The 144179-nt window shown below is 37.0% G+C and overlaps 1 long non-coding RNA gene across 1 annotated transcript; it reads right to left on the bottom strand.

Annotated features, from left to right (window-relative positions):
- Positions 1-30790: 30790 nt before the first annotated feature.
- Positions 30791-131199, bottom strand: LOC147916049 (uncharacterized). Its single transcript, XR_015553372.1, has 4 exons — positions 130059-131199; positions 121091-121158; positions 55508-55693; positions 30791-31161 (listed from the first exon to the last, which is right to left on the bottom strand). It is a non-coding gene; the product is annotated as an uncharacterized LOC147916049 (long non-coding RNA).
- Between the last annotated feature and the right edge of the window lie 12980 nt (positions 131200-144179).

Here is a 144179-nt window from a genome sequence, read left to right as displayed (position 1 = left end):
TTCATTTATTTTTCTCAATACTAGGCATACGCATTTGATCTGAAGGCTCATGTTTTTCTTCCACTGTAGAAAAGTCCCCACTTTTTCCAAATATTGCATCCCTTTTATTCTCTTTCTCCTCTTTATTTTGGGTAAATGTTGGAGTCTCTCTATCTATCCTCCATATCACTGAACTGCTGTTTTATATACAGTTTGTGTGTGCGTGTGTGTGTGTGCACACACATGTGCACATAATTCCTTAGTATAAGCCTTAGCATATTCTCTATGCTACATTCTGGGTGAATTCTTTTCTGACTGTATCCAGTCTAGAAACCATCTATTAAGTATTTTTTATAACCATGATACAGCTTTCATTTCTAATATGTCTACTTTATTCTTCTTGTAGCCACAAATTTATTTTTGCATTTGTTTATTTCATAATCTTTTTTGTTCTTTTTATGGATGCTGTGGTAGACAAATCAATACTCTCTCCCTGCCTCCATTTTCCACAGATGCGCAACGCCCTAGTCCCCGGAACCTGTAGATATGTTACCTTGTATGGCAAAAGAGACTTTGCAGGTGTGATAAAGTTAAGAATCTCAAGATGGGAAGGTTATCCTGGATTTTTTAGGTGGGTCTAATGTAATTTCAAGAATTTTTATAAGATGAAGGCAGGAATGTGAGAGACAAAGTGTAGATGTGATGACAGAGGAGAGGTTGGAGTGTTGCTCTTTGAAGATGGAGGGAGGAACTATGAGCCAAGGAATTTCGGTGGCATATAGAAGATGGGAAAAAAAATAAAAGAAAGAAGTTCTCCCCTAGAGCCTCCAGAAGGAAAGCAACCCTTGTGACACCATGATTTTAGCCCAGAGAGACCCATGTTGGACTTCTAATTTACTGTTAGAAGACAATGAATTTGTATTGTGTTAAGCCACTAAGTTTATGATAATTTGCTAAAACAGCAGCAAGAAACTAATACTGATGCTATGTCTTTATTTTTTTTTGAGGATTCTTTACATATTTAGAATCTTTTTATATTGTTCTATTATATTTATTTTATCTGGATATTAATTAATTAATTTATCCTTATATTAATCTTCTTTCTCCTTTCCTCGCAATCTTACTCTTTCTCATTAGAGATGTGAGTCTTACTGTTTTATTTTTTGCCTCCACCCTGCCTGCCCTGAGGTCTCTAGTCTGGAACTGTGTCTTACAGTAAAGCCAACCTTTTCACTGTGATATTGGGATAGCTCAGGTCCTACAGGACATCCAACAGGCAACTTGGCCTCATCCTGTCTACACAACTGGGTCAGCTGCCTCCTCTTCCCTACATAAACCTCACTACCTAAGACTTAGGCCCAGGCAATGGTCAGTAGCAGCATCTCTTTTTCAGCATCATTTTTCAAGTTGGGTAGCCCAAACCCACTTTATTATTTTAAGCAGTGAAATTGTTCCTGGTTACTCACCGAGTATGTGGACTTATGCTCCTCGTACCCAGAGGAGACAAGCATGCCACTGCTACGCCTCTTCCAGACCCCAGGCCTGGCATGCCTGTGGCTTTAGCTCTATTTATCATTGCCCTTTCTTCCTCATTCCTGGCTCATTGACGTGTTCGTTCTGCTTCAGATTATTTAAATTTTCTCTTTATATTCTATATCTTATCGTTGTTGGTCTTTTCTGTCTCAAAACATAAACTTAAAAAATATCACCACGAATAAACACCTTTCTACTCCTTGGCTGACAACAGTTTCATTTTAAAAACAACCCTTGGTAAGAGACAAAAAGAGATAAGCTCTATATGGCAGCCAGGCAACATAGTTTTCTCTTTCCATCCAATGCAGATTAACATGTAATGGTCCCTGGAGCGCCATGCCTAGAACGGCCCTGAGCTTGCAGCTGCTCTTGTTGGAAGAGGGAGCCATCCTCGGTTAATGATTCCTGCTGAGAATCCTGCTGAGGGGCCACGTGCCCCTCACTCACATAATGTATTTGCCGTGATGCAGACAAAACCCTAGTGCAGCAGTTAGGGTTATGTAGCTTCGCCCAACATAATCAACCCAGAAAAAATTAATTTTTAGAAGAGAACTTTTTATGAAGATTCTAGAAACTCATAGGCCCAACAGAACTAGGGAAACATTCTTTGGATGAGTCAGGGTAGATCTCCTCCCCTTCAGTAATCCCTTCAGTAGTTTAGTGAAGAATCACGTTGACACTGTGTCAGCAAAACTTTATAGAAATGGTATTGGTATAAGAGTTATTATATTGCCTCGTACAAGGCAGCCAAAGTCAAGTACAGTCATAGAGTCAATGAGAATACACCATTACAAATTTAAAGTCTCTGAAACCTATGCAGAAGTCCAAGATCAATATTTTCATGCCTTTTACAGAGTTCCAAATGGATCCTAAAGAGGATGCTCTAAATACTTTAAATTTCCTTTTAGTCTTGTTAAACAAATAGCAGCAACAAGATGTGGAAATTTGGCAGACCCAGAAACATAAGTAGATCTATAAATACAGGATATCTTTTGTGGTCTGGCAGTTTTAACACACTTTACATATATGGGATACATTTCTATAGGTCTTTGCAGATAGATTCATTTTTTTCAATGTGTATGTATCTGTATGTAGATACATCTGTATATCTATATCTACGTATGTAGTTGAAGTTAAAATATATATCCATGAAGACATTAAAAGAACTTAGGTGAAATTAAAATTACTGACTCTTCATTCTTACTTCAGGAATAGAATACGTTTATCTATAAGGAATTATGTGGACACTGATTTCAAAAAAGAAAAAAAATTCATGTTAGCCCCTCACTGAAATAAGCATTGATTTTAAAACTTAGCCTAGGTTGAAAATTTGCTCAACAAAACTTTAATTAGTATATTATTATTCCCACTATAAGCGGTGATTTAAAGATAATTAAAATATACAGCAAAATGCCAATATTCTTTTAATAATTCAAAGCATGGTGACGGGAAAATTATAACTGTAGTTATAAGTAAAGACTTTTAGAAGGCCAGTCAATTCATTTATCGGCAAGCTCTCCTGCTTTGCCAGACCCTTAAATATGAAAAATACTTGCTATACCTTAGACTTGACTAGTATTTAAGTGATGGTACATGACAAGCATGTGAGCAAATGTTTCAATTAGTTAAGAATTATCATTTCTGGGGCTTGTTTCCCCCATAATTGTCTTCTGCTATGTACTGGGTCATATTACATGAGGCTTTGATTTACTATCTCTAATTTGAAATATTATGCTTTCCTTTTAGTTCATTTGATTCCGTATTACAAATCTAATCTCAAGTTTGTCACTTACTCTCAGACAATATAAGTTCTACTCACAAAGAAAGCAACCTTGGCTCTCTCTTCTTTCACACGAACCCATAGAATTTCTTTTTCATTTTTGCTCCTCAAGGCCATAAGCACTGAAAAATCCTAATTAAAATACAAGGTTTGACTCTGTTCTCTTCAAGGATTACTGAAGCTAAGAAAGTGAAAAGAATGTGGATTTAAAAAACTTATCCGGGTCCTGACAAAGACTCCCTCCAAGTTCTACACTGTTAACTTTTCTTTTGTCTGGCATCACGCACAGTGGGAAGAAAAGAGTTACAGTGAAACACTGATGAATGTGGACATGATTCAAGCTGGTTTAATGCATACATTGTTGTACAAGTTTAATGCACACGTGTGAACGTCAACAGAATTTCAAACAAAACATCTAAGCAATGATGCATGCAGAAAAGAGCTTCGTCACCTACTGACTTTATGGAAATAAACATACTATGTTCACCCGTATGTCTGCATGTCCTTACAGGAGAAGTTGGGTTTCTACCCTTGAGAATATCAGCCAAAGAAACAGGCGTATTTTCAAGAGCTAAATGTGAAGAGCTACAGATCAGGGTCAAGCTTGATATAATAATAACTTCCTGATGTTGAATCATCAAATAATCTCTCTTTGATGAAAGATTCTTTTTCTCTCTTTCTCCCCTCCTTCCTCCCTCCCATCTTTCTTTCTTTCTTCTCTTTTTTCTTTCTTTCTACTCTTAGTGAGATGCACGCATATCAAAAGAAAAAGAAATGCAACCCTGTGTAGTAACCCCTTAACGATGGTTCCACTATAAAAAAAAAAAAATCAAAGTGGTGTATTGCTATGTCCTGATCTTGGTGTCTTTTCTTACTCTTCTGGGTCCTTTACGTTAGTGAATGCTCAGCCTCATTCAGTCGTAAAAGGTCCAATACTAATACAGAAAAGAATTACCTTGATGTCATTAGTTGGTAATATCTACATTTCCCTAATTTTCAGTAAACCCTCTCGATTAATACCACTTGCTTCCACTATATTTTAAAGCTCTATTTCCACCAAAGAAATGTGATTAAATTGAGGAAAAAAAGCAAAGAGCAAGAGTCAACCTTTCTAAAGTTATAGTTGTACAGGGACAATCATTGCAAAAAAACTTAAAAAATACATTTACTTATGCACAGAATACAGGAGAATATCAAGAAATAAGCCTGAGTACTTTGCAGAGTTTTCATCACAACGTTCATCTTCCTAGAATCCAGCCTCACACTTGGCATCATCCCTCAGTCACTTACCAGCGCCTTTCTGCTCTTCCTCATCATAAGGATTAAAGAGATGTTTTATATATGTGAACCTTTGATACCTTTGAATTACTCAAGGATATTTTTTGTAAGATTGAGTTCATATTCATACCCAAATTCCACTTCATTATACATAGCCTTAAACACAAAGACTAAGTTTCTATAAAAGAACTGTTTGAAGCTGTGCTCATTCATTTTCAGTCATGAGTGCATAGAAATAATCTCTTCCATCAGAACTGAAAATGCTAAGTTTCACTTTCTGTTAAGTGATAGACAGCTTTAGGAAACAGTAGGTGTTAGAGTTAAGAGGGAAATTAGAACTCAGAAGTTAAATGACCAGCCCAAGAGCACGCAGATAGTAAGGACCACTTTGCAGTCGACCTCAGATCTCCTTACTGCCTCTCTCAAGATACAACTACAAAACTTGCTATTATCAGAGATAACAAGAGCTTCAAAATGTATCATGGAAAACTAATTTTAGGATTTTTTTTGCAGTTAAATATGTTTTGTTAAAACATATGTTTTATTAAAATTGTGCAGAAATGGTCAAAAGCTACATTTAAACAAAACGAACATAACAAAATGGAAAGTAAAACGCTCACATCAGTGACATCATATTGATAAAGCATACGTGCTCGATGGCACCAGAATTTTTTACTGTTCATGCAGCTGCTGTCTGTTGTCAGACATGTTTTCCCTTTTCTTCCATGCTAGTTCAAGTATGTCTTCTTCTACTTGTCCAATGCAATCTCTTTTCTGCTATCTGTCAAACATAGTATAAGTAGCTCATCAAAGCAGGAGCAAGCAAGTGAAGTTTTGGCACTTGATTAGCCAAAATACAAAAGCTTTATATCTATTAATAAATTTTTGTAAAGCAAGAAAGGCGATTTCAAAATGTCATAGTGTGTGGGCTGGCCCGGTGGCTTGGCGGTTAAGTGCACGCGCTCCGCTGCTGGCGGCCCGGGTTCGGATCCCGGGCGTGCACCGACGCACCGCTTCTCCGGCCATGCTGGGGCCGCGTCCCACATACAGCAACTAGAAGGATGTGCAGCTATGACATACAACTATCTGCTGGGGCTTTGGGGGAAAAAATAAATAAATAAAATCTTTAAAAAAAAAAAAAATGTCATAGTGTGAAGAACTCACATCCAAGGCATATGGCAGTGAAGAAAGTTGCAATACTGGAATTTACTGCCTCTTCCACAGAATGCAAGAGTTCACCAATTTTTGGTGAAGTGACCCTGGGCACTTACTCAGGACCATCTTAATACTCATGATGCTGAACGCCTGTGTGGAACATTGGAGAGCAGCCACTCAGATGCAGCTTGGAGAATCACATGGGTGTCTTCAGCCCATCTAGTAGAGGGAAGTAGAGAAGATGCACCAGCCCTAGCTTAAAAATAGGAAAGGCTATAGCAGACTCAGCATGCAAAAATAAATTTTAGACAAGAATGCACTAATGGCCAGTTCCTACTAGCTGAGGGAAAAATAGAATACCAAAGTTTAGGTAATTTCAAAGCTGATAGCTACAACATTGATTTGATATCATATCTATTTGGGGTGTAATGCTTACAAGCTAAGTTCAAATAGAACAGTCACATTTCACAAAGCTCTGATTATGCTTATCTCTGACTGTTTGTATTGTTTGGATAATTCAATCCATAACAAGAGTCCAGTGACCCAGGAACATAAGTGTGTTTCCCCTGCTGAGGCACAGTTGGATATCTGTTGTCATTTCTTTTCTAAGTTCTTGCAGTTCCCAAGTTTTCCAAGAGTGAATATTTCCTCCATAAACACTATAGCCATCATGACATCCCCTGAGGTGCTTCATTTAAGGTAAGATTTTTAATACTCTGATACAAGAATTGCTATAACATTTAATTTTTTTTCCAAATGGAAAGCCACTCTAGTTTTTAATTCAATCCAGATTGGTTGCTCTTCTACAAAAAATATTTAAAATGCCATTTTTCACACACACACACACATGCACACACACTCATCCCAATGCACAACTGCCCCTTAGTACTTGCACTTCATTAGAAGAAGCAAAATTGGCAACAGAATTATAAAGATTTGGTTTTAAAGTTTTATTTGAGCATTTGCCAATGGAAAAAACAAGACTTTCTGAAAATAGTAATATTGATGCTAACACAAGGAAGAGATCAGTGCACACACACTGTATGGAAGAAGAACAGTAATTGACCCACAGAAGAGAACTGATGGAACTTGGACGAATAAGTAGACACTACACCCTGGCTAAGAGATTTCACAAGTAAGTCCAATGAGGAAGAGGAATTGGAAGTTGGTTCCAATTCCTAAAAAACCCATTGTATATTATACACATTGAATACATAAAAGAGTAAATATTTGTAACTCACATGACAATCTGGATTCAATATGTTTAAAGTTATTCTTTAGTGATCTATACAACATTCTTAGCAAAGAAATGCCTTTGGATTGTTACATATGAATACCTGGACTTTGTGGATGTCACTTCACTATGGAAGTCAAGTTTTTGATGCAAAAATTGGATAAAGCATATTAGCAACATCATTTAAAAAGAAATGTCCCAGAACATGCTTTTATCTAAGTTTTGGATGGTCCCACTACACACCTGTTATAGAAGAATTATTAACAACATCTCCTTTTACTCTCAATTTTTTTCTGGTTTGGAAAATAAACTATGTGGAACTACACTCAGAGCCAAATGTTTTCCTGGGGCCTTCATTTTACACTGAGGATAGAGAGTGCTTAAATAGCTATCCCTGGCTTGTAAACTTAAAGTAACCAAAGAGTCACCTAAAGAAATTGTTCAATTATAGATTATTGGTCTACAACCCCAGATACTATGATGTGAAAAGTTTGGAGAGAGAGGATTCAGGGAAGATGTGGAGTAGGAAGTATCAGAAGTCTGTCTCCCCACAGAGACAGCAATCACACTGGCAGAATCTATCTGATATAACTATGTTCAACTCTGGAATCTATTGAAAACTTGCAGCGTCCAGAGGAAGGCTTGGACAGTAAGGAGTTTTTAATTTCAGTCAATATAAGCTCTTAGCACAGTAGCAGCCAGCCAGCCTCCACTCCTCAGCTCCACGGCAGGCAGCGGTGCACATGCGCCTAGAGCAGCTTGCACGCAGCTTGCAGAAGCCAATGTGGGCAAAAAGGACCCTATCTACCAAATATCAGGGATCCGTGATTGGATCCCTGCTTGCTGCTTGTGACCTCAGACGTACAGACAAAGAGGCAGCAGCCATTGTTGCACCTCCCTCCATTGTTGCAAGCTCCTCCCCTCTGGCTGAAGTGACTGCCAGGAAATTTAAAAGGCTGTTACATCTTTCTCTCCTTTATTTTTCTCTTTTTTTTTCCTTTTTGGGAGCCAGACATTGAAAACTAGGACACTCAAAAGCAGCTGTGTATATGGGGAAATTAGAAAGTCACTATGGGCCGGCTCCGTGGCTTAGCGGTTAAGTGCGCGCGCTCTGATGCTGGCGGCACGGGTTCGGATCCCGGGCACGCCCCAAGGCACCACTTCTCCGTCCAACCCGAGGCCGAGTCCCACGTACAGCAACTAGAAGGATGTGAACCTATGACATACAACTATCTACTGGGGCTTTGGGGGGAAAAAATGAATAAATAAAATCTTTAAAAAAAAAAAAGAAAGTCACTATGCATGCCCACAGGAGGCGCAGGCTCAGGAAAGACCTCAGAAGAACCTCAGTTTATACCTCAGGCTGATATTCGGCACAGAGACAGCCTACAGCAATCAGAAAAACAAAAACGTATATACAACCAGCAAACCCTGGGGAAGGGGGGGAATATGATTTCCAGAGTCAACACGTTATTAAATTCAAATGTTCAGTGTTCAACAAAAAAATCGCAGGGCATACAAAGAAACAGGAAAGTATAGCCCATTCAAAGGAAAAAAATTAGCCAACAGAAACCGTCCTGGAAAAAGATCTGATGGTGGATCTAATAGACACACATAAAAAAAATTGTCTGAAAGATGCTAAAAAACGAAAGGAAGATGTGGAGCAAGTCAAGAAAATGATGAATGAACAAAATGGAAATATCAATAAAGAGAAAACCGAAAAAGAAACCCAAAAGATGTTCTGGAGTGGAAAAGTTCAGTACCTGATGTGACACATTCACTACAGGGATTCAAAGGCCGATGTGAGCAGCAGAAGAAAGAACCTGCGAACTTGAGGACAGGACAATGCAAATTACAGAATCTGAGGAACAGAAATAAAAAAGATTAAAGAAGAGGTAAGAGCCTAAAGGGCCATGGGACACAATTAAGCAGACCAACCTAGGCTTGAGTATTCCCCAGTTTGCATACTGAAAACAATCTTAATCTTTAACACTCCCACATTCCATAGCAGTCACATACACTTAAAGAAAGGTATTTGAATATATTTTTAATGTGATCATTTAGATTTTAGGTACTTACATGGTATTAGCTTTAAATGTTCATTTCTAAGCAAGGATTTATTATTTTTTCACTATCACTCTCCTTATTTAGTTCTTATTCTTTATGCCTTCTTGCTCTATAACATCTTATAAACCCTAGCACTAATGTGCTCTCTCTGCGTCTGTCTCTGTAAATGCCTGTCTCTCTCTGTCTGTCTCACACACACACAAACACACACTCACACTATTTGTCTTTCACCTGTCTTTGAGCACAGAAATTATTGTTCTGCCTGTGGTTGACACAGTTATTCACCTCTAAAACCTTCAAGGAGATATATGAGGCTACAAAAATTCTAGTTTCATATTGAGAGAATCTTTATAGCTTGTGATCTTGCACATGGGCCTTGGAAGCGGGTGAATTGGGGAGGAAATAGCTAAACATTCTGGGTTTATTGCTAAGCTGTCATACAAAAACTGGGAGGGAGGAGTTGGAGGAGGGAAAGGAAGAAGTTGAAGAGAGGAATCAAGTGCAATGAAGAGTTGCAATTACAAATTAGGTAATTGGGCATGGAAATATTCGCTTTAATTTGAACACTCTACTATGCGTCCTGAATTCACTACTATCTATTGGTGTCAACGCATCCCTATTTCTTGTTCCTTCATTGCTTTAGAAAATAATCATCTTCAGCTGGAAATAAGATACTGTATCTGATATATTAAACAGAGGAAACCACACCACATATAACCATATAGTGATAATCCATTGTGTTTTGGTTATCAGACATTTTAAAAAGTCTGAAAAATGGAAAAATATATTCTCATCTCCTGACAAAGGAATTGATGACTCTGGAAATGATGGAATGAACCTATTACATTATAGTTGTAAAACTAGAACCATTAAATATACTTAAAGTTGAGTAATCTTTTGATTACAACTGTATTTTTAAATATGATTCCATGAAAAAATTTGGAAAAAAATGTTAGGTATACTAAAATGAGACTGCTGTAGGAAAAATTACTTGAACTAGAATTACTAAAAATAAAGAAATAAATAACTCCTATATTCATAACTATAGTGCAAATATATCTTGGATTTTCAATAGTAGGATAATTCTCAGCTAAATTCTGATACATTGGTAAATAAAAACTGTTTTATGATATCTTAATTAAAGAGTATTAGGGAGGCCAACCACTATCAACAAAATCTTTCTCCTCGAAAGTCCAAAATTACTAAATTTTAAGGACATTTTAGGCAACTGTAATCAGTAGGATAGATTATTTTCCTCTCCCAGGAGAGGCACTACTACACAGATATTTGCTGAGCTAATTGTTCTGAAAAGCCTATGACTAGAACATAACAGGTTATCAAAGAAGCCATCAGCAGAATTGTGGCAGTTCAATGGTTTTCCCTACCCACATATTGAAGCATAACTTGCAAAGAAAAACTTTTAAGTAACAATAACTTCTCTAATATTGCTGGTGTGTGTGTGTGTGTGTGTGTGTGTGTATGTGTGTGTGTGTTGGTAGGTCTGAAGAGGCTTTTTCCTTCTAGATAATGTGATCAATATAAACAATTACAGAAAACAATTAGGCAAAATTTACTAGTCCATTACAACCTGAGCTATCTGATTTTTTTACACTCTGATTAAAGTAAGTAAAATCTGGGACATTGATTTAGAATATGAGAAAACAATTTATCTGGAATGTTTGTTTTTTGGTTTCTGTTCTTTAGTTTACACTAGATTCTGGAAAAATATATAAACAAAACAAGTATAAGAAATAATAAGAGTCAGTAATTGAAATATATATGACTCTAACATCATTCTATGACATGCTGGTAAATTGTAGTATTGTTTGCAAATATTTACTGCTCTGACACCATTAACATCAGGCTTAGCATGTCACTTGTTTTGGCCAAAGAAATGTGAGCAGAAGTAATGTGTGCCTTTCATGGAGAACTTTCGAGTGACAGCACAGATGTGTTCACCATGCTCTTCTTCTCTTTATCAGCAGTCTTCTAAACAGAAGGTGCTCAGTCAGCTTGAGTCCTAGAGGGAAGGTGACGTGGGGGCAGAGCTGAAGCCATCTTTTAACGAACACATAACATAAGTGAGAAATAAACCTTTATTATAAGTTATTAAGATTTGAGATCATCTGTTACCACAGTGTAACTTAGTACATACTGTTAATAAAGATGGCAGCATCAAAGAGGCACATGGTACATGGTAACCAGATTATCAAATGACAAACATGTTAATGCCACTTGTTCACGAACCCATATCTGAAATAATACACTCAAAGAAGCAGAGCCTGTTACCTTCCAGGTACTGGAGAAATTCTAGCGTCTCATTCTAAAATCATGCATGATGCTATTTACTATTTATCTAAACTATATAATCAAATAATTATAAACATTGTAAAATATAATTTCCCCAAAACTTAGAACAGCAAATATGTAAATTACGATGGTTTAAATTTTATGATTATCACAACATTTAATAAGCAAGGATAACTGGAGATAAGGTAGGACATTTATAAATGCCTTCTACAGGGAAAATTTTTTTAACAGATGTTCCCTGAGCCTGAAAACTACATGAAATATATCCAATTCTAGCCACATTTATAATAAAAATTTAAGTAAAGCAAGAGTATCCTATATTATAATTATGAATTTCAATTACCCATATAGCTAGCATGTACCATTCACTGAATACATATTAAACAAAGCAGTGTTAATGATCTGTACCTAAATACATGGTCTCTGACAAAAAATAATTGTTTCTATTCCCAGAGAGCCTTCCAAGCACCAAAATATTCTCCCTATGCATGTCTAATATCGTAACAAAAATATTTTGTTTTTCATATACTTTGTGTAACTCATAGTATCATAACAGAAACCACCAAACATTAGTATTTGCTTTTATCTATATTTATCAATGGGTAGATCTCTTTTAGCTAGATATAGACATAAACACAGATTTAGATATACATATACATATATAGAAAAGCTCCCATGTAAGCTTGATTCAGTGTACATGTGCTCTGATTTGGATATTATCCAACAAGACATAATTTTTAGAACTACTCAAAAACTCTTGTGGCATGCACCCTACAATGGCATATTGGTAAAATCACAATATACAAGCATTTTTAGATTTATTTAACTAAAATACCAAGGACTGATTTGCATCTTCCTAGAAAACTCCATCTTGTTCAAAAGTTAATCTCAGAAAACCCACTTGATTTATACCGCTCTGTAGCCAGGTTGACCTGCCCAAGGGAGAGAGAGGTGAGATCACCAGCAGACATCTCAGGCTCCACAGCTACTTTGCCTTGGTGACCTAAATAACGAAGAGGCTTGGGTCCTAGCATATTTGCACTTCTCAGCTATACCTTTTCCTCTGATGAGCCTCTGCCTGTGACAACACGCTCCAGCCGAATTGGCTGTGGCCGTCATAATTGGTCTTTTCAACCATCTTATTAACCACGAGTTCATTAACAAACCAGATCAATAATACATTTTGGATATTTAGTCATTACAATACCTGAAAATTCTCTATTTGTTTTAGCCTATGCTACCATGTATAGAACGTGTGTGTACACAGGTGTATTTGAGAAAATGGTGTCAAAGAAATCATTTATGAAGTATAAACACTGTGATAACATTCCAGTTCATGAACCTGCATGATTTTGAAATTGCACACTGCTCATGATTATACTTAATATCTGGGATAGTGCCAGGAATAGTGTTGAAACTATCATATTATGATTTATTTTGAAGCTAACCACCCATGAATTAGTTCAAGGAGGACTATATAAGAAAAATATCAGTATAATGAATATTCCCAATGTTAAATGTAGCCATATTTATGAAAGTTTAACAGGAAAAAAGGAGATTGAAGAAAAAGTAAAGTCTACAGCAAAGAGAGTTGACTTTTAAAATTTGTCAAGTAATGTGTTCAAAGTAGGAAGGAAAGGTCATTCATACACAAAGCAAGGCTATAAGCTTCAGTGGCAGGTTAGGAGTTAGAAAGCTTTGGGGCAGGTGGAAGGAACTGGCGGAAGATCACGCTTGGTGTCAGTGAGGGTGAGAGAAAGGAGCAGTGGTGTGATTGAGGGAAGAAAGGTGAATATGATGCAAAATGTATGTCTTTTACAAATTCACTTTTCTGTAAGGAACAGGGCTGCAATTCATAATGTATTAGCTGCATAAAACATGGGAGACAGGAATGGGGAAAAGAAGACAATCTATTTGCAAATTATCCAAGGCCATCAGAATAGAGTCAAAATTTTCAGGATGCCCCCAAATGATCTTTAAATTATTCTAAATCTCAACAATGCTTTCACTTAAAGATAGTTTTGTGTCAGAAATTTAGTAGATTATTTGCTAGCTATCTCAAAATTCAAAATTCTACTTAGTCCCATACAATGAGTAAAAGAGGAAGTGTGTGTATATATCTATACAAAGAAACAAATTCCTGGCACATAGTAGGAGATCAACAAATGCTTATTCAAATATCATTGAATTAAAAAAAGTATACGGGAAATATAAAGTTTAAGATTGAGAACAGAACAGTTTCCTAAAATGTGTGCTATATGAGAAACAATAAATGTTCTCTTTACAGTTGCAGAGTTTTTGAGACTAATTGATATCCATGTCTGATATGTAATGTTTAATTTTTGCCTCTAGGCATGTGTATCTCTAAAATTTCCTCATTTCTCAGTTCTATCAGTTCCTTCGGCGTCACACTGTAAATGAAAGCTAGATTCAGTGTCTTGGAACAATTATTGATATTTGCTTTTGTTTCAATGATTATTTATAAAACAGATCCACTGGAAAGATATGTGATAAATCCAATACATAACTGCCCCAGTTCTCAGAGTTAGCGAGCGGCTAAAATGTGAACCTTTGTATCCCTTTCTCCAAAGCCCTCCTTTCCACTGCCCACATGTTCTCTTCTGGAGTTTCCAATAAAAACAACGTTGAATGCCAAGAGATGGAAGAATATCAGAAACAAAACAGCTTAAAATGTTCAAGTTGATTATTGTCCTACACTCAAGATCCTTAAAGTGGAGTGAGAATAAAAGATTTACTCATGGATTAATCATAGGTACTATCAAGGCTGCTACATGACATTAGGAAAAGAGTAAGATGAGAATGACCGAGTAAGACAGGTGGGAAGGCTTCCTGGGTTCAAATGCTCACCTGAGGATGTTATGCAGAATTCCTTAAGGCTTATCACTGTGGCTTTCACCATGTGAGAAACAGGCTCATTTGCTACTCCGTCGGTATGGTCTTTGGGAAATACCATTTGATATTCTCAGACATATGAGGAGGCCAGAAAGGTTATCTGGGAGTACAAAATGCATGGTGTCATTACCAGAAATAAAGAAGGAAACTAGTTGGAGAAATATGTGTTTTTTTCAGAAAAGAGAATTTCCAAATAATTACTCATGAATTTAAAGGCAGAATTTTTCATAGCAGTGACGGGATGTGTTTCCAGTTGTTATGAAATAAAAGTTTAACAAAAGCAAAAACTAATTTTGAATCATCATTGCTCTGTCTGTCACCAGCACACTTAGGGGCTTTTACAAGGGCACAATCTTGACAGCAACCATGCTAAGCAAGATGAAGATATCCATCCTTCTTTTCTTAGAGTCACAGGCTCTTTCAAGACCAGTGTGAAAAAACAATTGAATGTTAGGAAGGGTCAAAAGCCAGGATGAAGAGACATTCTGATTAAAAGCCTTCCCCGAAGGCAGCCAGCCCTGTCCCTGTTCTCTAATTCAAACATAAAGACATTTAGCTCATGCTAGTTTTCTGGTTAATTTTTCAAGAATATAGGTTGTTAGGGATCAGAATACTGTATGAGCTTCAAAAGATTTGAAAGGCTCTGGCTGGACCCAGTTTGAATTGGGTCTCACGGGGAGCGTAGCTGCTCATTCTTGCCTTTAATTTCTGCTTTTCTTCGTTCTTCACGTTTCTTTCTGACATCCTTCACAGTTTTAAAGACTCATTTTTTTAAGCTATACTATTTAAGACATAGAATTTCTACAAAGCCTTCGAGGGGAACTGAGTTCTTTACTTTCCAAAGAAGCTAGAAATAAAATATTTTTTAAAAATCAGTGGCATTGAAATAAGAACCTAAAAAATTTTAAGGGCTTAATTTTTATCCTAGCTACTTTAGTGCAAAAAACCTCAGAAGATCAAGTTTTCTTTTTATATTCCTATTACTTCCTGGTTTCAGCCAGATCTGAAATATCACAAAACAGCTTGACTTGGAATCTTTTTTTTTTAATATGACACAAAAATTTCCAAGCTTGAACATTGATGGAAACCCAGATTTCTCATTTATGCAATATAGGAAGCAAAGGAGAAAAAGGTAAAAGAACAACATTTATAAGAATGGAGAGACATTCTCTATCTACAGACCCATAAGGCCTTACCCTTAATATTTGCAGGACCCAGGGCTACAATAGAGGTCCACATAACATATGTGCAGATAGTATAAGTGAAAACCAAGGAAACAACAGTTTGGCAGTTCCCAAAATGTTCAACACAAATTACCATATGATCCAGCAATCCCATTCCTAAGTATATACCCACAAGAATTAAAAACAGAGGCTCAAACAGATAGTTGCACACCAATGTTCACAGCAGCATCGTTCACGATAGCCAAAAGGTGGAAATAACCCAAGTGTCCATCAGCGGATGAATGGATAAACAAAATGTGGTAAATATATACAATGGAACATTATTCCTTTGAGATCCAAAAAAGGAATGAAGTTCTGATATACGCTACAACATGGATGAACTTTGAAAACATGGTGCTAAGTGAAAGAAGCTAGACACAAAAGGAAAAATATTGTATGATTCCACTAATGTGAGGTACCTAGAATAGGAAAATTCCTAAGGACATAAAGAAGAGAGGTTATCAGGAACTGGGGGTAGGAGGAGGCGGGAGATAGTGTTTCATATTCATAAAAATAAGAATTTTTATTTAGGATGATGATTAAGTTCTGGAAATACATAGTGGTGATAGTTGTGCAACATGGCGACAGTATTTAATGCCACTAAATTATACACTCAAAAATTATTAAGGTGGTTAATTTTTTGTATATTTTATATGTATTTATATTTTATGTATATTTTATCACACAATAAAAGACATTATTAAAAAACAAGGAAACAATCGTTAAATAATTAAGTTATATCCTATTCTCTGATCTTGATAAATAGATTTTTTGGTATAATGTGAATTTAGACTTGGTGGATTTCTCTGTCTCCCATCCAGAATATGGGGTATAGACAGGGCAGCCTCCTACCCTGTACTACCTGCCTCTGCAGGCACACACACACACATATACATACACAAACACACACACTCCCACAGGCAATTCTCTGCTCCTCCCACCCTGGCCTCTCTCACACCTTGTGGGGCCCTGTGATCATGTATATGTAATTGACCCCATGATCAAGTGACATCCTTATGCCCTCAGAGGCACATGCTGGTGACAGTGTGGTCTGACGTCAAGAAGAGGAATCCACACAAGAGGTCTGCTTCCTCTTACAAATGGGCTCCAGACTTCGTGCTCAGGGAAATCCGGGAGCATCACGTAGAAGCCGGCACAGGCTGACCGTGGGCATGTTCCCTTGGCCCACGGGATATCCGGACTCCTTGTTCTGTGGTGGAGGGTGGGATGATTGCCCATGGGAAGGTCAGAGCAGGGCCCTCTGTGATGTGGAGTCCAGTGTATATCCCCCTATCCTGAGGTCCAAGGGCAGGACTGGATTCTGTGATTGGTTCAGAAGCCATTCATTTGGCCTCACCGGGCTCACTGAAGAGAAAGGCCTTTACCAGTCCAAAGAAAAAGATAAATGTCTGATCTAGCGTTTATACAAGAAAAATCTCTGGGTTCACACTTGTGTGGTATCTTTTCTATTTTAGGAAATAGCTGTAGTGTTAATCCATGTAGAGTTAATGCCACCAGCCTCTGTGACACACAAACTTTTGACTTCCAGATTGGTTTGTTTAAACACTTTTTGTTGATGCTGCTCGGTTGTTTCTCAAATGCTGACAAACTTCTGCACAGAAGCCAGCCCAGAAACTCTATCTTGGGGTCCCAGAGTGGATTACCGACTTTGTCTGTCTGATAGCTGCTACATATTCTTAATTTGCAAACCCCTTTTCTCTACTTAAATTCATCTGCCAAGAAGTAATGAAAACCCTAATCATCTGACTTTTAAAAAATGTGATGGCGATATAGAATGAATAAGGAATCACAGGTTTTCCCTCTCCTTGTGAAAACAAAAGGCAAAATTCATTCATCACGGCATAGCCGTTATGAATAGCCACTCTCACTCTTACCACCCCTTGCCAGTTTGAAAACTGCATGCCTATAGCCATTCTATTGTTTCTTTGGTAGATCTGCTGGACCTGAGAAGAGAATTTAGCTGCATTGTTTTGGTATCTTTGGATTTTGTAAGTATATCTAGTTCTTCCCGTTGTACGTACATTTGGTTGTTTTCACATTGATCAGAAGATCCAGAGAAAAGAAGGAGAAAACAGAGGACACACAAGGAATAAATGCACTCCAGAAACTGGAGCTGGAAAAAGGACATTAATGGTAAAACCGGAAAAGTTTTAATAAGGTCAGTAAATTAGTACTATTATTAACCAAAAATAGCAATAATAATACCATTAATATCCTATATTTTGCTATATATTTTATATTATCATTTATTATTTTATTTTATATTAATACCATATTATTATTAAATAAATAATAGTACCATGAGTTAACAGTAATAGCTATTAGTTACAGTGTTACTAATAGCATTTATTTAATCAGTTCCTAGTAAATGCTAATTTCCTGATTTCAATAAATAGACTATTTTTATAGATGATGTTAACATCAAGTGAAGCTGGGAAAAGGGTATACGGGAAATGTCTATTTACAACTTTTGTTGTAAGGTGCTGTAAGTTACAAATGTCTACTTACAACAAATGTCTCTTACAACTTTTCCCTAAATCTAAATTTATTTCAAAATAAAAAGTTTAAAAAAAGCAAGGCATCTCCAGCACACACTTTTTGTCCTTTGTCCTTCTTCCATCTGCCTGCAGTGCAGGCTCCCTGCTGCAGGTGGCCCAGGGACAAGACAACAAGGACAAGACAAGGATGACAGTGCAGAAACAGTCCCCGACAGCCTGCAGACCCACGGCTGCTGTGTCAGCCTCACACTGCAGGCCTGTCTCAGCTTCTTGTCATGTGGGGAGAACAACGACACATCTTTGAGCAAGCCACTGAAAAAATAAGATGAAAAATTCTGAGTTTTTAACTGCCCTTTTTTCTTTGGAAATTCAAATTTTTCATGATAAAATGGTTGTTCTGCACAGTTACAGAAATCTATGCGTGTTGTATACTTGAACAGTCAGGATTTGCATGTTTGCACGGTACCACCATCTGCCCAACTTGGAGGTCACTAACCCATACATCCTCCACATACGTCAAGTCCATGATAAAACAGCACTGACAGTGCATTGATGCTGTTATCTGATCATGTCTTACATTCGTGCAGCAGCCGATACTTTACAAAATATGCCACGTGCATCGTCTTATTTAATACCCTCGATCATTCTCCGAGGTAAGATTGTTATTTTCATTTGCGAAAGAAACTGATATTCACAGAGGTTAAATTACTCAAGATCCTACAGCTCCTGTGGTGGTTTTAAAATATGCCCATACACTCTTCGTCACTCCTCACTTCAAATGATGGAGCCTAATTCTCCTGCCCTGGAGTGTGAGCTCACCTTAGGGCCATGCTCCCAGTGAACAGACTATGTAGAAATAATGATGTTCGACTTATCAGACTAGGTCACAAAAGGCATTGTGATTTCCCTCCTGCACTCTCTTACTTGGATCGTGCGTTCTGGAGGAAGCCAGCTGCCAGGTGTGAGGATGGTCAATCTGCCAGTGAGAAAAAGATTCCTCCTCCCAACAACCTTGTGAATGAGATCTTCCGGAAGCCGCTGCTCTAACTCAGTCAAAGCTTCAGATGACCACAGCCCTGGCTGACAGCTCCACTGCAACCTCAGGAAAGTCTCCAAACCAGAATCACCCAGCTAAGCCATTCTCAAATTCCTGACCCATTGAACCTATAAGAGGACAAATATTAGTTGTTGTTTTAAGGCACTAAATTTTGTGATAATTTGTTATGCAGCAATAGATAATATAGCTACTAATAAATAGCAAAGGCTAGGTTTAGACCCAGATCCTCTTATTCCAGAGACAGAGTTCTTTTAACTATAACATGGCTGCCTTCTTCTTGACAAACTATAAGCCGGTCCATTATTTTGCTGTGATCGTGAATAATCCAGATATAAAATTCACTTTGTCATCATCGCTCTCAGTAATAGGAGGCATTTGCCATTGTGCAGATGTTCTCGATCACTGCTTCAGAGCACAGGCCCACAGCATGACAGAACATTTCATAGTTAATAGGGAGAAGAGGTAGAGAAATTCTCTTGTGCAATGGAATCCATGAAATATTCATGGAATAAATCATGGCAATGTCTTAGGAAATGCCTTATTTATATAGCATATAAAGGAGAAAAACTTGGTCCCTCATAGGATTTATAACTGCAATAGTCTGATCACTTTATAAGAGGTAACTAAATTAGAGTGGTTCTAGTTAGCTACTCTATTGCTATAGAATTATTAGATTTTATACTATATGTGTTTTCTATATGATTTCTTTGTCAGTGTAAAAATAAAATGAATAGGATTGAATAAAGTAGCTATCAATACAACAGGATGTATCATGCACACATGAAAATTATAAAGGGCATAACAAATTTCACTATAGTTATTAAACCACTAAACTATGTTGCTTTGTTTCAACATAGCCCTCCACATACACACACACACTCATTCTTGCCCCACATGCACGTTTCAACGCTCCTTCTCTCCCAAGTGCTAAAATGGAAATAAAGGCAGCAAAATGCCCAGAACAGCCTTAACGCAATGGTGTGGCTTGAAGTTTTTAAAGATCTGCCTCACGTGTTCTCATCTTCAAGCCGGTCATTCTTACTGTCCCATAGCACATGTCACTTAGAATAGATTCTATGTGGACATATATGTGTTTTAGTAACGCTTCTTGCATGCAAATGGACCATTCTTTTCAATAGAACTTGACATTTCAGGCCAAATGGAAGAGAAATACCAATGGCAGGATGAGTAGCAGCCTGCCACTGTCCCACTCTCTCAATGCTGTTCTTTTATCTTCCTTATGCAAGCTCAACTAAGGTGCTAATCCCTTTATTTTTCTTTTTCAATAGACTATTTTTTTAATTGATGTTTTAATGGTTTTTAACATTGTGAAAGTTTGGGTTGTACATTTTTGTTTGTCCATCACCATATACATGACTCGCTTCACCCCTTGTGCCCATCCCCCACCCCCACTGCCCCTGGTAACCACAGTACAGTTTTCTCTGTCCATGTGTTGGTTTATATTCCACATATGAGTGAGATCATACAGTGTTTGTCTTTCTCTTTCTGGCTTATTTCACTTAATATAATACGCTCCAGGCCCATCCATGTTGTTGCAAATGGGACAATTTTGTCTTTTTTTATGGCTGAGTAGTATTCCATTGTATATATATACCACATTTTCTTAATCCAATTGTCAGTCAAGGGACATTTAGGTTGCTTCCACTTCTTGGCTATAGTGAATAATGCTGCAATGAACATAGGGGTGCATAAGCCTCTTTGGATTGTTGATTTCAGGTTCGTTGGATAGATTCCCAGTAATGGGATGGCTGGGTCATAGGGCATCTCTATTTTTAATGCTTTGAGGAATCTCCATACCGTTTTCCATAGAGGCTGCACCAGTTTGCATTGCCACCAGCTGTGTATGAGGGTTCCTGTTTCTCCACATCCTCTCCAACACTTGTTGCTTTTTGTCTTGGTGGTTATAGCCATTCTAACGGGCGTGAGGTGATATCTTAGTGTTGTTTTGATTTGCATTTTCCTGATGATTAGTGATGTTGAACGTCTTTTCATGTGCCTATTGGCCATCTGTATGTCTTCTTTGGAGAAGTGTCTGTTCATTTCCTTCAATAGACTATTTTTTAGAGAAGTTTTAGGTTCACAGAAAAACTATGTGGAAAATACGGAGTTCACATTACCTCCTCTCAACACACACACAGCCTCTCCACCATCAACATCCTAAACCAGAGTGGAACATTTGTTACAATCACTGAACCAACACTGACACATCATTATCATCCAAAGTCCATAGCTAATGTTAAGGCTCACTCTTTGTGTTGTGCATTATATGGTTTTTGATGAATATATAATGACATATATCTACCAGTATAGTATCACACAGAATAGTTCACTGCCCTAAGTATCCCTTAAGCTCCACCTGTTCATTCCTCCCTCCCTCCAAACTCTTGGTAACCACAGATCTTTTTACTGTCTCTATAGTTTTGTCTTTTCCAGGATGTCATATAGTTGGATTCATATAGTATGTAGCCTTTTCAGATTGGTTTCTTTCACTCAGTGAAATGCATTTAAGGTTCCTCCATGTCTTTTTTCTGACTGGACAGCTTATTTCATTTTAGCACTGAATAACATTCCATTGTGTGAATGCACCAAAGTTTATTTATTGTATGTATAAGTGCGTGCCTGTGTGTCCTCAGCCAAATGTGGACAAACAACTGACTCCTTTTTTTCTCAAATATATCTTCCATTGGTCCCCTGCTATGTTTCTACTATAAAGGCAAGAATAGCTCAGAGGTGGACAGGAAGTGTTTTCCTGGTGTTCAAAGGACTTCATACTGGGCTTCACAGAAAAAAAAAAAAGTAAAAGGGGAATTTCATAATTTTTTAAGTGAAAAGTTGCCTCTAAACTATTGACATCCATTTTTTCTTTGGGTACATTCACAATTGTCTTTAGGACTGTAATAATTATTATTTACATTTGCTAATTACCTTCCTCTGCGGATTTTACATTATATAGAGATAAACAATTCAAACCTCAAGGGTAAACATGAACAAAACATATATGACTAGGAAAACAAAAGAATAGGAAATTTTAACAATCAAGATGTGAGAATTTCTGGTTTGTACTCTGACATATGAGAGCTTGGACTTCCTCATTCCTGTCCTTATAACAAGAAAAAGCTAGACAAACCAAAAAATCAATGGATTTTCTTGGACACTTCAGAGAACTGAGGTTGCAGGATAAAACATCACCCATTTAGACAGACACAGCCGAGATCTGTTTACCTGGAGCAATGAGCGAGTATAGCAAGGTTGCATGATACAAGGTCAATACTAAAAAACAACATTTACTATAGCATACAATAAATGAAATACTTAGATATAAATCTAACAAAATATGTACATGATTTGTATGTGGAAAACTATAAAACATCGATGAAAGAAATCAAAGATCTAAGTAAATGGAGAGATATCCCGTGTTTGTGGATTAGAAGCCTCAGTATTTTTAAAACATCAACCCTTTCCAACTTGATCTATAGATTCAATGTGATCCCAATAAAAATCCTGGCAAGCTATTTTGTAGATATCAACAAAGTGATTCTAAAGTTTATATGAACAGCAAAAGACCTAAAATAAGCAATGCCATACTGAAGAAGAAATAAAGAAGAGAAAGAAGATGAGGAGAAGGAAGAAGAATGTCAAAGAGCTCATGCTATCTGATTCCCAGATTTACTATAAAGCTACCATAATCAAGGCAGCATGGTATTGGCCAAAGAACAAATGATTAGATCAATGGAACAGAATAGAGAACCTATATATCAATGCAGACAAATATAGTCAACTGATCTTTGGCAAGGGGACAAAGACAATTCAGAGAAGAAAAATAGCTTTTTCAACAAATGATACTGGACTGATTGGACACACAGATGCAAAAATAAATAAATAAAAATAACTTAGACCTTATACCTTACACAAAAATTAACTCAAAATGGATCACAAATGTATGTAAAATGCAAACTACATAATTTATAGACAATAACGTAGGAGAAAATCAGTATGATCTTGGCTTCGGTAATGAGGTTTTAAATACAACACCAACAGCAAAATTGATGAAAAAAATAGATGTGTTGGACTTCATTAAAATTAAAATCTTACGCTCTGCAAAAGACATTGTCAGTAGAATAAAAAGACAAGCTACAGACTGGGAGAAAATATTTGCAATACACATATCTAATAAAAGACTTGTATATAAAATATACAAAGAACTTTTACAATTCACCAAAAAAAAAAAAAGAAGAAACAACACAATTAAAATATGGGCATAAGGTCTGACAGACATCTCGCCAAAGAAGATATACAGATTGTAAATAAGCATATAAAAAAATCCAACATCATCTGTCATTGTGAAATGCAATTTAAAATTAAAATTATTATTCAGCAATAAAAAAAGAAATTAAACTATAAACACATACAATGATATGGATGAATCTTAAATTAATATTATTAAATGAAAGAAGTTAGTCTGAAAAGGTTACCTATGATTATTCCACTTTTGTGAAACTATGGAAAGAAGAAAACTATAGGGACAGTAACAGATAAGTGGTTGCCAGGGGTTTAGGGGTGAGGGGAGAGCTGAATAGGTGAAGCACAGAGAATTTGAGTGGGCGGAAGTGAAAATATCTTGTATGATACGGTAAGGGTGGATTTATGACACTGTGCATTTGTCACAACCCTAGCGAAATGGCTCACTCTAGGGTTGGGTTTGATAACATACAAGATGAGCCTGGAGCATGTTGAAGTGTCATAAAGTAAGAAAGGGCACCCCAAAATTCACAACAATGTCAAAAAGACACAGCAGCCATATGAAAGTGCCAAATGGCCAAAGGTGGAACAATCTAAGCAAAAATAAAGTAGGATTGGATTATAACCCAAAGTTTAAAATAAATATCCATGAATCCATATTAATACAAGTAAATGACTAAATAAGTAAATAAATTGGGGAGAAGAGCTAAATCTCTCATTCAGATAAATTCTAAATAATTTATATTGATACTTTATTCTCAAGGACATGGAGCATAATTCCACTCCTTGAGCATGGGTGCTCATCGTGACTTCCTTCCAAAAAATACAGAATGGAATGGGAAAATAGTAATGATAGAAACACATGACAAACAGTACCTCAATCAGGTGATCAATGTTAGTATCGGTAATTGTAACATGAGAATAGTACTTTACCTCTGAGATTGTCCTCCCCAAAACCCCTAGGAGCAGGCTAATAATGAAAAAAAATATAAGAAAATTCTCAAGAAAGAGATTTTTTACAAAATACCTGACCAACACTTCTCAAAACCGTCAAGGTCATCAAAGACAAGAAAAGTCTCGGGAAACTGTCATGGCCGAAAGGAGCCTAAAGGCACAAGATGATGGCAAGTTCTGTGGTATCTTGGGTGGAATCCTGGAACAGAGGAAAAAAGATACGAAGTAAAAATTTAAGGAAATCTGAATAAAATATTGACTTTAGTTAAAAATAATGTATCTATATTGGTTCATTAATTGTAATAAATGTACCATACTAATGTAAGATGTTAATAATAGAGGAAGTTGGCTTGGAGTGTGAGAGCTCTCTGTACTCTTTTCGTGATTTTTCCTTAAGTATAAAACTACTGTAAACTTAAATATTTGTTTGTATAAAGTCAAAACAAAAATAGTAAGTCAGAAAGTGGTATAACTGTGAAAGGGGAAAATTATTAAGAAAAAGGAATAAAAGAATGGCATTATTTTTAGTAATACTTTCTCTTTATTCTACTCTTATGGAGATAGTCATAGATATTCCATTAGAGTTTATACGAAATATTGAGGCATAAAGGAGTATCTACATTGACCAAATGATTCTGGTTTATTTGCAGCAGCATATTGAGTCAGCCTCATAATAAATATGCTGGACTTTGTGGTCCCAGTTATTCGGATGTTTTAGAGTCTGTCTTTCACATTATATTACTACAAGAAAGAAAATGATGGAGTGATGTTTTGAAGAGAGTGTCATGGCTTCAGATGATGGCTTGATGAGGCAGGGGAAGTGAGGGAAGTGGAAGCTTTCAGTCCACGTCACACCATAGTTATCAAATACTATGGCCTACATTTTTCTATGAAAATAGTATATGGTGATCTTCGTATAGCCACATGTCTAACTGATGGAATGAAAGGATCTGCAACTCCAGAATGGTTTAAATCCATGAAACAATTCCCTTGCAAGAATGCTGAAAGAGAAGAGACTCCTAAGTATTCAGTAATAGATTTCAAAAGTTGTCTTTGCAACTAATAAGTTCTATTATCAATAAAACTTAAAAGATAACTAGGGCCTACAAAAAAGGCAATGACTGCAGAAATAACTGAACTTCCCTTCACATTAACAGAGTTTTTCTACTTGCAGTTGGGCTGGAGAATAAGGTCAGAGCATACTTATTTCAACTTATTACCTCTTCTTATTTTAACAAATTAGAATAGCCTTTCTTCTTGGCAGCCTTCAGAAAAGACAATATTTTTCTCACTCTTTTCAAATTGTTGTTTCGGAATTCAAAAAAATAAATGAAGGGTTGCCTATGCAGTTCATAAATGAGAAGTATTTCTTTTTCTTGACAATGCTAACTTCACATAAGTTCTTAATTGACATTTGTCCTCAACTGTGCGTCTCAATCATTCTGAAGGTCTGACCTGGTACCAAAAGCGAATAATGCTCATTTCAGAAAACTTTTCAACACCGTGATTCACAATGGTATGATAGCAACAATTAAGGCAAAGTGAACTTCCCTCTTGTCACAGGGATGAGGAGCTAGTGACAGACTCCACTGAATGGCTGGCACGCCATCACCTCTAGGGTAAAACAAATCACTGTACCCAGGATATGTGTGGGAGACACTCTGAGCTGATGGAGCCAACTTCTCTTCCTTCCCTACTGCCTTGCCTACCTCTATAGAAGGAGCTGTGAAGGCTAAAAACTTGATTTTCCCTTCTCCTCACAAAAGCCAAAGTCTACTGAGACTACTTCCTCTGTCTTGGTTTCCTTGCCCAGAGGTGCTATAGCCACTGCAGGAAGTTACAAGGGGTCTGGTTTCCTGCTGTCATTGATCCCTACTGTCTATCCCTGAACTTCTTGTTGCACAAGATAATAAATACTGTGTTTAAGCCACCGCAGTAACATTTTCTGTTGCCAGCAGGTGAACCTAGGCCTAACTGATATAAGTAAATTGATACTAAAAGTCAGTGATGTCTTCTAAATGGCTAAGCTTCTGTAGGCCCAAATGAATAACATCCAAGACAGTGAAGGAAACTGGAATAATAGGTAATACTGAAGTGCCTGAACAGTACTCAAAGAATTATGTGAATGCATTCATTCAGTGCTTCTCTAAGAACCTCTGCATGAAAGGTGATATTACCACCCCCATGTTCTTAGTGACAAGACTGAGTTTAAAACATATTTCACTAAGCTGTAAATATAGAACTGTGCTCACGCAGCTGGTAAATGATGGACTTTCATTTCTGACTCTATATACTCTGATTCAGAGGCTAAATGGCTGCAACTTCTCTACCTCCGGCCTTTTTGTGATGTGACACATTAAGCCTTACCTTGCTTAATGAATTTTTATTGGAGTCAGATCACATCATAACAGACATACATCAAATTTGGAAGTAATAAATTTTCTAGTACAGTAGAAGATAGAATCTGGCTTGGAAATATATTACATAATAGCAGTTTATTCATTCATTCACTCATTAAATATATATTCACCACCCAAAGTGTGCCAACCTCATATTATGCTCTAGGAATATAATGATAAGTAAAAATAGACACTGCCCTGTCCTCCTGAAATTTATAGTGCAGTGGTAGAGAAAACATTCAAATAATCACAAAAAGTCAAGGTAAGATTACAGTGGTTTATAAGTGCTATGGGAGGAGGGTGGTCTCTGGCTTTACCCTGTAGTCAGAGAAAAGAGCCCTGACAAAGTGAGAAAGGAGATACACTTAGATAATTATACGTATGAAACAAGAAAAGTGGGAGAGTTAGAAAAAAACATTTCAAGGAAAGAAAATTGCACCTCCAAGATTCCATGATGGGAAGACACTGAAGGACTGTAAAGAAATTAGTGTAGTTTGAACCAGAACTTGAGGGTTCATGATGATATTGAAGAGAAGGAGAGTGGGGTAAGCAGCAGCAGAACAAGAGAGCCTTGTAGGCCAGGCATAGGATTTGGGTCTTTATCCTAAAAACAACAGTAAATCATTAAAGGCTTCTGGTAGTGGGATAAATGATCAAATTTGCATTTGGCAAATATCACTCTGGCTGATATACAGGAAATAATTTGCATGGATAAGAGGATGCTTAAGGTAGTGGAAGCACTGGGCAGAAAGAGGCTAATGCCACAGTCTATGTGATATGGTCTAGGTGAAATGGTGATGGTGGCGTAATAGTGTTGGTGAAGGTGGTTAAGATAGGAGGAGACAGAAGTGAGAAATATTTAGAAAGTAAAATCAACAGAGCTTGCTATTACAATGGATATGGTGACAGGTGAAAGTATAGGGAGAGAAAGTATTCAGTACTAGTCTTAGATGTCTGACAAAAATAATTCTACAGAAGGTGGAACCATTGTCAGAGCAGGAAATACTGGAATAGGAATGGAAAAGGTTTGGAACGGAAAATCATGAATTCCCTTTTGGACATAGAATTTGAGAAGCATTTAAGATGGAAGCCTAACAAGCAATTGTTGATAGGTTGGGTCAGTGGAGAGTTGTGAGTTGAAAATATAAATCTTTGAGAACCGATTTTAACATGTTACTGGTTCCCTCATTAACTGATGAGTTAAATAAAATTTTTTGATATGTGTTTATTTTATATTTTTCTGAAAAATCATGATTTTATCTTTTTGACAATTATGTGTTAACAGGTTTAGAGGTAGGTCATCTATCAAAATGCTCAGGTGATCAACTTAACAAAGCTTGTAGAAGTGTGCTGCTGGAGAGTACACCTCATGTGTGGCTTAAACCATGCACACTTTTTCCTGCCTCCCAGGGAGAATCACAAATGGCAACAGAAATTTAACTTTGCTGACTCTGTTTCTTTCCCATTTTTTTTCCTATTACCTTTTTGTTTTGTTCTGTCTCTGGCTAATAATGACTGATAATGTATTCCTCCTTGGAGGAAACAAGTAGGTATTTGGTTTTATGATCTGACAATTTAGGTATCTCTGAGGATCTATTCTTTATTGACTAAAAACTGACAGATAATTTGGTTTATTAGTCTTATTGTCTATTTTTCTATTTGTGAGCTCAAATATACTAAAGATTTCATACCTCTTGGGAAATAGATCAGCTCATGGATATCTGAACCAATTAACTTTTGTATCTTTGTGTATATTTTTGGCCTATGGCTGAAATGGTTGAACTGAAGCTATGAGCTCTCTAACATCTGTGTCCGTGATTAGGAAAGGACTTATCCTTTTCTTGTGAGTATGAAATACATTCCTTTCTCCTTAATTTAAAAAAATTTCTGTTCCAATTATCTTATAGGTATAAATTAGCACTCAATACATCTAATATTCCCAAAATTCAAGGCAAATTAAGGAAATGAACTTCTAATACTTTAAATACATTAGATTTTTAAAAATCTTCCTAAAAAATTTCTAGTTAAGAAACATTTTAAGATTCTATGTTTATATAATTGAATAAATTTTTGGCAAATTAGACTAATTTAATAAATTTTGTTTTTTTTAAAAAACAATCTGTATCCTTTCTCTGATCTATCAATGTTATGTATAATTCAACCCTAAAATTTATTCAATTTTGGTTTGCTTTCTCATGATAATAATAGTTAAACTGAAATTTCTAAATTTATATTAGTCTATTGATAATAAAAACTAACATTAACTTCTACACATTTAATAGATGAAAAATTTTCATTTAATTAAATGGAATCATTATTGTTATAAACTTTTTATATCAACAGTAATCATGTGTTATAGAGTGTCAGATTGAACTTAATTTCCAACTTCTATAGGTTAACTTAAGATCTTGGCTAATATTAAATTGACGTAAATATTGGAAATTCATAGAAATCAAAATAATTTCTAATTAAAATACAACAGGGAAGCCTTAACTACTAAATATAAATTTAAGTTTAAATACTTTTGCTTGTTATTTTTATATGCTATACAGAAGGCTCTATCTTTGGCTCATGTTAATGAGTATATTCATTTTTGCCATTTTAAGCAGGTGTGCAGGGATGTATGGGGTTGTAGAAAGGTATGCTATATGTGTTCATGACCTTTGGTAATATGCTAAACAATAATGTATGACATCAGTTCTCAATTATCCACCCCCAATCCCGGTTTTCTCTGTGAAATGATTATAATCATATGGGTGATTGAGACTATACTAGGAAGAATAGAGTGAGAGATACAAGTGTGTATGTTTTTGTCTTCCGAGAAAAACAAGCAGTTTTCCTTCCAAGTAAGGAGAGCGATTTTTCCAGAATATGAAAGAGCATCGTAAAGGACAAAACTTGGAAAATGAATTTTGTATGTCTTTGTCTATAATACCGGAGTCTGAAGTGAAACTAAAATGTTTCAAATTTTACCAAATATCTCTTAGTTTTGACGTGCTTATTCCCTTGGTTTATTGATTCATGACTTGCCTGCAATGTGAAAAGTCACTCTTTATCTTTTGTGTAATTTACCTAGATAATAGAGATTCTGTGCCTTACTTGAATAATTTTCTGTGTTGACTTTTATATATCTTTGATTATTAAAAAAAATAAGAATGGCTTTTAGCTGATGAAAGAGCTGAGATTATTTATAATTGTATTGCCTTCTATGTTTACATTAAGATGCTTTGTCATTTTGATTAATCACTTAACCAAGTACTATTTCTCAGGTACCCACAACCTTATCTTAAACAAATGCTCTAATCTCCTCTAACAATTCTTTAGATTTTGCCTTTCTAAGGTTATATCCTAAATTAAGAAAAAACAAAATAAAATTTTGTATATCTTTTACACCTAAAACCATTTTTGATATTTCCTGAAGGGCCCCTGGGATATCACAAAGATTTGTTCTTTCACCTTATGCAAGGAAAGATATTAGAAATAGGTTTGTTTGACACGCTCCGTATTTTTTAACTTACCTCAGCACTGTAGTAAGAGCTGTATGGGAAGAGTTGTTAAGTCAGAAGAGATGCTCAGCCTTCGCTAGAGAGTTTGCATAGGAAACTACTATTGTGTTAGTCTGCTTGGGCTGTCATAACGTAACACTACAGACTGGGTGGCTTAAACAGCAGACACTTATTTTCTCACAGTTCTAGAGGCTGGAAGTTCTAGATCAAGGCACTGATGGGCTTGGTTTCTGGTAAGAACTTTCTCCTTGGCTTACAGATGGCTGCCTTCTCTCTGTGTCCTCACAACGCCTTTGTGCGTGTGCATGCACATCCCTGGCGTGTGTCTCTCTTCTTATAAGGACACCAGTCACATTGCATTAGGGCCCCAACCTTATTATCTCATTTAACCTTAATAAGCTCTTTCTAGGCCCTGTCTCCAAATACAGTAACATTGGGGGGTAGGCTTCAACATACGAATTTTAGGGGGACATAATTCAGTCCATAACAATTATTAATATATTTATTATATTATATTATATTATATTAAATTATACAATTTATGGGAAGGCCCTGGAGATTTGCCAATGCTCTGACTATCCATGATATTTTCTTGGCTCAGAGGAAACATTACCAAACCCTTATGAAATAGTTGTATAGTGCACCCAATAGAGAATTCTCCTCTCCTCCATTATGATATTACTGGTTATTATAATACATTACCCACAACAATTCATTTTTTGCCATCTATAGGTAGTTTCTTTTTATACTGATGTTTATCGTAAAACTGATATAAGCCCCACACCAGAGTTTATGTCTTCAGTAAAGAAGGACAATCCCAGAGACTCGTCGAAAGATCTGTCCCAAGGACTTTTAAGTATTGATACTTCCAGAGTGGCCGCTGGTGTACAGGCTTCTGAGATGACATCACCAAACAATTTTCAGACAGTGGCAGTGAACAGAGTCAGGCGGTACAGGACACTCGATGATGCAGAAGCAGACTCCTTCATGAAAGCTGGATCCACAGAACAAGAATTAATTACACAGGCACGAACTGATAAGGGAAATGCAAGTTTTTTTGAATATTAATGTTTATTAATGTTCTAAAAGATACAGTTAATGTTCTAAAAGATACATTTCTCTTTTTTGAAGCAAATCGAACCCTCAATTTCGTAAGCTTTGCTTTTTTTTTCTTTTTTGGTGAGGAAGATTAGCCCTGAGGTAACATCTGTTGCCAATCCTCCTCTTTTTGCTGAGGAAGATTGGCCCTGGGCTAACATCTGTGCCCATCTTATATGTGGGACGCTGCCACAGCATGGCTTGTTGAGCGGTGCATAGGTCCACACCTGGATCCGAACCTGCGAACCCTGGGACCACCAAAGTGGAGCGTGCAAACTTAACCACTACGCCACCGGGCCAGCCCCATAAACTCTGCTTTTGAAGATGAAATGAAACATTTTAAAAAGGTGTCTGATTCTCATTGACTCCCCAGAAGTCAGAGACTTTGCTAAGTTTCCTAATGATTTATGGCAATGCTGTGTAGATAGTTGTATGGGTTCTCTAAGACTTTGTCTTCCATTTTACTAGGATATAACTGGACAAATTGATTGTGCAGGCAAGACTTTACTTAGAGTGCCATATTTGAAAATGATTCTCGTTTAATCAGGCCTGACAAGCCCACTAGTAAGAAATAAGGTTGACTTTATGTGTGGAGATAAAGCCTCAAAGGTTTCTAGGAAAAGCATGCAGGTAACTTGGTTTACTGGGTTTCAGCCTCAGGTGGTAACAAATATCCCTTCTTGGCATATCACATACCTTAGCCAATTTGAGGAATTCACCCAACTGTCTAGGATATGCAAGTGAAGTCTAGTGGAGAGAGTTCCTTAGTCTTGGTTTCCTGGTCTTGGATAGCAAATAATAGAGAATTTTAGAAGCCCCACCCAAGACTCCTTGTGAACACTCCCAGACATAACTTTATTTTCTGGTCTTCATAGCAGCTTAATAATTCATTGATTTAGATCTACCAAGCAAACTCAAGGACACCCATATGGCTAATTTAAATTCTGCTGCTCTTGTGTAAATTAATCAGGTCAAATCTAATGAAACATCTTTTTTGTGATCAAGAATTATCTTGAAGAGATTAATTTCCTCACAGGTGCGGAAACTGTCAGGAAATGGGCAGGAGAAATTACTGGGCGCCCTTTCAGTGAAATGCTGGGAGTTAATCCAGCAGAAACTCTGGGGGATTGTCTGATTCTATAGGAGTTTACATCTTTGGTTGTTTTACAATTCTATCTAGAGACAGAGCTTAAGTTGTAAAAAATTAATAGTAATGCAAATGTGTCCTTCCATAGCTATGCAAGTAATTACTGTTCATAGCAATCCAAATGCATCATGTCCCCTGGAGAATATATATATATATCTGTGTGTCAAATTCTCATTGGAACCAGTTGTAACGTCTTACTTCTTCCCTCATTAACATGTCTCCAAGGAGACAAAGCAGGAATAACCAAAACTATAGAAGAAAAACAAGGAAATTCTGGTATTAACGTCTCCAAAGAGAGGGAGTGCTTTCAAAAAAGATGAAAGGTTAACTGCTCCTAATGCTCTTGAGAGGCTAAGTAGGATGAGGACAGAAAAATACAGAAGAACTGCTTTAGTGGAGTGAGAGGCAGAAGGAGACTATGTCAGTTGAGGAGTGAGTAAAAGAAAATGTTGGAAACAGGTATTGACAGCTGTGGTATAATAAAAAGTGCATTTGGTCTTTGTCCCCAGTTCTTGGCACAGAGCTCCTAAAACCCTTGGAATTTCCTGAGATACAGATGTACCTTCTGTTATTCATAACAAGCCCCTTTCTACCACACCTGAGTTTATGGTAATGAGGTGACTGGGGGGGCTAGGTAGCTTCAGGATTGAGGCTGATCATCAGAAACACCAATCGAGTGATTCAAGGGTAGGAACTTTTAGCCCTAAACCCCAACCTCTGGGGAATGGAGCAGGGCTTGAAATTGGGTTATAAAAACTCTTGAACGAGAGGATTTGGAGAGCTTCTGGGTTGGTGAACACATTGATGTGTCAGGAAGGTGGCACATCCAGAGAGGGCATGGAAGCTCTTAATCAGTCCTTCCTCCACCTGTCCTATGCATCTCTTCCATTTGGCTGTTCCTGACTTGTATCTTTTATAATCAACTGGTAAGCGTTAAGCAGAGTGTTTTCTTGAGTTCTATGAGTCACTCTAGCAAATCATCAAACTTGAAGGGGCATCATGGGAACCTCAAATTTGTAGTCAGCCAGGCAGAAGTGTGGGTATCCTGGGCACTCCTTTCGTACCTGGCATCTAAAGTAGGGGCAGTCTTGTGGGACTGACTCCTTGTTCTGTGGGATCTTCTCTAACTCTGGGTTGTTAGTCTCAGAATTGAATTAAATTGTTGGACACCCAGGTAGTGTCAGAGAACTGGTTAGTATTGGAAGAAACCACATAAGAGTTTTTTCAAGAAGTTTGGTTTTAATGAAGAGACAATGATACTGCAGTAGTGAAATGGAAATAAAAGATCAAAGAATACATGTATAAACCAATGATATCTTGGGTTTTGTATCCTTTCAAAGAACTTTTATAGGTATTCTTTCTTTTTTTTTTTTTTTTTGGTGAGGAAGATTGTCCCTGCACTAGCATCCGTGCCAATCTTCCTCTATTTTGCATGTGGCACACCTTCACAGCATGGCTTGATGAGTGGTGTGTAGGTCTGTGCCCATTATCCAAACCCGCGAACCCCAGGCCACCAAAGCAGAACGCACGTACTTAACCACTATGCCACCATTTTTATAGGTATTCTTGATTTCCATAAGAATCTTATAAGGTAGAGGGAGATGACATTACTATTTCCAGATTACAGAAGAGAAAAGAGAGCTCCCAGGAAGTTAAGTAACTTGTTCAAAGCCACATAACTATTAGATCCTAAAGCTGGAACATTAATCCTAATTTCTAGATGATTTCAAGGTTGTTTTTGGCTTTAAAAAGTATAAGATTTGACAATTCTCAATTCAGCTTCATTGATTCAAAATGAGAAAACTTCACTGATTCAAAATCAAATTCAAAATCAAAATTCAAAACCTAATTTAAAATATGGAATCAGGGAGATCTGGCTCAGCACCTAGGAATACACCTTGAAAGACCAATAATGGAATCTTGTTTTTATGACACCGAGACAATCGCAAAGCTCATATCAGAAAAAGCATTAGCTCCAGTGTGGGCTGAGCAGACCTCAATGGGAAGAATTTGTGAAACAATGAGCAGGGCTTCTGGAAAGGGTTGTGAACAAAAGTCGTAGGAAGCAGAGGAGAGAGTCTCGAAGGGCATGCAGCCTAGACAACCTGTCACGTGGGAAAGAACAAGGAGAAGAAGAAAAATTCAGGGAGCCATAATACTTGCCTTTAAAAATGTAAAGGGCTATTACCTAAGAAAGGAATATATTGAGTTTGTGTTGTTCTAGTAGGCTGAACATGGATCAGCTGATTCAATGAATATAAAAATGACTTTCTAACAACCACAATTGTGCATTAGTGAAATGGACTGCCTAAGAGTTACTGAGGTCTCTGTCCTGGGAGATATTCAAGATGACTTTGGTTGATAAAGTGCAAGAAACATCATAGTGGCGACTTATAAATTTCTTGGAAGTTTATACTAAAATCATTCCTATATTTGTACTCTGACTCCATGAAAATTTATTTGGGACTTTAAGCATCAGAACAAAGATTTGGTTTATTATTCCACTTTGAATTCAATAAATCAAATTAAGAAAAAAATACCTTTTGAAGATATAGCACAGTTTAAACTATTTCCATTTCACAGGGAATGACAACAGTATTTACTGAAATGAGTTTGATGAATTTTATGCTAAAAAACAAAGTAGAACAGATTCTGACCACTTATTTATTCTGCTAAGTAAACATATTTTTGTGGTGGTTCAGTGTTTACGTATCCTGCCTTGATTGTGTATATAAGCTGGAATCTCTGTAGGGAAAGCAGGCAAAACAGAAACAATCCAAGACTATTTGATTTAAATAAATATACTAAAATATAAGGATATAATAATTCTTTCTGGATAATGGCAAAATAAGGCTTTATTCAAACATTCTAAATGCATTACATTTTAGTGCATATGGACTGAACATTTGTGTCACCCTAAAATTCATGTGCTAAAGCCCTAATCTCCACAGAATTGCACAATGTGATGGTATCTGGAGATGGGGCCTTTGGGAGGTAATTAGGGTTATATGGAGTTACGAGGGTGGGGTCCTCATGATGAGATTAGTGTCCTCATAAGAAGAGAAACCAAGAGCTTGCACTCTCTCTCCCCCCTGAGCACACAAAAAATAGAAGTCACATGTACACACAAGAAAAGGTGGCTGTTTACAAGCCAGGAAGAGAATTCTCACCAGGAACTGAATCTGTGGGCACCTTGATGTGGGACTTCTAGCTTCCAGAACTGCGAGAAAGTAAATTTCTGTTGTTTAAGCCACTCAATCAGTGGTATTTTGTTTTGGCAGTTCAAGCAGATTAATATAACATATTTTTAATTTTTTTAATTCAAACTTTAACCTGTTGAAGGTAAAGTAATGATCCTTTAAAAATGCAAATGAAATTAAACTAATAGAAGAAGTCTCAAGCACAGAGAACCAGGAGTGTTGTCCTCCACCAGGAAGTGCAAACTCAATGGCCCTCAGGGCTAGGCAGAGTCCATATCAACAAAGGAGAAGAGCTATAGACTCTTCATTGTCAATATGTTTTGAAGCATTTCACTGTAGCATCATTCATTTTATTAGATTCAAAATCAATGCCATGGGAATTTCTTTTTTAGTCCATAAAATTTTGCATCATTCATCTTTTCCATATATTGTCTCCAGTGGTCTTGGTCTATTTTTCATTTTTTCACTTTTGACAGAGACATGGGTACAAGAAATTTTTTGCTTTTCTCTTAACTATAAGAAAAACAACAGCATAAGTCAACAATAATTGGAAATGCCGTATGGTCAATCTCAGAGTCCAGGAGTCCACAGGGACCAAGAAGGTGGAGACAATATGCCCAGTCTTAGAAAGACAGACTGCATATGGCATCACCAAGGGAGGACATGGACCAGTGTTGGCAAATTTTACAATTTTTAAAGAGAGGCTGGAAATCCAGATTTTTATGTAAAATCACTTGCCTTTTTTTAACTAAAAGCAACTAATTAAAATAGCAATAAATATATCATGTGGACCATGAAGTGCTATCAAAAATCCCAAGCCTTGTCATTTAGACCTGAATCTGATTGGATCAATACTATAGAAATTGTCTGTTAATATTATAAGAACAAATAAAAACCAGAGAGACCAACAATAAGATTGTTGTTAAACCCTTGTCTGACCTGTTGATGGGTCTGTGGAATACCTTAATCAGGCACTCAAACAACAGAATAAATAATGCATGTTTCTGCATCCTTTTCAGTTTGGTTGAATACGGATGCTGGGGATGGCATTACAAGAATTCTTATACCCTTATGTTCCTATAATCTCAGGCATAAATAGAAATATATTTCAGTTTAAAGTGTGCTGTATATCATTTGATTAAAATAAGACAGCCATTCCTCAAGGAAATCTCTAACAATTACCCAAGAAAGCCTAGTCTTTGCATGCTGATACTTGTAAAGTCAAAATTGTTTCACTGAGGCTCTGCTTTCATCTAGCCATGCTCTGCTGCCCAGATTCTCTCTCCCTTAAGAATGCTGTCTTCAGTATTATGAGCCACTAGTCATCCTGTTTTCAGTTTTTAAAGTTTCCTTAATGCCCCTGGTTTATAAAATACAAATGATGGAAAGACCATCTCTTGAGTCATTGAATGCTATATTTTTAAGGCATCATTTTATTTTATACACATATACATGTAATTGGGTCCATTTATTCTTCACAATAAGTTGTTCTTAACTAAAGAACATTTATACACATAAAATGATGATTAAAATAAATCTCAGCTGTAATGCTATTAAATCCTCCTAAAATGTAATATTTAAGAAATATAAAGAAGAACATTACTGAAAAGAAAATGTATTGGTGTTAAAAATATTTTTTTAAAAGGTAATGTTATGAAACTCATACAAATATCAAAAGAGCATACCACATGTTTTATTTAACTCTTTAATTAATGAGAGAATTAGTAAGATGCTACAATCAGTTCAAAATGGAATTCAAAATACCAAACACATACCTATAGGTGAAGGGGAGTAGAATTCTCCCCAAAATATGTCTCTTTGGCATGAGGATTATTTGGGGCTGGTTATTTATTTACTTTTTTGTGTGTGAGGAAGAGTCCCCCTAAACTAACATCTGTTGCCAATCTTCCTCTTGTTTTGCTTGAGGAAGATTAGCCCTGAGCTAACATCTATGCCAATCCTCCTCTATTTTGTATGTAGGTCACTGCCATAGCATGGCCGACGAGTGGTGTAGGTCTGCACCCGGGATCCAAACCCGCAAACCTAGGCCGCCAAAGCAGAGTGCACCTAATTTAATCACTACACCATGAGGCCGGCCCCTACTGGTTATTTTTGAGAGGCTGTAGACACAGGAGAATCTCTGAAAACAGAGTGTTAGTTTCCCTTTTGTAAGAGACATTTACATTTATAAGAGAAATCTCCATCGGTAAGGGTTCTCCCTCTCTGCACCAAGAAGAGAAGGATGATTAAATCTCTAGAAATTCTTATCAATGGAGAAGGCAATGATTTAGATCTGTATAACAACCTTGCCCTGGTTTACTGTGCTTTTCCTGGTCACCTCCTATTAACTGCTCCCCCCACCCTCATCCCCAGCATCTTTCCTTTATCTTTAGTTGAAGATGGTATTTAAAGTGATGGCTTGGGCCATTTCAGAGAGTTACTCACTTTTCCTGGGTATCTCCCATGTATACAGGAAGTATTCATGTTATTAATCTTCTGTTAGTTTTTCTCCTGTTAATCTGTCTTTATTACAGGGTAGAGTCTCAGCCAAGAACTTAGAAGGGTAGAGGGAAAATTACTTTTCTCCCTTATGTAAGTAAATCAGAAAAGCTGAAATGAATTTACAAATAGATGCAAAACTGACTTTCTCCATGGCGATATGTGCGTGGATGAGAGAGGTGTCCAGGAATCAGTTGTCCCTTCCAGAGACAGAATTCATTTCCATTTCTATAGACAGGTGTCACTTTTACGGCTATTACAACTTATGGAGTTCTACCTAGTTTGAAAAACTATTAAAACAGATAACTTGAAAGGTTTTCCTGCAATAGACAGGAAGCTGTTTTTTCTTTTCTTTTTTCCCATTTCAAAATCTTTCACTGACAGCATCTTTCCTGACAGTGATGAACCAGTCAATGCTTATAGCTGATGACCACATTCCATGATTCACCAGCCTTCTAGGTCCCTGTCCATCTCAGACAACCTCTCATGCTTACCTTAACATTAGCTTTATCTCTCTTGAAATTGGACTAATGGTATCCATGTTATATGAATTTATATATGTTCTTTCATTAAGAGCAAATTGTTGTGAAGAATCAATGGATCTTACACTCATACTCACACACACACACACACATACACACACACACTAGCTCTGGAGTAGGGCCCCTTAGTTCTATTCCCAGAGTCTATTCTCTTATCCACTGGGCCATATTATGGTGACAGTTCAGTTGACTAGCATATGTCCATAGTCCATAGTAAAAAAATTCAGCTAAGTTTCAAATGACTCTACATTTGTTTTTTACCCAGATCTTAAAAAAGTATCTGTAAGCTGAACAGAAAAGCTAATTTTTTCTTCCCTCCCTTCTTTCCTTCTTTCTTTCTCTCTTTTGGAATTCTCTAAAGCAAAGGGAGAAAGGAGGAGGAGGGATTTGGCAATGGATCAGTTAATTTCATCAACGTAGACAAAGTTAAATTAGCAGGCTGAATTATCAAGATTGACTGTTTTGATTGATGAAAGTAAATCAAGGAAATTGCCAGTTCTCCACTTCACATGATGATGTTCAAATTCAGCCTCAGGTGTGACTTAAGTTGTGATGGATTGGAAAGTAATCATGGGAAAACAGGTAGGGGAGAAAAAGCACACAGTTCCAAAACACAAAACCAAACAACGTGTGTCTAGGACTTTATAGTTTTCATCATCTTTCATATTCTTAGTTTTGTTTATTTATGCCTTTAAATTTAGACTTTTCCTAAAAATAGAAAAAAATAGCTTGCTTAATGGATAAAGAAGCAAAATAAAATGTGTTTAAAAAAATCGGGAGGGGTCCAGCCCCATGGCCTAGCGATTAAGTTCAGCGCACTCTTCTTCGGTGGCTCAGGTTCACTTCCCAGGCATGGACCTACACCACTCGTCGGTGGCCATGCTGTGGCAGCGACCCACATACAAAATACAGGAAGACTGGCACAGGTGTTAGCTTAGGAGTAATCTTCCTCAGCAAAAAAAAAAAAAAAATCAGGAACAAGAGGCATGTGAAATGAAGTTTAAAAAGTAAGAAGCCAGGAGCAAAGTTAATCCACAAAATTTGCCTGTGAAGTCATTGACCTTCCTAACAAGGAACTTCAAGGTCAACTGTAAACTTTTGGCAGTGGAAGGGAACTGGTAAACACAAGCAGTTACCAAAAGCACAGTCCTTGGGTGAAAAGCTAGCCAGTTGATGTGAAACGAAAGAGGCCTGCTATAAATACTAAAGAAAATAATTTTCAGATTTACTCTCCTAATGAAGACACTGTATGATCTAAAGACTATCTTTGAAAACATCTTCTTATGGGGTTTATTAAAATATCCTTCCAGATAAGGCAATATCATTGAAGAGTCCAACTTAGAAAAACATTTTTTTGGGTAAAGAAAACAGGATGGGACTAAATGATGTCCATATATGAAGGTCTCTGATGACCTGACTTAATCCAGGAATCACTTCCGAATAGCTAGGATAGGATGGATGTTATTTGCACATCTTCTGTATTTTGTGTTTTTATGTCTTTGCTCATTTTTAAACCAAGACTTAATTCTTTGGTGTTCTTGCTTGCTTGAGTGGCTTACAAAAATCTAAGCCTTAAGAGCACAAATTATGTATATTGCACACACATCTGCAAAGTCTCTTGATGATATTACTAGTATTCTATCATAACCACTGGAGATAGAACATAGTGTTTATGAAAAATGTTCTACGATATCAATAAGTTGATTAACTTTAAGTCTTCTTTTTAATAAATTCCAAACTCTTTCTTCCTCCTGTCACCAAATTTGTCAAATAACTAGTCCTCACTTCTTCACCTGCATTCATGCCCTGGTTCACTGTCATCTGGTTTTTGCTGTCTGCACATCACAAAACTTCTCAGGAAGAAGCCTTTCATGACCTTTCCAATATGATGGATGCTTTTCTGTCACTACATTTAAACTCCCTAGTCCCTCTGATTCTATCACCATAAACTCTCCTGGTCTTCCTCATTACTCTTGGCTCTCCCCTTTTCTCTCTTTCCTGAGCGTTTCTTCTTTGACTCATCCTTTGAAGTTCATCATTCTCCTAGATTCCATCTTCAGCCCACAACTTTTCTTATGCTACCTTATCAGCCAGGGGCTTGGCAAGAAACAGACGGCACACTGCCACGTCTTTCTAATTAATGAGGAGAGTTTAATAAAGGTACTATTTACAAAGGGGTAGCCAGCGTTTACGGAAATCAACAGAGAAAACTTGAGGACTGTGGGGCTAGCAACAATAGGGAGAACTCATCATCCCTAGGCCTGAAGGAGCTCAATGAATTAGAGGTTGTAGGACTCCCAGAGGGAGCTGAATGAAGAAGCCCATCTACTGGAGCCGTGCTTAATAGAGTTACACTCAACCTTTGGTGATTCATTGACCCAGTGGGGAGGGAGTTCAGGAAATAAATATGTTTTCATTTTCTTTCTATCTCCTGATTTTCTCTCAACGTCTCCCACTGATGGACTCAGCAAAAGCCAGAGGGCAGGAGAGCCCATGGATACAGTCCACTGAAATCAGTGTTCCAAGGTAGAGGCCAGACCTGAAGGGCAAATGGAAGACATGAGGCTGTAACACGTAATCCCTGGTTGATCTTATCCATTCCTATGACTTCAACTACAACCAGTATGCATGTGAATCTATAGCATTAACTGTAGACCAATAGTTCCCAAAGCTGCCTGCACCGTATAATCACCTGGAGAGGTTTGTTTTGTTTTGTTTTGTTTTAATTAAAATATAAAGAAATAAAACCATGTCCAGGCCACATCCACAAAAATTTTGATTTAATTGCTCTGAAGTTGGGCCTGAGCTTTGGTAATTTTTAAAAGTTCCCTAATGCACAGTCAATGTTGAGAATCAGTTTTAGGCTTAATATCTAAAGGCTTAAAACAAGGTTCAAGCTCACTTATGCAATCGCCTACTAAATATCCCCACCTCAATTTCCCATGTGCATTTCAACCCATACCTGTACAAACTAAACTTTTTATTTTCCCTCAAGTGGATTTCCCCTGTTAATCTTTTTTTTTTCTCATTTGGTAACACTACTATCCAGCCAGGTCCTCAAGATAGAGACCTAGCTTCACCAACGACCTAACAGCTGTTTACAGTACTCTGTGCCCACTCAGTTCTTTCTTACTCCTTTAGCTGCATTGCCTTCTTCTTTACATAAATAAACTCCTACTCTGCCCTTAAAATGTGTCTGTCATTTCTAAATGTTCACAACCACTCTTTTCACAACTACTCTTAAGGTGTCTTCAAATTTTTATTCAATATTTTTATATATAAGCAATATTCTTAAAAGTATAATTAAATACATTATGTCCCCCCCAAATGAGTTATAAACCAAATTTCAGCACATTAAAAATCACTGGCATTAATCTCTATTTATATTGATTGACTTTGAAATAAGTTAATTTTATAAATTTGATTTCTAAAAATGCTAATAAGATGCTATTTTTGCACATTTTAAGTTGTGTGATAATGTGATTATGTGTGCAACTTTTGCTTTAGGTAAAAGAAGCTTCTGCTGCTAAAATTGTTTAACTGCCATTGTTCTCAGTTGTGAGATCAGGAAAGAGCAGTAAAGAGATGCCGTGGGAGCAAAGGAGCTGGGGAGTAGTCCACTGAGTTCTTCCTGCTGGTGTAATCCTCCCCACACCAAAAATGAATCAAGCTTGTGGTGCATCTACCCGGCACTGTGTTTCTGAAAAAGGCACCAAGAGGATAGGTGGGGGAGAATATGGCAGTCCTCCTTAATTCACACTGAAACGTTAGCCAATAATCCAGATTTCTCCCCCAAATCCAACAAAGTGCAAGAACTCTTAGATTTATCTAACGTTTTTGTAAACCAACACCTGAAAACTATAAATATCAGAGTAATGGTGAATATGGATTGATGTGAAGTGAGGAATCTCAACATTCCTCTTAATGACAAAATAAAACAAAAATTTTGATTCCACTTATTAAGATATCTAAAGTAATCACAGCAACAGAAAGCTGAATGGTAGTTGTCAGGGGCTGAGAGGAGGAGGAAATGGGAAGTTATTGCTCAATGGGTACAGTTTCAGTTTTGCAAGATGAAAAAGTTCTGGATATCTGTTGTACAATAAGTGAAGATAGTTAACACTATTGAATTGTACACTTAAAAATTATTAATATGGTAAATTTTATGTTATTTACCAACATAAATGGTAAATTTACCATTACCATACCAAGTTACCATAGATAAATTTTATGTTATTTCCCAACATCTTTACCGACAGTTATCAATCAATCAATCTTGAAGAAAGATTTCAGCACATGGATTTTTTCCTAAACACCCTTAAGCCAGTTAAGTATCTCATTTGGTGCTCAAAAACTTCTGAGATTATCATAATTACTCTTTTATATATTTCGCTATAGTCCATTTTTTATCTGTCTGTACTCCCATTTATAGGACTTCACATATTTTTTAGTGGCGGGAACTAGTTCTTGTTGATCTTGGTAATCCCAACCCTCAGTGCCCTGCATACTACATGGCGGACCCTCACAGATGCTTAGATTTAATGAATGAATGAGTGAATAAATCAGATTTAAAATATCAATCAATATACCTCAGAGACTTTTAGAATCATAGCTACTAACTGCTTGTTAATTTGACACTGTTTCATAGCTATTTCAGGCCATATGAAGGTGTTATTAGTGATAATCACTATCCACAAACCGCAGGTGGGCCTAAAAAGACTGTTAAGTAATCACAGTTCTTCCCTCAGTGCCCCGTTTTTTTGTGAAACCAACTGTTTCTCCAATCACATACTGAGCACACGCTCCAGGCATCATTCCAGGTGACTTGACACTTATTCCACTTGCTGATGTAATCTTCATGTCAGCTCTCACAGGTAAGTATTATTTTCCCCATTCTCTAGATGAGGAAATAGAGGCACAGAGAAGGAAGGTAGCTTGTCCAAGGTCACATAACCATGAAGTCGATGACCTTGAAGTTTTTATGTAAACACACAGAAAGTACACAATCAGCTTGATACATTTTTCAAAGTAAACCCATCAGTGTAGCTAGAACCAGATCAGGAAATAACATATCATCATCATCCTAGAAGTTTCCTCCGGGCCCCTTATCAGTTACACTAACCCCTAAAGGTAAACCACTATCTGACTTCTATCATCATACTATATCATATATAGTATATATGATACTACATATATATCATCATACTAGTTAAGCTTGTGGTTGAGTTTTAAATAAATGTTCTAACACAGAATGCAACCTTTTCTTTCTGGCTTTATCCATTCAAGAAGTTTTGAGTTTCATCCATGTTGTTGGGTGTAGCAATAGTTCACTCATTTTTATTGCCTTATAGAATTCCATTCTAGAGATATACTACAATTCATCCATTCTCTCATTGATGGACATTTGGACTGTTTCCCAATAGGGCTATTCCAAACAACATTACCATGAACATTTTGTACATGTCTTGTGATGCACATATTTATATATTTCTGCTGTATAAATACCATGGAGTGAAATTATTGGGTTGTAGAAGATCTTGAATTTTACCTCAAATATTTTTACTCAATTCCAGGGCATTTTGACAAGTCTGTGCATGTCCTTAGGTTTTACTGTAGCCCTCAGGCATAACTACTTTACCCATTTAATCATTTCCATATACATTCAACTATTTATTCATTATGTATATGTCTGTGTGTATATATATATATATATATGTATACATCTGTGTGTGTGTGTGTATGAGAGAGAGAGAGAACATGACAGAGTTCATTATGCCCTAGATATGATGCAAGTCCTGGGGTAAGATAATAAAACCATCTGTACCTCTTCATGAAGCTTTACAGTCCAATACTTTGATTCACTGTAGTGAACTAAGAGGCAAAAAACAATAACAGATTTAGCATTTCTAAATTTCCTGTCATTCAGAGAGCCAATTAGACCAGCTACAACAAATTGAAATGACAAAATTTTTTGGATCACATCAGACTTTCTTGCATTTATATCAGCTGAACTATTTATTCCATTTACTCCCAGTTGCTGCACCCAAGACTAGTCTTTACGTGTGAGATGCTTCCTGGAGTAAATACTCCTCAAGACCAAGAACCTGGGTCCTACAGAGTGCCAATAGTCAAAGTTTTACTTTATTGTCTTAAAGAGATAGTACAGTATCTAAAACTATCTAAGCAAAACCAGTAGACGGTGGGTCGAAAGAATTACAACTACTTGATTTAGGCGTGGCTGCATCACAACCGTGATGTGTGACCTTTTATTACCGATTGGAATTTTGGGGACTCAGTTTCCATGTGTAAAAGAATCATTGAACCAAATGAACACTAAGGTCTTTTCTAGCTCATGCACTTGGTACATCAGTTTATAGCTTATAGTTCTTGGATTGTTTGAATTATGGTAAAAAATATTCCACTCTTAGGGAAACTATTTATAATAACCTTGACTAATGTAGTCATTTAACAGAAAATCTAATTGAGTTCATTTTAGAAAACACTTCATGATATTTTAAAAATAAAATTAACTTCTAATAGTTTCACTTAGTAGGTAATAATCCATATTTACCTTTGAGGCTGTCTCATTTAATATAGATTGTGAAGGTCTAGTAAACAATTTCCAGGTTTTCTTAGTTATTAATTATTTAATTATCTTATCATCTTTGATAAGAAATGTCTCAACAAAGTGGACAACAAAGATTAACCTGAAATTTTAATGTCAATTATAGCACATACACAAAAATACTATATCCAATTCCATATCTTCAGCTCTCATAAAATAAGATTTTTCCTACATATTTTTTCTGGATGCCATCTTCACTCAATAAAAAACACATTTCTGAAGCATTACTATGTGTTGCTATTTATGCCAGTCAATAATTCACATCATCTGCAAAAAACATGTTTGTATCCTTTCGACAGGCTTTAGAGATGAAAGGAAGGAATTTCTGTGCTAAAATGGCTTCATGTGCCCAAATCATGCAAATTTCCTGAGATTTGCAGATGTGTAAATTGCTTCTGTTCTTTTTTTTTAGAGTAGGTATACAACGGTATGAATCTCAAATCAGCTTTTAGTCCACCTCATAGTTCTGAAATATTGTTCTTCAGATGATGAGAACTGATTTATTATTGAGGCATTGTGAAATTCTGAATGGAGTCTAATCTTCCATTTTAATCTTTTATGAGGCAACTGGGTAAAAAAATTACAAATGCAAAAGATGCGTGTCAGTGTATGTATACACACATGCTTACATAACATATGCATATTTGACACATTAATGGGGATCAGATCTCCTGGAACACCAGAGTGGCTTGAAAAATCCTTGGGATTTGGCACTGAATAGGAAAAAGATTGTGTTTAATAAAATCTGGACAACATCACAGGGTTCTAAAGTGTCTGGTACATAGAAGACACTCAATTAAGGGTTTTCTTATTATCACAAAATCCTGGGGACACTCTATGAGCATATAGAATAAATAAGGAATGTTTTAAATTGTTAGATTTCCTATGCCTATTTTGTTGTATTTATTTATTTTTTATACAATATACATATAACTATTTCACCCATTTGAGGGGAAATCACCTTTCCAAGACATGAGAGAAGCATTTAATTCTATGGAAGAAATGTTCTTTCAGGAGATATCCACATGTCATGGAAACAAACTGTTTGTTAATCTGTTTCCCAGTGAGTTTGTGGTGGCCCTTTAAATCACATTAGAGTTTCCTTAACAAATATGTAATGATAGAATGCTGTAGGTTTAAAAGCCACTTCAATGGAAAAAAAGAAAATAGCCTAGCGCTTGAGTAGAAGCATGATAAACACTGTGCTCGTTGGTGATAAATGCAATGATTTATTATGAGAAGGGATATGGATAAATTCTGACTCCCCAGGAGCCACCCTGGTTGGGGCAAAAGATTGTAACTTCTTTGTCTTTTCCAAAGGAAGAATCAAAGTACAGTGGAACCTCTCTGAAACATTTTCAGATTTTCTCTGTAGGTCCTTTTTCTCTTTTCTCCCAAATAGCCATTCACACTGTTCAGCAACTTTCTGAGCTATAAATAAAATCCACAAAACTGGTAAGAGCACTGCAATGAGCTTTTGTATTTGTAACTGGAAACAAGACTTTGGTGGAACCTAGGACAGGGAAGGTATGTTGAACAGCTTGTGTTGCATGACGGTTTTCTCTCTGGACTGGAGCATACGTATACTCCAGTTTTCTGAAGGAATCCCTAAGTGGCCCCACTGCACCCCTTGGCTGGGGACCAGCAAGCAAAAGCTGTAAATAAGCAAGGAAAAGAACTGAAGTTCATGGCCCTTTCTCCAAACGCCTTCCCACTCTTCCTCTGAGAAAGGATGCATTATCTTATGGATAGAAAGGCTCTGAGGCAACCTCAAGGGAGCTAAGTCCCCAGAACTGGGGGTGGTTGGAGAGGATGATAGAGAAAGGAAAAAAAGGAGAAGGAGAGAGAAAGAGGGAAGGCAGAGAGGCCAAAGAGAGACAAGAAACTCTCCCAGTAAATTTTCGACATTGGTTCTTGGACGGCTCTACAGTTTGAGCTGGAGTCACCTTGATATATGTGGGGAACGTAATTTTCTATCCCTTCTTGAATATACATAAGAAATATCAGTAATTTAACTGAATAATTTAAAAACCACTTTTTCCCCTCATTTTTATTTGTTGATATTTGTACCTATACTTTACCTCATAGGAGGGATTCACTTATTCCTAATTTGAAAACTATGAATTAAATTTAAATTTAAATCTTTCCTAATGGTGCTACCCATGATGATCTCACCAATTCTTTGTTAAATATTCAACAATAAAATCATACATATTACTCCAGTGACATACTTTTTAGCTCTATGAGTACTGTGAACACAAGCTATTGCAGAAAAAAAAAAAAGCCATAATTTGGAGTGTCTCTACAAATTTGGCAGGAATTTGACAAACATTTCATGCCACACTATTTTGGGGCTAAATATTGCTGTTGAATTTTTTTGGTCTTCTAAAGCTAAATCTTTCTTTGCCAAATATGTCAACCAGCTCATTTAATCATTTTTGTGTGTGTGTGAGGAAGATTAGCCCTGAGCTAACCTCTGTTGCCAATCCTCCTCTCTTTTGCTGAGGAAGATAAGCCCTGGGCTAACATGTGTGCCCCATCTTCCTCTACTTTTTGTATGTGGGGTGCCTGCCACAGCATGGCTTGATAAGTGGTGCATAGGTCTGTGCCTGGGATCTGAATCCGTGAACCCAGGGCTGCCGAAGCAGAGCTCTCAAACTTAATCACTATGACACCAGGCTGGCCCCTCATTTAATCATCTTTTTAAAAAAATCCGTCTTTCTTTCTAGCATGTCCTCAAAGACTTCTGGCCTAAACTAGAAATGTAGAGAAATACTTTCTGAGTATTCCTTCTCAGAAGGACAAGCCTTACCTTCTGCTTCCCTTGTAGCCCCTAGCTATCTTGGTTTCTGCTGCCCCAATTTCTTATCTCCTTCGATTGCTCCTAGATGACTAATGCGAACCTGAGCATCAAGCCATGGGCCTTCCCTCAGCCATCATCATCCTTGGACCTCTGTGCAATTCCCACAGCTGGATGATGTCTGCCTCCTATAAATCTCACCTACTTTGGCCTCCATGGATCTCAGATTTCCCAGTTCCTCTTGTCTCACTCCTTGTAACTTTCCCTTAACGACTTCACTAGTCTTTCTATCCCCAAATGTGGGAGGCCCCGCATTTTATTCTACATATGATAATTTACTCAGCAAATCTGACTTTACTTTTATATGTCTGGTGTTCCTGTCCAGCTAACTGTCCAAAGGGAAATCCCCTTGGATAATTGATTATCACCTCGAACTCAATGTGTTCAAACTTGAACTCATCTTTCTCCAAAAACTTGCTTCCCTTTAAAACAATCCATTTCTGTCTATGCTATGAATTCGCTGCTCTTGCAGTACATTCTGGAGTCATCATTCTTTATCCACTTTTTCTTTTTAAATATCATCCCAACTTGTTCATGCTTTTTCTTTAAAAAATGATTTGTGTTGAACCATTTCTCTTCATTCCTATGGCTACACCTTCATAACTGATTACCATAGTTCTATAATTCCACATTTTCATTATGACACAATTCTTGAGCCAAAACCACTTTACCTTCCAAAGCCCACCAGTCTTTTTTTTTTTTTTCCTGTGGAAGATTTGCCCTGAGCTAACATCTGCTGCCAATCTTCCTCTTTTTTTTTTTTTCTTGAGAAAGATTTTCCCTGAGTTAATATCTGTGCCAATCTTCTTCAACTTTGTATGTGGGTTGCTGCCACAGCATGGCTGCCAATGAGTGGTGTAGGTCCGTGCCCGGGAACCAAACCCAGACCACTGAGGCTCACTATGCCAAACTTAACCACTAGGCCACAGAGCCAGCCCCACCGCCAGTCTTCTTCAATACTACCTTGTCAATGTCTCCTAGATCTTACTGCTTCCAACCTAAATCTTCTCTTACCTGAATCAAGCCTTCCCTCAGTTGAGGTTGTTCTGATTCTGTGTGGTTAAAAACTAGTCCACTGGAAATAAATATAGTAGTGTCTTTATTATCCTATATGTCTTTATGCATGTTATTTTTTTTTTAACTTTTTTTTGCTGGGAGATAATTTCATATTCTTCTGTATGAAAATGGTTTATTACTATAGACTTAAGTTTTAACAACTCAAACTTTTTCTCTTTTAGCAGTTTCACAGTTGTTTCCTGTAAAGAGGAAAACCAGCCTCTTCATCTATATCTGTTTATCATTTTTATTTCATTATCTCCATAACTCTTTCCCTGAAACAGACACAAAACCTAGAGCATCCTCCATTATTCCTGACATCAAATTACTAGACACGAATGTAATTCAGGAGACACCAACACATTTTAATCCTTTTAACTTTTTTCTCTTACCACAACATAATTTGAAATTCGTTGTATTTACAAATCAGTCCATTCTTCATCTTCCTAGTCTCATTCCCACACCCAGTGATGCCAGCCCTCCATTTTCCTCAATTTCTCTCATACACCTTTCTCTGAATCCTCTGACCTGCCTACTTAAGCAGTTCCTTTCTCTCCTGTCAGGCTCTCTTTTTAACAAATTGCCTCCTGAGCTGACTTCATTCTGCTCTCATCACGTTAATCACCAGGCATTACCTAACTCTTAACTCCAGATGGACTTACGTGTTCTCACACGTCCATCCTGCTCATTCCTTTACTGGCCGCTTCCATATCTAAAACCCCTTGAATAAAAGTTGTCTTGTAATTAATTGGTAATAAATTAAATTAAAGGAAGTTCACTAGTTATTTCATTTAATATACAATATCAGAGCATACTGTTATTCAATAAACATCATATGATACTGGCAATAACCTCAGGTTAATAACATTCTAGAAGATTAGATATGATGTAATCAAATAAGTATACCCTTAGGTCCAAAAGAATAAGACATTCAAATTTAGTGATTACTGCCCAAAGCTTATTTCATCCAAAGACAGATAAGCAAATTTATTTCACAGAAGGCTGCTCCTCCCCGACTTCCACCCCAGGCTCTCCAATTCATATCCCTGCACCACAGACCCCAAACCAGGCAAGTTTTAAGCAGTACATAAACTAATGAACCAGATTCTCCTAAGGATTATGGTATTTCTTGTTGGAGGTCTAAACATTTTTGTAAACCAAATGCTCTAGACTAGTAGGTTAAATACAACCTCAGTGCAGGTGCGACTATAGAGAAGACCCACTCCAAAAGCATCTAAATCTGTAACAGAATATAGTTTATACTTAGCAAATCTGGCTCAGTATGAAATGACAACCAATTTGAATATTTCTGCCTAGATTTGCCTTGCCTATGTTTCTCCACGTTCCCTCACAACACATTGCATTCCTATATTGGGTAGTTTAACTCTTAGTATTACAATGAGGATTGTGGGTTGAGATTTGTGGGTCTTCCCTACCAGTTTGTATATGTGGGCACCTTGAAGTATTCATGTAAGGTTTTCCAAACACTTAGTAGGTGATTAATACATGGTTTGTGAATGAAAGAGAAAAGATGAGTATTTGTAGCCGACTTTTCTCTATGGAAACTTCCAAATTACTATTTGTTTTATCTCATTAAAAAAAGACATCAGGTAGCTGTGGAAGGATACAATTCTCAAAAGAACATTGATATAATATTCATTGCCATGAGTTCAATCACTAATCATTATCAGATACTATCCAAAAATATCTCTAGGCCACGTATCTAGTTTGAGCTTGAGATCATAAATCTGACTGCCTGATCTACATCTCATCTTGGGTATTTTAGATATGGACAACTGGAGTCATTGGCTTTTCTGCTCCGTCCTCCCTAACACCACCTCTAGTCCGTGCTGTCTGAGTGGAGTGATTGGCACCTCTATCTACAAAGGGACTCAGGTCAGAAACTGGATACCCTTCTTTACTCCTGTGTCTTCCTTGTTCCCCGAGTTCACGTAATCACTAAATCTTACCTATGCTTCCCCCTAAGGGCCCTTTATATTCATTTGCTTTTCCACTTTCCTACTGGCCCTCTTCTAATGTAGGCCAAACTATTTCTTGTTACAGTAATTACTCTCCTCTCTGCATTAAATCTTTCTCAATTCCAACCATTCTCCACACTGCATTCAAAGTCATCTTTCTAAAAGTGTTATCATAATTGTGGCTCTCCTGCTTAACTCACTTTGTTATTAGTCTTAGAATAGGTTCAAAACTTTAAAAATACATATTCCTCCATGATACAGCCTATATCTCTCAAACCATATTTCTTGTCGCTTACCCAATACCTCCCCACACCTAGACTTTTTACTCCCATTAATCTCAATTTCTTTCAATACCTTGAACACAGCATGTTTTCTTTTACTTGTGGGCCTTCTCAAATGTTGTTTCTTCTGATTGAAATCCTCTCCATTGCTATGTCCTTCTTTCAGACTGAGCAGTCTTCAGGTTTCAGCTTATCTTGATCACTAAAGTGTAGGTTCAGTAGCCCTCCTATGTGGTCTCTTAGCATCTGTGCTTCTCTCGTCAGAGCACTCACGCTTTAATGCCACTTTAAGTGCCAGATTACTTAAAATCAATGACATTGATTACAGCATGGTGGCTATGTGACTATTGTTCTTTAAAGAGCCAAGCTGGAAATAATTATGTAGCATTTTCATTTTTATACTTTTTGGTTGTCTTGGAATTTCTAATTCCCTTTCATTTTTTTCCTTCCTTCCTTCCTTCCTTCCTTCCTTTTATTTTCATTCTTTCTTTTTTTTGTGTGTGTGAGGAAGATCAGCCCTGTGCTAACATCTGCCAATCCTCTTTTTTTGCTGAGGAAGACTGGCCCTGGGCTAACATTCACGCCCATCTTCCACCACTTTATATGGGACGCCACCACAGTATGGCTTGCCAAGCGGTGCGTCAGTGTGCGCCCAGGATCCGAACCAGCGAACCCCGGGCCGCGGCAGCGGAGTGCCTGCACTTAACCATTTGCGCCACCGGGCCGGCCCCCCCATTTTTTCTTTTTTTACACCATAGCCTTTTATCATCTTAGTGATTTGTCCAACATCTCTGTGGAGATGTTGGACAAATATTTTATCAGGATATTTTTATTTGTTTAATTCTTTTTCAGAAGCCTCACTCCTGAAAGCATTTATCTTCTACTTCAATTATAGACTGATTCTTATACGTGTATATATCAAAGAATGTATATATAGTATGGACTATAAAGTATATAAAGTACAGGCTGATTCTTACACTGTTTTTATCGTGGCTTTCCCTTTACCCTTTCCCTTTGCTTCCACTTTTCTCTACATTCCATATAATAATTTTTCTTAGTTTTTGCCTATGTTTTACTATAGCACATTCTAAAGTAATTATCTAAGAAAATATTGGTGAAAGTAAATTTCCAGAATTTTTTCATATTATGAAAATACCATGATTTGATCCTCGCACCGGATTGATACAGTTGCTATAGACTGAAAATCAATTTCTTTCCAGAATTTTGAAGGTGTTCCTCTACTGTCTTTGAGCATCCCGTGTTACTGATAAGAATATTTTAAATTTTAAGTTGAAATAATATTACAAAATAGTTGCAAAAATAGTACAAAGCATTCCTATATAACGTTTCCCCCAACTTTTCCAATGTTATCATATTACATATTGGTATTCCATTTGCCACAACTAAGAAATTAACATTGGTACGACACTATTAACTAAAATACAGACTTTGTTTAGATTTTGCTAATTGTTCCACTGGTGTCCTTTTTTCTGCTCTAGGGTCCCATCCAGTATGCCACATGCATTTAGTCTTCACGTCTCCTTTGTCTCCTCCAATCTGAGACAGTTTCACTCCTCAGTCTTTCCCTGCATTCCACGGCCTTGACATTTTTGAAGAGTAGTGGCCAGATGCTTGGTAAAATATATCTGAATTTTGCCTTAGCTAATATTTTCTTATAATTAGACTTGGGTTACGGATTTGGGGGAAGAATGCCACAGAGGTGCCCCTCTCTTCTAGGAAGAATTTTGATGGAAGTCTGATTTTTTTGTAGATGACCAGATTTTTCTTTGCAGGTGTTTTCTGTGATTTCAAGTGTTATTTCCAGGTATGTGTCTTTACTTTCATTGTGTTAGGTCTTCAGTGAACTCTTTTTGATGTGACTGTATTTTTAAGCTATGGAAAATTCTGTTTTATTTCTTCTTTGATATTTCCTACCCTTCTTTATATTTATTCTCACTAAATCTTACTTATAGTAGTGTTTATTGGCTGTCTGCTAATACTATATCTTGAGTTGCTTTTCTTTTGGGAGTAAATTAGTCTTTATAATAACTACACTAATATAGATTGTTTCTTACTTGTCTTTACCCAAAGTTTAACATGTGAAATGAACAGATTTTTCTTTCCGATCTCCACACATTCAAAACTGAAATACATAATTTTGGCTTCTTTTTCTGTATATAATTATACATAAAAAAATCCTTTGTCCTATTTTGGCCTCTGAATACTTGAAAGCAATGATTCATAGTTTCCAGCATTCTTCGTCTCTTTCTGTCCCATAGCTGACAGGGTGGGCATACTGGATGTATGCCTTGACTTTCTCTCCACAATCCTAAAGAGATGGGAGCCAAGAGTGTGGTCTTTCTGACACCAGACATTGTAAGCAAAGTGTGACTGTGTTTTCTCTGGTGAATTGGGAAGATGGACTACAGTTACCATTGACAAGATTGGTTTCGGTTACCAGCTGCTCAGCTCTGGGTCACTTAGATTCCTGTAAGGCTCCCTGCCACCAGCATGAGGTAGCGTTTCCTTTGTCATCAGTAACACTTTCCACAACCAAGTTTTAGACCATTAGATAAAGCTAACTTTTTGATTTTTATTTCCTCATTAAAGTAGATCATATGCAGAAAATGTAAATTGGAGACTGTCTTCCAGATTTTCATGTTGTGCTTTACTCTGGCTTCACTAGTCCATATTGAGTTACTTCAAAAAACATTTTCAACTGAAATTCTAGAGTTCCTTTCAAAAGTCAGTCTGTCAAATATATGCAACTTGCTAAGCAAATTAAGGATTTTTGGTCTAAAATCTTAGTTCTCATAACTGGAGCCAACAACAGATTTTTATAGCTAATTCTAGATAATTGAGAGGCTGTTTACCCAGGTTACACACTGTACCTACATTGTCTCTTTCTCCCTCAATCTGTCATCTAGCTTTAGCTACATCAGTATTAGTATTTCCATAATGATGGGGGAAAGGTTTGCTCCTTCTGGAAGCATCAGTTTAAAAAAATTCACAAATGAGAGAGCTCAAACAAATGGCTAAAATGATATTTTAGATTATTCATGGATTACAGTAACTGCCTATCAAACATTAATGACTACAAATGAAGCTATATTTGTTTTGTGCAATAAATTTCCTTTTGGATAAATCCATGGAAAAAGGATGATTTTTTTAGTTAAAATGATACTTGACAAAATTTCAGAAACTATGGAACACTCGCTGCTGATATAGCATTTCTTCAAGTGTAACTTTTTCCATGACATGAAGACACACAACCTCATAACTGGGTATGAAGGACCAGCTATCTGAATGTCTCAAGGAAGCCTTCTGCCTCTTTTATATCTCAGAAGTCAAACATGTTACTTAGTATCAAACTTGTTCCTACTACTCCCTTCCTGGCTCACTTAATGATATCACCATTCATCCAGCCTCCAGACAATACTCATTGAATATACAAGGCTCTAGGAGAGTTTAAAGATTCTTTTGAGACCAAAACAAACATACAAACACCTCTGACTATGTTTGTTCATTTGGTCTATGGTGGACCTAGAATTTAAGTTCTTTAAAAAGAAAGTTTAAATGTTTTACTTATTTAAGAAATGTAGGGAATTTCCATGTCCATGAATGTGCAGTGTTGCATGGTGGGGAGGACCATAGGCTTTGAAGTAAGATAGATGTGCAATTAACTTTATCTCTTTCATAGATATTGGAGGAACTTTGGAAAAGTTGCATAATTTCAAATCTCTCTTCCACCGTGTAAGTAGGAACATTTACATGTATGTTCCCTCCTGTTTGCCATGAGGACATTTGTCAATGATATATATAAAATTAAGTGTCTTGTGCTAACTGGCATTTAGAAGTGCTCAATAATTGTAGCTATTTTTTAAACATAATGTGAGAATAAAAAGAAACATATCTCTCCATTCTTGATGACATAAATGACAATAAAAAACAGTTATATATCCCAGAGTGTTAATAAAATCTATGATTAGATTTAAAATAAAACTATCTAATAAAGAAATAAGAGTGTGAAGTGAAATCATGTTAAGTACTCACACTTTGAATGAGCAGGCTTCTGAGAAGCTAGAGCAGAATTCTCATGCCTCTTAAGTGATTTATACTCCGTAGGCATTAAGGTACCCAGCACTTCTTCTTGTCTCTTTGTGAAGACACACTTGGTAAACAGTCCCATTTCCCCTTCATGTCTTCATTTCTTCCCTTCCTTCTAACAATGACCTGTAACTACAAGAAAAATTACTGTCAGGTAAAAGCCTTTTTAATAGATCCTGCGATGAAAATTATAATTACTTTAAAGCAGTAAGATTGTAATCCTAGCAGGTATTACTCAGAAATGTTCTTCCTAAACACTCTTTTTAGTCTTCAGTGATACTTTCTGAAGCTCTGAAAGAGTTTCTTCTTTTAAAGAACTGACATATAAAATATATCCACTCTTCCTCTACAGATAAGAGCCACTTTAATCCCATATTTTATTATTGTAGGGACAGATAAGTGGAAAGATAGATGATGTCAAGCACTCAAATGATCAGACCTATAAAGGGCTAGATATGGGAAGTTGTAATTTTCCAGACCTCTCCAACATGTGTCCTATTATCACTCTACAAGATAAAATGCAAAGACACAACTCTAAGAATTAAGGTAAAAAAAAACATATTTCAGTTGAGTGGACATGTAGCTATGGTCTCACTGTTGATACTGGATTTGTCTATATGACACTTAATATTCAGCTCCCGGGGGCACTGGGAAAGGTACATTGTTAAATTGTATGGAGTCAACACTTTCATAAAAATAATATAAAAATAATATTTTAAAATTATACAATGTGCCAGAGCAGTACTAATTGCTCTACATAAATCTTTTCATTTAATTCACTCAACACTATAATGTTTTATGTATTATTATTCCTCTCATTTTGCAACATGGAATCCAAGGTTTAAAAATGCTAGGTTATTTGCATACCCATGTTCATAGCAGCCTTATTCACAACAGCTAAAATGTAGAAGTCACCCAAGTGTGCACTGATGGATGAATGCATAAGCAAAATGTGATATATGCATATAATGGAATACTATTCAGCCTTAAAATGTAAGAAAATTCTGACATGCTACAACATGGATGAACATGGAGGACATTCTGCTAAGTGAAATAAGCACACCAAAACAAGACAAAAAACTTTACGATTCCATTCATATGAGGTACTTAGAGTTGTCAAAATCTTAGAGACAGAGGGTAGAATGGTGGTTTCCAGGGGCTGGAATGAGGGGGAATGGGGATTTATTGTTTAATAACTATAGAGGTTAGAGTACACAACTATAAGAGTATACAGTTTCATTTTCACAAGATGAAGAGTTCTGGAGATGGATGGTGGTAACGGTTGCATAACAAAATGAATGTACTTAAGACCACTAAACTGTACACTTAAAAATTAAGACAGTAACTTTTATGTGTATGTGTACTTTATCATAATATAAAAAATTGGAAAAAAAGAATGCTAAGAATGTTACTCAACTAAGGGCACATGGTTAACACGCAGGCAATCTCATACTGGTACCCATCTCAACATCATAGTATTATGCTGTCTTTCTATAGATAACACATTGCCCCAGACTTGAGAGGGCATTCTCCAAGTGTCTGGAAGTAGATCCTTTTCCATTGGGGTCTTTGAAAGAACACTTGTCTCTCCAGTAAGCCAGAAGAATTTTTTGAAAATACTTAGAATATTACCTTTTTATTTCATGGTGCCTATTTGAACTGCATACCAGAGGTTACCTTTTTTCCAGTCTTTTCAGGGTGAATTTTTACAATTTATGATGCAGATGATCACGCTAAATTATTTAGGTTTTAAAAACTATGCTGTGTACTTGAATATCAAAGACAGTATTTATTTTACTTCAGTCTGATAACTACTTACTGAGTGCCTGCTATGTGCCAGGCACAGATGCCAATACAAGGTGTTGCTTTGTGAGTAGGTACACTGGGAAAGGGGAACCACAGGGGCATTTGACTCAACCTGAAGAGAGAGAAGTACTCTAGATTTGCTGACATTAGAAGGACAGGTCTTGAATGAGTAGAATGAACAAAGGAGCTAAAAGCATCCTGGAGTGAGGCATCTGCATGAGCAAAGGCACAGGTGAGTTTGATACATTTCCAGAAGTGTTAGGAATGCAGCATGGCTGCGATGAATGCTACAGTGATGGCTATGGGAAAGAAGCCCAGAAAGGTAGACGTAAAGATGCCAGGAGCCATACTAAGGACTTGGGCTTTGTAATGGAGAGTGACTGCGTGCTTTTAATTGGGAAAGCCATATGATACTATTAAAGTCTATGAAATATCATTCTGGTGAATGTGTGGATAAATTTGAAAGAAATGTATTACAGCTCTCTTTGCTTTACTCTTCAGTACGCTTTGGCTGTGTGTATTTGGCCAAAGAGAGCATTATAAAACTGAAGACCAATGAAGTGATTTCAAGAACACAGGAAAATTTAACCTAAAAGAAAATTATGGAATGAGTCAATGGAGAGGGAATGCTATCTGGAGTTCTTTCCACCTCAAAAGGAGTTAAGTAAGGAAGTCAGGGGGAGAGTGTACAGATGGTGCTTCAATTTGGCCATCTCTTATGACCTACATCCATGTCTCTTAAAGTGGAAGGGATCTTCTATCAACTGAACCACTCTATTGCTTCAACAGTGCCCACCCACATCGATGAACAATTCAGAGAAGATTGGTTTAACATATGCATTCATTGTTTAACACTTGCTACCATTTTCAAACATTGAACCTTTTAGAAAAGGGTTCTAAAAAAAGAGAAGCATGAAACATCTCTCAAGTACCTCATAGTGCCATACAGCTGTGTATAATCTAGAAAGTGCATCTAGGGAGATGCAAAAGAGATTATGGCAGCCACAAGTTGCAGAAGCTTGAGAGAAGCCTCTGCTATACTCAGCACTTCTTTCCTCTTCTCCTGCATTTTACTTCTTTGAAGTATGTAGGTCTGTTATCCCCATCATCCATATTTGTATATTGCAGTCTCCTTTGATGAAGGAGTCTTATAAAGTATTTTGGGATTTCCCATCCAGTGCCTAGAACAGTGCTTTGCACACAGTGGTACGTCTATAAGTGTTTACTAGTAAAAAATAACCTTAAACCTAATCCAAACTTCCTGAGCCAAACTCCCAGAGTAATGTGAATCTCTCCCTGCATTTATAGTTTGTAGGTAGAAACTGCGCTGAATGGACCTCACCATGGATTGGGGCAGCAAGGTGGGAGAAGGAAGGAGTACACTGAGGAAAGGAAGAAGGTGTTGAGGCCAGGAGAAAACCTGGTGTGGAGAACTTTTTTATGTGATGTCTTATATGTTTTATATGATGATTATATATTTGTTTAGTTTTGTTTTCCTTTTCTTCTTTTAAAGAGCAGGTGACTATCTCCTCATATGTAATTAGCTTCCAAATCTCCATTTTTTGGTGTATGCCATAAAACTGGCAGTTTAATTCATTAATTCATTCTCTTTATTAATAAAGGTTACATTGAAGAGGAAGGAGAAATCAATAATATTTAAAGAAAAATATGGAATTCAGACATGAACATTTTTTCCACTTCTTCCCATTTATTTATCCAGCTTCATTTTCGTATGACCTGAAGCCTCATGCTGCATGAAGGGCAGCCTTCAATCAGCTTTCAAAGACACCCAATTCATGGAGCATTCTGGACACTCACATTTCCCCCAAACGTACCCCTCTACACACGCACACATACACACAGAAAGAGAGAGAGAGCTTAAAATCTCTTCTGTGTTTAAATTCCCATCATATTTTATTTATCCTTTTCCTATGAGAGTGATATACTCTCTCTTTATTAATGACGTGCTACTATTATTGAGTATGTGCTATATACCAAGATCTGTATAATATATCTTACAAACATCATTTAACTTAATTATTTGAAATAATTTAATTAATCATCCTTATCTTGTGGCCCTTTTTCTATCTGAGGCCATGAAGACAGAATTTATGTCTGATTTTGTTTTCAAACATAATATATAATGTCTTCACATACATCCTTTCAGAGAGCAAACATAAATATTTGATGTGTGCATCAGTAATTGAACAAATGAAAGTCTTTAAAAGAGTATTTGTTATTACTCTTAAACCAAATATTCTATTGACAAACCTGAAGTTGTGGTTATGTGGGCAGAATTATGAATTCTCCATTGGAACGTATTTTGCAGCAATTACTATTTTCTCCTTTTATCCTATCACATGCTAAAATTATATTTTTAAGTGATAATTCTAGTAATTGTTCATGAAGCCACAGTCCCAAATGTTGCCATAAAAGTACTTAAAATTATTTTTTAGTTAATTGCCTTATTGAGGAATAATTTGATACATAATAAATTTCACATGTTTAAAGTGTACCATTCAATAAATTTGACATATGTTTAATCCCTTAAAATGATCATTCCAATCATGATAATACACATTTCCTAAAAGTTTCCATTGTAAACCCTCCCTTCTGTACCTTCCTGAAACTAACTGTTCCATCTCAAGGCAACAAGTGATCTGCTTTCTGTCACTGTATATTAGGTTTCCATTCCCTAGAATTTTATATAAATGGAATCGAAGAGTGTACTCTTTTTTTGTCTGGCTTCTTTCATTCAGAATGATTCTTTTGAGATTCATCCACATCGTTGCCTGTAGTAGTATTTCACTGCATGGATATGCCACAGTCTGTATATCCATTCCTCTGTTGATTAATACCTGTGCTGTTTCCAAACTTGAGCTATTAACAAATAACTGCTGTGAACATATCTGTACAACTCTTTGTATGGACACACGCTTTTATCTCCTGCAGGGAACTGTCAAACTGTTTCCTAAAGTAACTGCATGACTTTATATTCAGACCAGAAGCACATGCGAGTTCCAGTTTCCTCCACATCCTGTACCAAAATTGCTATGGTTAGTGCTTTGAAATGTACCTATTCAAATAGGTTCATAGCTGTATCACATTATGCCTATCATTTTGAAAATCTTTTAATGTGCTTATCGCTGCCCATATATCTTTGGTGAAGTGTCTGTTCAAATCATTTGCCCATTTTTAATTGAGTTGTTTGTTTTTGAGTTTTGAGAGTTCTTTAGCTATTTGGGCTACAAGTTCTTTAGTAGATATACAAATTGGTAACATTTTCCCCCAATATGTGGCTTGTCTTTTCTTTCCCTTAACAGTATCTTTTGAAGAGTAGAAGTTTTGATTTTGATGAATTCGAATTTACCAATTTATTCCTTTTTTGTACATGTTTTGGTGTAGTATTGAAGGTATCTGCATCTAACCAAAAAATACAAGGCATTTTTTTCTAAGAATCTTATAGTTTTGATTTTACATTTAAGTTTTTGATAAATTTTGAGTTAATATTTTACAGGGGCAAAACATGGATCAGAGATCTTTATTTTTTTTAACATATGGATATCTAATTATTCCAACATCATTTGTTTAAAAGATTATCCTTTCTTCACTCAATTGTCTGTGAAACTTTGTAAAAATCATATGTCTATTTCTGGAACATCTATTCTGTTCAAGAACAGAACATCTTGATCTATTTTTCTATCTTTATGTCAGTACATCACCATCTTCATTACTGTAGCATTACAATAAATCTTACTTTCAGAGAGTGTTAGTTTTCTAACTTTGTTCTTCTTTATCCAAGTTATTTTGACTATTTTAGATACTTTCATTTCTATATTTATTTTAGAATGTTTATCAATTTCTACCCTTCAAAAGGCCTGGAATTTTGATAAATGAAGAGTTAAACTTCTTTTCCAATCTTGGTGACTTTTTTCTTTTCTTTTTCTTTCTTGATTTTACTGACTAGGAATTCCTTTAAAAAGGGTGAAGAGAAGTGGTGAGAGTGAAGTCCTTGTTTTGTTCTTCATCTTAGTAAGGAAATATTCAGTCTTTCACCCTTCAGTATGATGTTCACTGTAAGGTTGTTTTTGTTTGTTTTTGATGTTATTTATCATATTGAGATATTTTTATTCTAATCTGCTAAGAGTATTTATCAGGAATATATTCAAGTTATTAATATAAAAAATCATGTTGGCTACTATTCAAATATTAAGATGAACTTATTCCTAGCATATATGCCTCTTCTTCATTATATATTATCCATTTTGCATATTGTCGGGTTTGATTTGCTGAAAGTTTTTAGAACTTTTGCATCTTTGCTTCTAAAGAAAGTTATTCTTGTTTTCTTTTCTGGCAATATCTTTTATTGGTTATGGTATCAAGGTAAAGCTGGTCTCATAGAAAGTGTTAGGACGTGTTTCCCTCTTTTAAATTTTCTAAAAAGTTTGAACAAAATGAACAGAAAAATTTGGACAGAGTTTTTCCTTTAAATGTGTGGTAGAGAGGTTGGCCCGGTGGTGCAAGTGGTTAACTGCGCCCTCTCAGCTGCGGCAGCCCGGGGTTCGCAGGTTCGGATCCCGGGCGCACACCGATGCACTGCTAGTCAAGCCATGCTGTGGCAGCGTCCCATATAAAGTGGAGGAAGATGGGCACACATGTCAGCCCAGGGCCAACCTTCCTCAGCAAAAAGAGGAGGATTGGCAGATGTTAGCTCAGGGCTGATCTCCTCACAAAAAATAAATAAATAAATAAATAAATAAATAAATAATAAAAAAACTGTTAAATATGTGGTAGAAATCATACGTGAAGCCAACTGGGCTGGAATTTTTCTTAGTGGGAAGGTTTTTAACTACACTTTAAAGAACTTCTCTTTGAGTGAATATGGGTAATTTGTGTTTTTCAAGGAATTTGTCTATTTTTTTCTAGTTGTTCAAACTTTTGGCATTGAATTGTTCACAATATTCCTTTTTTATCTCTTAGCATCTATAGTATTTGTAATGATGTCACTTATTCCATTTTTTGATAATTTGCTTCTACTGTTTTTTTCCAGATCATTTTGGCCAGCAATTTATCAATTTTATTGAGTTTCTGAAGAAGCAGCTTTACCTTAGTGGTTTTCTCTATTGTTTTTTGTCTTCTATTTTATTGACCACCATTCTGGTTTTCATTATTTTCTTTCTTCGATTTATTTTGTGATTAATTTGTATATCTTTTTCTAGTATCTTAAGTTGGAAAGTGAAATCACTAATTTGAGGCCTTGCCTTTTTCTAATATAGACGTTGAGTACTATACATGCTATACATTCTACCTGAAGGACTGCTATAGTAGCATCTCACTTACTCTGATACATTACATTTTCAGTCAGTTCAAAATACTTTCTAATCTTCATTTTGCTTTCTCATTTGACACATGGATTATTTAGAAGTATGTTATTTAATTTCCAAATAATTGGGGAATTTCCAGAGATCTTTTTGTTATTTATTCCTATTTTAATTTTATATTCATCAGAGAACATAACTTGTATGATACGAACTATGTTAAATGTATTAAGACTTGTTTTATTGTCCTGAATATGGTCTATCTTTGTAAATGTTATATGTGAACTTGAAAATAATGTGAATTCTGCAGGTGTTGAGAGGAGTGTTCTGTAAGTATCAGTTAGGTTAATTTGATTGATAGAGTTCGGGTTTTCTGTATCATCACTGATTTTCTGTCTATTTCTTTTATCAATTATTGAGGACAGATATCAAAACAGCAAATTATATTTGTGGAATTTTCTAGTTCTCCTTTTAGTTCTGTAAGTTTTTACTTAATTTTTTTTATTGTGGTAAAAAAAACATAACAAAATTTACCACCTTAACCTCTTTTTAAGTGTATGGGTCAATAGTGTTAAGTATATTCACATTGTTGTGGAACAGATGTCCAGAACTTTTTCATCTTGCAACATTGAAACTCTATGCCATTAAACAACAACCCCCATTCCCCTCCTCCTTAATAGCCACCTTTCTACTTTCTATTTCTATGAATTTTACTACTTTAGATACCTCATATAAGTGGAATCATACAGTATTTGTCTTTTTGTGACTGGCTTATGTCACTTAGCAGGATGTCCTCAAGGTTCATCCATGTTGTAGCACGTCACAAAATTTCCTTCCTCTTTAAGGATGAATAATATTCCATTGCATGTGTATACCACATTTTGTTTATTCATCTGTCAATAGACATTTGGGTTGCTGACACCTCTTGACTATTGTGAATGGTGCTCCCTTCTATGAACATGGGTGTGCAAATATCTCTTCAAGACCTTACTTACAATTATTTTCGATATATGCCCAGAAGTGGGATTGCTGGATCATATGGTAGTTCTATTTTTAATTTTTTGAAAAATCTCCATATTGTTTTCCACAGCAGTTGCACCATTTTACAAACCCATCAACATTGTACAAGGGTTCCAATTTCTGCATATCCTTGCCAACACTTGTTATTTTCTGTTTTTTATTGTTATTATAGTTGTTTATTTTTCATAGAAGCCACTCTAATGTGTGTGAAGTGATATCCCATTGTGGTTTTGATTTGCATTTCTCTGATGATGTTGAACATCTTTGCATAGGCTTGTTGGTCACTTGTATATTTTCTCTAAAGAAATGTCTATTTAAGTCCTTTGTTCGTTTTCTAAATTAGGTTATTTGTGTTTTTATTGTTGAGTTGTAGGAATTCTTTATATATTCCGGATATATATTCTGGATTAACTCCTTATTAGATACATATTTTGAAAATATTTTCTTCCATAGTATAGGTTGCCTTTTCACTCTGTTGATTGTGTCCTTTGATGCACAAAGGCTTTTACGTCCATCGTACTCCCATTTGTCTATTTTTGCGTTTGTTGCCCACAGCTTCTCAACTGGTCTCTAGAGTTCTCACAGAGGTATTCTAGTCCATATGTCATTGTTAACTCAGTGTTGCTGTGGGGGAAGGAGGGCGTGGAGCTTCCTAGACCACCATCATGCTGATGTCACTCCTTACTTAATGTATTTTGAAACTCCATTATTAGGTGCATAAGCATTTAAAATATTATGACTTTTTAATTAATTCAGCACTTATCATTATGAAATAAATTTCTTTATCCCTGGTTATATTCTGTCTTCTGAAATCTACTTTCTTTTGATATTATTATACCACTCCACATTTATTTAGATTAATGTTAGTGTGGTATATTTTCACTTTTATTTTATTTTATTTTTTTTTGTGAGGAAGATTGGCCCTGAGCTAACAACTGACAATCCTCCTCTTTTTTTAGCTGAAGAAGACTGGCCGCGGGCTAACATCCATGCCCATCTCCCTCTACTTTATATGGGACACCGCCACAGCATGACTTGCCGAGCGGTGCGTTGGTGCACACCCGGGATCTGAACCGGCGATCCCCAGGCTGCCTCAGTGGAGCACACACACTTAACCGCTTGCGTCACTGGGCCAGCCCCTCACTTTTATTTTTAATCTCTTTTGGTCCTTATAGATAGAAGGCATATCTTATAGGCAGGATGTAGTTGGGTCATGCTTCTCTGACAATCTTTTCCTTTTAATCAGAGTATTTAGACCATTTACATCTAATGGTATTATTCATATGCTTTTGTTTAACTCTTTCATCTTACTCTCATTTTCTATTTATCTTGCATGTTTTTGTTACCTTTTACTCCTTTTTTGCCTTCCTTTATGTTAATTGTATATAATTTTTTATGATTACGTTTTATCTCATTTGTGGTTTTAATAGATAAAACACTTTGTTGTATGATTTTAGCTGGTTATGTTAGGTTTATAATACACAACCTTAACTCATCACAGTCTACTTTCGGGTGATATTATATTACTATATCTATAGTGTAAGAGCTTATGATTGTGGATGTCCTTTTCTCCCCTCCAAAACTTTGTGCTAATGCCACCATGTGCTTATCATTTCTAGTGTTCTTAATACTTTCGTGTAGATCCATATTTTCATCTGATTTCATTTTTCTTCTACCTGAAGACTTCTTTTAATAACCTTTGTAGTGTGGGCCTGCTGGTGATGAATTCTTTAATCTTTTGTATCTGTGAAAAAGCCTTTATTTTGCTCTCATTTTTGAAAGAAACGCTGCTGGATATAGAATTCTAGTTTGACTGGTGTTTTTCTTTCAGTACATTAAAGAGTTGTTACACACTCTTTTCACTTGCATTGCTCCCAGTGATAAATCTGCTGTCATTCTTATCCCAGTTTCTCTATGTAATCTGTCTTTTTTCTCTGGCTTCATTTGAAATTTTTCCTTTGTCAGTATTTTTAGCAAATTGATTATGATATGTTTTGATGTTTTCTTTTGCTTGGAATTCTTGAACTTCTTGGATCTATAGGTTTATAGCATTCATCAAATTTGGAAAAAATTTGACCATTATTTTACGAAACATCTTTTTCTGCCTCACCTCCCCCTTTTCCTCTCCTTCAGGAACTCTAGTTGCACACTATTAAGCCACTTGAAGTGATCCCATAGCTCATTGGTCTTTTCACTTTTTAAAATTATCTTTCATTTCTTCGTTTCATTTTGGATGGCTTCTATTGCTATATCTTCAAGTTCACTTTTCTTTTCTGCAATGACTAATCTGCTGCTAATTCCATCCAGTAAATTTTTCATCTCAATCATTGTAGTTTTCATCTCCAGAAATTTAATATGGGTGATTTTACATTTTCCATATTTCTATATAATTTGTTAATACATGGAATAGAGTTATAACAATTACTTTAATGTCCTTGACTATTAATTCTAACATCTTTGTCAGTTTTGGTTCAGTTTCAATTGACAGATTTTATTATGGGTCATATTTATCTGCTTTTCTGCATGCCTGGTGATTTTTGATTATATGCCAGACATTGTGATTGTTTCCTAGGGTAGATGTTAAATATTTTGTATTCTTATAAATATTTTTGTCATTTGTCCTAAAATTCTGTTAAATTACTTGGAGACACCTTAAAATATTTTTGGTCTTGCCTTTATGGTTTGTTAAGTGGATCTGAAGAAGTGCCCAATCCAGGATAAACTATTTATCACAGTGAGATAAGACCTTTCTAAGTACTCCACCCAATATCCAGTAAATTATGAAGTTTTCTAGTCTAACTCATGGCCATAGTCATTATTTCTTTCTCTATGTGAGTGCCAGACACTTTATTTCTAATCTTTTCAGATGATTCTTTCTCTTGCCTTTGATAGTTTCCTCGGATGCAAGTGCTGATCGGTACTCAGCTAACTACCAAGGAGGACTCTCAGGAAATCTCAAGATTTCTTGCTCTCTCTTTTAATTTATCCTTTCTCTAGAACACTGTTCTGAGAAGTCTAGCTACCTCAGTCTCCTTTCCCCTAACCCAAAGATTCCACTGGATTTTGGCTGGCTTCCTTCTCCATGTGCCATGACCTGGAAACTCTGTTAGAGTTGTAAGCAAGGGAAATTGTAGCAGTCACTGTTTATTTTTGATCTCTCAGGGATCACTGTCTTTTGTTCCCTGATGTAAAGTATCTTGCAAAGCATTGTTTCAAATATTTTGTTCATTTTCTTAGTTGTTTGCAGTGAGAGAGTAAAAATTCACTCCCTGTTAATCCACCTTGTATCACTATCTTTTGAAAAGCTCTTTCTTATATGGGTCATATTTTTTTTCATTCCTGATTCAATAGTCTATTATACAGATAACATCATGTTTGCAGCCATGATTTTTTTTTGTAGTTAAATATTTACTACTCTCTCAATTATCTAACAAATCTTCATCCCATTTGGATAAAAGTACTTTCAGCTTTGAAGACTATTTCATTTTAAGGAGAGCAGCAGAAGAACAATGACAAGTGTCTTTGAAATTTGTTTCAGTACCTTGCTAAGGACCCATAGGATGCCATTTGCAAATGAGAAAACTAAAGAATTACTTTATCTTGTAGCTCTTCATGGAAAAAAATTGGCAACAATTAAATTGGCATCTTTTTCCAAATAAATGAACATAAAAAAGAAATCATAGCTTGTTGGCATGGGTGGAAAAATATTTCATAAAACAAAATTCTTTCTGCACAATCTTTCTTTTGTCCTCTAAAATACTCACATCACCAAAAACACATAAGTAGTTTATGAAAAAACACTGTTTACTTGTTCTCTTTTAAGAATGTGAAATACATTTAATGATGTAGGAATTTGAAATTGTTGACAAATATGCATCTATTTATTGGAAAATTTGAAGTCAACTTCAGGAATGCCGATTCTGATGAATAGACTTAGGTCATAGATTTTTAGGATCACATATTTTCAGAATTCTTTGGAAAATCACCCAATAAAACAATGTCTTCCTGCAGGGGATTAGGTTCAGTAGTTTAACTTCTTTTTTGGTCCTTTATGATTAATTGAAAGACAAAGGTGGGAAAAGAGATTCTTTTCTGTTGATATAAGTTGTTTTAACTGATAATAAAATATCAAGAATTTTTTCTCTGCTTATATTAGAGTTAAGCACTGTGAGATTTTCTCTGAGACCTTAAATACTTTCTATTGGAAAGAGGATGTTACTGCATACAATTTTGCTGGGAAACTCTGTCAGTGTTGTCTGAAAATATCATGATGTCTGGATCTTGGTTTGTTTGGATGAAAGACAAAAGGAACAATGTAAGAAAAGCTATTATAAGAAAAGGCCATTACTAACATTTCAGTGAAACTGAGTAGGCTGAAAGGGTTCATATGTATGCTGAAATAGTTAGTGGAGTGACCTTATTGTTTTATACCAAGAAATGTTATATGGTATTTAATTTGTTACATATAACTATTACTTAGTTCCAATGAATGATTATAAGAGTTAATTAAAAAGAAGCAACCCTAGTTATTATTGCTTACAGTCTAATATAGAAGTCAATAACATAAACATAGGACAAAAATTCCATGTTCATAAATCAAATACAGTGAAAAGATTGTTATTACATATTAGCAGAGGAAGAGTACCTAATGACAATTGGGTGGGAGTATTAGTGAGATTCTGTGAGGTAGAGCCATACAAAAGAATGTAAATGAATAGTATAAGTTTTCCAATGTGTTTATATCCCAATTTTATTAGAAAGAAAATGAGGTCTAAAGAAGAAAACTAAGATCCAATTTCCATCTGCCATAAAAGAGAAAGAGTCTTGACACTTATTCTCCAACCTTATTCCATAGAGAGAACATCATTGTTCATAGCCATGAGGGGAGAAACGCTCTCCTTCAGTTACCCTGCCACTATCATACTTTTCAAGGACACCTGAAGCAATCATCAGGTAGTTGCCAGTAAAATGTTCAAACCCTACCAGTATGCATATGTATTTAATTTGCTTTGCAAGTGAGAGCAGGGAAACAACAAAAGGCTGGGTTTGAGGCTGTGTTCACTTAGGTTTACTACTCAGCAACAATTAAGAAGAGCAAAGGGGATGTGCTGGATAAGCATAAAAGTGAACAGATGTTGCTTCCTGATTCACTTCTTGCTGGAAGAGTGCCCAGAGTTCACATTCAATGCAGCCCACATGCAGGGAAGAATACACTGGGTTAGGATCAGAGCGGCAAACCTGTTTGGCTTCCATATCCCCAGATCTACATTTCCATCTTCACCATATACACAAACTCTTGACCTTTCATTATATGTTTCCTTTGTCAGTCAAGGAATACTGAGTAAATATTCACTTTTTCCTTACAAGTCTAGACCAGGACAGGTATTCCTTTTCCCAATACAAGTTGCAATTCTGCAAAGAATTTCAAATACATGAGGAGAAAGGGAGACAGCATTCAATGCAATTTCCTTCTTTAAAACTTGTCACAGTTTCATTTCTGTGTTTATTTTTTTATGCAGCATCCTGCATCAAAACACAATAACACTAAAGGAATAGAATGTTTGGGACAACGGTTTAATAAAACTCAACTATTTTGTTTGTTTCTACCTTTATTTATTTCTTTCAATTTAATCAATTTGTTCTGATTTCCTGCTTAAACAACTAAAATTTAGTGATTATACTTTAATTTTTCTTTGAAGATTAAGTTTCTGAACTTCCATCCTGGATTTCAAGATCCATTCATTTGAGTAGACTCAAAACCATTTAATTAAATGGCCCTGTTTTGCTTTGTTTTGTTTTTTTATTTAAATATTTTATATGAGGGTGTGCACGTGTGGTATGATGTGTACACGTGTGTGTGTATGTTGGGTGAAGTAATAATTATCCCTTTCTGCTAAGAGAGTACTATGAAAAAACAATCGCAGTTAAATTTTGGTACTAGTTACTTAGGTTCTGGGTAAGTACGGTTCACTATTCCAGAAAGAAGTCAAATGAAATGTGATATCCTTATGCTCCATAACAATTTTAGCATTTTGGAAAGCACTGGAGGCACAGCCTCACCTGGGCCTAGCTACTATTCAAAAGTTAGCCAAGGTAAACATTTTGCACACAAAAAATCCCATCAGGAGGACAAAGGGAGGAGGAAAGAGCGCAGAACCATTGTTTCACATACTGCCTTTCACAGAATTATTTTTAAGCCAGGTAATTTTATGTCGGCCAAATACTAATTGGGTAGAACAACAGAATTGTAATATGATATATTTTATCCTAAAAAAAAATGCAGAATCCCTTTCACATTTTATCTTTCAGGACTTTGAACTGGCGATTACAGAGGGAACGGAGCACTTAGCAGTGAGAACAGAAGTTCGGAGTCTGCATTCTCTGCAGCCCTCTCAGTTTTGGCTGTTTTTCTCCCACAGGTATACATACTGCTGAGCCTGGAGATGAGATACACGATCTCTTCACCTCTCACCCCCACTTCCAGACAACTTCGCCTCCCTACAAGTCCAGCTTGGAATATCCTGCTAGGCTCTTCCTCCTTCTTCTTCTTGCTGTCATTTACCAACTCTCAGGTCCCTGTCCCTCTTGCCATTATTCTTAGTGATTTTAATACTTGTGCAGATGATATTTCCAACAGCCTGGCTTCTCAGTTCTCGGGAATCCTTTCCTCCAATGAGCTTGTCCTCATGCAACTCATCATTCCTCCCACAGCCATTTCCTAGATCTGGTCAAGACCAAGGATCAAGCATCCTTCTCTTCAAACACCACCTATTAGAACCTTGGTTCCCACAATCCTTTGAACTTACAGGAACCTACAACTCATTAATTCTACTATATTTTTACTCTCTCCCTCCTCACCTCAATCCTCTTTTTTTTTTTATTTGTCAAAAATTTTTTTTTTATTGATGTTTTAATGGTTTCTAACATTGTGAAATTTTGGGTTGTACATTTTTGTTTGTCCATCACCACATATATGACTCCCTTCACCCCTTGTGCCCACCCCCCACCCCCACTGCCCTGGTAACCACAGTCCAGTTTTCTCTGTCCATGTGTTGGTTTATATTCCACATATGAGTGAGATCATGCAGTGTTTGTCTTTCTCTTTCTGGCTTATTTCACTTAACATAATACGCTCCAGGCCCATCCATGTTATTGCAAATGGGACGATTTTGTCTTTTTTTATGGCTGAGTAGTATTCCATTGTATATATATATACCACACGGTATGGAGATTCCTCAAAGAATCAATCCTCTTTTTATTCAGAATAATTTCCATGTCCAATGGATATAATCACTGCCTTCTATGTACTCTCAACATCCATTCTCCCTTCTCTCCATTGAAGATACCTACCTGTAAAACCACATTCTGGTCTGGATTTTTTCCACTTTCTGTCTCCTCTATGCCTACACTTATACAGCCACTTATGGAACTAACCGTGACTGCAGAAATACAAACATCCACACTGACAGGTCTCACCTTAACTTCATGACCACTAACTCTAAATGGGCCCTTAATACTGCCTGGCAACCATGACCACATTCTATCTTCCTAGTGCTTTCATTCTCCTTCTTTCTCAGGTTTCTCTTTCATACCTTTTTCTCTCTTTTCAAACTTCTAACACCTCCTCCTCCATTCTCACTCTGCACCAGTTTCCTTGATTCTTATTTCATTTAGAAAACAGAAGCAGTCAGAAGTTACTCCTACAGGTTCCCACATCTACTGAAAATGAGTCTGTATATTCTACCTTCTCTCCCTTTACTGTGGTGGCCTGGCCGTGCTCTTCTCCAAGGCTCCCCTCACTGTGCACTATATTCTGTCTTCTTGGACACTCAAGGACATCGCTCAAGTAATTCTCTCCTTTCTCCTCTACATCAACATAGTTTTCCTTCACTAATAAGTCATTCCTATCAGAGTATAAACATGCTATTGTTTCTTTTATCTTAAAAAAATATCTTACCCCATTTCTCTCTCCAGCTCATGTTCTCACCCTCCAAACAGTAGAATGCCTCACAAGAGTTGTTTGTACTTGATTTTCCCTCCCATTTTTCTCTAGATTCGTTCTAATCAAATTCACCTCCACTCTGTGATCAAAGCTATTACTATGAATGTTCTCAACAATCTCTACATTACTAAAAGCTAAGATCAATATTTAGGTCTCATTTTTCTGTTCTGCCAAAAGAAGTGGACATGGATGCATATTTTTATGGAAGACGAATGGTCTAGAAGTAGCAATGAGGAAGAAGAATACTCATCTTACTTCTTTCTCCTTCAAGCACATTCTTCACTGTGGTCCCAAAATACTACGCTGTCCTGTTCTCTGCCCATGTTACTGGCTGATCCTTCTCAGTTTCCTTTCCCCTTTATATCTTCATCCTTATAATATGGGGACACCAAAGGCTCCATCTTTGGACCTCTTCTCTTTTCTACGTACACTGACCCTTATGCTAATTGCATTCAGTCTTGTAGCTTTTAATGCCTTTTGTATTGATGCTCTGAAATTTATGTCTCCAGCCCTCACTTTTCTTAGAATTCCAGACTCATATGTCCAATGATGTATCAACATTCCTTTTACTCAAAGATTCAGTCTCAGGGCTAATTAGTTCCTCAGTCCCATGCTTAGATGTGTAAATTTCACTTCTCCTTTTACCTCCTAGTTTGGCATCTTTGTGTATGTCTTGGACACCATGGCAGTAAGAAGGTTTGATCATATCTGTGTAGTGATTTCGGAATCATCACAGGTTTCTGCTGAAGAGTAATTGGTCTAGTTGGCCTTGGACTGGTAATCTTTAGCACGTGTTTGGAATGGTGAATTAAGGACAGAGAGGTGAATGCAGTATTCCCTTGATACAAGCTAATTTTTTTTTCTAAGTATTTTAAAAACAGATTTACAATGGTTCTATTACTGTTTAAAAATTCTCTAGAGGCAATGTACATCCTTATTATCTGTACACAATGTTCTACTTTACTATTGCTGTCACCAAGCTCACTGACTTCAAATAGCCTCACCCTTAGAGTCAGTCATGAGAGTTTTGCATGGCCCCATTCAGGGTGAACAGTATAGGGAAGCGGGAGGGAGGATGACCAGGTCGGGTGGGTTCCTCACTGACTTCAACGCAACTCACCTAGCCTAGAATGCTCACCCCACAAGGTCTCACTCTTCGTATTTTCAATCCACTGTCCTTACCTTGTTTTTGATGTTCCCACCCTTGACAAATACTCACTTCTCACATAAATCTCTCCCTTGCATATACCCATAGTTTCTTTGTCTCTTCTGCCTCTGGTGAACTAGCCTGGCCAAACACCACCCTGGTTAGACCAGAGCAGGTAAATATGGCTACAGAAAAATACTTGACCATTCTGACAGATCACCCTTAAGATCTCTTATCAGAAAAATAAGTGTGTGCCCTTGGCTCTGCCCAACAATCCTACCCTCAATTTGGTTTTCCATTCACTAGGGAACTATTTCCTAACTTTTTCTCTTTTCTCCAGTCTCCACCTTTTCTTCCTTCTCACATTTAGCTGATCACTTAGTATTTCTCTTATTTCACTCAGATAGTGTTAGCATTCAGAATAGATTCAGGTTATTGCCCCTTCACCAAAACCACCAACCCACTCATGTCTGAATTATATACACACTGTTTTGCTCCTAAAACAGCAGGTGAACTGCCTGCATTTCTATTTGATACCCCTGAGATGTGGATCTCAGCCCCTTGTGCCTATTCACGACTTTTGTATGTGAAGTTTTCACTCACTCTGCTACTTCATCAAGTATTTCTTCTTTTCTGCATTATTTTTATATACTCAAAAACATGTTGTAATACCTTTCATCATAAAAACAACAACAACAAACAAAACTCCCCTGCATACAAACCACTGCCTTTCCCACAATTTAGCAGCACTTTTCAAGAGTTGTCTGTACCTGCTCTTTCTACTTCTCTCTGCTCCTTATGCATCAGGTTGGTGACACCTTCCAATGCCTCCACTTGGAACACATTTCCTCCAGAACAACACAGTTTATCTCATCACTTCTTCCTCTAGCTCTCTGATCAAGTGTTATTTATTTAGAGAAGCACTCCTTGGTCAGCTTTTTAATAAGCCATCCCCTCTCCCAAGGAACTCTCTATTTATCTTATTGTATTCTTCTTCTTATCACTTACCAGACCCTAAAATCACACATGTTCTTTCTCTCTCTCTCTCACACACACACATACACACACATACTCCTTGTAGGATTTTTTTCCCTCTCTCACCAGTAGAATATAAACGTTCTGAAGGCCAGTAACTTGGATTGTCATGTTCAGGGCTAGTTTCCCAGAAGAGTGCCTACCATAAATTTGGCCCTCAATATATTTGGTACGTGAATGAATGAACAAGGAAGTTTATATTTATTTATGTTATGTATTGGGATGCTGCCAACAATTTCATTTGTAAAAAAGTGTTGACAGCCCAAAAGTTTAAAAACCTATGTATTAGATGGTCAACTCCCCTTTCCACTTGTTTTCTACTAATATCTTTTGGTCTTTGATGGTCTAGTAGTTAAGATTCAGCGCTCTCACTGCTGCGACCTGCGTTTGTTTCTTGGTTAGGGAACCACATCACCCATCAGTCAGTTGTCATACCGTGGTGCCTGCGTGTTGCTGTGATGCTGAAAGCCATGCCACTGGTATTTCGAATACCAGTAGGGACACCATGGTGGACAGGTTTCAGCAGAGCTTCCAGACTGACAGACTAGGAGAAGGACCTGGCCACCCACTTCCAAAAATATTGCCATGAAAACTCCATGAATAGCAGTGGAGCATTGTCTGACATAGTGCCAGAAGGTGAGAGAATGGCGCAAAAAGTCTGGGCAGGGTTCTGCTCTGCCATACACAGGGTTGCTAAGGGTTGGAATCGACTCCACAGCACTAACAAGAAAAAATCTTTTGGTCTTAAGCCACATTGAGTCCCAGCTTATTGGCTATAATTCTATCAGAGAACATAATAAAATTCATTATAGTACAAAGAAAATTGAAATAAAAAGGCTGAGTGCTCCTAGTGTATTGATACTGTAACCTCAATAATATACATTTGGAAGAATTCTGGGGAGTGAAAAGTTGTTCAATAATTTGAGAGGACATTAACTATTTTCAATGAGTTGTTACCCAAAGTCATCTTCTACGTCCTACATGGAAGGTAAGGTCGAGTGGAGAGAGTCCTGGAGACCAGTATTTAAATTCAGGCTTGTCTTCTGGCATGTGAATTTTGGCAAGCCGCTATTTCATACACTTGTATAAAATGGAATAGTAGGCATCGTGGTGGAGAGACTGTAGAGTTGTCTTCATATCTGTGCTCTGTATAATCCTTTCCCTTTGAGTGCAAGCAGGACCTTTGACTTGCTCCTAACCAATAGAATATGGGAAAGGTCATGGGATGTCACTCCCATGTTTAGGTTTTATGCTGCATCACAAAAGACTTCCATCTTAATAGATTGGAGGTAGGTTATTTGGCTGACGTGATGAAGCTGGCAGCCATGTTGGGAATGCCCACATGAAAAGGAGCTGTGGGCTGCCTCTAGGACCTGAGTGCAGCTTCCAACCAACAACCAGCAAAAGTCTGGGGCCCTCAGTCATGAAGTTCAAGCAAATAAATTCTGTCAACAACTTGAATAAGATTAGAAGTGGATTCTTCCCTAACTAAGCCTGCAGATGAAAACACAGCCCAGCCAACACCTTGATCAAAGAAGCAAAGGATCCAGCTAAGTCACCCCTGGACGCCCTACTCACAGAAACCATGAAGTAAGTAAATGTGTATGTTTTAAGCCACTAAATTTTTGGTAATTTGTTATGCAGCAATGGAAAACTGATACAGAATTTAATAAGCTAATGCATGAAAAGTTGTGCCTTATAAAATTAAAGCACTACATACTTAGGATTATTAATAATGCATAAGATAAAGGAACAGAGACTAACTCAGGTGACCGTAAGCCTATCCAGCATGATCTATAGAAGGTCAGTGGAGAGCTCCCTTTCCACTCATTGAGGCTACAGGATAGAAACGGTTGAGGGTCCCCAGGGTGGAAACTAATCTTCATTGCTTTTAAGTCACCAATATGATAATATGAAAGGAAATAATAAGGCCCTATTTTATTTCTAGTTAAAATTTAGATAACTATGTTTCACCAGGCTGAGATCAGAAAAAAATTACTTTTCCTTCTCTGACTCCCCAAACTAACAGCATTCTTCGTCCCATTGCAGCCTTTATTTTTAAGCACTTCTTACAATTATAATTAATAAACTATTTGCATATTTACACATGGAATGACCATCTTTCCTTTGAGATCAGGATAGAGAAATCATCTGCTTTTTTTTGTAACTGCCTTATACTTAGTAATTTCTCAACAAATGTCTGTAGAATTGAGAAAGACAAATTGAATTCTCTCAAATACTAAACATAAATGCTAATGTAAGAGTTTATATATAAACTCTGTAACCTCATTTCCAACTCTCTTCTCAATCCCCTATAGATCCTATAGAGTTTTGTGAAGTATCGTCTTTATTTCTGGGCCGTGACAGTGTGCCCAGCACATCTGCTGGTGCACAGGATGGCAGTGAGTGACTCAGAAGTAAAGATGCTCCTACAGGTAATACACAGGTAGAACTCAAAGCTGTGGATGTGCTTCTGTCCCAGAGCCACTCGGGCTATGGTTATTCCTCCAAAAGCTTTAGACAAACAGCTACAGAATTACTCATAACTTGTTATTTGATAAGGTCTGCTGGAAATTCTACACCATCAACAGCAGTCTATACATAGATATTTTTTAAAGGCACTGTTCCCTTCCACCACCACCACCAAATATTATCTTTGATGTCTGTCAGGTATACTCATTTTTATGTTGTTGTAGAAAATCTAAATTTAACCTTAAAAAATAGGAGGAGAGATTAAGAGTTTATTTTATTCCCCTTAGGCAAAGTGTCCAAATTCTTAAGTAAAAACAGAGCATTTGTCGTGATGATCCTTGCTTACTAAAATGTCCTGAAACCTTGTCAAAGTATCCTAGTTTTGTTGTGTTCTATTTTTGTCTCTCCACCACCTCCCCCCTCTCTGAGGGAGACATTTATGCTTATCCCTTGCCCCTCCTAATACAGGAATACTTGGGTGAGTGAGTGGGGGAATATGTTTCTTTTTAGTTGTAAAAGTTATAAACAAGGAATGATTTATAAAATTAGACAAAGGAACCAATTAGCCTCCTTCACCTTTTGGGAGGCTACATTATACTGTCCCATAAATGGGGGGAGGGAGGAGAAGTCCCCACTTTGCTTGAAACAAGTTGACTCACTAACGGGGAGATTTAGGCTTGGTAAACCATTAATGGTATCTGCTTTCAAAGCTATTGAACCTTATCAGGACATTATATCTAAGTCTTCCCATTTTCCAATTTATTAATAGGTTCCATTTAACATCCCTGAGAAAAGCAGAACTAAATTATCTATGCTTTACTTGAGAGCACCCAATGATTACCTCCAAGGGAAGACTTCTGAACCCTGGTGTTACCATGGTAATAGTTGAGTCTCAGAATTGGTTCACTTTTCCAGATCATCCAAATGTTCCTATTTTAAAATGTCGTCACTAATAAATTATTTTGTCTCGTTTCAAAATGTGTGTAGAAGTAATCCAGGGAAGTAGCAAGCCTTTTATTAGGCTCTAATACAGTAATCCCAAAAGTACATATGTATTTATAGATCTAATATGCTTGTTTATACATACATAACGATACATATGTTTATACATTTTCTCCTAACAAAAATGTCTGTGCACACCTATTTTCATACATTTTTGTGATAAATTTCTAGACAACCACATTAAGAGCTCAAAATAATTCTTCTTGAGAAGTTGACAGAAGTTTAACAAAAATCATATATATATATATATTCAATGGTCCCCCAAGCTCATTTACTCTGAAGGCAAAATGAGTTAATATACACTTGAAGTACACTGAAGATACACATTTTTACTTTTATTACTTACTGTGTTTGCTCTTCTCTGCATTATTATGATGCTTAATTAGAAACACAAAAGAAAATAAAGAGAAACGGTTTTAGCCTCCAATTTCTACAGCTTACAAACCTTTTCAATTTTAAACTCCCAGAGGAATGAAGATCATTTTATCTTCCTAAGGATATAATAGCTATATTCCCTGGAGCTGTTGGAAATAATTTTATAGAACATAATGTAAAAAATATTTTTAATGTATTCAAAATACGGCACAGGAAGAACTACAGCCATATGTACAATTTGCAAAAATAAATCACGTCATTTCTGGCTGTTAATTAAGTCTGTTAAAAGCTTACTTAATGCATCTCTGAGAATAAAAAGAAAAATAAACTCATTGACCAAAATGTGCTAATATACAGTTAATTTAAAAGATGAAAATTTTTTGAATCACTATATATCTAAAATTAATTACTGACAGGGATAGGGTCTTTTTTCAGTTTGACAGAAACAGCCAATTATAATTTTGTACTTTTAATGCTGCTTCTTTGAAACACAGAGAATTCAAAATTCATCCAAAGCAACCTGATTATTTCTCAAGAGCAAATTTACCTTGGAAAACATGTCTTCACTTTGGTAGCATACCAATGGATTAAATCCTCTATAAAGCAATCTGTGGTAGGTGAAAGGGGAAGAATTAATGATTCCATTTGATTGATTTTTTGAAACTATTTAAGGACCTGATGAAGACCTGTTCTTTAGAAAACCCAGAAACTATAACTCAATGTGAATTTTGTTAAGCTCCTGTCAACTTCCCAAGAAAAATTATTTTCAGCTCTTAATGTGGTAGAATAGAAATTTATCACCAAAATGTATGAACATAGGTATACATAGATATTTTTATTAGTGCAAAAGGAAAGATTTCTGCTCAGATATTGACAGCTTTTCAAGCATCCTAACAGAAAGTGTGGTTTCTCTCTTCAACTGGTTGCCCACTGCTGTCCTGATGGGAAATCTCCTGCTATGTGTAATCTGGAGGTGACTGAAGGCCTCTCTCTACTCAGCTCAGTGAGTCAAGAGAGGAGAAAGAAGACGTAGACATCCTGGCTGATGAAACCAGTATAAATTTCTCCAGTCCAGCTGACTTGGCAAGAGGGTACCTGAGCTGCATAGACACAGACCCCAACATCTAAAATGTCCAGACCAATCTGGCCACTTAGTCAGAGGAAAGGTCACAGGGCTGGGTTTTTCTTTGTCACATTTTTCACTTTGCATAATTTTAGAATTCTGCATGACTTAATATTTTAGTTTGTAAAAGGAAAAGTGAGAGAATCATCCAATTTAAGGAAGGATGAAAGGAGAGAGTTTCCTTTTAAATGACTGTGTTTGTATATTAGGCTTATTGTGCTTATTATGAAGCATTGCGCCAAATGGTTACATATTTTTACTAATTTATCCCTGCAACTATCTGACAGATGATGAAACAAAGCCCATAGAAAGAGGTCAATAATTAGCCCAAGGACACCTCTGAGTGGCACAGACAGTATCTGAACTCAGCATTCCAGCTCTGGTGATAATATTTTCCACAATTCCACTATATTCTACTCCAATGGTCAATTTAATTGAAGATTTTTTTAAAATTTCACTTCATTGAGTAGGATTGGAATTGTTCAGGCCCAAATTTAAACTAGTTCCACTTGCCACTTCATAATATAGTAACTGGGTATTAGGAAATTACCTAGGTTTTCTCTAAATTTATTTATTCCTAGGGGAAGCACAGATTTGTACGATGTCAAGTAGCAGGTGTGTGAGGGGAGGGATGATGAATGGAGGAAAAGTCAACAGCAGTGAATGAGGGTTATGCTGATTTGAAGGCAGGAAGGAGTGAACTAGTCAGTTTCGTGGAGAGGGAGCCATAGCCCAGGACTTAAAGAATACCAATGATGCTGAATGAATAGAGCAAGAAGAAAGGACCCAGGATGAGGCTGGTGGGGAGGCAGGGCTTGGTCATGCAGGGCCTTGAAGCTGAGCTTAGAATTGGGGACTTCATTGGGTGGGCAATGGGGAGCCATTCAAGGCTTAAGCCCTAGGGAGGGTCGTGCTCTAATTACAGGTTTTACAAGATGCCTCTGGTACAGTTGTTGTGGAGAATAATGAATTTGTATACCAGTGGAGAGACTACTGCAGTTGTCCAAGCTCAAGATGGTAATGGCTTATCCTCCAAAGGAACCAACTGGGATGGATTTAAGAGCTTCTTAGTGCATAGAGTGAACAGGGCTGAGTGAACAGGTGGAAATGCAGCAGAGTGAGGCGGTGGAGGGAAAGAGAGAAGTCACTGACAGTTCCCTTGTTCCTGGCATTAACATATTGCTGTGCTCCTTTCCAGATTCTGTCCCAAAACACGATGCAACTCACACTACTTATAAAACTACTTCCTTTGCTTCTACAAATCCTTGTTTTCTTTTTTTTGTGAGGAAGATCAGCCCTGAGCTAACACCCATACCAATCCTCCTCTTTTTTCTGAGGAAGACTGGCCCTGGGCTAACACCGTGCCCATCTTCCTCCACTTTATATGGGACACCGCCACAGCATGGCTTGACAAGCGGTGCATCCGTGCGCACACCTGGGATCCGAACCCGGGCCGCCAGCAGCGGAGTGCGTGCACTTAACTGCTATGCCACAGGGTCGGCCCTACAAGTCCTTCTAATATTAAATATTTTCTCACATTCAATGGGATCTATGAATGTTTATTTTCCCATTTCTGTAAGTGAAAGACTAATGGAATAAAAGTAACATTTTCAATTCCTGTCAAAATACCATCATAACACACACAAAATTAAAGTAGCTTTACATTATTGTACATTCCTATATTTACATTTATATTTAACTTTACAGAGAAGAGTCAGAGCCCCCATACATGGTTGTACCAATTATACTGTACAATATGACTAACCAGGAAAACAGGCCTGGAAAGGGCATGATTGTTTAGTTCCTTGGTTGTTTAAACTGACTGTAAAGGATGATAAGATTCTTCAACTTTATTGAAAAATATTGCTTAGACTTTTCTTGAGTGTCACTCAATTTCTATAATAACATCACTGGATAATTGAGTCAGTTCTATCCTAAATAATGGTTAATACAACGAAAATGCCATTCCATTAGTCACATAGGCAAAACATCCAAGACTGGATAAACATCAAATGATTCTTTGAGTGTACTGAGACAAAGTCATTGATGCAAAGATAAGAATTAATGGAGTGTATTCTACATGCCAGGCACCAAACTAAGAGTTTCACAAGTATTAACTCATCTAATCTTCAAAACAGTACAATGAAGAAGGTAATATTTATATCTCTGTTTTGTGGATGAGAAGTAGTAAGGACACAGAAATTAAGTATCCTGCCCAAAGTCAAAAGCGAGTAAGCTGTGGAGATAGGATTCATAGCAGCCAGCCTGTCTTGAGAGCATACATTATCGGAAAAAACACAGGGATTCTCTTTATAAATACAGTTATTCCCATGCCCAGAGATAGAAAGCTACAGTTCTGATTGTATATTTGAATAAATGCACTTTAAAATAATCCCATTTAACATATATATAGCATGTCTTTTCTCTGGGAAAGTTAACATGATAAGGAAGATCATCTAAAATAGAGTAGCTGCCACAACTAGAACTAAGTCTATTGCCATTTGGCAGATAATCTTCTTAACATGCAGAAAATATTAGGGAAGACAAACAGAGCACAAAGACAATAAGCCCATCAGCAAACAAGATAAAGCAGTTTGTACAAAGCACCTTTTTATAAACAGCTGGCTGTCAGGTAAAAATCAATTTCCCTTGGACAAGACCAAGAGCAAGGCAAGAGGAAAATCAACATGTTTGAACTATTGAAGAGTCCATAATTTAAATATAGATTCTTGTGTTGAGTGGTAGTATGTACTGAATCAGTTCCAGGGATGGCTATAACAAACGTCACGCTGCCTTTCAGGAGGCACAAGAGAGGAAGTGAGGGTAAGAGGAACGAATGCATGATTGATGCTGAATATTGTCAGTTGCCTAGAGCAAAGGAGGTCAGGGCTGCATAAAACTAGATCTTTGAAGATTTAATAGATTCCTCATTCTCTGTCAGTTGGGCCTTTCAAATTTGTCAAGAGTGAGTTCTGTTTTTCCTTACGCTCAGGTTTTCTAGTTATGGCTTTTAGGTTAAAAAAAAATCAGTTCGAATTTAAGCTAATGGACAATAAAACTTTAAAGTTAGAGGTACTATTTTTATTCAGCAGCTAGATGAGGATCTGCAATGAATTAGAATTTTAAAAATGAATGTTTTTATAATGACACAAGCTGTATCACTATGAAATGTTCTTAGAAGGGATATATTTGAAATTGTTAACATTTGCATGATAAACTGGAATGTGTGGAATAGGCAGGGGAGAAAAACGAAGACATAGCTTGATGGGTAAATTAAAGATTACTCGTTAATACTAAAGGCAAAGTTCTAGCTGAATGGGAAGGGGGACTAGTGCCGCTAATTATTTTCCTCTAAAGATGGAATGTAAAACCAACTGTAAAGAATTCATGAATGAGACCCAGAGATTGCCATTACAACAAATTCAATGATTTCTGAAATGCATGCCTCTACAAAGAAGGCACTATTATTCTGTCTAGACTTTATGGCACAGTATAATAAATAAAGACTGACAGCATCAGTATATTTGCTGGAATTTACATTATTTCTTACTGTTAATATTTTCTGGGCTATCTTAGGTAAAGCAATGTGTACATCTTATAAAATAAAATCTACTGGTAATAGCATTTGTTAGCAGACAAAGAAATAGTAATGGCATTTATTTCTCTGAATATATTCATCTTCTTAAATAAACCTAGGAAATCTGAACTTGGACCCATAGATAATTCATTAGCTTCAGTCCATAGATTTGTTTTCTTTGAGTCTTCTCATACATATAATATCCTAGCACAGTTTCCATAAGATTGCTTCAAGGAAGTTTTTTCTTTCCTGAAAGGGTATATCGCATATAAAATAAACTATGATGGGTAACTTGTAAAGCTATCGATTGACATGGAGCTGAAATGACTTCTTTTTAAAAAATTTCTTCTGGAGATACACATGTTTTTATAATGAAACCACTAGCAACAGATGGAAGTCCACCAACAGGCCTCATTTTTTTCAGTCTAACATTTCCTAGAGCTGTGGATACAGAGAAGGCAACTAAAAATATAAAATCGGAGAATTAGTCACTCTCAGAAAATCTATACATACCCTGGGAAAGTAACATGGTACAAACATTCTGCCCCACAAGAAAGATGAGCTATATTATATTATATCATGATTTGCAATTTTATGTGATGAAGACTATGCTTAACCGTTTTTTTTTTTCTTTCTTATTTTTATTTTTAGAAATCACTAAAAAGGAAATAGTCCCTTTGGCTGAAAAATTTGCAGAGTGCATGAATGCACCCCGTTCCCACCTCCTGTCGTAGCACGGGTAACCTCTTGTGATGGTTCTTTCATCACTCTTGTTAAATGATGAAAGCTTTTGACTGTCTCATACCTGCAAAGTTCTTCCACAAATACACATTCCTATGAAAACAAACCCAAAGGAAAAAAAGAGCTGGTGGAGCTGAGCATATGGAGTGTGCTTGATTTTCAAATAGAAGAACTAGCTTGATTTCTCTTAGAGATTTCGGGATATTGATCAGCACCCAGGTTCATGAATGTGGTAAAATCATGTACATATCGACACACGAGTGTGGGTTAGTCATGAACCAGTTTACCTCTCTCCTTGGAAGCTGGTGTTGCTCTAGGTTCTTGCATATAGAAATTGCAATTAAAAAAATTCTAGTGTATAGTTATTAGTAATAGGTTGCATCATACGATATTGCTAATATTTCTCTACCGAATAGAAATTTCATATGGCTCTTCTTAATATCAGTTATTTAGAGGCATAGTGGGTAAAATAATTAATATACTATGTTTATCTTTGCAAATCATACTTATTTTTGCTATTTCTTTTATTACGCATTAGGAATTAATTTTTAGATTACCTTCTCCAAACCCCATGTATGGATATTTATATTCTCGGGTTTAAATCTATCTTGATTTTCTTACTGAAAACCATAGCCCAAAGTTCACACTGAATATGTATAACAAGATAGAGACACGAGACGAAAATTTTCATTGAGCCTTAAAATACAAACCAAAGAACTTTTGCTATTGATTTCAGACTCATGAATTAAAATAGCGGTAGCAAACTGCAGCCTGAAGATCAAATCCAGCCCAGCGCCTGTTTATATAAATAAAGAGCAAAAAAAAAAAGTGTTATTGGAACACAGCCACACTTATTCCTTTATATTTTGTCAATGGCTGCTTTTGCCCTACAGAGTTGAGTAGTCGTAGTTGAGTAGTTGCAGTGGAGGCTGTATGGCTCACCAAGCCTAAAATATTTACTATCTGGCCCTTTACAGAAAAAGTTTGCTGATCCCTGGTTTAAGACAATGGTAAAATTTGATACTCAATATGAAACCAAACCTAGACAGGGAAAGTCTTGGAATACTTTTGTATCCATCAGGATGGACTAGGTCGTACTGAAGTAACAAAGAAACCCTAATGACTGGTTTTAAACAGTACATTTTTTGCTCATACTAAGCTTCATCAATGGTGTCTGGGGGCTCTGTTTCATGTGATCATCAGCCTCACTCCAGGACTCAGACAGTAGGGGTTGGTGAACAGCCATTATCTGGATCTTGGCCAGTAACCTTGGCACAGGAAACAAGAAACACACAGTGTCTCAAAAACACACAGTGGTTCTTTATGCTTGTGCTGGGAAATGACATACATCATTCCCACACACGTTCTCTTGGTCAGAGTATGTCATACGGTCTGGTGGTGCCCGGATTCAGCAACCTAACAAAGGAAAGTCCTTCTGCAAGCAGGAGAACTGGATACTGAGTAACAGTGATGTTAACAACCACAACTTCCCAGAGGATGTTATGCCTAGGGTAAGTCTTCAAAAGGCACAGTAATGAGTTAGGCAAAGAGTGATGAGAGCATTTCTATTCCAGAAGCTGCAAATGTTACAGTATGGCTGGAGAGAGTAGAAAGAGAAGTAGCAAAAGACAAGACTGGGGCAGCAGGTGGGGCAGATCCTGGAGGGCCCTGATGCAATTCCAAGAAACTTCACCTTGACCCTGAAGCCTATGGAAAGCAAAGGAAAAACATTTTGTTTTTCTCTTAAGCAACAGGCCTATTTGGAGATAGTGATCTTGCAGTAGAACTCTTTGTAAAACTTTCTAAAAATATTCACGACTTTGTTTGTACCCACCTTAGTATGTTTTTTTGTGTGTGTGAGGAAGACTGGCCCTGAGCTAACATCCGATGCCAATCTTCTCTTTTTTGCTGAGGAAGACTGGCCCTAGGCTAACATCTGTGCCCATCTTCCTCTACTTTATATGGGACCCCACCACAGCATGGCTTGACAAGTGGTGCTTCGGCTCGCGCCCCGGATCTGAACCTGCGAACCCCTGGCGCCAAAGAGGAGCGCATACACTTAACCACTATGCCACCAGCCGGCCCCAGTATGTTCATTTTTAAAAAGCTCTACAGGGAGATTTTGATAGAAACCTTAGACTGAAAATCCTAACTGAAAAGGAAGAGTCCAACGTTTACTGTTATCATCAGTTTTCAAACACACTCAGATGTAAAATATATCTGTGACCTTCTTTCTAGCCACTCCACGGATAAACCGTGTTATTCTGCAACAGAACTTCCATTCTAAGAGGCCAGTCTCTTCAGTAAGAATTCATTTATGTCTCAGTCTTGTCTTCAGTCATAATTTTTATTTCTAATATGAAAACCAGAGTAGATTTAGAACAAAGTACTAAATATAAGATAGATCTTAAAAAGTGTAGAAAGAATGCTTAAAATATCCTTCCATTGACTCTCAAGAGATCTAAGTCCCATTTTTTTTAACCTCAAACTCAGCTCAAATCAAACCCTCTTGATAAAACCTTACCTAACCGTTCTAGACCTCCGGGGAGGCCTTCCTCGGAACTCAATCAGCACCCAGAGTCAGTGTTGCTAACCCACTTCTGCTTGGCCTCCAGTGCCCATCTTCTTAACCGAGCCCGTTTGAGCCACGTTCCCAGCCCTCCCCCAGCAGCGGTATTCATTAGAACAGCACGCGGGCTGAGGCCCGGGCCTGGTCTGCAGGGGTGGAGTGTGGGGTTTACCAGAAAGACAAACAGGGCGCGGCTGGAGCCTGCAGGGTGCGCTGCGTGCTTCGCACATGTTGGGGGAGTAGGTGCGGGTCCTGACGCGGGGCAGGGAGAGGAGGCGCTGGGATGCGCTGAGCGTCAGGGCGGCTCAGGGAAGGGCGGCTTCAGGCCTGAGGCGCTGCTGCCCCGGCCCACTCCCACTCTTCCCCGAGGAAGCCGACTTCCCGGGATCTGGGCCGTTATACAGGGCCGCCAGGGGAGCCTGGGATGCGCAACTGGACGCTCCCGGCGCGGGAGGCCCCTCGTCACAGACCGGTCCATAAGGAGTCTGGCTCGCACGACCAAGCAAACTCCAATCCTCGTGATTGCCTCGCACCCCAGCTCAGAGCCACAGCGCAGCAGCCAGCCTGTCCCCTGGCGCCCAACCGGGTGTAGGAGAAAAGGCTACTCCAGCAAGGTCGTGCAGGGCGCGGCCTCCCGAGAACGGGGGCGCGAACTGCGCATGCGCAGGCCGCAAATCCATACCCTCCCAGAGGGAGAGGCTGTACCGCGGTTCCTGGGGCCCCACGCTGGAGTCTTCCAAGCTCCAAGGCCGCAGCTGCTTGGCCGCGCCGTTTCATTGCACATCCTTGGAGCCAGCTGTTTCTCTCGTCAGCTGCGAGGTGTCTAAAATTCATCCTAGGAGACCATCAATGCCCGTTTCTTGAGACTTTCCCCTGAAGAACAGTCTCAAGATTGGGGGATACTATCTCCATCCCACATCTGTGGTTGGTTGACGGGACCAAGAATAATCCTATTTCATTTTCAGGATTTTATTCCAAAAGAGCATGAGAATCAATTTTGGTCAAAGAACTATAAGGTAGGTATTCTTGGAGGCTTCTAGGAAAATGTCCTGGCTCTTAAGAAAGAACCACAGGAAGATAATTATCATTTTCGCTAAATTCAGTGCTATCCAATAGAACTCCCTGGAAAGATGTAGATGATCTGTATCTGTGATGTCCAAAATGATGGCTACTAGCCACATGTGGCTTTTGAGTTTTGAAATGTGCTAGTGCCACTGAGGAACTCAACTTTGAGTTTTATTTAGTTTTGGTTAATTTTAGAGTAAATAGCCACATAGGGCTAGTGGCTACCATATTGAAGAGCATAGTTTTAGATAGTGTCTTACTTGGATTATAAGGTCAGTGCCATGCTACAGGCCTGGGAAAGAAGACAACACTGTAGGTGACAAAGGGGGCAGTGGAAAAAAACCCACGTCCTTTGTGCACCCTTGATCTTCTAGATAATCCAGCCGCAATGGCTGCCCTAATTCTGACTCTTTGTTAGGTATTTATAAAGCTCTTTATTATTTAGGTTTGCATGGCTATTTCATGCATTTAAAACATCCCAACCAATACAAATTAACCCTTAATTTTATACTATCCTATATTCTCCACCCTTATTCTGACTCAAGTGTAGACTATTTCACTGCAGGAGTCATGCCTTATTCTTCCTTTGTGTATCCCACAATGCTTCCAGTACAGTGCACCTACACTGTATGTATTCATTGAAGAGTCCAGAGCAGGTGAAGACTCTTTCCTTGTGACAGTAGCTGGCATGTCCAGTAACCAGAGGAGGAAGGCTTAGCTTGCATGCAGAGAAGATTGTGTACAGCTCTGAATATAGGGAAATATAGAGTTGCCCCCAATATTTCTCATAGCTGCTCTCCTGCAAGGCAGAAATGTGATGATTGGACAGCCTTTCCACCATTTAAAGCAGTGATTTCTTGCATTATTGAGATGTGATTTTCTCCTAAATAAAAATTTACGTAGCAATTCACTGTAAAAGACAGCAGATGGATGTACAGCTGGTGTGGGTAAAGGCGGTGGTCAGAGGCTCAAAGCCCTCCCTTTCTCTCTCCAACTGGCCTGACTGATCCAGAGGCACTTCTTAGCAAGCACCAGGCTTCTATGGAGCTCGGTTTGAAAAACTCAGATCTATATGTAAATTGTACCTTGCTAAAAGGCAAAACTGTCAAATAAGGGTATAAGTTTTGTAAGGTATTAAGTCTTTAGTTATGAAATGGTGTATCCACTGTTTTTATAACATGTAAAAAAATTTAAAAAAAAATAATTGACAATGTATGTTCAACATTTAAGGGAGTAATGCCCTTCCTCAATTTTCTTTTCACACTAGAAGAATTGACATGAGGCTATTGTGAAATAGTCGCATATGAGCGTGGAATTTTAAGACGTGGTATTCCTAAAATACACATTTGTTTCTTCCTCACTTATTTCCTCTTAAAATTTTTTTAAACTACCAGCATAAAAATAATATATATTTGATAAAATCTGGAAAAGCAGGAAAATTTTTCACCTATAATTTTACTGCTAACGAAAGTACCACTGTCAAAATTTCTATATATTCCTTTCCAATCTTATTTTATACCTATATTTTTACAGTTGTAATCATATTAAATATGCAATATTCTTTCTCCACATGTAATTAAAAATATTTTTTCTACATTATATTAGCTGAGAAGACACTTCAATTTTATATATATATAAATATATATATAGCTGATAGCTAGCTATATCTAATACATACATACATATGTGTGTGGGTGTGTATTTTTTAATGTTTTTTTCTCTGAGAAAATAGCTTAAATGAGGAAAAAAGAAACAAATAGGAGGAAAAAAGAGGGAAAAAAAACAAAAGATTTTTAAAAATAATTATAATTTTATTATCCTATCAGCAATACATAGAACTTTGAATGTTATTTAATTTGATTAATTTAAATTTAAGTAGCCACGTGTGTCTCGTGGCTGCCGTACTGGAGAGCATCATTCTAAATAGTGTCATGCTTGGATACAAGGTCACTGTCATGCTCCAAGCCTGTAGAAGAAGACAGCACTGCAGATGGCAAAAAAGAGCAATGGAGAAAACCCACGTCCTTGGTGCATCATTGAACCTCTAAATAAACCTGCCCCGATGGCTACCCTACCTCCGGATTCCCTGTCAGGTGTTTATGAAGTTCGTATTATAGATGTTGGGATTTCAGCTGCATGAACCTGAAAGCATCCTAACACAAATTTCCTCTTAATTGTATTGATTGCATCCTATTCTTACCAAGATATATTGTCCTATCCTTATCAGCATTAAACATTAGCATCCAAAAAAATCTTTCTGCAGTAGGTGACTAACAAAAATAATGGAAACTAAGCATTCGTGCTTGCTGCCTGTGAGACCCCATAAATCACTTTTCCTTATTATCTCAATCCTCACAACAGTCCAGGACTTGGTATTTCCACTACCCCTAATCAGCAAATGAGGAAACTCCAACACAGTACCAGATGGGGTCTTGATTCAAAGCCCCGAGTTTATTGCACTTTCCACCAATGTTATCCAATAAAACAGGATTTCGGGTCTTTGCTCCTGTGTCCCCTCTAGGGGCGGGCTTCTCTTTGTGTCCCACCCGGAATTGCTACTCATGCTGTCCACAGCGGCCCTTCCCTGGGCACCTGCTGGCTTCCTTTCTGTCTTTTGCACTTCAGAATATCTAACATTGAATGATATATATTTATTTTGTATAATTTTCATCATCCTCTATGAGAATACAGGCTTTATGAAGGCAGAGATTTTTGTCTATTTGTTTACTGCTGTATTCCCAGTGCCCATGGAAGACATTCAAAAATGTTTTTAAGGAATGGGTGAATGAATGGACATTCTACTTTGTTTTTCTTTGGTTAATAGTGACATTAAACTTTTAAAATAATGATTTATCATTTACATTTTTTTTTTGAGTTACGCCTATTTCTGTTCTCAGAGTGAATTGAATCTGGCCCTTTCACATAACATAACCTGTTGTAAAAGCCCAGGTATAGAAAATGATCTCATATCTACATTATCTTCCAGAGGCCTCTTCTAGTGCCCAGCAGAACCAAGTGTCTTGTTCTTATTTTTCTGGATTTCAGTCTCTGTCTTATATTCCAGCAATTGAGTCTTGAAGTGTTCTGACTTTGTCCAGAGAGGTTTGAAATCCCTTTTTCTAGACTATGGGAAGTCGATTGCGGGGCTCGCTCAGGGTCTCCATGCTCTAGGCAGCTGCAGTGTACCAGCTGGGGCTGCCTGCACAGCCCGGCGAGGGTCAGAGCGTTCGACAGTTGTTCGTTTTCAGCCTGTTAATTGGCATTTTATGTTTTACACAATGATTTTTTGTTTATTTATTTGTATTTGCTCTCTCTATAATAAAAGACTAACTTTTCATTATCTTTGTTGAAAAATCTTTTCTCAGTTCTGGTATTTATCATATAATTTGCTGCATGGATTTATTTCTTAGAATTTTTTTTCTTATAAACTCTTTTTTCTCTAACAAATTATTAAGTCTTTACAACTCATCCCTAACTTTAACTTCTTGTCAAAATATGCACCATTTTTATTCAGTTTGTCTTGGACTAAAGCTTTAATTCTTTCTAGTAAAAAGCATTTTCTCAGATTTCTAACTTAATCGAAAAAGCGTGAGTTACCTATCTAGATTCTCCAATATTAATGGAAACTTACTATATTTGTCTCCAGCAACCTGCTCAACTTTTTCATGTCTAAGGGATTTCTATTTCAGAGTTTTAAAAAACCTATGAATTAAAGAATCATCTTTAATATCTTTTTATTTCTGTGAATACATGCCAGACATTATGTTAAGCATTGGAGAAAGAGTAATAAATGAGAGCGACACAGTAGTTGGCCCATGGAGTTTTTTCCTTCCCCCCACTAAATGTTTATTTTGTGCCTATTATATATGAAAACTCATACTGAACGCTGCTAAAAGGTGACTGAGACGTGGACCCTGCAGGAAGAGACAGGCTCTGTGTTCACTGTGATCAGGTCTTAATCCTCACTCTGCTGCTTACACACCTATACGGCCTTGGGGAATTTTCTTAATTTCTCAAGTGTGCCATGTCTCAAACTTATGTTCAAAACTAAATTCTGCATCTTCCTCCCTCAAAGTTTCCCCTCTTGGTAAACAGCATCTCAATTCTTCCAGATGCTTAAGCTGAAAACTTTGAAGTCATTCTTGACACCTCTCTTCCCCTTACAAAACTCATTCAATCTATTACAAAGATACATCATTGGCTCTATCTTCAAAATAGGTCCAGAATCTAACACTTCCTAAAACCTCCACAGCCACTCTCTTATGAAAGGCACCATGATTTCTCACCTGCACAATTGTATAATTTCCCAACTTGTCTTTCTGCTTCCACCTTCTCCCCTTATGGTTTAATGTCCTCAAGGTTGCCAGTTATTTTTTTTAATAGACTATTTTTTAGAGCAGTTTTAGGTTCACAACAAAATTGAGCAGAAAAAACAGAGATTTCCCATATACCCACTGCCCCACTTCACAAACACAGCATCCCCTCAACAACATCCCCCACCAGAGTGGTACATTTGTTACAATCAATGAACCTACACTGACACATCATTATCACCCAAAGCCATAGTTTACATTGGGGTTCACTCTTGGTGTGGTACATTCTGTGGGTTTGAGCAAATGCATAATGTCTTCTATCCACCACTGTAGTATCATACAAAACCAGTTATCTTTTTAAAGTTGAGTTGAGTCTCTATTCTGCTCAAAACTCTTCAATAGCTTGCCATCTCCTCAAAATGGAACTTCCAGCTCTTCCCTAAACTCAAGGCTCTGGCTGATGGGGCTCCTGGTCTCCTTTCAGATCTCGTCTGTCTTTGCTACTCTCTCTTGCTGACTCTGCTCCCGTCCTGTGAATGCCTTGCTCTTCTTGTTCTTTTCAAACACACTGGTGCTTCCAGATGTTTGCACTCGCCCTTCCCTCTGCAGCACTGCTCTTCATCCAGGCATCAACTCACTCGTCGTCTCACATAACTTCAGCTTTCTCTCAAGTATCATCTTAGGAGAAGGCAGCCGTTCATGGCCAGCCTAGCTCTGGTCGAACCCTCAGCGCTCTCTGAGCCCTCATTCCACATTCTTTTTCTTCCTTGTACTTATCTTCTCCAAACATTATATATATATATTATATATATATATGATGCTGTTGTTGTCTATGGGTTTGTTGTCTTTATGTCCAGATATAACATAAGTTTCATGAGATTAAGGACTTTTCTTTTTCACCATCACACATGAATAAATAAACTTCTTGGTGCCTCAGTTTTTTCATCTGTAAAATAGATGTAATAGAAACCACAGTATAGGAGTTCTAGTATGATTAGATAATGTCACAAAGCAGTTAGGGTCATGCCTGGTGCCAAATGCTCACTACATGTTAGTTATTATCTTTGTCATTTTTAAGATGATGTAAACAGCTCACAGTCCTTTCCTCTGGCTCTTTTTCCTCTTCAATTGCAATCTCTTTGGACTCTTTCAAACTAATGTCTGAACGTGAAGAACGTCTGCCATTCTATGTATATTAATAGCTCTACTGGGCCCTAAATACTAAGCAGCTGGTGTTTTAAAACACATTAATGTAGTATTTTAAATGACAATATTCTTCCAATGGGGGGATTGAATGTGGTTTAAACTAGTCTTATAATAACATAGGAACAACAATCATGATAATACCCTCTTTATATTGAGAAGCTACTGTGTATGCATGTTTTTCCTAACACTTATAACAACCATGCAAGGTAGGAATTATTACACCAAGTTTTTAGATCAGGACACTGGATGTCAGAGTGTTAAGGGCCTTGCCTCTTTAGACCAGATACCCAGTGAGAGGTGGGTCTGGGATCCAAGCCCAGGATGCTCTGGTTTCAAACCCTTGCTCTCTTCACTAGGACATAAAGCATGACTTCTGAGGATGAGGCTTTAGGGAGCATAACACAGCATAAGTGAACTTCTGCAGCAGAGCTGGGAGTGAGGTCCAGAAATGGTGGCACTGGCTCCAAAGGGCAGGCCTGGCCGTGAGCAGAGAGCCCTGGAGGGCCCCAAAGCAGGCCACACTGCAGTTTCTTTTTCAGGAGGCTTATCTGGAGGGCTGAGATGCTCCTTAGAAAGACTAAGAGAAACTTTTCATTGTTGTACAACTTTCACAAAAACATAGTGTGAATGAACAGCTGATGTTTTTTGTGTGGAAAAGCACAGATCACCTAGTCCAGGTAAATTGATATATCTTGTAATATAATATATACACTAATTTGACATCTCAGCATTAGAATTTCACTGGATCTTTATAGAATACCCAGGTGATTAATTGCATTCAGCCTTTTTGTTTGTTTGTTTTTGTTTTTGAGGCTGTGTGTGTGTGTGTGTGTAAAATTCTTCCTTTCTCTCTCTAAATTTGTCCTGGATTTCTTGCAAAGAGCAATATTCATGCTGTTTTTTTCCCTTGAAGAGGGTATTGGTGATCTTTTAGGAAGTAAAATTCACAGGGAGATTTTTCTGTGTTAAAGCAATATTAGGAAGGTGGTGGTAAGGTGTGAGGAGTTCTCTTTCTTTTTGCTTGTGAAGTGAATCCTATGCAGTCCTTAATTTGAATGTCTATTCAAAATCAGTTTTTCTCCCTATACCAGGAGACTTCCAATTTTTCCTTTTTGATTTTGATAGTTCTCTAAAATGTTAAAATGTTTAAGGGGACCGGATTCTTTAATGAGTAAAAATTTAGGAAAAAACGTGACAAAAGCCATGACTGCAGTTTTAAACATTTTGAATAGTATATACTACACTGCTTTTTACTCAGTATTAAAAGTAGAGGTGACCTCATAAAGTCTAAAGATTTACCAAAAGAGCAAATGATCACCAAAATGAGTTAATGAAAGAGCAAATGAAAAAATTAGAGATACTCCCCAAATACCCAGTTATACTAAGAAAATAATTACAGAACTATTTAATCCTTAATGTAGACAAATCCTACCTGAGGGTAGACACATTTTGATATTCGTTGCCAGCTGAATAAAGAAGCATATTTTAAAAATCTTGATTTAAAATAGTTGTCTTTATATTTCAATTGCTTCTTGGTGTCTCCCAAACGATGGTGGGTTTGACAGACATAGGGAAGAAATGAACACTGACAAAGCAAGAACTACATATGGGTCATTTGTAAATATAATCTTATTTAATTCTTACCAAGATGTAAGGCAAGCCTTTTTATCCTCTTTTTACAGATGAAGAAATTGAGTTCTAGAAATTTGGAGAAAATTGCCCAAGGCAGAGATAGGGAAGGTGTATATTCTCAAAATTTGTTTCTCCATTAAACCAGGGAACTCAATGGATGGCTTTTGTTTTTTCCCTAATGTGAGACTGAAAATATATAGTATACACATGATGAAACAGGATAGAACAATATAGAAATGTATAAAGTACAATGCCATTCCACCAACCAATTGCCAAACCTACTTTGCAGAATTTATCATTATCATGATTCAGTGTATAACTTTCTAAATTTTTCAATGTCTAAACAACAGGGGTAACATCATGCCTGGGCCAAGATTTGCCTATACACGTGTTTTGCTTGGCTAACACTGTATTTTAAAAGCTGTTAAATGAAATGAAAACATTAAACTCACACACAAAAGTATACATTAGCCTCTAAATCTAGTCCACCATCTCTTGAAAAATTGAAATATCTGACAAAATGGGGTACTGATTTATGCACGGCAACAATCGGCAGGTGCTGGGAGGATGCTGTGTTCAGTTCACACAGCTCTCTTCTCTCTTATGTGCCAGGGTCAGCTGTCCTAGGTCACACCTGACCTGATGTTACCTGGCTGGCCTCTGGAGCATTTTGAGTTTGCAGTTCATACATTTTTTTCATTAAATTGTTTTTTCCAATTAATGAGCTATTGGGACTACCTTCCCATATCTTGATTGTTTATATACCTGCCTACTAGTCCATTGTTTGGATACACCATCATTTATTTAACCCTTCTGCTAATGATAAAGAGTTATCCCATTTCCAGTTTTTTCTATGAAGTGCTTTAATGACCATCCTCGGACATATATCTCTGCCACTTGTGTTTATGTTTCAGTAGAGGTGGAATTGCAGGGTAAAAAGATATGCACCTTTTATCCTTTGATGAATTGGCCAAATTGTCCTCAAAGTTTGCACTGAATATATTATATCTAAGCGTGCATCAGCGTGCCTACTCCCCCGTGCCCTCGAGTCGGACAAGTCACATATTAGTAGACACTCAAATTTGGAACCATTTCAGAGAATATGCACATTTTAGAACAATGAAGGAAATATTATAGACTTTATTTTAAAATTGGTTTTAAAACACTAACATCCACATTGAACTTTATTCAAGATGTTATTGTGGACTATGGTACAATCACCCTTAATTCTAAAGTAAGACAGTAACAAGAAGCCACAGGAAAACGCTCTGCTACGCTTAGATCCTGTTTGGTAAATGCAGTAAAGAACTTGTGAGAAATGAAGCATTGTTGTAGGAAATTATACTGAGTGTGGCTTTTTTGTGTGTGTGTGTGTGAGGAAGATCAGCCCTGAGCTAACATCCATGCCAATCCTCCTCTTTTTGCTGAGGGAGACCGGCCCTGAGCTAACATCTATTGCCAATCCTCCTCCTTTTTTTCCCTTTTCTCCCCAAAGCCCCTTTAGATAGTTGTATGTCATAGTTGTACATCCTTGTAGTTGCTGTATGTGGGACGTCGCCTCAGCACGGCCGGACAAGCGGTGTGTTGGTGCACGCCTGTGATCTGAACCCGGGCCGCCAGTAGCGGAGCGTGCGTACTTAACCGCTAAGCCACAGGGCTGGTCCCCCCTAAGCATGGCTTTTTAATTGTTCCTAGCTTTTGATCTATTGTTTGAGTAATTTTAAGGAAAAAAAAATTCCCTCCTGAGAAGGAAATATAATAAATACTACTTAGGAAATACAGAGATATAAATATAATTATGAGAAGAATGTGTTATTTCTGCCAAATTACTGGTGGAAATCTAAAAAGGAAATTAGAGCTTTTTTAAACCCATCAAAAATGTTCACTTTACAAAGAATAAATCCTGATTAAACCTAACCTCAAGTGAGATTTGTGGAAGATTGACTTGACATCCATCTCCTAAGAGAAAAATAATGAGAGAACCTGAGCCCAGAAGTGTTTATGACTGTGCTCTTACGACAGAGTATGATCCTCACTCCATGTATTTTTCTGTAACAATAAAGATCACTTCTGTTCTTTTATACATTTCCCTCCTAATTCATTTTAAACTATATATATGTGTAGATATAGATTAGATTAGATATAGATGTAGATATGGAATGGATATAGATATCTTACTGAAGCAGAATACAGAGATTGACCCCTACTTTCATTAAGGTTTAAACAGATTTCACTTTATTTTCAGAAAGCAAATTTCTTGCCCAAGTGATCAACTCTACAGAAAACAAAATTCAATCTTTATCATATAACAACAACTCCATGACAAGGATTCTAAGATAGAGGCACAGAAATTTTCTATACTGAAATGGGGTCAACTTTTCCATATCTTCGGAATCATTACTTTTCTTACCTTAATATGCCCCATTTTTACCTTTTCATTTCTCATTTCTCTCTGAGTATCATTTAATGATAATACATGACTTTTATATGCTATAGTAGAGATTCAATGAAAAATAATCAATATGTTACTTATGCTTATCCTTGATCTGCCAAGAGAACATTTCACAGCCTTGTTTTCCCCCATATCCTTTACAAAATGAAGCAGATCAAAAGAAATATGGGAATAAATACACTGCTTTAGAAATGAGAACAAGTGTTATGCTTATCAAAGTAGCCTATAGATCACATTTTGCTTAAAAGACCCTAAATTTAAAATTATCCTAAGAGATTGAAACAATATACATTAATACATTCAACAAATACTTCTTGAAGATTTAGTATGGGCTAAATCCCTATATAAGGTGTTGTAAAGAATATTAGGAAGTATCAGTTTCTTCCTAAAATCTGAGTGAGATAGCACATGTAGGTAATTATGGGGAAATCCCCAAAATTATCGGCCTAAACTAAACAAAAAGAAGGGACCATTGACAAGTGTAAATCTCTCCACTTAGTTCTTCTATTTAAAGGAACCGGAAGAACTGTCCTAAGGAGGGTGGACATGCACACTTAAATATAATAATGGCAAGAAGATTCCTGGCCAGACTTGAATGTCTAGAATACTAATAAATCACATTACAAGCCATGAATAAACTTGGTGATAGAACTTGGGCTACACTAAGATGGTGTTTTTCCAAGTAGTCCATGGATCCCCTGCATCAGATTCACCTGGGATACTTGTTAAAAGTGCTGACTTCCAAGCCCCACCCAAGACATAATAAATCAGAATATTTGCAGTGGTAATGTGGATCTCGAGCTTAACAAGTCCTCAGATAATTCTCATATGCCTTACTATTAAAGAACCAAGCCCTCTGGAAGATCAATAGAAGTTTCTCAAGGGATGGAATTCCAGGGCCCACTTGCCCATGCTATTCCTACTTTCCCCAGCACTTTTGTAAAGTTGGATATCATTGAGTCACAAAGGACATCTGCCTTGGGATAACATTAGTGAGGCTGTGCAAGCAGGTTAACGCATCTCTAGGAAAAACACAAAACCAAGATTTGCATCTATCATAGCAATCTCTCTACCAAATTATGAGAAAACAAGAAATCACAAAAAAACCTTAGCTTCATTTTTCACCTTTCCATAAAGCTTTTCTTGATCTTCCTTCAGTCCTCCAAGATTTCCTTGTCCTTGAACTTGACTGCAATTTTAGTTTCTTCTCCATTATTTCATAAATATTTATATTGCATTTAATATTAAAACATTTTATTATTTTATATTTGTTAATCCTTATCTCCCCATTGCAAATACTCAAAAACGTGTTTTTACATTCTGGGACACAGTGAGGATAATTAAAGCTGTTTTAATAAATACATGTGACATGTTCGATTTACTAATAGATGATGCCAAGTAGATAGTAACATATATATCAACAGTGTAAGTAGCCTTGTTCATGGCTTTGTGAAGACAACAGGCATAAAAAGAGTCCTGATGGTGACTGAGCTATTTTGCCTTCTCCGATTTGATTACATACACTGGTCTCAGTGACTTTTTGGGTGATCTTCAGGGGGAACAGCATTTCTAAGGTCATATAATATTGGGAAATAGTGGCTTAAGAATGAAACTGAGAAAAGAGAGTACAGAGCCAGCTTGTTTCACTAATCAAATTGACTCAGGCGGGAATTTTCCTGCAGCTTGAGCCACAACAAAACATATGAACAAAAGGAATGTTGTCCTGAGTGGAGAACATGGTGAAAATGGTGTATCCCCAAAGTCATAGAAGGAACCAGGCATCAGGAGCCCTAATTAGGAGAAGAAAGGTTGAAATGGGTTCCTTTAGGGTGCTAATACAACGCACGTGTGTCGTGAGGGAAAGGTGTATGATCAAGGATAAGGAGATGGTGTTTCAGATAGCTAGATGGCGGAACTGCAAAGAAGTGAGTGAATGTTTGAGAATGGGTAGATTCAGAAAGGAAACAGAATATCGTTAAAGTGTGGAGGAAGAATTCAGTGGTGCTGGGGAAACCTTCAATGGAAGACCAGAGAGCATTCAAGGACAAGACCAGAAGGAAACTCAGAATATACATCTTAGACATTAGTTTCTCAGGCAAAGATGAGTGAGGGTCTGCATTCCTAAGGTCCAATAAAACACTAAGACCAAGGTTCCTCTGAGGGAGATCTGGGGCCACCAGTGGGGCCAACAGTTGACGTTGGTGTGAGGAGGGTGTTTACCTACAGCCAATCTTGGTGGGCTGGTGCCCAGGTGGGAGACAGCCCACGTCTGCAGGAACCTCTGTGGTTTTCAGAAAATTTTTCCCTGGGCTTGAGGGTAACTTTGGTTGATTGAGTGAAAAAAAGAGACAAAAGCAGAGAATATCTGTTTAAGACTTAAAACAGTCTTAACTACAGTAAAATGTAACTTCAGTGGGTTGTAATTTTATAAGGACAGGAACGTGTCCTATGGCCACATAGGCACAGAGTAATTACATTTGCAAGAGATTATGATTACTCCTCCAAACTGTCTCACAGGAGCAAAAATTAAGTATGCCTTTGCGGATCTTCTGTGCCAAATTCAGCATAAATAGCCTGAGGAGATGCAAGTTAGCTAACACGGAAAAGCTAAAGGAAGACCCAAGAGTTTTTGATTTTATATATACATATATCTATATATATAGAATATTGATATTTTTCATACTGATCATATATGTATATGTTGGAAATAGATTAATATCAGCACCCATGTGTCTACTGCTTCTTCTACATGACGAACCTTTCCACATCTCTTCCCTGCGTCTGTTAGATTGTGGCAACAGAAAGTGATCTACAACAGAGCTATCTGGCCACGCCAGCCTACAGTTTGGAAAATAATTAAATATCTTTGCAGTAGATTGTTCATATTCTTGGGATGGAGGAGGTCTGTGCTCTGTTTTCGTGAACACAAAGGAAGGAAACTTTGAGAAAAACAGGGAAGTGCATAATGTATCCTGTGAGCTTTCAGAGTGAGGACTCCTAACATTAGATTTTTTTTTTGTTTTGTGTTTTTGCTTCTCCTGCCCTCTTTCTGAGCTCTTTCAAGGTCAGCAGCTTCTGAGACCTCTCCTCTCCTGCCTCTTCCCGAGTCCCCCTAGATGAGTGCAGTCTCTCGGAGTTATTCCCAAGGAAGCCTCAGTTGCTGATCAAAAGTAACAGCACTGTTCTTCTTGTGGTACATTGACTGAGAATTTGAGAGCAATCAAATGTATCATGAAGAGTAATGAGCTCTAATTTAGAGTGAATTGAGCAGGCTAAATGCTATATTTGCCTGAAGCACTATCCTTCAGAAACCTTGTTTTGTGCTTTTTTTGTGCACAATAAAGTTTAGCACTTTATTGTGCTAAGACCCTATCATCCTCTAGGTTGACTCTAAGCACCACACTCCCTAAATATGACAAAGCAAGTATTTCACTTCCTTAAGATTAAATTTAATTAACTTTAGTTTTCATTTTTTTTATTTTTCAGGAATTTTATACTAACTTTTAAAGCAGTAATTTTCAAATTTTATTTGAAAAGGAGAAAACGAAATATTTTATGAAACTGCAGTATGCATGCCAGTTTAAAGATGAACCTTTTCTTTCCACCTCCCCCTCACCTGCCTCTGCAGCCCTAAGAACCTTTGCAGAACCGTGGGATGTCCAAGCAATGCCATCGTGATTTCATCGTTTCCAGGTAACAGAGTATTTGGCGTGATTTGAAACCAGCATTGATATTGTCTCCTGTAGAAACCCCAGTTAGAGAGTAAAAGCTAAGATACTCAAAACTTTCTCTCCTATTTACCTTCCAGCTTCAGGAAATAGCTTTTCATCAAAAAAATTATTTTAATTTGTAAGTATGTATTTGTAGCCTACACATCTATGGCTGAAGCTAAGCAATTGAGAGAAACTAGTTTAATCATTATCTTCAGAAAATCATTTTATATTTATGTTTTGTGACAATTTTTATCATAAATTCCAACTCATCATTCTTTTCTTCTCAGAAAAATCTGTTGAACTTTGAGAAAATCCATCTTCTGAGTGAGACTATTCTGTCTGCCAAATGGTGATAGTTGGCATTTGAAAAAAAAAGTAAACAGCAAGTAAAATAGTGAGATAATTATTTTTATGAAAAGTACTATCAGTAACAATCATATTAAAGTTTTTTCTTCAGTAACTTTGGACTATAAATAGGCAACCAGAAGAGGATGATGGGAAAAGACAATTCCAGATTTCTGTTTGAATTACAGTAGTTACGAAGATGTAAAATTATTTCACACTCTCCCAGATATTAGTGCAATTAATAAAACAGTAGATGCTCTTCTTTATGGACGCTTGTTATGTATTGAATGATAAAGATACAATAATTAGCTTGATCCAGACGTCCTTGTGAAGTAACTGAGATTCTGAAATGGTATAATTTCTGAAGAAATATGAAAAGGATACCAAATCAAAAAATGTTTTTTAATTCATGGGAAATCAATTCAAGCAAGGACAGTGCTTTAAAAATTGTGTTATTTAAAAATGCACATTAAAGGGGCTGGTCCTGTGGCATAATGGTTAAGTTCGACGTACTCTGCTTCAGCGGCCCAGGTTTGTGGGTTTGGGTTCGGATCCTGGGCGCAGGCCTATACCACTCATCTGACATGCTGTAGCGGCAACCCACATACAAAGTAGAGGAAGATTGGCACAGATGTTAGTTCAGATCAAATCTTCCTCCAGCAAAAAAGAGGATTGGCAACAGATGTTAGCTCAGGATGAAATCTTCCTCAATGACAACAACAAACACACATTAAGTAATTTCAGATGGGATGGGGTTAAAACTAATGCTGCAACTGCACTTTGTTTTATAAGACACTTTATTAGTCTAAGATTGTAACACTAATTCTTCAGGGCAGGTGATCCCCGGGCACAGTCAGATCCAAAATGATAATAAATATGTTACTCTGTAGCTCCAATTTTTCAGAAATCTAGCCATCATTCATTTCCAGTCTATGAGATACATCACAAAAATTCCTATGTAGTTTCATGTTCTATAAATGCTCTGAAATTATGTCTAGTTATTCCCAAGAAATGTCAATACACAAACCTGATATTCTTGTCACATAGGGCCAACTCTGTCAATCAGAGGTACTGTTTGGAACAAAGGAAACAAACTCGGCTAACAGAAACAGAAAAAATTAATCAGAGATGTACAGGTAACTCAGAGAGTCAACTGGAAGCCTGTACAACCAGATTTCAGGACCCGTCAGTAATCATGACCCATTTCAATAACCATCCAGAAAGATGGTTACCATAACAAAATTAAGGTCATGCACAGGAACAACTGAGGTAGTGTGCAGTTGCTGCAAGCCCTAGACCACCACCACTGCTGTCTCTGGATCTGCATGTAGGATGAATTCTAGGACGTCCCTGCTTGCCATTACATAGAACCAAGTGAGGACATTCACATGGACATACTCGGGGCCCCTGGCTTTCCTGAAGCTAGCAATATCTTGGAGAGCAAGTATCTACTCTTTCTTTCTTTTTTCTTTTTCGTAGTATGGCAGATTCAAAAAGAGAGCTCTGAGACACTGGGCACTCTAAGGAATGAAAATTATTAATTAAATACATGATACCATTTCTCCATTGTACCAGCCTCGTGGCATGGGGAGGCAGTCTCTTAACCTCTCTGTTTTTCTGACTATTTCACAGTCAGAAAAGATAGCACCATTGGCTGAGGTTATACTGTTTTGTTTAAAGAAGATTTATGAAACATAATTTATATTATTGTTATCAAGGTTTCATATGTCCATTATAGAAGAATTGGAAAATATAGATAAGCAAATAGAAAGAATAGCACTCATTACTCACCCAGCCAGAAATAACAAAAATGTCAGCATTTGGTTGTATATCTCCAGATTCTTTAAAACTCTTAAATAAGAATGTAGATATACAAGCATACCTCACTTTATTGCATTTCGCTTTATTGCACTTCATAAATATTGAATTTTTTTGCAACACCTTCCACCAGCAAAAAGATTATGACTCGTTGAAGGCTCAGATGGTGATTAGTATTTTTTAGCAATAAAATATTTTTTAATTAAAGTATGTACATTGTTTTCTTAGAAATAATGCTATTGCACACTTAATACACTACAGTGTAGTGTAAACAGAACTTTTATATACATTAAGAAACAAAAATATTGACGTGACTCACTTTATTGTTATATTTGCTTTATTGCAGTGGTCTCGAACAGAATCCGCAATATCTCTGAGGTATGCCTGTATATATGTGTGTGTGTGTGTGTGTGTGTGTGTGTGTATTTGTATGTGTATATACACACAACACACACACACACAACTGGGTAACTTGAGAATACAAAACAGTATATCTTAAACATTTTTCACATTTTCACAGCTTTTCTACATTACTTCCATCTACTCACATAAATTCCATAATATTGCTGTATCATAATTCATTTAATCCATCCCCTATTGTTGCCATTCAGGGATTTCTTCTCACCTGGTTTTCTTGTTATAAACAGGCCTGCAATGAACATCCTTACAGTGAACATACCAAAATGTATAATTATGTTCTTAGGATAAATTTTTAGACTTGGTTTATTACAGGATCAAAGTAGGATATCAAATTGCCTTTAATATGAAAGCGAAAGTTCCAGATTATCTAACTGACAGAGCTAGTATCCCGTGGTGAATAGCTGCTGACTTATAGTTGGATCCATCCAAGCAATGTTTTTATAAAGCCGAAACGTGTTTACAGGACTAGAGTCTGAAGTGGCTTCCCCTCTCTACACTGATAAAGATAAGGCTCAACAAGGACGTGAACCACTGACGGCCAATCAGCAGATTTTCAGAATGGAGTTCGGTCATTAGCAAGCAAATTTCGGACTGAAAAATTCCCTTCTCCTTCCTCTACCTACATCTATTAATGTCAAAAGCCTATTCATCCTTCAAAAGACAACGAAAATACTGCCATTCACAAAAACTACTTTATCTGGAAGTGATCTCTTCCTGGTTTTCATTTCCTTAACATTTCTACCTACCACCGCCCCCAACCTCTGCAAATCATGCTTAGACAGTGTGGTCACTCCACACGTGTGTTCCCCATGCCCTCATCTCCCATGTAGTCCTCAACTAAGATGCTAGTTTTTCACTTACCGTTCTTTCTTAACTTACCTAGAAAAAATACTTATTTTCACTACAAATGTAATGTGTTAAATTTTAAAAATATACAATGACAGAAAAGTATAAATTAGAAGAAGAATATGCTCTATAATTCACTCGTTATCTCAAATCTGATTCCTAAATGCTGCTGTTCTCTAGCAGTTTTTCTTTGGGCACCTTGTCTTCTCTCAGCGTATACCAGTCTTCCCAGTCAACATCATTCATAACCAATAGAGTCAACTACCAATATGCAAATGATTCAAGCTGTGTCTTGACTTCAGGACATTTGCTTTCAAGTTCCTAATGTATTCCTCTACCTGAAGGATCATTTTGTTCAGTGTCTCTGCCTTGGTTCTGAGGCTAGTGCCTCTCCTGATCCCAGTAGGTCAACCAGCACCTTCTAGTCTTCACTAAGTCCTCTTGCATACCTGGTAGGAAGTGTAAACATCTTTGACTCAGTTCCTAGTATGCCCTGAGATTCATTCTGATGGCATATATCTACTCCTGATCCCTTGATAGTATCTTGATAAAGACAATGGGCAAATTGGCTTGTCCTTGATCACCTGTTCCTCCAGTTGGAGAAGGGACAGAGGCAGCTTCTTCATGCCACACAGATGATCATGGAGGAAGAGGTGGTCTGTCAAAAGACAGGCAGTCTTGTTATGAAGAAGGACAGAAAATGGATGCCTGCAACAAACAACAGGTGTACAACTGCTCTCCACTACCATTGTCCAGGCTTCCTTCATCCCTTGCCAGGACACTTCAAATAACTCCCAAGCTTATCCACCATCCTGCTGAGAATATTCTTCCTCTTATTCTCCATTCGAGGAGACAACTGATTTTATAAAAACAGATAACACAACTTTAACATTTCTTTAACAGATCTTAATGGGTATTTGTGGCATTTACAAATATTGAATTTCTAGGCATAGCCTTTAGACTATTCCAGGGTCCCTTTGCAGCCCATTTCTAATCACAGCCAAAACTAGACTGCTCAGTTTTCTCAAAAATGGGATTCACTTTTTTATACTTCCACGGCTTAGTTTAAGTTGTTCTCTTAGCTGGAATATTATTTGTACAATATTGTTTTTCCTGGCCCTTGTCCCCACAAGTCCACTACTTCCTCTGATAGATACAATTGTTTTTGAATCCGTATTTCCATGGCACGTTGGAAAAATCTCTGTTAAGGTACTGATCATGTAGATTTGCAGAAATTTATGTTTACATTTTAAGTCTCTCTTAGTTATCTGTGAGCTGCCAAGGTTAAGTCTTCTCACCTTTAGAAACCAGGAAGTCTAAGAAAGTGCTTTGCATAAAACATAAACTCAATAAACATTTGCTAAACTCAATTTTTGTACACTTAGCAACAGAAGTATTTCAGAGTTGTTCATATTATTTTTGTTCATCCAATCAGCTTCAATCATACAACACAGCCATGTGAGAAGCTACAGGCTACTCCAGAGTCACTGTTGTATAAAGGCATTGTGGTTATCTGTTGGTCAAAATTACTGGGAAAATAATTTGTACTATGAGCATGGTCTATAATCTTTACAGACTATTTTCTTCTAATCAAACATATTTATTTAACATCTAAGCACAATGCACAATACTAGACTCAGAGGTCGTTGATGTTTTATGTAAACATGACAATAGTGAGATTCTCTTCACTCAAAAACTGAGGGCTATGCATAGCAATCTATGATGAAAGGCCAGTAGAAAACATCTCTGAGACAGCGATATGAGGATTTCTCTGTGCACAGATGATACAATTCCAAATTGCAATGCACTCCATTAATTAAACGTCTGCATGCCCATAATTTAATTTTCTGAAAGAATTCACAAGAGGGATGGGAAACTGGGTTCCCCTGCTTCCCATAAATGTAATTGACATAATGAGCAGCTTTCTCTTTTGAGTCACAATGCCTTACAGTAATACCTGCCTCACGTGATACTAGGCTCTCTTGGAGTTACATAGAGAAATAATTTTCTAAGTGCAATTCAACCCAATGGAGATAGATATCATATAGCATTGGAGACTTTAGAAATAAAGGAAATTAAAATGACTTCAGTGAACTTGGAGGGTGGAAATGGTAAAACCTAAGTCAAACAATAGTTCACATTAACATACTACAATGTATTTCTCTCTCACACTGGGTATTTTCAAAGTTTTAAAAATTTGAAATGGAAGGAAAAATATCTTAGACTGAAATGTGAAATATATTACATTTTATTTTGATTAGCAGTTTACAAAGCACTTTTATATTCATTAACTTGATGTTTTATGCATCAAGTTTATGAATGAGACTTTTTTTTATCATCTTCATCATCATCTCGTTCTACAAATGATAAAACAGAAGATTCGAAGGATTTAGTAATTTGACCCTAATGCTATGCTTCTTCCACTAGGTAATCTTAAGATTGGTTCAGCACTTATCATTGAGTCAGAATCATACTGAATGCTCAGTAATTAGCTACCCAGTGAACGGATACAATAGAATAAAAAAACAACTTTTATTATGTCACTTATTTTTACAAAAATTTTAATTTATTCCTAATGCTCCCCACTAAAAAATCAAACATCCTTATCATAAATTTCAATCTCCTCTAAGATTATAGTCACAAATCTTTTGATTTTTTTCTTAATTTTAAAATGGTATTTTTAGACCTCTAAGATAAAATAATCAATAAAGGAGGAAATGTGAGTCTTTTATTTTCTGAATGCACTTTATACCTCTCATTCTATCAAAGTTTAATTTCATTATTTCGTTTCTCTCGTTCTCCTTCCTGCTGGCCATTGTTTTCCAGTTAACTATTTGTAGACTTTTAGATTTCAAAGGCAATCCCTTTCTTCCCTTCCTGGTCTTCATTGTTCACAATCATGAAGAAAAATAACCAGGGAGCTAATAAATGTCATTTTTTACATTTTACATAAAGTATTTGTAAAACAGTAAGCAATATTCAAGTATCCTTAGAATTGGCCATTTAAAACTTTCCTATCTGGCACTGAGAAAAATAGTACCTTGAAAGCTTTCATTTTATACCTAAGCTATAGAAATTTCAGCACCTACTGATAGGTTGTGAACATTTACAAGTAAATGAAACAAATTAAATGACAAACTCCTACCAGTGTTGGAAACATAATGTTTTAGAGGCTGCTTTATTTATCAAATAAAAATAGAATACCAAGCAACTACTCAATTAACTTAGTTTTATGATTCTTTGAATCAACTTGGTTAAAAATTCCATTATATGTAGAAAGATATACTTTATATTTTTCACTAATTCAACCTATTTCTCAAATCTGTAAAGTCTTATGCCAGAGTCTCTGAGGATCACAGAGACTATATGTTTATATCTACATATCTGGATCTATGTCTATTACATTCCTCCTTTGAAGAAGTTTGTTTGGAAATGTTAACTGGGTGTTTTTCATTTACAATACTTTTTTTTGTCTATCCTTGGCTCCTCCAACCCATTTTAGCTAACACCTTGGTCATTACAAGGCTACTAGCACAGGGAAGGAATGATACAGCAACAAAAAGAGTTAATTTCAGGCACCATTTGAAAGAAAGGTTTCGAAAGCATGGCCTGTTTATATGAAAGGACTCAGCATGGTATGCAATTGCTATAGAGAGAGAAAAAGGCCCAATAAATAGGGGTCAGTTTCCTTCTTCTCAGCTGGGGAACTGAGAATAGGCTGTGAAGTGACAACTACGGGACTCTGATGGGGGTCTTTGAGTTGAGTTCCTCTCCTGTCCCCCATCTCCTGCTCCATCATCAGAAATTGCATCAAGAGAAGAGGGATCAGAATCTAGGTAGGTGCAGAAATGTGAAAGTGGAAAATAACCTTGTCCTCCTTCCTACTTGGAGATGGGAGAAGGGCAGCAGCAGCCTTGCAGAACTCTCTGAAAACCTGTGGCAGAGACACCAAGGGTGCTGAGTGTGGTGTCAAGGCATCGGGCGCCTGCGATGGCCCTACAAAATTCACTGGTATCCCAGAGTACACCTGGAAAGCAGGAATGTTTCCCGTGTCCTCAGGAAGGACATGCGTATTAGCAGAGAGTGGGGCAGCACACTTGGAGAGGCAACAGGATTATGATGAGGGATGTGCTGGCAAACGACTGTGTGGCCATAAGCCAGAATGCTTATCAGATCAAAGTAATCTCAGTGGGTGCTCACAAAGGCTAGAGAGGACAATGCCACTTATGAGGATGCCAGTGTGGACTAGATAACCAAGACCAGACATTTACCCCTTTATACTGTTATTATAAAGAAAAAAAACTCCAGAATTGCAGATCATTCCTAGGGCGGAAAGGGAATTTGATTGAGACAATCTCTACTAACTACATGAAACTTCTGCCATTGAGGGAAATAAGAAGCTCAAAATAAAGAGGAGCTTGAAAAGATGAGCAGCTGAAAAGTTGCATACCAAGGTTTTGGCCTGAAAATATTATACCTGTTCCAAATATATCCACTCTAAACAGAGTATAAGTTTGAACATAATAAAGTTCCTTAAGGATAGATGTCAAAGTTTAATAATAGTTCAAGAATAAAGCAGAAGATAAAGAATTAAGTAAAAGTTAAGACTTACCTTAAGAGATAACCTTTTGGGCAAAATTTTTATGGAGTTTGCTATACTAAAATGATTGGACTTTTATGCCATTAGAATAATGAGAAGCTACTGTCGGTTGTTGAATGTGGGGATGATTATTATATTTATAATGTATTAATATATATATCATATCATATTATATGTGTGATTTAGGTTAATTTTGCAAAAAATGTGAACTATGGATATGAGTGAGATTTAGAGATTAGAATGTCAATTGAGAGGTTGTAGCACTTGTCCATGCAGGAGATAATAAGGCAGTAAAGGTAAAATATGAGAGATAGATATCACAAAGATGGAATTAACAACATTGGATTTGACTGGTGATTAATTATGGGGAAAGAAAGTTGTCAAAAACAACTCAGATTTCAAAACCTAGGAGTACATGAGTAGGGTTAATGAAGGAGAGGTGTTGGCTGCTGGTTAACAGCATGATATTGAATGTTTTTAGTCTTAGGTGATGGAAGGATATGTAAGATGGCAGAACAGAAATACATCAATAGAGGAAACACCTAATAGCGATAATAGTTGAGGATAAGGAAGGAGCTAGGATTGCTGAATGAAGAGTATAGGAAAGAAACTTGTCTTTGTGTAGAGAGCAAGACAAGAGAGAAGAAAAAGCAGAGATGAGAAAATAGAGAGTTGGGAGGTCAGCAAAATATGAGAAAGCCAAGAAATCTAAGTAAATCAGCTCTCATGATTGTTGAGAAGTCAGACAGTCATATAGTTAATGTGACTCACTACTACTCTGTTGGTTCTTAGACAACATGGATACTACAGAAGCTTACAAGTCTCTTAAGAGCAAGTGCCAATGATGACAATGACTGATGGTCATGTTCCTGTGCATGTTCCTTCAGGATTTTCCGTGAAGACTAATGCTTTTTTTTGTTTGTTTTATTTATGTTTGTTTTAATTACAATCTCTATGCACAGTGTTTCATCCTGAAATTTTTATTTTCCAAGTGTTTTTCCATTTTGAAGAGACTAAATAAAAGTTCTGACTGAGCTGTACTTGTGGGAATTCCTAGCTCTTTTTATAGGAAGTTATTTTAGTCAAATGGAGTTGAGATTCAGATTTCCAGTTGGAGAGAATAACAGAAACATGCAAATTCAGGATGTAGCTATACAGCACCCACATGTTAGTGAAGAAGAAAAATTTTGAGTCATCTAGATATTAACTGTTAAACATCTGGATATTTTAAAGTGTTAAGATGGAAAAAAAATCCTATATATTAGCCAAATTTTTATTTAATTTAGTGAACTTCAGAGGGAAAAGACATACTCACCATGACAGAGATTGCTCTTTGCTCATCTAAATCAAAGCTTCCTTCTGCTACATGGACACACAGCAAGGCTTTCTCTTTCAAGTTCCTTTGCAGTTAGCTGTGGCCAGGAGCTTGAGTTGTAGCCAATGGAATGTCAGAAGTAATGTGTGACACCTCCAAGCCTGACCCCCTAAACTGTACTTTCCAGTCATGATGGCCCACGCTCTTTCTTCATTAGTCATTTGGATGGAAGGAACACTGGCCTCTTAGAAGTTAAAGATGGAAGATTCCCTATCAGCCCGATTCCTTAGAGAATTATGTGGACAGGAGCCCCTACCATGGAGCTGCTCAGGCTGGATAATAGAATTAAATTCCCATCGTGTTCAAGTCATTATGTGTGTTCAGGTTGATTTGTTAAGTAGCTTGTGTCACTTTTAATTCGGAGACCTTCTGTTTCTTTTAGCAGCATTTAGGAGCTTCCATCCCTTCTCTCCCTCTCTCCCTTCCTCCCTCCCTCCCCTCTGCTCATTTTCCCTCTCCTATAGTCCCCAGGCTGAGATCAAGAGGTAGGGATATTAGCTATTGTTCTTACTCCTTATTGCCAGACAGAGTCCTTCCTATTATTGACTCTTGTCACCTTGCAGACTTTCAGGCCATGACCCACATGCACCGAGGTGTTGACAACAAAATTTACAATCTTCCAAAGTGTCTTATCTGGGAGGATGTCCTTCAACACATCTGGCTTAAACAATTCTTGTCATCCTTCACTGCTACTTCATTTATACCCACTTCATTTATGTAAGCCACCTTCATATATGCATTTAATTCTTTGTCTTCACCTAGAAGTGCTTGGATATTTTAAAATCTGAAATTCTCTTCTTGGGCCACAGCTTCCTACTTCACTATCTACTTACTCTGTACACACGTTATGCTTTCATTCACCACATCACCATTTCAATGGCCTCTGCTTATTTTCTCTGCCTACAAGCTTTGTCTTGATACAGAATTCATTTAGCGTCTGGTATGCGGTATTTGCGTATTAGTATCTAGTATCTAGATCTCATAGTCAATCACTTCAGCCACTACTTTACCACTAGCAACCCTCTCATTCCCTTCAATGTCCACCACTACTGCCATGTTCATTGGGCAAATAGCTATTAAGCATTTACTGTGAGTCTGGAGCTCAGAGGAGAGGTCCAGAATGCAGTTATAAATGGAGGAGCGCTCAGCACTAGATGGCTTTTAAAGTCATGGGACTCGAAAAAGATACATAAGTGAGAATGTAACTAGAGAAAAGGGACCAGAACCAAGCCTAAAATAATTCTCAATGAAGGGCTAGCAAAAAAGAACGAGGAAGAGAGTCCAGTGAGGTGTAAAAGTAAATCCAGGAGCGTTTAATATTACTGAAGGCAAAATAGATGTATCACTTCAGGTTCTTTGATTGCAAGCAACAAAAAACAGATTAGGCTAACCTCAGGGAGACAAATTGATGGAACAAATATTTTGAAGAGCATAGAATTGAACAAAGACTGAAGAAAACTTTGAAAATATAGGTGATCTAGGTAATAGGGACATATTCATGGTCCTATGGATGTGTCTTTTAGAATTGAGCAAATCTACATATCTCTGGTCATTGTGTTATTCTGTTTAAAAGTTGTACACCCAAGGACTTGTTATTCCACAGCAAGAGTAGAAATGGACACCCACAAACCATATGTTTCAATAGCTAAAATTTATAAATCTAGCTAACATATTATTTTCTCCCAACTGGACAAACATATCTTCATGTGAAGAAATATGTGTAAAAATATGATTTTATTTAACTGAAATTTGGTGAGAAATGAAAGATGACTGAACCAAATTATTATTGAGAATGTTTGGATGAATAATGATATTAAGACACATGCAATTTATAAATTATTATATAGTTACTCATATAAATTATTTTTCTTGTTTTCATTTGAGAAAAATTACAATTAAATCATTATGATCATGATTCTCACATAATTTGAGATTTATTGCCAAATGAAATTTTTTTAAAAAATCTAACTTCAAACCATATAAAATTTAAAGTACATTTTCATCAAAATTATAAATTAGAGTATATGTAAAATTTGAAGAATTAAGATAATTTTTTCATATTTTTAAATGTCATCTTTCTTTGAAGTTATTCAAAATTATCTTCAAAGCATAAAAGGTAAAATGTAAATTATAAATAATACCAAAATATATTAAAACATTTAAATAAAACTAAACTTTATCCACTTTAAGACTAATTAAATCTTATTAAGTAATGTTGGTCAAAACAAAAGAACTTACAATTCTAGAATTCAAAATCCATCTGCCAATATGAGAATTTAGTATTACACTTTCCACTTGGAAAATATAGACCTGTATGCATCAAAATTTGAGTGATAGGGATTGTTGAAAGTCACAAGTGATTCTCAACTGCCTCATGCAAATACACAGACACACAAACAATGCCATGTTAATTAGTGTATGCTTCTAGAACCATGTACTGGAATACAAAGAGAAACAAGAAAATAAGCATTTAGCACTACTGGGAAATGATAGCTCATTGTCCGGATTCTGAAGCTGTGACTATTTCTACACCAGCAATGGCATAACCCACAGACCTTCATGACATTTAGACACTGTCATCTTTTGTTTTAAGGATGCAGGCCAAGTGACATGGGAAAGAGTTACCAGGAAGCCTGAATTATATTAGTCATCAGGGTGGATGTTGGGGTCACAGGTCCCCCTGGGTCAGTGCTGAGCACTGGATCCCGAGTGACAGAGATGCTCGTGTATTCTTTAAACAACAGAGCCCATGGTACTGAACTTCATGCCAGGATCTAAGAGTGGTCCTGGTTGGGTGATCCCCTAAAGTAAAATTAGAGTGTACTAATGAAATAAGGGGAATAAATGCAGGTCAAGCAAAGATACAAGAAGAAAGAATTGGTCAATACGTGAAATGGGGCTTAAATAATTTAAAAACTGGGTATAGAAGTATTCATTTGAACTTGGCAGATGAAAGTCACTCATGAATTTAGCAAGATCAGTTTCACTGAAGTGGTGATGAAAGAAATCCAACTGAAGTAAATTGAATTGTGAATGGGAATGGGTAGGGAGGAATAGAGACAGTGAGGCTTAACAAATCTCTTGAGAAATTGTGCAGTGAATGGTGAGTCAAGACATAGGACAGTCATGTAAGAAGAATATAGTGTATGAGCACAATTTTGTAAAATCAGAAGTACTAAAGTAATTTATTATGCTGAAGGAAATAATCTAGCATAAAGGGATAGAGTGATGATTCAGAAGATAATGAAGGTATTGAAGAACAAAGACATCAAAAAGAGGAGAGAGATGGAAGCCAGACAACAAATGGAAGGGTTGACCTTCAGTATCAGAGAGATGTGTGGCCAGAAGACCAGGTGAAAAACCTTGCAGAAATTAACAGAAGAATATTTAGAGAACTATGATTTGGTACATAATTAAGTCATCTAGATCCAAATACATTTAAAAAGCCCCCCTCCAAATTAGTTATGATTCCAGGATACTTTGGCCTAAGATTTTAAAAGAAGACACACTCAAGAAGGATAGAGGGGTCTCAAAAAGTATGCAACACAAAATCAGATGTCCATAATGGTGATGAACATATGACCTTCAAAATGGGAAAAGGAATTCACGAATAAGAAGATGAGAAGAATGGTACTCTTAACAGAAATGAGGATAATTTGGATTGGGTACCATCTTCTTCAAAAACCCTGAGTTACAAGTGATAATGAGAAATCTAAGTAGAAGTGCCTTTGGGCAATTGAGTCAGAATTTAAGGCTAGATACTGTAATCAGTAAATAGTCATAATCTCCTAATTCTTTCTAATTTAAAAAAATATATGCTTCTATTCTGAACATTTTATAGCAAAATAAAACATTTTTTTCTAAAAATAGATTCTTACATGATTTCTTAATTCTACATTAAAAACAATTCAATCTTGTTTTGTACTTTTTAATAGAAAAACATTTATAATATAAAAATGTACACTGGAGAGTAGATAATTAAATGCATATGTAATACATTTAGTTTATTAAAAGCATTTTTATTTGTCTGTCTTTAAAGCAATGTCTCTACTGCCTACGCAAAGTGGGTTTTAGTAAACTAGTCTAATACAGCAAAATTAAAGTTTTACATTATTCTGATAGGTTCCAAACCTTCTGGTTTATGGAGATGATCATGTCTTGCCTCCTAAATAAGCTAACATAATTTGCATCGCTTAAATTATCTCTGTGTAACTAGGAGATAAAATTTCAATCCACATCTAATTGATGAAGCTTAAATTATTATGTGTACTGTTGAGAGATTCAAACTTGTCTTTTAAAAATGTGTAACAAAAGAATTAAGGAAGAAAAGTAAAGGGAAGTGTCAAATACAAAAAAAAGATTATTCAAAATATATATCTGGAGGAAAGAGTCTGTGGAAGTAAATTGTCTAATATGGTGTTAGTCTAATTCCTCCCTACTGGAACACTACCACCATATTAAAGAGGGCAAAATAAAATATATCACATTTAAAATGCCTTCTTGAAATTTTTGAATACTAAACACTATAGATGAATGAGCGTTCAAGTTTCCTATTTATGGTTTAAACAGAATGTGCTAAAATGCTATTTTTTTTCCATTATGAAATTTTTGAGGGGCTGGCTTGGTGGCATAGTGGTTAATTTCATGTGCTCCACTTTGGTGGCCCAGGGTTCGTGGGTTTGGATCCCAGATATGGACCTTCACACTACTTCTCAAGCCATGCCGTGGCAGGCGTTCTACATATAAAATAGAGGAAGATGGGCACAGATGTTAGCTCAGGGCCAATCTTCCTCAGCAAAAAGATGAGGATTGACAACAGATGTTAGCTCGGGGCTAATCTTCCGCACCAAAAAAAAAAAAAAAGAAAGAAAGAAAGAAAGAGAAATTTTAAAGAATATTTTTGCCATTTTTGAAATAAATTTCATTTTTTAGAATAGTTTTTACATTTACAGAGAAATTGAGAAGGTAGAACAGAGAGAGGCCATTTACCCACACCCGGTTTCTCCTATTACTAACATGTTATATTAGCATGATACATTTATTACAATTAATGAACAAATATTGTTTCATTATTTTCAACTAAAGCCCATATTTTGTTCTGATTTCCTTAGTTTTCGCCTAATCTCCTGTTACTGTTCCGGGGTCCCAACCAGGAGCTCACGTTACATGTAGTCATCACGTCTCCTTAGACTCGTCTTGACGGTGGCAGTTTCTCAGACTTTTCTTATTTTTTGATGACCTCAACAGTTTTGATGAGAACTGGTCAGATTTTTTTAGAATGGCCCTCAATTGGAATTTGTCTGATTATTATTTTCATAATCAGACTAGGGTTACGTGTTTTGGGAAGGAAGAAGACAGGTAGTATTTGATTTTTATCACTTCACTTCAAGGGTACAACATGACTTACCACTGTTGATATTGACCTTAATCACCTGGATGAGACAGTGCTTGTCAGGTTTCCTGACTGTCCAGTTACTCTTTATTAACCTCTTTCCATCACGCACCCTTTGGAAGGAAGTCACTATGGGCAGCCCACATGTGAGGAATGAGGAGCTATGCTTCGCTTCCTTGAGGAGAGGTGTCTACACAAGTTATTTGGAATTCTTCTGCATGGGAGATTTGTCTCCTCTTCCCCATTTACTGATTTATTCAATCACTTATTATATCTGTGGACAAGTGGATATTTATTTTATACTTTGGGTTATAATCTAATACTATTTTAGTTATTTTGTTGATCAGATTATTCCGGCTTTCATGATTTGCCTCTTCCAGTTTGCTCCTATGTCCCTTTGACATGCCCCCTTCAATGTGGGTTTGTTTTTCTTTCCATTGAGCAATTCTGGACCTTCTGACATTCCAAGAAGTTCTACGATCCTCTTAGATTTTCCCGTCCAAGTCCTAGAATCAGCCGTTGCTCCAAGGGGCCCTGGCTCCTTTCATTAGAGAGTGGTATTAGAGACCCAGACCTGGGTGCTAGGTGTGCTCATTGTACTGGACCACCATCACTTCTAGTCATCTCAGCTCTCAGAGCAAGGAAATATATGTGTGTATACTAAGCCATATGTATACACACATCTATAAATATTTCTATATGTAGCCGAGTTGACTATATTGAGCTAAATATGAGTTCATATTGATGATGTCTTCAATTCTAACCCATTACCACACAGATCATTCGAGATTCCTCCCATTGTTGCCAGTGATAATTTAAAAAGGAAACAGAAAATATTCTTTCAAAAATATCTAAAAAACAATGGAGATAATGATTGAGCCAAAAAACTATTCCAAGTGCATGTGACATTGATACATTTATTCACCATCTATTAGCCTATTATATAGGCGAATCTTAGCCTAATTTACATATAGGCTAATATTGTATATGGATCTCTGTACACAAGGAAGCAATGTGGGTGACTTCATAGTGTAACTTAAAGTTTACCACTACCCTGGCTTTTTATAATTTCTGAAATCTCATTTGTTGAAAGACAACTTCTTTGGTTTTAAGCATTCTTTGTCTTTATGAGCTCTCTGTCAAAGTGAAAACAGACCTAAGAGGAATATCAGTGACTCTATTATAGTTTTATAAGGAAGTAGCGTTCAGAATTATCATGGTCTACTTTCACTGGCAGTTGGTAGTGGGCAAAGAATTAGGAATAGCAAAGAACTGACTTAATTTGGAGTGTAGGAAGAGTAAGGATATAGATGCAGAATAATGCCTTGTAATGTCATGCAGTTTCAGACATCCATGCCCAGAAGGCAGCATGAAGCCACTAGAAAGACCTTCGGGGCTTCCCTTGGGCAAAGGGAAGATTTCTTAATAAGGGTCTTGCAGCCTAAATGGCTTAATTTCTATCAGTGTTGGTGAAAAGGATAATTAGTTTAAAATCAATCAGTGTAGTATATTTATCTTACATGAATTAAACATTATTCAATGATTGAGAACATTAAGTTACTAAATCAAAAAATGTATAGCAAATTTTTATGATAAAATTGTTACAATTATTTATTAGTCTTCACAATCAATAAAAGATATAAATATTTTGGCTGCATAAATCAAATGAGCATAAGTTAATCTTTAAGCAGTCCCCATCTTATGAAAACACAGACGTTAAGGCCCCAGACAGGCTCATGATGTTCTAGGAAGAGGTTGCCTGCCTTTCCATCCTGGTCAGTGGGACATGGGAGTCACCTCCTGATGAAGGCAAGAGGAGAGAGGAAAGTGAAAGAACTAAATACAATGAGTGTTCCTGTCTTTGACAACAACCCATGAAAACTTTAAGGGAGAGTTAGAAGAAGTCAAAGTTGGCTCCAGGAAGAGAAAGCTGAAATTCAGCTTACTGATCTGTTTGAATTCATGAAAGAATTAATTCAAGGCAGTTGGCCTCCATCCACTACTTGAAGTGTGTATTCTAATTTCTCCCCTCGCCTCTGCCCTCCTCAGCTCACCTGCATACTCTGACGTTTCTCATCCTCCTAAACTACTTCTGAGTATTTTGGTAGACATTGATCACTTCTATGAATGAAGATGGAAGACAGGAAGAGAACACCACCACCAAAAAAACTGATTACTTTCCAATTTTTCCCATTCTCCATCTCATCTATATAACATGAAGGAAAACACAGAACTTTGTCTGGATTATCAGACAGCTTCGTTCCTCAGGTGTGACCAGAACCAAAAGCACAACCAAGTTAGAGAAGGCTGTCAGACAGCAGACAATTGAGAGCACAGGTTCTGGAAGACAGCACAAGCCTGGAAAAGTCAGATACTGCCAGCACAGACGAACTGAGGAGCAAGCTATGGCCAGGACCTCAGAGCGGTTTTGTTTATATGTGGTCCGCAGACAGCCTGCATCACAGTTACTTGAAGTGTTCAAGAAAATGCAGGTTCCTGAGCCACATACTGACTCCCTGAGTCAAAACTGTTGAAATCATAAATATAGGGAATTGATATTTTTAACAATGTGTTAAAGCTTGAAAATAATGGCTGGAGAGATTATAAAACTCAAAAATGCTTTTCCAGAAAATTGGAAGAGTCAAGAAAAGTTATGTAGGTACCGCAGATCGAAAAATGTGGTTATTTAGCTGCCATGGGCTAGGGTAAGAGATACTGGGCTGAGAAGCAGAGCACAGTGAGCCCTGGAGGGAAGGTCTTGCATCTTCTCCCTGCTCGGCTCCCGTCTGAGCAGAGATCGCCTCCACACTCAGGTATTAATTAGTGCCCTGAGGTGCCTAGAGACCTAAGGACAAGCCCTGCCCTCTCCTGAAACAGGGGCAGGAAAGCTAAAATCACCTCCTGCCTAGCTAACTGAACTCCTCTGCAATTTGAGGATTTAAGGAGGGAGAGAGAGAGGCAGGGAGGGAGAACGCAGACATGGGTTTTCAGGTAAATGCCTACCAGACCTGGATTTTGATTTTCTTCTACCCTCACCCAGACAGCCCTTTCGCACATGGAATTCATAGTTTCCTTTTCAGAGGAGCCTGCTACGAAAGAAAGACAACAAGGGATTTTAGTGATGGTTTTGGATGTAATACTCCTGAGAAGTATCGATTCTAGCAGACTCCTTCATTCAGGGTCTGCAGAGTCCTGGAGGATAGTACCGCTTTGCGAAGGCCACTGTCTTTGTTTACACCCCCAGCCCCAGGAAGGCCGACACTGACAAAAGTCCTCCTCATTTGATCAGCAGGCATCCTTTGATCCCAGCGTGTTTGCTTCCCCAGCGTCTTGCCATCCTTAGGCGGGCAGTCTGGAGTAGCCCCACACACAGTCTCTGTGGAATTCCGCCTTCCACCATGCTGCAGGGCCATGGCTGAGAGCCCATAGCTCCTACTTTCACATACTCTCTCTGGTTTTCATACATACCATTCATTCATTTACAAGTGAATTTCGCCTTTTCTTCCTAATTGATTCGTTGGCATAAAAACATGCTTTTTTTTTTTATTATTATTGTACCATGAATTGCGCTCACCATTACTCACTAATCTTTACTATTTACACTTGGCATTACTAATATGGCTATTATTGACTCCATATTGCAGGCTTCCATTAGTATAACTGTCATCATTATCTGCATGCCGTCTCATGTTCACACTAGGCAATTAGCCAGGTCATTGGACCAAGGTACACAGATAAAGTGATGAATTAAGTTTCCTAAGATATCTTTGACTGTCTACACTGGTGACAGAGTGGGTCCTATAGGACAGTAGCAGAACTGAGAGCAGTGAGGAGATTCCTTGTGTTCAGCTCATCACAGTTCGTGACTAACCTGCTGAGAGGGATGAAAGGTCCTAGCACATCTGCATCCCTGTTGACTGTTATGTGGATGTTATGTGCAGCCACATAAACTGGGAATGGAAAATCAGATGAAACAAATAGTCTGGCCTCATCTCATTCTGCAGTGCAAAGTAACGATGCTCTTACGAGGAATGACTGATCAGAGAGAGTGTCTGTAGTGGGGGGAGAGCTTCCATTTGCTGAACACTCACTATGAGCACAAATAACACCTTTATCAGGAAGCAGGAGAGGTGGAATTAGCTCTCGCAAGCCACAGAGCGGATCGCCAGAAGAAAGCCCATTTTAACCAAGGCCTGAGTCTCAGTCAAGCCCACCTTCTTTCCATGATGCTACAAGCCTAGCCAAAGGCAGCTGAATAACTGCTTGAGTCTGGAAAGATATGCCCAATTTTTCTGTTTCCTTAGTAAGATTCCTGTCATCTCCACTTTCAGGATAATTGTACTACCTTTCCAAGAATGGATCGCAAGGAAACTGCAAAATGTTCCCCGTGCCTTAAACCATATTGTTTATTTGGGGCAATACTTGCCTCGTTCTCAATTAATTTAAAGACTTTTCTGACATATGTCTCTAAGTTCCAAATGTTTTGGCCCCGGTGTTCTCCACCTTGAATGTTTCCATTTAAAGAATATCAGAGAGGCAGTCACAATAACATAATTATTAATTACTTTTAGTAAAATGGGAGTGATGACCTATATCTTAGGAGATGTGAGGGCAGACAGGTGTGGTGTTTTCAGGCAGTGGAAAAAAGCTTGCAAGGAACCCTTTCTATTTGCACGAATCAGACCTTTCCCAGGAAGAGGAGGTTTCTAGTTAATCCACTCACTGATCTGCTCAGTGACTTCCATATAAACAACAAAACCACCTTAGCTTTCTGTTTACAAGCAAGAGCCACCTGTGATCACTGGTTATTCATATCTGACCACCAGTTACATTAATCCACAGAGCTTAAGACAGGAAGGGAAGCGGGGAGTCAGGAGCCAGGATTTTGCAAATCGACTTAACATGAGAAGAACAAGGTTAATAAGAAGAAGAGGGAGAGGGGGAGAAGAGGGAACATCTTTGTCCCGGAGTCCTCTTCTCTTTTCTGTTCCATTTCAGTAAATAGAAGCACAACTTTCTCAGTAAATAGAAGAATTTCTGCATCACATCCTCCTTCTGCTCTTTTCCAGTCCATTTTTGGCCCCATAACATTTGCTGACTTTAGAAGATGAGTGTAAAACTTGGGTTCCTGAACTTTTGTTAATGGACATCCGGGTCCACCATGTTTTTGTTCTCTGCTAGTATCGTAAGATTCAGGTTTTGTGCAAAGTGAGCAGAATCACGTTTGGTTCTGTCTGCATCTTTGGAGAAGATATTCCTAGGAAGCAGACTGAGGCCAGTGAGACTCTGGGGTCTCCCCTGTCAATGCTGTGTGTTTCCCAGAACTATCTTTCTGGGGGAGTTTTGATGTGTTCCCAATAAAAAGCCTGCTTGTTATGTGTGAACATCAACTTCTCTGTACAAAATTCTAGAACTTCCCAGAGATCAGTGTATGATCATAGAAAGTACACTGAATTAAGTATACAGCACTGGACTCACTAACCAGCTGTGACACAGCTTCACCTAGTATAAGCTAATTTTTCTGGATACACACTATTTTTGAAAAATGAGGAAACTATGGCAGTGATATCTACCTTATGGGGTTGCTGTGCTTTTCAAATGAGGTAATATACACAAGAATGATCATACACTGCAAGGCACTACACAACTGTAAGGTGTGTGTGTGTATTCAATCAGTCATTCATTTAGCAGATACTAACTAAATATCTGCAGGTAATAGGCACTATAATAACTGCTGGTCTCTACCATTAAAGACCTTATGTCTTTGTCGAAAATAGTGGGACAAGAGAATAAAATTCCTCTTTACCCAGATTTCAAGAGATTTGTATGAGGTCTATCATTTAATCTTCCCTACCACCATCATCATGTTGGCCCTGATTTATTAAGCACTTACTATGTACACGTTTCCCCCACTATCAGAAAGTAGAGCATTCTTATGAAACCTTCCATAAGCAGAAATGGCGTAAAGCGAAGAGGTAATTACCACTAATTTATATGGGAAAATTTTTTGAATGTTTCCAGACCCAAAAAATAACCTACGAAATCATACCAAACAAAACGTAAAACCTAAAATAACACTAACATGTAGTAAAAGCAGGAGTGATGTGATAAATACACAGCCTATATAGAGTAGAAATAACGTATGTACACTGTGGTTTCACTTACCAGAATGGAGAAGAGAGTGAGCACCCTGGAAGGCTGAGAGGTGGTGGTGGTGAAGGTGTTATGCTGAGCTGTCAGAGGTTGGGGTGGTGGGAGGTACAGGAGCCAGGAGCATAGGAGAGAGAGGAAGAGGGTCATCTGTTAACATTTCATCTTCATCGTCGTCTGAATCCATCAGGGCAGGCAGGTCACTAAGGTCTACACCTTCTTCCATGTCTGCCTGCCTCCATGTCAAAGGTCAAGAATCGCTGTCTGATGTGGCTGATGTGGAAGGTTGGAAAAACAACAGTGTGCTTGACTGCTGAGCCTCTATAATGGCTCACTGCAAAACAAACCCTGAACGTTATTTTAGCTTTTCTCCTTTTTTCACAAAAGCAAAAATCCTCTTTGGATTTCTTTCAGTTAGTGAAAACAGGCACTAATGTAGATCTTTCCTAAAAGCGAAGTGACATAAAGCAAACTTTCGGATAGCAGGGGAAACCTGTACCAGGTGCTAAACTGTACACTTCCAGTTAGCTTATTCAATCCTGGCAAATGCAAGGGGTGCATAGCGTCCTTCTCACAGATTAGGAAACAGGCCTTTCTAGAGGGTGACTTGCTCACCCATAGGTCGTAATGGCAGATTCCAACTCAGATATGCCCCATTCTAAACCCATGCTCTCAACCACCAGCTAAAATGGGCATCACCCAATTTACAGATGACAAATTCGAGACCACAGAGATTAGGTAATGGTCTAAGGCTGTATAACATGAAACCAGACCAAATGTTGAACTTGATTTCATTTGCTTGCAAAGCCCTGTTCTTTCCACCGTGCCCTGGCTCAGCATCCAAGTGTCAAGACCCCAAGCCAGACTGAGCTGCAGAATGATAGCATTTCATTGTCAGAGGAATTATTTGAAACAGTTAAGCCTCAGAAAATGATTTCCTTTGAACCATTTTCTTTTTAAAGACTGTAAGAAATCTTATTTATAGTGTTTAATTTCACTTCTTATTTTATTAACACAACTGAGGTGGTATTTTTCCTTTTCTGCTATAACCTGCTGATTTTGTAGGCTGTATTATTTTATGTTGCATCTTTTAATTTTTTCTATTATTTCACACTGAGTGTTTTAATAGGCTTTTAGAAAATTTCCGTTTCTTTCTCAGAAAAAGATTTCTTTCTTGGAAAGGTTTTCTTTGGTGCATTTCCAGCAGAGGAATAGTCTCCCAAGCTATATCAAAGGTTGTTAGCTCTCTGTTCTCTCCTATAGGTCTATGGAGATGAGCTTTTAATATTTATTTCTAAGGGCTGTTTTCTCTGCTTATATCCTGCTGCTGCAATGAGCAGTTCAATAAACTTCTTAATGAAGGTGGTTGAAGCATTTCCTTTTGCTTTCATTTCTATTGCTTTTGAGATGACTGTGTGGTAAACAGTTTCTGTGCTTTTAAAACTTTTCTGTGAACTTGAAATGCCCTAATAAATAATTCTGAAATCATTAATTGGCATAAAGAATCACTGAGCTTAAAATTATAATGTTTTTAGCAAACAATCATGCTTTCAAGTTTATATTATCTCTAAAATAAATTCCCCAACTCAGTCTCCATAAGCCTTTTGTGATAAAGGCTATATCTGGCACTAAGGTTCATTATGTATTGTATTCCAGTGTAATATATAGCCTGTGACATTAAATCAGTACTTTTGCAAAAGAAAATTGTTAGAGGGAGAGAGGAAGATTTTCTAAAGTCCTGTGAGAGTCCTGTTACACTATTAGTTTTACTCCTGAATATTTATTATTTTTTATTAGATTCTCCAGTGAATTTCAAATAGGTTCAAGTACTTTTCAGAATGTAGGCTCTGAGAAAGTTGATACTATGCCTCATCTAGGGCCCTACATCAATTAATAGATGTTTACTGCATATCTAATACTCCAACTGAGTTAGCTAGTCCCTGCAAATAAATCGCCCACATTCAGGAGACAAATTTGTTATTCAAGAAACAAGAATAAAGTAACCTTCTTTTATTGTCAATGATACCCTACTGCCTTAAAAAATAAACAATTCACCTCCTCAAATGTAGGTAATTGTCTACCAGGTATGGAATATTCACTGGGAATGGTCAGGCCAGGCTATATCATTTACCTATTCATCCACTTATGTATCATAAATCTATCTACCATCTATCTATCTATCTATCTATCTATCTATCTATCTATCTATCTATCAATCAATCATCTATCTATCATCAGTGACTGGAAGGGAGGAGTTTATTCAATTGAGAAGTTGTTACTGCTATATAAACGTTATTTGAGCACATACAGCATATGATGGCTATACTACAAATCTTAAGAGATCCAAAACACATATATTTGTGTGTAAAAGATATGGTCTTTTCTCTTTAATTGCTTATGATCTACTCAAAATTAAAACCTGTATCTAACATGCCTGACAAGAGAACTGCACTAAAACAACTGCTAATAAATGAAAGATGATATGTTTTAGCACAAATGGAACAGGCAAGCACCAAGAACACAGAGACCAACCCTCAGAGGTGGAGTGGACATGGGGGTGGGAATAAACTTCTTCTGAGAGCCAGCCCTGTATTTGCTATCAGAGCTGGATTGGAGCGTGAGTCAGGGCTGCTGCTCTGCACAACCCTAAAAGGGCCCATGCTCTTGTCTTCTCTTTTCTGGCCAGTACCTCAAACTGGACACAAGAGGATGGAGCTTTGGCTAATCCTAGAATTCCCAGGCTTGACTCAGCTGGCAGGTTGGCTAGGCAGAGATGACCTTTTGTTCCTTTCTTAGTTGGCATTCCTGATATAGAGGGTAATACAGTCAAATAGGGGATGGGTCTTTGGTCAGGAATGAGGAAGAAATTGCTGGACACGCCCGTGAAGATTCATCTCCAATCCTAGAAAATTTAAAGTCTTCTGTGACTACCTTTCTCTTATCCCCCACTGTCAATTTGTCCCAGAGAGTGCCTCTGTAATCCCCCCACTTCTTTTATTAGAGTGGCTCAGCCCTGGGCTCAGTGCCCGCCATACCCTGGACCCCCATATGGCCATCTATTCTCCTCACTGCTGCCAGGAGCATCTACCTGAGTCCAGATTTGCACAAGTAATTATTCTGATTAGTGGTTCCTCATTGCACAGAGAATAGATGATTGTTAAGAGCAATGGTTTTTATTCAGACTCTCTGAGTCACGTAACCCTAATCTGATGACTAAATCTTTCCATTCCTCACCTGTAAAATGGAAACAATTCATTCACTCACTCACTTGGAAATATTTATTGAGATCCTACTATGGGGCAGGTGCTGCTCTAGACATGAGGATACTTCAATGAACTAGACAGGAAAACTCCCGCCCTCATGAAGCTTATGTTCTCCTGGGCTCCAAAGAGAATGGAGGCATGGCCCTGCCCTGGAGGATCTCAAAGCTCCTAGAGGGACAAACACCAAACAAGTCATTATCTAGGAAAATAGGAACATTTAAAATGCATAAAATCTCTTCCATCCTCAATATTTGCTATAAGAAGTTATGAATTATGCATGTAAATATGGTAAATAAGATGTACAAGAGAATCTAAATATGCTTAAATATCCCTAGTGAAACATCTCATCTCCTGAGAAATTGAGACTAACTAGTTCATAAAGTTGTTGAAAGTAATAAACGAGATACTCATGGAAAGTGCCCAGCACAGTCCTTGGCACACAGTAAGAATTCCTTAAATCTTTACCATGAGTAGGAGCACCTCTTCAACTGGGGTCCAGCTTCCCTTGTCAACCCCCTCCTCAGCTGTGCCCCCCACCTCAGCCCACACAAAAGCAACATCCCAGCCTGGCTGGCCCAGGGGCTACCCGGCGCTGCCTCTGCAACTTAGTCTGAAATGCCTTTCACATTCTGTTACTTATTTTACTTTTTCTCTCCTCTCATCAGCATGATCCTCAAACTTGGGAGGATTTTATTTGTGTGGGGGAAAACCCTTATAAGTAGCTTGTAAATCAGAAAATTAAAGCATTTTTATATTAGATGAAAGGGAATGGTTTAGAATTAGATTTTATTATATTTAAAGCTTTGACAATTCATGCTGCTGATGTATACAGAGGATGAAAATAGAAATGCCATTAGCCAAATCTGCCTAGACACCTGTTTTGTTTGCCTCAGAGAGCTTTACAATGTTGAATGCAGATGCCTTTATAGAGGGTAAGTGCTCTCCCATCAGCCAAGACCCCACTAGGCTCTTTCGTTTTACACCTAGAAGTTTGCATTCATTTAAATTACCTACATGCTCCCGGTGGTCATATAAGGTTGCCATCTCTGATATGGTTAGATAAATAATAACCTTGTCTTGGGCAACATATTTAGTTAAAGAGAACAGCACAATATCTGTTTTCTAATATTTATCCAACTCAAAACAGAAACCCAGAGAGTGTAATCTGGATTTGTTTAAATTTAGACTTGTCAGAAGTATTAGTAGATATTAGAAATATTAGTAGGTATGTCTAAACAGATGCCTAGTACTCTTACTGTCCATGACATGAAGAGGAATCCATACCAAACTTTAGACTTTGGTTAATTTATCTAAAGGAAAAGTGAATTCTAAGGATCAAGAAAGAAATACAGCTATAGCATAAAACACTGGATTCGTATCCTCATTGCAAATAACACTGTAAACCCTAAAAGCACTCCATAACATTTTGGATAATGATGAAAAACATATCTAAGTAAAAATGGAAATTTTTTTATAAACTGTCTTGTTTTACAATACACAATCTCTAAAGTTAACATAACTGAGAGAATTTTTTTGGCAGGGCTATTGTAGGCACCACGATAAAACTTCCTAGTGCTCTCAAATTATATGAGACATTTTACATCATTTATTGCAAAGGATGAAAATAATAACATTCCTGGAGGAAACTTTTTCTGCAATTTGAATTCAATAACACCAGAAACTTCTAGAAAGTGAGATCTAAAAAATTCCAAATTGGAATTTAAGTTCATGCTACTGAAAGGAAATTGGACCAGGTTTTGAATAGTTTATAATAGAATTACAATGAGATAAGTGTAGAAAGTGAAGTATTTAGAAACTTTATAACAATTTGGCATTGCTGTAACATTATATTGCATTTTATAAAAATATGAGTCTTCCATGGGCTGGAAATTTAAAAAATGAAAACAAAACTTGGCCCTTCTACACAGATAGCTTGAAAGTCCCTCTTTGAGAGGATAACAACCTATTAGCCCTGGTGTTATAAATTCCCTCAGAGCAGAGGGTTTGATCTCAGACAGACCTATGTTCAGTTCTGGTTCTGCATATACTGTCTGTGTGACCTAAGGAGGAGTATTTAACTGTCTAAACCTCAGTTGACCCTGTAAACTGAGGATGAAACTAGTACCTACTTTAAGTGTTTCTTTGGGTGAATAAAATGAGATAATGTTTGTAAAGACATCAGCCTATTTCCTGAGATATTTTTCAAAAAAAACCTGTTACTGTTAGAGAAAAATGCAATATTAAAACTGGAATTGTAGTTCCCTCCCAAGTATGTGAGAACTTTGGGGGGAAAAAAATAACTTAGTATCTTTTCAGAGGATTGATTATAATGATCTAACAGTTTCAGCTTGTATATGGATTTTAGCTCGTCTATCAAATGAATACCATACCTCCTAGCAGGAAAAACATAATGAAATCATCCTAATACAAACACTGTTCTGTGAGTAAATCAAATTTGTAATCTAGGGTTATTTTATATGTCAAATGCGAATCTTTTTCTTCTCTTTTTTCCTCTGCCACAAGAGATGAAAACATATATAAGCAGATCCCTTGTATTTTTCTTGCCCTTCTTGGTTGGATCGATATCCTCTGTGCCAATTTTTAAAGCAACTATCTTATGCTGCAATAGGTAATTTTCCATGTCCATTTTAAGTTTAATATTTCTCTCTAGACCCATCTGAATGTATGTTTTATAGTACCATTATCCAGTTGCCTTAGTGAGATGGATGTCTTTCCTTGGGCGATTGAAGCAAGGATAGCCCTTTGTATCATCTACGAGTCAAAACCCCAAATTCTGTGTGTATATGGCCAACTATGTTTCAAGAAACGGTTTCCTGAAGCCTCTTTAAAGCCCTTCTAACTAATGGAACATCTTTCTCCTGTGATGAGAAAAATAATAATAAACATTTGTAGTTTACTTTAAACATCCAATGTGCTTTTGTATACATTGTTTTGTTTACTCCTCACAACCCAGAGGAATGAGATGACCATTCTTCTTCCCAGCTTCTGAAAGAGCTCTACAAGCTCAGAGACAAGAGAAGCTGAGGTATTAGCATCCATGTATTAGATGTAGACATCCCTGGACCACAGAGCTGTCAAGGTGACAGCTGTTGGTCGCTTCTTTTATAATAGATCGCTTTCTGCTCAAAGATATTATGTCCCTCCAGGACACTAAGTCACAGGCACTTCTCTTAATTCTAGATTATATTTGATTACTGGATTTTCTTTTAATGAAGCATTTATAATCACTTCCTTTATAACATCAGTGTGCTCAGTTCCAGGAATAATAAGGATTCATTAAATTATCAAATGCCAGTAATAGTTTTATTTAAGCCAGAAATGCCATATACATATAAATACCCAGAAAGTATATTTTAAATGGTCAACAAGGCTGTTTTACCCAAGAAGATAAACAGGATATAGGCACAAAATAGAAATATGCTTTGCTTATGAAAGTTTTCTAGCTAACAAGATAGAAATGAGAAAGAAATGGTAGGTGATTGTTTATAGGAAGTTTGTCTAAAATTGAGCTATTTTGCAGTTTATCCAAAAACTTACACGTGATGTATTTTCCCCAAGGGGATAAAAACGAACAATTGGCAGAGTCAGGTGTGCCCCAAGTTTTCAGACTCCAGACTCAGTTTTCTTCCTACCCCTCTGCCGGGCAGCCAACGACGAGGCTATATTCATGACCTAACTCCCACATCTTGCCAGCACGTCACACGTGTAATCCAGGGCTGTCTACCTAGGATCACTGGTGTGTTGAACTATAGAATCTGAAAAGCTTAAGATTGTGTTTACTATGGTTGGGATTTAAGCCTGTCTGAATATGCCACTTTCTAGCCAAACAAACCAAACCCAAATCGAGGGAAACCTGCCAAGACAAACTTTCAAACTCCAAGTTTAAAAACATTGAAATTACCATCATGTAGCACTCCAATGTAAATGTTGTCACATTGGGCCAGACCATCAGCTTAGGAGAGGCCAGAACTGTGGGAGGAGTTGACGGAAAATTGTTCAGTGCCATTGACTAGTTCTTGTTGACAATGGCAGAGAACACTACGTGCCTGCCCCAGTGTTCCTTCTCGCCTTCCTCCTTCAACAAAACCCTGAATTTAGCTAGACACATCGTTTCCCACCCAAGAGACTATAATTCCCAGTGGCCTTCTTCCATATTAACTCCCACTGCTTTGATCCAGATCCCATCACTTCTGGACTAAACTGATTCAACAAACGTCAACTATTTTCCCTGCCTCTTGTCTTGCTTGTCTACATAGTGTTTTTCACATCGCTGAGGGTGCTCTTTATAAAATCCAAATCCAACCATATTCTTCCTCTGCTCAAATGCTTTAATGCTCTGTATGATTTAGAATACTAAAAGGCTAACTCCTTAGCTTGGCACACGAGATCTTAAAATATCTGAGGTTGGCCATCTTTCCAGCCCCATCCTTTGCCATTTTTTCCCAATGTATCCTACGCTGTAACAATAATATCTTACATGAACCTTCCTGAACAGACCAAACTCCTGCAAATGTGCTATTTCTTAGTCATTATAAAAATACTTACTTATCCTTTTTGAAATCTTAGAGCATCTCCTGACCCCATCCCTTTTCCTGGGCAGAAGCTAATATTCTCTGCTAGATTCTCAGAAAGAATTCTATATATTCCTTTTTTATAGCTCTTATAACATTTTTTTTTAATAGCTGATTGTTTCCAAAAACTAAATGTGTCTTTCTTGAAGGGAGTGCTGTTTTCTTGTTCATCTTTATGTTCTCAGTGCCTTCTGGAGAATCTCAGACCATGTGGGCAGTCCACATACATTTAGTGGTACATACAGTTTCTGATTTTGGTGAGCTGTTGATCATTGTCACACAACAGTCATGCGCTGTGTAATGACATTTTGATCAATGATGGACCACATATACGATGGTGGTCCCCTAAGATTAGTACCACATAGCCTAGGTGTGTAGTAGCCTATACCATCTAGGTTTGTGTAAGTACGCTCTATGATGTTTGCACAATGACGAAATTGTCTAACGACGCCTTTCTTAGAATTTATCCCCATTGATGCGTGACGGTACTAACATAACTTCCTTTTATCTTCCCTCCAGAGATCTCACATTCCCTAGGAATAGGAGATTCATTGAAGTGCCAAGATACCTCTAAAGGCCTCCTCTAACTGCATGTAGCAAGTTAAGATCCTTGACATAAATCCCTTCTTGCATAACAGAACTTGGAACTGAGTCATATAATGCTTTCAAGATTGAGACAGACTGGGATAGAGACTCTGTGGTCAGTGTTATTTAATTTAATTAGCTTAATTGATACTCACAATAACTCTGTGAAATAGATGGTCTTATTATTCTAATTTCATCATTATTAAAATATCTTTTATGTAGTCATAGTTGATCATTAGCAAAGATTTACAACATGCAGACTCCAAAATTCTCTACATGGGAACAATCCATGAATTGATGTAGTTGTTATCTTTGAAAAGCAATTTTTCATCTCTTCCAACTGGATTCTCACATATCTTTTCCACCACCCCTTGGAAATCACTGATCTGCTCCATGGAGCATCTGGTATTTAGTGACAAGAGAGTGGATCCAGTGAAAAGTCACATTCTTATATTACCAGGTTTTGCCAACCAGTAGCCATAATCTACCAGCTATTCTCAAAGCCATAATTAGAACTTTCAAAATTAAGTATCATAGCCATACATCTCTTTCTTTCTTTCCCCTTCTCCATCAGGCACTTGAGATTCCAGAGAGAGAGAAGGCTGCCAGCACTGCTCCTTGAATCCATCTTCTTATCCGCTCAGATACTTACATGTCTCAAGTTCACTGTCAAAGTTTAAGTGAGAAAAAATTAGCTTTTCATCCCAGAAAATCTGAGAATGTTTATTCTAATCACAGGTTCATACCAGGCACAAGTAGTTATTTCAAACTACTATTTGGAAGGTCATGCTCCTAGTTAAAATTGTCTTGCTTATTGTCTCAACACTATATCTAAAAATCATTACATCTTGTGCTATTGTGGTGAGACTTTTAAATCTTCAAGAATTCTTTTTAAAAATAACTAATAGCCCTTCGAGTATTAATCCATTGTCTGTTACTTGTACTTTAATTGGGTGTTAGTTCATTAGGTCACTTTCCAGAGTTGTCACAGACCAGATCAAAGCAGAGAAGAATGGCTCAGAGGTACCTGGATAGGAACAAGGATGATAGACCCAGGTATAACATCATAATGAGGTACCTATGCTGCTTCTGGAAGTAAAGGAAGGATAGCAGTATTTATCAAATGTCTATTTATCGAGTGTCTAGAGTAGTAGCCAGGCACTACTCTAGGCAATTTATATATGTCACTCATTTAATTCAACATCCTAAGAGTAAGTGCACTATCTTGATTTTATAAATGAGATAACTTGGGCCTAAAAAGTTTAAGTATCTTGCCCACAGAAACAGAGTTAAGATAAATATTGGTACCAGAATTCAACTTGGGGATATGAGATTCTGAAACATACACTTTTGCTAAGGTCTATGGGTCCCTGGACAAGGAGTAATCAGGTGCCAGTGGTAAGAACAGCCTATCAGCCTCTCTTTATAAAGAGAGGATGCCATGCCTTTTTTTCTTCAACAAATACCTATTAAGCACCTACTGTATGCCAGGCACTTTTTCAGTTACTTGGGATATACTTGTAAGCAAAATTGAAAAGTCCTTATTTTATTTTTTGCTGAGGAAGATTGGCCCTGAGCTAACATCTGTGCTAATCTTCCTCTATTTTGTACCTAGGTCACTGCCACAGCATGGCCATTGAGAAACAGTGTAGGTCTGCGCCTGGGAACTGAACCTGGGCCACTGAAGTTGAACATGCCAAACTTAACCACTAGGCCATGGGGCCAGACCCTGAAAAGTCCTTATTCTTATTAACGTTATATAATAGTGAGAGTGCATTTGGTTTTATTTCTATGCTTTCTACTCTGTCTATAAATATTTTCAATATTGGCAAAAATATACCACATTGTATACTTTCTAGTGTGCATATTTGAAAAACTATATATGTACTCCACAACAGGTAAACAAATAGATGTACTTGTGTTTAAATTTTTAAGAAAAATTTTCCCCTGTGAAAGAGCCATGAAGAGCATACACATTGACCAATTGAACTAAAAATATCAAATAAACTGTTAACACCTACAGAGCTTAGCATGAACATTGAATTTTCAAGCATGTTAAATAGTGCAGTGCCTTATATATGCTAAAAACTTGTTTAAGTATGTGCATTTGCAGACATCTTAGCTGAGTCACTAATGGATTTTAAGGTATTTTTAAAGTTATTGAATAAATATTTCATCTCACAGTTGCATGTAACCAAATACATGTCTACCTCTGTTATGATGGTAGTAATTGATGCATCAAATTATAATTGTTTTCCAACTTAGGGGAAATTTTTTTGAGCAACAGAAGCTATGATGAAAGTCCCATCTCCAATTTGCATTTCCTAATTTTTGGTGTAGTTAGTTTTTTTGAAAGAACTTAGCACATAAAATTTATGCTAAGCTACTATCACTATATGAACGAGAAATACATGGTTTTATTTAAGTTAACATTTCTACTGATCTGAATAACTCCTTTATGTTCATTCCTTTAGCCCTTCCCTGGAATAAAGAATAAGAAAATGGTATAAGTGAATGACGTCAGCAACACAGCAGAGTGAGTTATTCCCTTTGTCTCCCCCCTCTGAATTACAACTAAACGGACATTCATTGACCAATGGAGGATACCCACACAGCACAACAGGCTGCCTGAAAGACCCACACAGCCATGCATCTGAAGGTGGATGGACCAAATCCCTGGGAAGCAGCGGAGATAGGTGAGCACACCCTCCCCCTCCCTGGCAGCAGTGAGCTAGACCACGGAGCCTTACACAGCAGCTGGAAAAACTCTAAGAGGAGGGGAAGACAGGCCAGCCTGCACACGATCACTATGCCAGCCTATGGGAGTGCCCACTGTGCTGCAGCAGCCACACCAGTTGGAAGGCTCCCCACTGAGAGGTTGCAGCTCAACCATGCAAAGGGGCCCCTGCTCATGAAGCACAGCAGCTGGCGTGATGTTAAGAGGAGGTAGGGGCAACCCAGCATGTGCACAAATGCTATTCTGGCCTGTGGGGTGCCCGCCATGCCATGGCGGCCCTGACAGTGGGTACGCTCCCCACCAAGTGGCCGTGACTTGGCCCCCACAAAGGTGTCCTGCCCACCAAGCACAGTGGCTCACCCAAACCAGCAGCAAGCACAGTGCTGGCTCACGCCTGTGCAACCTGCCTGCTGGGCACAGAGGCACAGAGGTGCCACCCTCACGAGAGTGACCCACTGAGCAGCTGCCAGTGGTATGGGTATGGCCACCCCATGCAAATGCGAGGCAGCCATACCCACACAGCTCCCAGCAGACAGGGCAGGATCAGAAACACAGATCCCGCTTCCCCTCAGCAGTGGCAGATGGAATCTGCAACCTGATGCTACCACAAATGTGCCAGCAAAGGTTCAGTTCATCAAATACCATGAAAAACCACAGTAACACTTCAGAGCAGAAGGAAAATGACAAATCTCCAGAAACCAATCCTGAAGTCACAGAAATTTACAATGTAAATGACAGAGAATTCAAAATAGTTGTCATAAAGAAACTCAATGAGTTACAAGAAACTCAGAAAGACAGTTCAATGAGCTCAGGAATAAAATTAATGAGCAGAAGGAATACTTCACCAGACAGACTAAAACTATAAAAAACCCAAACATAAATTCTGGATATGAAGAACACAATTAATGAGATAAAAAATAATCTAGAATCCTTAAAAAATAGAGCTGACATTATGGAGGACAGAATTAGTGATTTAGAGGATAGAAATATAGAAATGCTACAGGTGGAGGAGAGAGAACTAAATGACAAAAAAAATGAAGAAAATCTTTGAGAAATATCCAACTCAATTAGGAAATGCAACATAAGTATTATAGGTATTCCAGATGGAGAAGACAGGGAGAAAGGAGCAGAGAGCTTGTTCAAAGAAATAATAGCTGAGAACTTCCCAAACCTGGGGAAGGAACTGGACTTACAAGCACATGAAGCTAATAGAACTCCTAATTACATCAATGCAAAAAGACATTCTCCAAGGCATATAATAGTAAAACTGCCAAAAGTCAATGACAGAAAAAATATTAAGAGCAGCAAGGCTGAAGAAAATAACCTACAAAGGAATCCCTATCACACTTTCAGTGGATTTCTTAGTAGAAACTTTACAGGCTAGGAGAGAATGAAATGATATATTCAGAATACTGAAAGACAAAAACTTTCAGCCAAGAATACTCTATCCAGTGAAACTATCCTTCAGATATAATGGAGAAATAAAAGCTTTCCCAGATAAACACAAGCTGAGGGAATTCATCACCATTAGACCTCCCATATAAGAATTGATGAAGGAAGCCCTCATACCTGAAACAAAGAGGCAAAGGTCTACAAAAGCTTTGAGCAAGAGATAAATAGACAGACAAAATCAGAAACTTGCAGCTCTCTATGAGAACAGTTTAGCAAACACTTAATTATAACATAAAAGATAAAGGGAAAGAAAGCATAAAAAATACCTATAAACTCTTCAATTTAGACACAAATTCACAACACAAAACAGAATAATTTGTGACAACAATAACTCAGAAGGGAAGAGGTAAGGGATGGAATCTACTTAGGCTAGTGGAGATTATTGGCTATCAGAAAATGGACTATCTTATCTACAAAATCTTTTATACAAACCTAATAGTAACCACTAAACAAAAAATCAGAGCAGAGCCACAATACATAAATAAAGAGAAAATGGAGAAAACCATAAAAGAACACCACCAAACTGGTGGTGAGGGATACAAGGGAAGAGAAACAATGGAAATATAGAACAAACAGAAAACAAGAAATAAGATGGCAGTATTAAGCCATCATATATCAATAATCACTCTAAATGTAAATGGATTGAATTATCCAATCAAAAGACATATAGAGTAGCAGGATGGATTAAAAAACTTGACAGAACAACATGCTGCCTCCAGGAAACACATCTCAGCTCTAAAGACAAACATAGGCTCAGAGTGAAGTGATGGAAGATGATACTCCAAGTAAATGGCAAACAAAAGAAAGTAAGTGTCGCTATACTTATATCTGACAAGGCAGTCTTCAAGATAAAAAAGACAACAAGAGACAAAGAAGGGAAGTATATAATGATAAAACGGACATTCCACCAAGAGGACGTAACACTTATGAATATATATGCACCTAACACAGGAGCACCAAAATATATAAAGCAACTATTAACAGTCCTAAAGGGAGAAATTAACAGCAACACAATAATAGTAGGAGACCTCAATGCCCCACTTACACCAATGGATAGATAATCCAGACAGAAAGTCAACAGGAAATAGTGGAATTAAATGAAACTCTAGATCAGATGGACTTAATAGATATATATAGAACATTCCATCCAAAAACAGCAGAATACACATTCTTCTCAAGTGCACATGGAACATTCTGAAAGATAGAACATATGTTGGGAAACACGGCAAGTCTCAATAAATTTAAGAATAGTGAAATCATATCAAGCATCTTTTCTAATCATAATGCTATGAAACTAGAAATCAACTACAGGAAAAAAGCTGGGAAAGTCACAAATATGTGGAGATTAAACACCATGCTACTGAACAACCATTGGATCAATGAAGAAATCAAAGGAGAAATCCAAAAATACCTGTAGACAAATGAAAATCAAAATACAACATACCAATTCTTAAGGGATGCAGCAAAAGCAGTTATAAGAGGGAAATTTATTTATAACAGGCCCACCTCAACAAACAAGAAAAATCTCAAATAAGTAATCTTAAACTATACCTAACAGAACTAGAAAAAGAAGAACAAACAAAGCTGAAAGTCAGCAGAAGGAGGGAAATAATAAAAATTAGAGAAGAAATAAATGAAATAGAGACTAAAATAATGGTAGAAAGGATCAATGAAACTAAGAACTGGTTCTTTGAGAAGATAAACAAAATTGACAAACTGTTAGCCAGACTCACAAAGAAAAAAAGGGAGAAGGCTCAAATAAATAAAATTAGAACTGAAAAAGGAGAAATTACAATGGATACCACAGAAATACAAAGGATTATAAGAGAATACTGTGAAAAACTATATCCCAGCAAATTGGATAACCTAGAAGAAATGGATAAATTCTTAGACTCATACAACCTCCCAAAACTGAATCAAGAAGAAATAGAGAATCTGAATAGACCAATCACAAGTAAAGACATTGAAACAGTAATCAAAAACCTCCCAAAAAATAAATGTCCAGGACTGGATGGCTTCTATAGAGATTTCTCCCAAACATTCAAAGAAAATTTAATACCTATCCTTCTCAAACTATTCCACAAAATTGAAGAAGACAAAATGCTTCCTAACTCATTCTGTGAGGCCAACATTACCCTGATACTAAAACCAGAAAAAGACAACACAAAGAAGGAAAATTACAGGCCAATATCATTGATGAACATAGATGCAAATATCCTCAACAAAATATTGGCAAAATGAATACAGCAAAACATTAAAAGGACCATACACCATGATCAAGTGGGATTTATACCAGGGACACAGGGATGGTTCAACATCCAGAAATCAATCAATGTGATACACCACATTAACAAAATGAGGCACAAAAACCACATGATCATCTCAATAGATGCAGAGAAAGCATTTGACAAGATCCAACATCCATTTATGACAAAAACTCTCAATAAAATGGCTATAGAAGGAAAGTACCACAACATAATAAAGGCCGTATATGACAAACCCACAGCCAACATCATACTTAATGGTGAAAAACTAAAGCCATCCCTCTGAGAACAGGATCAAGACAAGAGTGCTCACTCTTGCCACTCCTATTCAACACAGTACTTGAGGTTTGGGCCAGAGTACTTAGGCAAGAAAAATAAATAAAATGTATCCAAATTGGAAAGGAAGAAATGAAACTCTCGCTGTTTGCAGATGACATGATTCTATACATAGAAATCCCTAAAGAATGCACTAGAAAAACATTAGAAATAACCAACAACTACAGCAAAGTTGCAGGGTATAAATGAACTTACAAAAGTCAGTTGGATTTCTATACTCTAACAACGAACTAACAGAGAGAGAAGAATACAATCCCATTTAAACCGCAAGAAAAAGAATAAATTTCTAGGAATAAATTTAACCAAGGAGGTGAAAGACCTATACAATGAAAACAATAAGACATTATTGAAAAAAATTGATGATGACATAAAGAAATGGAAAGATATTCCATGCACATGCATTGGAAGAATTAACATAGTTAGAATGTCCATATTACCTAAAGCAATCTACAATTCAATGCAATCCCAATCAGAATACCAATGACATACTTAATAGAAATAGAACAAAAAAGCCTAAAATTTGCATGGAACAACAAAAGACCCCAAATAACAAAACCAATCCTGAGAACAGAGAACAAAGAACAAAGCTGGAGGTATCACAATCCCAGACATCAAAATATACTACAAAGCTATAGGAATGAAAACAGCTCGGTACTGGCACTAAAACAGACACACAGATCAATGGAACAGAATTGAAAGCCCGGAAATAAAATCACACATCTATGGACAGCTAATCCTCTACAAAGGAGCCAAGAACATACAATGAAGGAAAGTCTCATCAATAAATGGTGCTGGGAAAACTGGACAGCCACATGCAAAAGAATGAAATTAGACCATTATCTCACATCATACACAAAAATTAACTCAAAATGGATTAAAAACTTGAATGTAAGACCTAAAACCATAAAATTCCTAGAGGAAAATATAGGCAGCACACTCTTTGACATCAGTCTTAGCAGCACCTTTTTGAATGCCATGTCTACTCTGGCAAGGGAAACAATGGAAAAAATAAAAAAATGGTACTATATCAGACTAAAAAACTTCTGCAAGGTAAAGGAAATCATGACCAAATGAAAAGACAACCCACCAACTGGGAGAAAATATTTGCAAATCATATATACAACAAGGGGTTAATTTCCAAAATATAAAAAGAACTCATACAACTCAGCAACAAAACAACAAACAACCCAATCAAAAAATGCGCAGAGGGGCCGGCCCGGTGACGCAAGCGGTTAAGTGTGCGCGCTCCGCTGCGGCGGCCCGGGGTTCGCTGGTTTGGATCCCTGGCGTGCACCGACGCACTGCTTGGCAAGCCATGCTGTGGCGGCGTCCCATATAAAGTGGAGGAAGATGGGCACAGATGTTAGGCCAGGGCCGTCTTCCTAAGCAAAAAAAAAAAAAAGAGGAGGATTGGTGGATGTTAGCACAGGGCTGATCTCCTCACAAAAAAAAAAAAAAAAAAAAAAAATTGCGCAGAGGATATGAACAGACATTTCTCCAAAGAAGATATACAGATGGCCAACAGGCACATGAAAAGATGTTCAACATCACTAATTATTAGGGAAATGCAAATCAAAACTACAATGATTTTGTAGGTTAATCACCTTATACCTATCAGAATAGCCACAATTACCAACATAAAAAATAACAAATTTTGGAGAGGATGTGAAGAAAAGAGAACCCTCATACACTGCTGGTGGAAATGCAAACTGGTGCAGTCACTACGGAAAACAGTACGGAGATTTCTCAAAAAATTAAAAATAGAAATACCATACAATCCAGCTACCCCACTACTGAGTATTTATCCAAAGAACTTGAAATCAACAATTCAAAGAGATTTATGCACCTCTATGTTCATTGCAGCATTATTCACAATAGCCAAGATGTGGAAGCAACCCAAGTGTCCATCAACTGATAAATGGATAAAGAAGATGCAGTATATATATACAATGGAATACTACTCTGCCATAAAAAAGACAAAATCGTACCATTTGCAACAACATGGATGGATGGACCTTGAGGGTATTAATGTTAAGCGAAATTAGCAAGACAAAGAAAGATAAACACTGCTTTATTTCACTCATATGTGCAAGATAAACAAACACATGGATAAAAAGAATAGATTAGTGGTTAATAGAGGGGAAGAGAGTGGGTGGGGGTAAAAGGGGTAAAGGGGCGCATATGTATGGTGATGGATAAAAAATAGACTATTGGTGATGTGCATGATGCAGTCGGTACAGAAACTTGTAAATAATAATGTATACCTGAAATTACACAATGTTATAAACCATTGTGACCTCAATAAAATAACTGAAAAAAAAGAAAGAAAATGGTATAAGTACTAGGAAGCCAACCTCAAAAACTAAAAAAAAAATTACATTTAGGAAACTAAATGCATGCCCATGTTTTATTTTTATGCTTCTCTAGTTTACATTGCAAATATTAACTTAAAAACATCATACACCCTCTGAGAGGTAAAATATTTTAGCAAGTGTTTCTAATAAGGCATTCTACATACGTATCAGTAAAATTAACTATTATAGTGAATACATAGAAAGCTAAAGACCACACCCGTTATCAGGTAAGCACTTTTAGCAAATCCACTTATTGGGCTAAGCCTTACACTTTCATTAGCAATCATGCTCATTGCTTTGTTTGAAGTCGTACTCATTATGATTCACTACGATTTGTTAGTTACAAGAAATTTATGATCGAATTGTACAGTTCTATGTAAATGTACAGATCTGACATTTATTAGAGAAGACCACAAACTTTTCATTTTTATAGGCATTAATAACTAAGCTATGGTCTCAGCTAAAGTAAAAAGAAAAGAAGAACACTATCCTTAACCAGAGAACTACAAGTAGGAACGTAATCCATATATAAAGACAAACACTTTACACATTATCAATATAGGCAGAGTTGTTTGATCTTGAAACTGTAGGGAATAGGGGCTTATGTAAGTTCTAGGGCTAAGGCCTGACACGATAAAAACAGTGTTTTAGGAAAGATTTGTCTGACTAATCGGGGAAGGTAGAAGAGCAAAAAAAGACTCAGGGGTCATTAGGTGGCAATTAATGTGATAAAAGAGGTGAGAAGAGCCTGTATGGAGATATTTAGTTGTAAGAGATGCATATCCATCCTTCACATACACAATATTCTTAAAGGATAACAACATTTGGACATTCCGGTACATTTAGTTTAGCTTAGAGAGGCACTAGTCAAATTCACGTACTACTGCCTCCATTTAGCTGGAGACTTAAAAAAAAATTTATCATTAAGATGTTCCACATGTGCTTTTCCAAAGCTTTTGTAGCTAAGCCAATAAACCAATTAGATCAGCCTAAACAAATTCTTAACCTTTTGAGAATTTCCTGTACCTTATGAATGTGTAAACATTTATGGCATTACAAAAATCGTAAGAGTAAAGAAATGCAATTCAGGCATCTGTTTGTCAAATGAAGTTCTCTTAGCTTTCTATTTCCACAAGTTTCATAAAAATTTTCATGGAGAAGTATCAGTAGATGAAAACAAACAAAAAAAATCCATATAGTTGTGTATCTACCATGAGGATAGTAAATTGTTATAAACACTGTAATTCCATTATTTATTAGTTCTAAACATCCATTAATGTGCTATAATTCTATCTGAGAATGCACTACAAAGGTGAAAGAACCAATTTTCTTAGAAAAGGATTCTAGTTATACTAACACACATACTTATGTCTATATCTTCATAGCTCTTGTAAAAGAAAGATTTGATTAAAGAGTGTTCTTTCTAACAAAGATAAATCAACCAGTCCAGAATGAAAAAAAATAATCTTCAAATTAAGCATTAAAAAACCCCTCTATTTGTTCTGGGATTTACATTTTAACAAAGTATCACTATTTACATAATTTCTAGTCAGGATGATGGTGACAAGAATGAATATTTCTGTCTTGGCAATGAGAATGACTTGGGTTCCCAAAAGAAATAGTTTAAAGGGCACACTATAGACAAATACCCACTATTTATCAATATGGGACATTGACTTTTAAGCGTTTCCCTCATCTTCCCTCTCTGGCCCCCCCTACATCACCACCATCACCACCAACCAGAGGTAGGGCCTGATGCATCACACTGCACATATAACATCTTCCTGAAGCCTTGTTTTTACCCTAAAAATTTACGTGAATTTCAAATATTCTGCCATAATGTGTCCATATTCATTTTTCTCACCTCCAAATCTCCCAGGAAGATGTAGCTTGTTGATCATGTGGCTTTGAGGACACTGACACACTATGTCACATACTGCCAGCTCAGCTAAAGAATAACTTCTATAATGTCAAAATATCACACCCCAATAGACTCAAGTAGGTGCAAAGAGAGTATTCAGCCCCAAACCTTTATTCCTCTGCCTGTTACCTTAATACCCACTTATCCTTCTGGTAGAGGATGGGAAAAATATTAGGAAGTGACTCTCAAGGGGAGGAGACCCTCATCCTTTTAGCTCATCATACACGTGGACTTCCTAGAGAGAAAAGAGCGGATCAACGCAATCCAAAAGGAAGAGCCAAGAGGATAAGACCCAAAAAGAAGAACAAGAGTTGGCCTACTATGTCCGTAAAAAACTTTTGATTTCTCTCCATTCTTCCTTTTCAATTCTCACTTCTTACCTCTCTAGCCATTAGTGTTCTTGGCCTTGACTCGTTAAGATGCTTCTCTTTAGGGATTAAGGTGGAACCTGTTCCTCCTAGAGGTTGGATTCTGATCACTATCATTCTCCCACATTTTGAACTTTCTTCTGTTAACACAGGGAGCTTCACAATTAACCACAGATATTGTTTTCAACAACAGGGAAATTAGCATGATACGACAACAGTCCTATCTGGAACCTTAGGAGATTAATTCTCCATCACTGCCACTTTTTCCACAAATCAACCTGGGGTCAATAGATAACTCAGACCCTTAAGGTCTTCTGATTTTCTCCTTTCAGGTACATCTAGAAGTTACTGAATTGGATCAGGTCATTGCTTTGATAATTTTTCCACCAGCCCTGTTGTACATTCCACAAAGAAATCTCTCTCTATTTATTTGCCATCTTGAGTCGTGATGTTGTACTACCAAGTACATTAGACAGTTTATGGAATGCATGATAGATAATCAAAGCTATCCAATCCCAGTGAAACAAAGAATCTCATAACATCTCTGAGGGATGAGTCACTATATTTACTACCATTTAAGGATCAACAAACTCAGAAGTTAATTCAATTACCTGAGGGCATCCAGGTAATGGGTTGAAGAGCCGGAATTCAAATCCAAGTCTGATTGACCCGCAAAGGGAAGTCCTTGATGATTACACTGTCCTGTATCCTTCCCTTTAGCACCCATCCCAGAGAATTTAAATTTTTAAATTTCCTTTTCCAATGTGTCTAACATTCTTTCAATTCCTCTCTCCCCAACAATTTAAGTAAATAAAAAAACAAAATAATAAAAAAAGAGATCATCTATTAAGAAAGAAGAAAACTAAGTAAACCTCCCTACGATTTGAATATTTCTCATTATTTTAAATTTATTTTCTGAAAACCATTTGGTAAGAAAAAAAATTACCAAAAGGTTCTAGCATTTGGCAATACTACTTAAAAATATTCTCCCCATGTTCACTATAAGAAGATAGTGCATTGTTGCTTAAGTGTATTCCTATCTTGAAATTACAGTTTAACGTGTCTTTTCTGTAACATAAAATCCAGAATTCCAAGGTTATTTTTAGTTATACTTTTAAAGTTACAAGAAGTTTAGAGATAGCTTAGGGAAAAATTGATGAAAATTTGTTTAAAGAAACCACTGACAATAATCAATAAAAGGACTAGGGGGCAGGCGTATGTGTGGTCAGAGAGAGTTTAACTGAAACAAAAGCTCTGCAAGAAAGTGAGGGAGGCGACTTGCCCTTCAATAATGCTGACCAAAAACTCCCAGCATCATTAGTCAGAATTGTGGCTGACTGGCTAACGCCTTACAAAAACCTAGAAGTTCTGTCAAATCAAAGTTGAAGTGCGCTAAATAGACTTAGAAAAGAAGAAAAATACTGCTTTCATCATTAAAAACATTATTTTCAAATAATAGCTTTCAATGGGTCACATAGCAATTTCCTAAGCACCAGATTCTTTTAGGACAATATCTTATTATTTTTGTTGTTGGTTTTATCATCATCACTATTGTCATCATTGCCATCATCTTAGCCATCTTGTGGTACTTTTTTCAATTATCCTTTGGTTCACCTCACATGGAACTTGTTCAGAGTGATGCATTATGGTTAAGATATTCCTTGTATATTACCATGTGGGTTGTTGCAATAACAGTAGGAACTTGTTCAGAGTGATGCATTATGGTTAAGAAATTCCTTGTATATTAACATGTGGGTTGTTGCAATAACAGTAGTTACATTCTCCATAATTTTCAATTATATAGTTAAATTATATATATATATATATATCATATAGTTATATAATATAGTAGTTATATAACACTAGAGAAAGGAAGACAAAGAACGTCTACTCTTTTTTGAAAAAAGTGACAAAAATAATATAGAACTTTGAATTTTAATTTTATATATATTTATGATCATGTTCTTGTGTCATTGCTTCAGTCTTTAAAATCTTTCTTTCAATGTGTATTCATATATGTTTGAGTAATTCCAAATTAGCTATTTACGTTTTACAGATTGAGTTTATATTTTCTTTCTCCAAAAATAAAAATTCAAATGTCATGGTCTATTTTTATTAGAAAGAATTTCCTAAACTTATTGGGTCTAGCAATTAAGAAACAAATTGCTTATATAGTAGTATATCCAAGAGCCTTTGTATGGGAAAAATAAAGATTTGTCTTATTTCTTATTTACAATTTCTTAACCCCACTCATACAAACAGACATGACCTACAATATATCTTAAAGTAAGTGGAGCACATAATGTGTGTGTGTACACATGCATATATATATGTATATATTTGTTTTTAATTTGTTATACGTTTGCCTGTTTGAGACAGTTCACTCTCAATTACTAGCTCACTGCATTAACAGACTGAAGACTTATTCATAAGGAAATGCATTACGTATATCCTCTACACAGTGATGGCAACTGTAGGCAGTCTTTGGATATACTTATGTTACAAAGAACCCTTGGTGTGTAAACGGAATACATCGTTCAACCAGTTTAAGGAAAATATATATGAAACAATATGTTTTCCATAAACATGTTTTTTGTAATATTGGAAATGTAGCTAACATATTTGCAACATGCCCCCATATCTTTCTTATTCAATTGCCGGAACTTGAAGTTGAACAGAATTAAAAAATAAGGCTGAATCACAAAGCAATATGAGGTGAGGGGAACTGAATGCAGTATTGTGCTTCAAAATTTGTGTAGAAAGATTATATGACAAACAGAATAATTCCAAGTTATATTAACCTATACATTTTTAGCTTTCTCAATTCTAAACTAAAACTAAACAAATGTGGCTGTTTTTCCCCTACAGTTCTATAATAGCTCACGCATAAATCTTGCTGTTTACCCAAGAACCTGTTCATAAGTAGACAAATATGTCTAAAGGTAAGATTCCAAGGTGAGTTGGAGAAAATGACACGTAAAACTCTAAACAACCCAGATGGTCCATCAACAGTTAATTAAGCAGCAGGCCCTGACACAGCTATGAAGTTGTGAACCCAAAGGCTGCAGTCAATTCTAGGGTCCTATAAAGAGGAAACCAAAACTTTTTGGGATCTGTCATCAGGGCTCTGTGACATCATTGGGAAAAGTAGACAGTAGTGCACACACCTTCCCATTCAAACACCCAAACCACAGTACAGATGAGAAGAATAACGACAAGAGAAGAGACTGAA

This window comes from Ceratotherium simum, chromosome 10, assembly GCF_057802395.1.
Source record: "Ceratotherium simum simum isolate JZ-2026a chromosome 10, ASM5780239v1, whole genome shotgun sequence".
Classification (NCBI taxonomy): domain Eukaryota; kingdom Metazoa; phylum Chordata; class Mammalia; order Perissodactyla; family Rhinocerotidae; genus Ceratotherium; species Ceratotherium simum.
This window is presented reverse-complemented; position numbering and strand designations above follow the sequence as displayed.